This window comes from Chelmon rostratus, chromosome 11 (assembly GCF_017976325.1).
Source record: "Chelmon rostratus isolate fCheRos1 chromosome 11, fCheRos1.pri, whole genome shotgun sequence".
Classification (NCBI taxonomy): Eukaryota; Metazoa; Chordata; class Actinopteri; order Chaetodontiformes; family Chaetodontidae; genus Chelmon; species Chelmon rostratus.
The window spans coordinates 21,843,135-21,987,313 of NC_055668.1; the positions used below are offsets into that span (position 1 = coordinate 21,843,135).

At 41.9% G+C, this 144,179-nt stretch overlaps 6 protein-coding genes across 8 annotated transcripts; 2 read left to right on the forward strand and 4 right to left on the reverse strand.

Moving 5' to 3' along the window:
* Positions 1 to 38,932: 38,932 nt before the first annotated feature.
* Positions 38,933 to 62,544, forward strand: LOC121613777 (sprouty-related, EVH1 domain-containing protein 2-like). Its single transcript, XM_041947402.1, has 6 exons — positions 38,933 to 39,494; positions 52,539 to 52,731; positions 52,811 to 52,979; positions 53,268 to 53,332; positions 58,358 to 58,516; positions 58,670 to 62,544. Exons 1-6 carry the CDS (start codon positions 39,469 to 39,471, stop codon positions 59,456 to 59,458), a joined length of 1,401 nt encoding a protein of 466 aa, XP_041803336.1. The 5' UTR covers positions 38,933 to 39,468; the 3' UTR covers positions 59,459 to 62,544.
* A 4,455-nt stretch (positions 62,545 to 66,999) lies between these two features.
* Positions 67,000 to 80,009, reverse strand: LOC121613613 (actin-related protein 2-B-like). Its single transcript, XM_041947109.1, has 9 exons — positions 79,881 to 80,009; positions 77,279 to 77,389; positions 75,083 to 75,298; positions 74,900 to 74,972; positions 74,063 to 74,199; positions 73,476 to 73,625; positions 71,549 to 71,694; positions 70,902 to 71,034; positions 67,000 to 68,719 (listed from the first exon to the last, which is right to left on the reverse strand). Exons 1-9 carry the CDS (start codon positions 79,926 to 79,928, stop codon positions 68,549 to 68,551), a joined length of 1,185 nt encoding a protein of 394 aa, XP_041803043.1. The 5' UTR covers positions 79,929 to 80,009; the 3' UTR covers positions 67,000 to 68,548.
* A 1,357-nt stretch (positions 80,010 to 81,366) lies between these two features.
* On the reverse strand, positions 81,367 to 90,261 carry aftphb (aftiphilin b). Its single transcript, XM_041948110.1, has 10 exons — positions 90,173 to 90,261; positions 87,196 to 88,742; positions 86,738 to 86,922; positions 86,125 to 86,251; positions 85,815 to 85,871; positions 85,527 to 85,634; positions 85,353 to 85,413; positions 82,053 to 82,145; positions 81,701 to 81,824; positions 81,367 to 81,511 (listed from the first exon to the last, which is right to left on the reverse strand). The coding sequence occupies exons 2-10, from the start codon at positions 88,705 to 88,707 to the stop codon at positions 81,367 to 81,369; spliced, it is 2,412 nt and encodes an 803-aa protein (XP_041804044.1). The 5' UTR covers positions 88,708 to 88,742; positions 90,173 to 90,261.
* A 1,051-nt stretch (positions 90,262 to 91,312) lies between these two features.
* LOC121614298 lies at positions 91,313 to 99,495 on the reverse strand. The gene is made up of 8 exons (XM_041948111.1): positions 99,238 to 99,495; positions 97,893 to 97,992; positions 97,662 to 97,786; positions 96,422 to 97,529; positions 95,907 to 96,004; positions 95,437 to 95,762; positions 94,331 to 94,385; positions 91,313 to 93,721 (listed from the first exon to the last, which is right to left on the reverse strand). The coding sequence occupies exons 1-8, from the start codon at positions 99,428 to 99,430 to the stop codon at positions 92,601 to 92,603; spliced, it is 3,126 nt and encodes a 1,041-aa protein (XP_041804045.1). The 5' UTR covers positions 99,431 to 99,495; the 3' UTR covers positions 91,313 to 92,600.
* A 2,597-nt stretch (positions 99,496 to 102,092) lies between these two features.
* Positions 102,093 to 110,309, reverse strand: LOC121614203 (galectin-related protein-like). Its single transcript, XM_041948014.1, has 5 exons — positions 109,943 to 110,309; positions 109,330 to 109,413; positions 109,159 to 109,247; positions 108,280 to 108,466; positions 102,093 to 105,460 (listed from the first exon to the last, which is right to left on the reverse strand). Exons 1-5 carry the CDS (start codon positions 109,973 to 109,975, stop codon positions 105,317 to 105,319), a joined length of 537 nt encoding a protein of 178 aa, XP_041803948.1. The 5' UTR covers positions 109,976 to 110,309; the 3' UTR covers positions 102,093 to 105,316.
* Positions 110,310 to 112,873: 2,564 nt separating this feature from the next.
* Positions 112,874 to 140,314, forward strand: abch1 (ATP-binding cassette, sub-family H, member 1). Of its 3 annotated transcripts, none has more exons than XM_041947723.1 (20): positions 112,874 to 112,982; positions 115,864 to 116,012; positions 118,284 to 118,443; positions 119,809 to 119,963; positions 121,820 to 121,927; positions 123,156 to 123,249; positions 126,213 to 126,287; positions 126,616 to 126,796; positions 127,216 to 127,312; positions 127,400 to 127,568; positions 128,254 to 128,354; positions 131,985 to 132,055; positions 132,266 to 132,315; positions 132,852 to 132,908; positions 133,072 to 133,142; positions 133,452 to 133,540; positions 134,744 to 134,847; positions 136,881 to 137,040; positions 138,297 to 138,401; positions 139,996 to 140,314. In XM_041947723.1, the coding sequence occupies exons 1-20, from the start codon at positions 112,911 to 112,913 to the stop codon at positions 140,100 to 140,102; spliced, it is 2,175 nt and encodes a 724-aa protein (XP_041803657.1). In that variant the 5' UTR covers positions 112,874 to 112,910; the 3' UTR covers positions 140,103 to 140,314. The 3 variants fall into 3 exon arrangements, with proteins under 3 accessions (XP_041803657.1, XP_041803658.1, XP_041803659.1); XM_041947724.1 differs by lacking the exon at positions 112,874 to 112,982 and adding an exon at positions 113,352 to 113,499; XM_041947725.1 differs by lacking the exon at positions 112,874 to 112,982 and adding an exon at positions 113,998 to 114,115.
* The last annotated feature ends 3,865 nt before the right edge of the window (positions 140,315 to 144,179 follow it).

Consider the following 144,179-nt stretch of genomic DNA (forward strand, 5'->3'; position numbering starts at 1 on the left):
CATTCTACTTAGATGTTATTTTACAAAATGTGAGATGAGTACAGGTCCATGCATTTTTACAGTAGTTTTTTGCACTTTTACATAAATCACAAATTGTTTTCATTTGAAATGTTTAAACTGTCTTTTGAACATGGCCCAGTTCTTCAAATCATACAGATAGACATTATACAGATAATGATTACAGCAGCCGTAACGTACTGCATGTCATCACGTCTTTAGTGAAATTTTAATATAAATGTCGACGTAAGATTGTCATGTCGATATAGATTTTAAGCTAAAGATAGTTTTGACTTGTTACTGATATCAACAAGCATGCTTTTTGTTAATTAAGTCATAAAAATGCAGCAAATACACAAGATCACTCAATAGCTGATACCACCCATTTTCTTAAATAAATGGTCATGTCATGTAAATGTAAGCATGCAGAGGTGCAGTCATCTCCCTGTTACACACAGGCTTTATTGAGATAGCTTGTCATAATTTTCTGAATATGTCATCAGGTAAGATAAAATACAATAGTGAGACCTCTATGTTCCCTTGATAAAACAAACCTTGATCTCACCAGGATTCATCTGACTAAAAGACTGAGGACATTGCATTTTATTTGTAAAACAGCAAAAAAAAAACAAAAAAAAAAAAACGCTTTGCTTTTCTTTCTCCACCATGTCCTCTTTCCTATCATCCACATTCTTAAAATCAAGGTCAAGGTAGATTTTATTGTCCCAAAGGGAAATTACTTCTTCAGAGAGGTTATAGGAAATACTGGCTCCACATTGCAACTAGAAAGATATCTTAAGGGTACAAGCTAAAGTCAATACTGAACAAAGGAAAAAGGAAATACACTGTGCACACCCGATCGTTCCAGACAGAGATGTGCATTTAGTTGAACCCTTGTAGTAAATTTTGCTGGGATGACTGATGCTGTGGGTATTCCTTTACCCTTTGTTGAGATTAAATACAACATGCTTTTTAAAAACACGGTACTCATCATGTCAATACACACGATCACTGTGAATTTAGGGCATACAGACAAAGCATTCAAGAGGAACTGAAAAGTCACATTAGCAGGCTCCAACAACAAACAAATGACATGAAGCCAATGCACATTATATCAACTGATTACTACCCTGCCAGCCTGTTTTTTAAATATTGATTCACACCTGATAAGGTATATGACTTTATACAAAACTTTTTAAAACTGTCAGCAACCAAAGAAAGAAACCAAGACGCCCCACTCCTCACGCCTGAACTCTGATTCCTCACTTCAGCGCTTTGACAGTCAAAGGTACAATAATGTGGCCAAACCTATTAATAGTAAGACAGTTAATTAGATTCAAAGATTAATTAACAGCTTATCTAATCTATCAAAGGGCTAAAGATAACTATCTAATTAACAATATGAGTGAAGAACAGCAACAAAGTTTTTTCAAACAAAGAACTCTGTCGTTAGATATCAGTGTTATCATTCTTTGCCATCTATTGTTCTCTCTCATCCCTCTCTTTCACTCTTTCCCTCGTCGTTCCTCCCTCCTGTTCTCCTTTACTTCCCTCTCTTTCCCTCACACACACTCTGCCTCCCTTCCTTCCCCCTGATGTTTATTGATTGCCAGGGTTCATACAAGAGCATCACTTAATGTGCTTGCTTTCATGTCCTGCCTTTGTTGCCGGGGCCGCAGCCCACGATATTGCAAATTGATCCGTCTCTCCCCGCCACCCTTTGTCAGGGTTTGTGAAGTGAACTACTATTACATTAGCCCCCACTCTCCGATTCGTGCCCCCACCCCTCTCCTTTTCCCCCCTCTGAGTCTTTCTTTGGTTCATTCTGTCTCTTTCTTGTCCTTCTGAGGATGGCATCGGCATGGCTAAACACTGGTGTGAGAGCTGATTAGCAGCACCACACGCCTGACTGGCTGCATTGATGAGCTCCTTGAGGTTTGATGATGTAGCCAATAAACGGACACTTTTGATTATCTGACCTCTGACCTTTTCTGTAAAAACAACCCCCCCCCCCCCCTCCTCCTCATCATCCCCTTCACGCCTCCTTCTCTCCATTGTCCTTCTCAGGTGACGACTTGAAAATGAGGTCATGCTTGTGTGAACACAAACAAGGGCACGCATCCTCAAGGGCAGTCCATCCTTGAAATGATTCGGTGCAGGATTTTACAGCCTCTGGGTAGTGCAAACCGTAGAAGGAATGATTTTATTTTCATGTCACTGATAACATGACAAATTACCTTCCAAATATCAAAATGAGCTTTTGGTAAGGCATGGTAACAATAACTGATGCATCCTCGCTGCACAGACAGGGCATACGCTGTACATCTTCAAAAAGTTTTTCAAGAAGTTACGCAAGTAAAAGCTCTGGGATGGAAAACTTCTATGTAACTTGTGAAAACCTGTCCCTTTAGGCATTGAAAATGAGTGGACTTGCAAGACAGGCATCCAATAATAAGGTTTTCTCTCACTTCGCTCCTGCCCTGGACAACTTGGCAGGAATTTGGAACGAAGACGAAACGTCGGCACTCTTTGACGTGCCTGCGGTCTGACTTCAACATCCTCCTGAGCCGATCAACAGCAATTCCTGAAGTTTGCATCTCTGACAATGTAATTGCCTGGTGGAGTCTTCTCCCCAGCTTAAGGCAGAGTGCCTGTAATTAAGATTGGATGCCCAGGACCACCACCAATACCACCCCTCAACGCACAGATACAGACTCCACAACCTCCCAAAGCTAGCGTTGTCATGGAGAGAAGACAGCAAAGGAAGAGGCTGCAAATGTTTGCAGTGATGGTAGCAAGGGACGGGGGGGGGTTGCCTTGTGAGAGTCGAGGATGTACAGGGGGTTGTTTTCAACTGTGTGTGTGTGTGTGTGGGGGGGGGGGTCTGAGAAGAGAGCGTTAAGGGGATGGGGGACTGCGGCACAATCATCTTGATTTCTTGTGCTGAACGATTACATGCCACGCTAATTGCTAGCAGAGGGATCTTTAATAAATATTTCATTCGGTGCAGCATCATTACTGCCTAATGTCGTTATTAATCTCCGCCGGTAATTTCCACTCGGGAGAAGCATCTTTGTGAGAGGAAAGCAGTGTTTTTCCCCCCACAAGGAGAGAAAGAGAGAAAGAGTCGGAAAGATGGAGAGAGGAGAATTAGGGAGCGATGCTGGAGAAGTGCCATGACATTAAAGTTATGAGAGGAGGTGAAATGAATGAACCATGTATAAGGAGAGAGAAAGAGAGGGGGAAGTGAAGAAAAGAATAAAAAGAAAGTCAGACTGAGAACGGAAAAAAGAGAGAACGGGAAGTCAGCTGAACAGCACCGGATGGATAATGTGGGACATAGCATGGCTGCAAATAATGTTACAGACACATGTCATTTCCTGAGAGGCCTTTACATCAGTGAGATCATAGCGACTAATTTGATTTGTACAGAAGAAGGGGGCTGGTGTAACTGCCTCTGTAGAAAAAGATTTACTTAGGGTAAATGGCTAGAGCTGCCCGTCATGACTTCTGCAGAGTCACACATGTGAAACAATCAACTGCCAAGTGACCTACAAGAATATTTCTTTGTATCTCACTCTCTATTGTTCTGCTATTATTTTTCTTCTTGGCATCAGAAACCCAGCCAAACAGGAAGTGTACGTATATTCCACTAATTACACACCATGAAGTCGAAATAAGCCCTGCTCCTAAAGCGGATGACCCAGATCTGCTCTAATGAAGCTTTACTGGAAAGGGCCAATGACCAATTAACTTTTGTTACTATTTATAAGCATTAGTTAGCATTAGTGCATTAGTAATTGGAAGTAATACAATAACTACAAAACATTTCTAGCATTGTTCACATGTCTGGCAAACTAAAGTATCAACAGGGGAAATGTTTTGCAGTTTTAAGCCGTGTTATGCAGCACATTCCTTGCAAAAATCCTTCAATATATTTTATAGATCCAGCATTACAACCAGTAGTTTGTTTTAAGAATGAAAACAGCTGTGACATTTGCACAAACTGTGATAACTATGATGCTTGAATTTTAAAATACAACAGAACAATTCTAAAACACAGTTGCAGTGAACAGAGGGTAAAATGTACTAAATTTCTTTTGCTAAGAAAACAACAAAACAAATTGCAGCCCTCAAAGGCGACACACTGCTGTCAACAGAGACCTACATTATTTGCAGACCACCAGACAACTGTGCATTGGTTCATACCATGTTGTGCAAGCCATCCTCTTTCTTCACGGAGTTTAAGACATTAAGAAGGCGTGAAAATGGCAGCAAGCTAAGCCTTGGGCGAATAGCAAATAGCATTAGCCACCAAGCACACATTGCATTTTGCTCATTCCAATATCCATCTGTGCCTGCAGCTATGCTAGCTAACTGCTATCAGACTGGCTTATTCACAGACATTTTCCACATCTCTAGTGCTTTTTGGAGCAAAATTCAATCTTTGGTAATAAGTGAATTTGAGATGGAGCATAAGCACAAACTAAAAAGCAAATCCAAATCCATGTTGGTCTTATCAAACAATGTATTTCATGGCTGTATTCCAAATTCTTATGAGAATAGGTTATGAATGATTACCAGAAAAATGATTATATGCTTTGCATGATGTTTCAATAACACATCCATCATATATGGCCATAGATAGTGACAGTAGGGTTGGAATGGGATGGAGGGATGGCTTGAAAGAGGAGGAGAGTTAGTGATTTATTGGCTTATAATAAAAAAGAAAAAAAAGGCTTCAACTGAACCATCCATCCACCCAGTACTTACTCACTCTCTTCTTCACTCTGGTTCCATATTCTCTTCTCTCCCTCGCACACAAACACTCATACTGATACACACACGCACACACAGACTTGAACCACACAAGTGATAGCATTGCCCCTAAAGAAAATAGAGTTGTGTGTACCATCCAATTATCTGTCAGGGGTGAATAATGGCCCCAATAATATATTCACATTGCTGTTGCCGATCAATTTTTAATCAAGCTGAGAAATATGGAGGAATTGAAGCTAAAATGACCCACCAGGAACTCTCCCATAATGCCTCAGCAGAGGAGTCCCTAATTTTGCACCAATCAAATTACCTACTCCCCAGATCCCTCCCCAACCCCACCAGCTCCCCCAACCCACCGTCATGCTAGGAGCGAAAATGGTGCCTCCCAGTGTGGGGCAGACTAATAACTACCACTGGCCTGTTCTTTTATAAGGGCAGAGGTCAGGGGGCGGTGACCTTATTAAAGAAATGTTGACTGATAATAAAGTGATTAGCTGTTACTTGCTGGGCAACATGTATATAGTGGCATAAAATGAGAAAACAAGACCACATACTTGTTTTTTTATTCCTGTCTCATGCCATGAAGTCAGTCTTTTGTCCCTTTACTGTATTTCTTTTTAAAGTGCCCTAAATGGGATGTGGGCACATTCCTCTCTAAATGTAAGAGAAGTGTGCCAACATAAATACTAAATTATGTTACCAATTACATATAATAACATTTTATGTAATTTATTATTCACATTTAAACCTGTTTACAAGTTAACCCTGTTTTTGCCACAAACTGTAAAAACAACACTGACATATTATCTCCTTGTAAAGTTCATACTGCAAACGTGTTAACAGTTATGCATTTACACATCCAGCAGACATGGAACAACGTTAGCTTTCATTTGAAGTCATTTGTCTGGCTATTTGGGGCATGTAAGTCCAATACTCAATGTCTATGAAGTTCTGTTTCAGTGTCCATGATTTTTTATATGCTAAATGCTCCACTGTCTTCATCAGCTACTGGCTAATGTTGTCTGTCTGTTGTTTGGTGCTGGCTAGGTAGTCAGTTTTTAGAGCTTTTTCACTGAAAACTGTTCCCTATTGCAAACTGAACCAAAACAATGAGCTGAAATAAGGTAAAAAAAGATCTGCAGAGCTGAGGAGAACTGGATAGTTGGGTGATAATTATAATTATAAAATAAGTGTAAACATTATACACAGGCACTTCATCTGTTCAATCTAAAAGTATTGACAACAAAAGCATTTTTTGCGCATCATTAAAAATGCATTTACTAAAATAAAATGTTCTCTTTCATTTTCTGTTTTTAATGGATGAATAAATGATTCACTGACTTTTGAGTAATACTCCTCAGCCATCTTACAAACAACAGCATGTTCAAGGTTTTAACTTTAAGCGTTGGACATAAGGTACCATATTTTCCCAGTTGTTTAACATTTCGAAATCAATCGCCTCAGTTCTTCCGGTACCTCACAAATTGCATGCTCCATGCATGTTACTGATGTGCTGCTGTAAAAATCTTGGCTAAAATACCAATATATCAGATGGAAATTCAAGCATGCTAAATGTAAACCAGCCCACTGTAGACCATAGTACACTGTTAAACCATATGGATACATAAACCATACACACATTTCATGGTGAGTTGTACAAACAGACTTTTCTTCCAATAATTTCATGCCATCTATTCCACATTCACTCTGGAGCTCATAGTTATTCATTTCTAAACACAACGCTCATACATATATTTCATATGTGAATGTCCACAAACACACACTCTCAACTTCTTGTCTGTGCACTGTGAGTAAATTCAACCCTATAGAGCCAACCCCAGTGTGCCTGAGATGGGTCACGTACCTCTACACAGCGCTGGGGCAATCTGCAATGAAAGCTTTCCCATTTGTAATAAACTGCAGCCTCTCAGAAGAGCAATCCTAGGGAGAATCCACCGTACTCACTCCTCACTATAACAACAGCGTCTGTAAAACAAATGAGCAGGGAGGTAATTGCAGACAAACAAAAATTACATTTCCAATAAAGGTTCTTGTCTCTTTGGGCTCCCAGAAGCCCCCAGCCCTCCTCAACTGTTTAACAGCCTTAATATACCCGCTCATCAACCTTCCTGTTGAGGAGCCGCCTGAGAGAGGTTATCAGAGCACAAACAGAGCTCATCCAATGTGAACAGGTTGAGGGTTTAGTGGTTGAAGTGTTTTAGGCAATTAAAAGGGGAAAGTAATGGCGGGATAGATGGATGAGAGCATTAGACAAAACACTAAAAGTTTACATGACCCACACTTTACACTTTCATGGCACTGTGGTAAAAGTCTTATAGAAAGAAGCGCTTATGGGAAGACGCTGTAAACAGCATGCTTCACACAGATTTCCATTACACAACCCGAGACACGGTCTTCAGATTACAAAGACATTTGCTAAAAAGAACAATTATTTGGTTGAATCAGAATTCGTGTATGTGTGATGTAAATGTTTAAGCATTTTGGAGGTGTTTGAAACGCTAATACAATGGTTATATAGAACTAATACAACCCAACAGCTCAGCATTTCCCACCATGAATGTTTGAGTGTGAGGTAGGCGTTGAACATTCAACCCTTAATTTGCTGTAGAAGCTGAACGTGCCATCTATAAATAATGACTGCAGCGGGTGCGAAGATGCAAATTTGGCATGTTTCCATCAACCGGTCTGAAGTGAACAAACAAGACCACACAACAGTTTAGTTAGTTTCATCAGAGGTTGGTGGTACAGGCCACATTTTGTATGGCTATAACAAACAGTAAAAGAAGAAGAGGTTGGGAACAATAAACAAAAAGAGTTGTTTGCTAACTACCACTAAACCTCGAAGAATAAAACAAGATGAAGAAGAGGGGAAAGAAGAAGAGGAAGAAGAAAGAAAACCAGTCACTTTGGCCAGCTGGGAGAGAATAATTGGAATGGTCTTCAGGTATTAGTCTTCTGATCAGTCATGTGAGCTGACTGTTGGCTAAATTGGAAAACGTGTTTCCATCTCCCATTAAGTGCATTAACCTTTTCTGAAAAAGATTAAAAAAAAAAAAAAACACCTCAAGCAAGTGTAAAAACATCTTTACTAAACTGAAATTTCTGATGCAAAATGCACATAAAAAAAGTTATTGTGCGCCATCAGGGCAGATTTTACAGTATATCAGAAAACACAATGAGGGAGTTGTTCTTTTAGATTTTCTGGTGACAGCAGATGGTGAAAGGAATAAAAGATGGTGGAAAAATTATTTCAAATACAAAAGGCAGAGAAAAACATTTATTAACTTTGAAGCAACAAAATCAACACAACAACTGTTGAGACATTCTGCATGTTGAATAGTCCTGCTGAATAGTTTCAGCATATTACTCTTCCTCCCTGTGAGACTGCTACCCTTGACATATAAACTAATTTTGCCCTTGTTTCAGCCAATTAAAGTACCGTATTTGGAGCTCCCTAAGTATTCTCATGCTGCTGTGAAACTCACATATCAATTTGCCAACTGGTACATCTCTTTTTGACAACTAGCGTGTGGAATTGTAGTGCAGCTGCTTGTTTGGTCAACCAACAATATAAACCTGAAAGATATTTAAGTTACAATGTTACAAAGCAGCACTTCCTGACATTTTAGAAATTTAAAAATTTCACCTGAGTGATGGATAACGACAAAGAATTATCAAAAACTGCTGATTAATGCTTATGTTGATGGACTAAACAATCAGTCAACTAATCTCTCCTGTGCAAGCTTAACATCCATGCATATTTGCATACATCTACACAATCCAACACATTCACTTTTACACAAATAAGACATATCTGTGCACTGTCACACACCACAGAGCCAAAGCCAACTGTTAGTTCATGACACACACACACAAGCGCACACACTCTTACATGGTAAGAATTCCACTGAGCACGGCAGCAGTCATCTCCTCCTGCAGCAGTGAGATCAAATCAGTCTGTTTATCTGATGGTGAACCTGACATTAGGCCAAACTAAAGGCCCCTGCTCGGCTTCCTCTTATCAAACCCTGCAAACAGTGAACTCTGTGGCCCGGCCCCTCACAAGGGGAAATTGATTACAGCCTCGGGCCAAAACGGCAGTAAGTCCACAGCTCTGTTCATTCCATTATGAGTCCCAGAGCTGAGCGCGCCGAGGTGGCTATTAGCTACAGGTTCTGGATCGGATCCTCAGATATTATTTGATCTTGTAGCAGTGATGGGTTGAACGAGAGGTGCCGTAATCTGATCTTAGATGCAGGGTTAAGGGTTCGTATGACCTCAGTGGTGACTTAACGGCTGTGGTCAGAGCTTTTGACGAGAGGTCTCGGGAGTTCATATTGGTTTGACATATTTTACTTTAAATGGATGTATTGACTGTAGCTAGTGTGGAACAGCCCACTAGTTACTCTTCGGGAAAAGACCACAGCATGCACGCTCTGTGAAATGTTCTTTAACAGCTTGTGTGTCTGTATGTATGTACCAACAGTGTGTGTGTTTGTGTACACATCTGCCTGTGTTCACCACTCATATTATTCTGTTTAGACTTATGTGTGAGAGGAAGATGAGAGGTAGAGGGAAAAAGAGTGTGTGTGTGTTTGTTTGTGTGTGTGTGTGTGTGTGTGCAAGTGGGATGAAGACCTAATAGTTTTAGGGCATTCCTGTCAGTGTTGCTGTATGATTGCTGGTCCTGTGTGGCTTCCTGCGAACTTTAATGCTTAGACAGGTTTGATGTAAACACGCAGAGAGGACAAAGATGGGAAAGTCCCTGAGATATTTAACAGACTAATTCCTCCATCAGTGTTCTTTCTCTTTGCTCATCTCTTTCTTTGCTTTGCCTCAATCATTCCACTGTGGGGGAAGAACCTGGGAATCCGGGATACGCAAAGCAAACATGCCCTTTTTCCGTCATCATCAAAAAAGATAAGAAAAATGTGAGTATGTGTGTGTACTACAGACAGGCACACACAAACCACCACCTTAAAACAAACACACCTTTTCGTTAAAACATTGCTTCAGGCATTTTATTTCTGCAATTAGACCTGTCGAGGGCCTGACAAGTTTCAACTTTGTTCACTCCACCACACAGGAAATTAAAAAATTGTATCTGAAACTGTTGTTTTCCAACTAATTCAAATGGGGGAAAAAAACACCAGCTTAAACTGCTGTTTGGCACAGAAACATACAGTTTTTACCTGAATTCATACTGAAAATGTAATTGCGTATTACTATTGGACTGCTGATGTTTAAAGTCAAACCAACGACCTTCCAAAAATCATCTTATCTAATTTTGTATAGTTTTGCCAAGTTAATGTGCCAATGAGGGAGGTTTGCTACTGTATATTGGACGATATGAGTACCATAACTTCCAGTATTTAAAGTGTTCAAATTCACTTTATATTAAAACTTATAATGTTTGACAGTACAATTTATTTGCACCTACTCCTAAAGCTAGGCCTGATCATGCTTTGAAGAATACCTGAAATAGTAACGCTGATTGGTTAGAAATTTCAGTACTTGTACAGTATTATTCATGCTGATAGAATCCATGTTAGCTTGATTGGTTTTAGTAGCCTGTTCAAATACTTTAACGCAACATTACATAACCATTTAACTTAAAAAACAGCTTCAAAATCATTTTGATGGTACACTGACTTGTAAGAAGGAGAATGTTGCCTCTTTCGTTCCCACTCTGCTCCCCGTACACTTTCCTTGCACTATGTAATTTAGGCTGAGTGAGTACGATCTCCTGTGTAAAGTGTGTAACACTATACGGCACTACGTCACACACCGCCAGCTATGCCACAGACTTTGGTCAAACTGGATCATATTTTGTGGAGAAAATGCTTTCTGGTTTTCCCTCTGATGTCCTCCAGCTGCTCTGACTCAACTTGTGGTATTTTACAGAGTTTCCTGATTGCCAATTAGCTTTACTTGTTGCTGAAGTAACAGCTAACTGCTCCTAACTGTAGCTGCCTTTTGCTACTTAGCTCTGTTAGCCGTTCAGCTAGCTGACTCTGCCTGGACCGGACTGGGAGCGGTGTTTACACCTGTAGCACAGGAGCTTTGGGCTGCTGGGAGGAGGAAGATTTCTGGCCCAAAGTTTAGGTGAAACTCAGCAGCCACTACAGACTTCACGGCAGAGCGAAGAGGACATTGACAGAAGAGACTTAGAAGAGAAAAAGAGAAGGTGACAGAGCAAGAGTAAATTTAAGACAGACGCTAAGCTGGTGTTCTTGCTGTTCCACTAGTAAATAATATCAGCTGGCTTGTTAAGATATGTCTTGTGTTGTACAAAACACTAGCTTGGCGTCTGTCTTGCAGAATTTTATTTTGCACTTGTTTGATGTCTGGCTGTGTCAGCAAACTCCCTTTTTTTATCACAAGTAATGTGTAAATGCATGTGTACAGTTGTCCATATTTACAACAGTGGTGTATAACTGGATTGCACTAAGAAACTGTAAGGGTGCCAATCGCAAAACATACAAATTTTTGCATAATGATGCTTTGAAAATTAGAAAAATGATAGAAGTTCATGTTATTGCATTTATGACGTCAAGCAGCACAGAAAACGTTTTATGTTGGCAGCTCAGTGAAATGTAACTTTGATCATCATCTCCTTTGGGCCAAGAAAGATACCTGATACAAACAAAACAGATCAATCTATTTTGTCTCAATCATCTTATCAACTGCAGCCCTCGTTTGTGATTAAGGCTGACGGGTTTATTTATACGTAACATTTTTTCCAGTTAAACAATGACCCTTCACTTCCCCTCTGCAATCCATCGCCCACAACTGCAACGTGCTGAGGTGAGAAGGACCTTCTGTACTGTACATACAGAATAAACATGTTGAGCAGATGCACATTTTAATCCAATTATGTTTTGTATCCAGATGTGGAATTTATTCTCTGAAGTGCTCTCGCTCCGTCTTGACAACACACCGTACAACGTGAATGAAAAACTGACCCACATCATTTGTACATGCGGTCAAATCATGCACACTAATTGCAAAGTGGGACGTATTGGCCGCATGTCTGCATTTCCATGTGTGCACACCCCCACAGGCCGCCTGCCCCTCCCTCCTTCTTCTCTGATGTGTTTTTCATGTTAACACTTATCAGTGCCTTAGGTACATCGTGCGGCTTCCCGCCATACACAGCCCTACCAAGCCCATTTAGAATGTTTTTATGGGATAACATCGTTTTTATTTTTCAATTAAATTTTTATACTTTTGTGTTTTTCCCTCCTTTCTTCTTTTGGGCGTTGCTATTTTTCCTCATACAGTTTGCTCTTGTGCTGTTTTCTCCTCTCTGTTCTCTTTGTGTTGAAAAAATGCTGGTTGCTAACTAAACCTTGGTGTAACTGCCAAAATAAACCTCTATTTCACAGCAATGAAGCTACTAGAAAATCTAATTTAATCTGTTGACCAGAGTTTGAAGTATTGTTACAACTGTCACTGTCCTTACTATGCCAAATAAATAATTTCCTGTGGTAGTGTGGTAAACCAGTTGTCACAGGAGGATGGTACCTTACATAACTTAGTAAAAAAAGTAGAATGTTGTGTTACTGTTACTTTGCTTGAGTGCCTCTATTGTAATTAACTACATTTGTAAACTACTTTTATCTATGGCTGAAGTATAAGATCACAAAACATGATAAATTGCAGCAGCTTAATCTAGCTAACAGTATATAAATGTAGATGTATGTCGACATGGACACTGAAAACTGCATATAAAGGTTCCATATAAAACCTCCACATCTCTTAATTTCTTGTCAGCTATTTAAAGTTCTAAATCATAAAAGTTCACACTTGAGTTTCAACACATCAGCAGTGACCTGGGAGAAAACAACACAATCATAGTCTATCAATAATTCAACACAAGTTCACAACAAAGAAGGGTCTCTTTGAGTGAATTTAACTTCAGTCAGTTTCTTTTTTATTTTGGTATTGCTACATTTTTTTAGCCAAGTATTTGAATGTTGACTGATTGATCTTTCTTCTTTTGTGTTTCAGTGCCATAAACTGTAGCTGCCCAGCCCAAAACACAGGATACATACATGAATCATGATGTAATTATTCCAACAGAAAAAGTGCATTACTGTTCTCCCCAAAATCTATAGAGTAAAATTTCACTACATGAAGTATATGTAAAGAATTCTGTAGTCATGTCGAGGAAACAAATTAGCAGAAGTAGAAGTTGTTTTCCTATAAACAACACTGTCAGCTCTCATCTGGTCACCAAAATCAAATATCAGTGGAACTAAAATTATTAGTGATTTCTGGACATGATCATGATCTTCTTCTCTGGACTGTGTGTTCAAGAGTGACCCTGTTGCTTTCTCAGGTGTGTGTAATATGTATGTGTGTGCAGCTTCAGGGGAAATTAGAGGAGTGGGTCAGACCATGGTCCTTCTGGGCGAGAGTTATACCCCCCATCCCCCCCATCGCTGCAGATTACGGACCTGGAAAACGGTGTCCCTGTGTGTGTGTGTGTGTGTGTGTGTGTGCGCGCGCAACATCTAAAGATACCACCACACAACCTAATTTTGTCACTACACTTGCAGTTTAAAGCATCATGCCAGAGAAACGGAGAGGCCTTGGTTTCAATCTCTTGCTGTCAAAGAGATTTTTAGCCATGCTAGTGGCGTGACTCTAGGGATGGCAATGTCGGTCCATCCATCCATCACTTTGGTCAGATTGAAAAATCTCAACAACGACAGAAATTTAAGGGATGAAGACTGCTGACTCTGGTGATACTTTGTTTTCTTTTTTATGAAATGTCTCACAAGGTAAGGGATGGGTTGCCATGACATTTGGTGCAGATATCGACAGTGCCCTGATGATGAATTGTGATGACTTTGGTGATCCCTGACTTTTCATCCAGCACCAGCAGAAGCTCAAAGTTCACTTACATCACTTATCCAGGGAAATACCTCAACACCTCCTGGATAGATTGACACAATGATTTGTACAGACATTCATGGTACACAGACAATGAATCCTAATTGACAATCGTCTGACTTTTCCCCTAATGCCACCATTAGGGGATTCTGTGGTTTCAGTGAAATTTCTAGACAACTGATAGATGGAAAGTTATTCATTTTCCCTCGAGAGACTTTGATGATCCTGAAATTCTTGAAACACCTGCAAAACCTAAGAAATTCCTATTAATCATGCAAATGTTAGTACGTTAATATGTTAAATTAATAGGGTGAATGAACATGGTAAACGTTTGACGTGCTAAACAGCTGCATGCTAGCATTGTCATTGTGAGCACATTAGCATGCTAATGCAAGCATTTAGCACAGAGTACTGTGATGCCCAAGTATGGCATCAGGGAGCCGCTAGCATGATTGTAGACTTGTTTCATATTTGATTGACACCAGAGTGTCACAATCATCATAAATGTGTTGGAGATTGGTCTTCCCGAACCACAATCATCAAGACAATGTTTACTGTTTACACACAGGAAGTGTGTTTTATGTTTTCTACTGCAGCAACATCAGTTTTGTTGAAGCAGTTATTACAAACACTGATAGTCAGCATGGCTGAATAGATAATACTGGAGACTAATAGATACTTCTAGAGACTAAACTCTATCAAGAACGTCACACAGCAGTCCACACTGATGGACTGAGAGCTGATTTTTTTAGACAGTTTAGAAACATAACTGCTGACAACAAAGACAGGGACAAAACAAAAAGCACATGAATCACAAGCACACTTCACAAATTATCACCTCGCCAAACAAACTCCAAACGCAAAAACATCAATCAATGAAAGGTGACTGTACCAATCAAACAAGCTTCTGAAAACAAAAGAGGGCAGGCGGGATCAACCCCTCTCATCTCTTTCCCTCTCATCACCTCACAGCACCAATCTGAATCTTGATTTAAATGACTCGACTGATGAGAACCAGAAGCTTTGAACAATCAGTCTGGCTGGGCTCCTTTACGCCACACAGCCAAAGTAATGCCATATCACATTTGACACCCCAAAGCCTGAGAAATTGATCCCCGAGTATGGCCATTGATCGGGTCGGGGTTTGAACATGAGCTCGGGCCGAGCATGGAGCGAAGGGTCAAGAGCGAGATGTGTGCCTGGCTCAGTTCTTTTGTTATGAGAATCGATGATCTCCCACCATGGGGCAGATTAGCCCAGCCAGTTCACGCAGAGCACAGCTTGAGCTTACGTTATGTTACGTGTTTGTGTATCCATAGAGTCCGATCCCATATGTAATTCTTTGTCTTTTATGTTAATTTAACTTATTTGTGTGCGATCTTGCTTTGCAATCCTTGTAAAATGAGATCCTTGTAGGTTCAAGTTATGCTCAAAAACAAATTGTTTGACTTGTTGTACGAGCACGTTGGAAAGCAAAGTGTTTTACCTGTTCTACACAGCCACACTCGAGGGCAGAGTGAACATCTGGCTGTCATAGAGAGGAGGGACATGCAATATTGTTTACATACAGAGTGACAGAAATAGCTGTGTAAACAATGAAGAGAGTTTGAGAGGAAGATCAAATCCTGGCTCCTGTCTCACCTCCACACAGCTGGCCATCCACTGTGTGACGTGGGTGTGAATGTTGGATTGTTGTTTTCAGAAAAGTCGCATAAATTGTCGGACACAGCTCCAAAAATTCCAGCATCGGAACGGTGTGGGAGGAGGGGATTACGAACCTGTTTGCTCATCTGACAAGCAGTTCTGATGGAGAATATAATGGTGCCTTAAGGACTGAAGTGTGCATGCACTTGTTTGTGTGACATTTTCAGGAGGAGGTACGCATCCCTGAGGCAGTTGCTGATTGGTTTTGCTGGAAGGTGAGACTAATAACAGACACACACATGCCCACATTTTCCATGAAATAAAAATCTTTGTGCCATTTATCTCAAGTACAATTTGAGAAACTGACGCTTAACCGTACAGGCACTGTTTACAGGGAAACAAAGTCAAGCAAATGAGCGTGAAAGAACGTGCTGTCTAATAATGCCTCTCTCACATACAGTTAAGTCTCTCCAAATCAAAGCTGAGCAAAACAAACATGCTATATCTCATTTAATCAACAGAAAAACCAGATGTAAAAATGACAAGTTGAGGTTTTATCAAGAATTGTGTGTTACAGAGAAAGTTTTCATACGAGCAGAAAGAAAGTAAGAAAGAACCAAAGAAATGCAACATAGAACACTATAAGAATCAACAGTGAAAGCCTAAGCAGGAAAAGAATAAAAAGCAGAAGGAATAGAGAAGAGCAGAGAGCAGAGGAGGTGAGAGCTGAAGGCTTTGGCAGGGCCAAAGCAGGCCACAAACAGACCAGTGCTAAAGGGCCCAGGACAAGTGTTGCCATGTCCCCCTGAAACCACGGAGGCCGCTGGGTAATGAATAAATAAACACCCCCTCCAACCATCTAGCCTCTTCCTCTTCCTGCTCTCCATGCTTGGCAGCCAACACACACACATGCATATGCATACACATACAGAAACTGGCACACGCACATAAACAATGCACACAAATGCATACATGCATGATTCCCATCGGCCTGACAGCCCAAATACAGACTCGCAGACATGCAGGTTTTGTGCAGCAGGATCTCTGTGATTGTGTGTGTGCATGTGCCAGTGGTGTTCTTTACATCCAGCTGTCCATGTGCCAGAGAATATTCCCTGTTTTGCCTACTTCATACTGTTCATCTGTGTGTGTTTTATTTGCCTATCCATATTTATCCGAGGCTGTGTGAAGACATTTGGCTGGCTAAGGCAAAGCCAGGCAGCCTCAGTACATTCCCTCACTCATGCCATGTATAACCCAACTGAGAAATCACCCACACGCCAACGTAGAGGCATGCGGCAAAGCCATGTCAGAGCTTAAGAAAACAAGAGACAAGACGCTGTGAGACTCACAGAGATGGTGCCACATCTCCTGGCCTGACAGTCAGTGAAAATATTTTCAATTATTCAACTTGGCGGATTGAGAAGCCAAAGACAGAGCAAAGGCCTTTTAACGTGTAACTTGTTGTGACAACGCTAAACGACCCTCACCGCCGCCTGATGAAATATACATATTTTGTTTTGTTTCCAAGAGGATTAATTTGTCATTACCAAGTTGCTGCTTCGGCGAAGGCTGAGATCCGCTCCTGTTAAATGGCACAGTGAGAATGGGGAGGTTGAGGAGAGTTGGTGAGTGAGGGACAGAGGTACCAAACCGGTAGATATGATATGATGAGCCGGAAACATGGAAGAAAGGCAATAAACATGCAAAAAAAAAAAATGTTTTGTTTGTTTTTTAAATTATATAGGTTTTTAAAGGAGATATTCACATTTATTTTAAAAGTTTGCTTTAACACAATAGTCAGGTGCCCAAATTAACATGAAACAGCTTTTGCTGGCTCCAATAATTGCTACTGTTCATTCTGGTCATTGAAAGATCTTTACAACACCTCAACGTTCACACATACATTCATACACTGAGTGCAATGCAAGGTGCCAACTTTGGCCAACACTTCAAAATGAAGACTGCAGGAGCCGGGGATTGACGGCTTCATTACAGGTTTTAAACCTCCAATAGTGAGGCTAATTAGTAAAATCATACAATTTCATCATCATAACAACAGTAACATGTCTTTTTCATTAAAGAGTCAGTCAATGCAACTGTACTGTCATGGCCAGGGTCAGAAATTAAGGACTGCATTTTGATGAAAAAATGTTTTTAACATTGCGCAACCAAAAGTAAAAAGAATATGCAAAATAACTCAAACCGATGAAATAGATATGATATACTAACATTTCACACCAGCGCCCGTATGCCCATACACATATACTACACACACACACACACACACACACACACACACACACACACACACACACACACTTATTGCTTTCCATCAGACAGAAGATTACATGGCAACCTTGACCTGTCCGCCCATCGTAATTTACCACACAGCCTCCGCTGGCACCTCATTCTGGTGTGTCATCAGCTCGCGCCCACAACTGCCATTATGCTACATCAGTGCCTTGGTGAGTCCATTGTATGTATTACACCATGTTTTGCAGTGTAAGTGAGCTCCTGTTTTATTTGCAGTCAGAGTATAATTCTGCACCGAGAGACTTTATGAAATGAGTCACTGGGAGTTTTCTGTAATGCTACAGCTGGATGGGGTTGTTCTGGATACGCACAGGTTGAAATTGCAGCAGGTGATGCATGATTTTATTGAAAATTGTAACTTTACTCAATAGAAATCCTATTACATAATGCAAATTAAATGCAGGCAACAGAACAGAATTAAAAGCCTGTGTTCAGCTTTCTTTAAATCGAGTGTGTGTATGCTGTGTTTTGAGGAACATTTTTTAGCAGAATAGATACTCTCCCAATACAAGAGGAACTTTGAGCAACGTAAGTATACATCGATTGGTCAAACACATGAGCCAATGCACCAAAGGCAACAACCATAAACATGTAAAACATTAACCGTGTAAACCACCATAGTGGTAGCCTTAAAAAAAAGGAACAAAATAAGGACAAATCTCTGTCAAATTGTTGTTGTTGTATGTCGCGTAGTAGTGATATTGCTATAACCGCCAGCCGGCATACACCAAGTTAGCACTTCTATGCGAAGTCCAAAAAAGGTACAGTAAGTAGTTCTCAAGGGAGCTCCCCAGTGGCCAGGTCCTATCAGGGAGTCCCAAGAACTGTTTGGTAATGAGAAAATAAGAGTGTAATGAGAGACCCACTTTATGATTTAGCCTGATAAGACTGGTGCATCTTAACAACAATAAATTGTAACCCCAAGCAGCTTTAATTGAACTCGGCAATTAAAGTGATTCAGATGCTGATCATTAGACCTGAGTACCAGCTACACTCACTCATTCTCACAGAGAAAGGGCTTCCAGGTACAGTAGCAAAGCGTGCAAGCACTCCCATACACAAAACTGAAATGCAGAGCTTGAAAAAAGACGCAATAATTGATGTGAAAAATACACCTCCTTGCTAGGTTTATTCATCAGTGTTTTGACCTTTGCTGGCCTTCATTAGATCTGCAAAAGCATCAACAGATGACATGCAGTGTGCAACGATCAACACCTTAAATTAATTAATGTAAGGACAGCTGTGAATACAAAGTCTGATTCACCTTAACTTCCATTACAGAAGACTAGTGAGTGTGTGCATGTATCTGTCTGTATTCAGTATATGCATGTGTCTCTCTGTGTCCTACACTTTATGTGGATGCAAATGAGTATGTGACTGTTTATATGAATGCATACAGACCTAGAAAAGTGTGTGAGTGTGTGTGTGTGTGTGTGTGTGATATCAACGTGTGTTCTCTCTGCTCTCCATGCTGCTCTGCTCCCACAGTGCCCCTGGGACCCATCTGCCTCCCTGTTATTAATTCATCAGGCTTAACCATGCAGCGCTTTATGACTCTGTTTGGACTGACGAACTATCACACACCCCTATCCCTCTCTCTCTCTGTCTCTATCTATCTCTCCCTCTCTTTCTCTCTCACTCGCTCTCAGGAACAAGGTATTGAAAAACAGTATCTGTCACTGGATGCTGAACCTACACTTGCAGCTTGACATCGCCATTGTATTGTCTGTTATATGTCTTGCCTCTTGCCCTCTATAAGCAGTTGTGTTGTCGCCATATGAATAATCAATATAGTGTGTATAAGTGTAGATTGTGCTCTGTGTGTGCATTGCTGCCACCAGAAGATATTTCTGTACAATTATTGTTCTTGGGTAGTACCTGAACCAATTTTCCATCTTTGTGTCAATTTTCAGCGTCTGTATCTTAAAGCTGCCTGGTAATTCTGCAAGTACTCCCTAAATCACTCAAAAATGATTAAGCTGAATAAAAACCAACAAAATAGTATATCTTATTACACATTCGATGCCCTCTGAGGGCCAAAAATAATTTCTTTGAAGGCCACAAACCTTCTTTGGGCAGCCCTGAACTCCAAGATTGAGTTCACTTTACTAAGACTTTGTGAGTGTAGCTAATTCCCATCATGGAAACTATTTTGGCTGGAAACACAGCTGATTGTGACCGTGTTCAAAATAAACCCTTTTAAAGAAAGAAATCTAAACTTTGCATTGAAAGATAATCTAAGAATCAATCAATGCCCTTCACGTGAATATGTCTTGATTGCCATGTCTAAACCTATTCCCATCAAAGACAGAGGGAGAGATCTGAGATTGCGGTACATCAAAAGAGTTTATCTAGCTAGTATTATGTGGCTGTAAATAGCTGCAGCAAAGATATGAGACACACTGAGAAAGTACAACTGGAGAGGGAGGAAGAAAGGAAATAAAGAAAGAAAATAAAGAAGGAAGGGAAAGTCTTTTAACTGGATACTCCAGGAGCTCAATCCCAGACAACATATTCGCCAAAACATACACAAATCAACAAATGCTGCATCATTTTTTACAGCTAATAGTAAAAATGTTTTTTGTAGTACCAGTGTTTTGCATTTTTGTCACTCCCAAGTCTGATCTTCTAGTCTCTCTTAAGTTAGAAGTTAATATAAGTTATAAGTGACAAGTATCACTATTTATCTGGCTTTCTCATATTTCCTCTACACCTCCACTGTCCATTAACTAACAGCGTCTAAGGACCATGGGAACCATTATCTGAAATATTAAATACTGCAGTGGAGCACACAGACCAGATTGTGTCAAATGCTGTCCATTACACAGAACCATAATTATATGTTTTATTTTGTAGAAATAATGTAACTATGTAAGGTTTGATGTTATGCTCACTTACTACTTATTCTTACTTTCTTCTTACTTACTTACTTATTTAAAAAATACTGCTTTCATTCATAATAGGTGAGGAATATTATTTCACTCAGAAAAAAAGTTGACATACTTGGTCTCAGTGACTTTCCCCTCCACTCTGTCCCTCGGAGGCTAACACTAAACTTGAGGACATCCAGGGGGAGTTCTTGTTGGGCTACCAGCGGCTTACCACTGGGGTTGTACTGCCCCCTAGTGGACACTTTGTGGACAAAATTCTCTGCAATGGAGAGTGAAAAATAATCAGCATCACAGCATCATACATAAGTAACGAGCACGTTCAATCTCATGTTACAAGTCGTGTGATCAGAGAAGTGAAGTGTGCTAACCCTGGCGCAGGTTCAGCATCTTGCTCAAGGACACTTCTGCAGACTAGCCAGCTGGGTGCTGCCAAAGGAAAAGGAGAGGCAGTCTCAGGCCATTTGAACATCATGGAGGAAAAACATAAAGCCCTATGAGCCTATTTGTAAATTTACAAGCACGCAAACACAAATGCATTTTTATGGCAGAAGGAATATGATACTGATGACACTGGGTATCCCATATGCATCAGGAAATTTCAAATACAGCCACAAAAAAAAAAAAAAACACAATTTTTGCAACCCACTTGCACACACCTCAGCAAAAAATGCCCATGATACTGCAAGATATTCTGTTATATACGTGTTGACAATACTGTTGTTTGATTTGTGGACATATTTCCCACCTCAGAGCCCCTACGGAACAAAACGACTGACAATGTTTGAAAATGGCCCAGACAACATGATTGCAGACATGACAGTATGCCAGTTGTCACGTCAAGCAAAAGTCTGGAAAAAGAGGGAGATGGGAATGCAAGAGAGGGACTGAAAGTGTTTGGGGAAAAAAATTGAGAGCGACGCTCTCTATGGAGTAAAGAAGTGAGAATTGTTGACAAGAGATGGAGAACAGTGATATGACATGTTTTAAATGGAAGTGCGGGAGTTGGAAAGGATAAAGAATGAGAAAAGAAACAAGAGAGGTATAAATGGTATAATCAACTGGCTAAAATACAAGTGTACAACAAGGCAAAGACAGATATGGGGATTTTAGTCCCTCTGTGCCACAGTGACGCAGTTGGACAATGAGATGGAGAGGCAGGGAGGAAGAAGACGAATGAGGGTAAGTGCAGGAGAAATCTCATTAGGAAACACCATGACAATAAAGCAGAGCCACTCCCTGATGTGTGAAAGTAAATCTTGAACACAGTGTGATGCTAATTTACGTCTCCATTCAACCTCCACTGTCTACCAGAATACACATTTTTCATTGCAGTTAGCTCTGAGGACGGTGGCGAAAAAGCAGATGTTGGGACAGGAAATGTTAGGCGCATGGCTCCTTTTGGAGACAAAATATTAAGGCCACGGTTTTTGTAATTTCAACCTGAGCGGTTACAGCAGAGCCAGAACATCTGTCTCAAAATACCTGCTTGTGCTGATATTACCTCCAGTTCAGTGCCACATCAACATCATACATTCTGGTAAGCAGAGGTGGTGACAGGGGTGGACAGAGTGCTAGAATATCCTACACAAGCAAAAGACTTTTGTTTGATTTAAATATTACTCAAGTGCATTGAAGATTACATAGGATGAGTACTTCTCAAGTATAAAGGCAGTGATTTTGAAGACACGATAAATAATGTAATGACATATTGTTCAACTTTCACGCAAACTTATCTTCAAAATGACTGATGATAAAGGTTAGGAAACTCAATGACAATAAATAAAGGTCATGATCTACATGAAGAATAGTAGAAATACAGATTTTGTCAAGTACTCAAAAATACAATAGAAGGCTACTCACTTTCAGAAGTGAGTTTATGTAATTAATTTCTCTCTGCACTAAATTTTCAATTGCTGTCTGCTTCTAGCACGCAGACCTTTCTAATTGACTTCAGTGATTTAACCCTGAATCTAACTTCAGTGTAAAGAGGACATCTTAGTAGCTGCCTGCATGTAAACAATCAATATAAACACAGTTGGGACAATACATAGAAAATTAAAAGCAATTATATATATATATGAGAGCCCCCTTCTTTCAGAGCCTTTGTTCAAGTAAATTAAAATTATTATTTCATTACACACAATGCAGCTTTCTTACACATCTGTTGGATATTTTTAGATATTTGTTAACACTGCTTCTTAATTACACTGATAATTATTCCTCTGAACCCTGTAATGTATTGAAACAGATTAACATTATTTGAGATGCAACACTGAGGCAGAATCGTAATGAGGATGCTGACCCATGGTGGTACAAAGATGGAAAAGGCAAACACTGGTTAAAGAAGCGCTTAAACATTTTCTGGTTTTCCGAGAAACAAACATGTTTTAGCTCCTCGGGTAAACTGCTGCTATCTCTCCATTTCCTGCCCCAAGCCACCTCACTTAGTGCCTTTCCCTCCAGGGAGCTTTTTCTTGGCAAACAGGGCTGTTTATTTTACTAAAACAGGCCCTCACTTCAGCTGGTTTGTCTAATTAAAATGCTGCAAAAGCATCGAGGAGTAGGTATTTTATTTAACAGCTAATTGTGCTGACGCCGGGGACTGGGATATTTTATGCATACACTTCCCAGGATCTTGGGGAAAGAACACAATTGTATACACACAGACGCACGGGAGATCCGTTTCTTGCTCATTGGTGGGATGAATTTTAAACAGTCAGGAGTATCGAGTTAATCAGTGAGAAATCTGTGGGGAGATATCATGTTGCCTTTAACAGGGGAGGATGCATGTATGATTAACGCACCGCTCCCCATTGGACTTGAACAGAATAATTGTCTTGTTTACCAACAGGTGTTTTTAATCTAGCTAGATAAATTAACAATCCTTGTTTGTAAGGGCGCTCAGGGGTTGTCATGTTTGAGATGTAATGACTTGCCATTTCTCTTGTCAACAACTCATGTCATCCTAATTGAGTGTTTCAAGTCGATGAGTTTAGAAAGGACATGGTGCGTCTCCAAAAATTGCTCGCATTGTTTCTAGTGGACAGTCCCACCCTTAGTGTTAAGTAGGATGCTAACAATGAAACCAGTAAATTTAAATAAAGCCTGAAAGTTGGTAAACTGTTCACACTCAGCTACACACAGTCACATCTGCAAGAACGACCAGAGACTGACAGGGGCTTAGCCAGAATGCACACTGAAAACATCCCAGTGGAAAACAATGCATGTCAGGGGGCTGAACTGGTGAGGGAGCTTTGTTTAAAGTAGACAGAGACATACGATCCAGGAAGTCCAGTTAAAGTGACAGATTAGTGCATTTAACGACTTATCAAACACCAAAAACACAGTGAGTTAGTGTTACAGTGTAGAGCTGCATCATCACCTTCACACTAACTCACCTTCAAACTAACTGCCACTGGCTGGAAGTGGTTTTGGGTGTGTGTGAGGTAGAGGGACTTCATGTTTGCTGATTGAAGGCAGGTGTGTGTGTGAGTGTGCTTCCACTCAGAAGTGTATTGATGCCACAAGCGGTGACGGCTCTCATTTCTTTAGTGTTTGTCTGTGTGCAGGAGTGCATGCAAGAGTCGAGTGAATATCTGAATATCGAAAGCAATGCTTCCCCTGCTCTGTTGCCAGTGGTACATTAATGTTATCACTTTGTTTCTTGATAACTGAGGAATTAGAGAACCCCCATGAGCCCAAATGTTCTCCATTTGAGTTTAGTACTTACATGAAATAATAAATCAAGCTTTTAAACTTTTCCTGTGCTGTGGTCTTTTGCACCATGCTGAGACTGGGTTGTCAAATCAAGAATTTGTAAGCCCACTGCATTGCAGCAGATGGACTGGCTCCATTGAAATGAATGAGAGGTCTCCATGTTGTCATGCAGGGCTCAATTCAGCCTGAATACAGATTTAAGGGCCTTGCTCAAGGGCTCCTCGATGGTGGTAATGAGAGAGTGACACTTCACTTTCTTCACCTATCTGGGAGTGGAGGTTTTTGGATCAAACTGCTCACTGTTTCTCAAGACAGGTGACTACATCTCTGCTAACCAGTTAAGAGTGAACAAAAGGAGAATGCAGCTGCACCTGGGGATGCTCAGTATCGTGTAGGTCTCATAAGAACCACACAGCAGTGAGCACATCAGTCTGCTCTGTGTCAGGCAGAAGCTTGGCATGGTCAAACCTCGGCAGTAACAGCAGCAGGAAATATAAAAGACTATGTTAGTTCTTAAGAGCTAAAACCATATGTTCCCACCTGTGCAGCTGCCACTTAGGAGAAAAGCCACCGCTTTGCTGTCTAACTTGAATCTTCCACAGTTCAACAGGAGTCTAAAAAAACCTCTAAAAAATCATTGTGAGACAGGCCAAACACAGGAAAGCTGCATTAGCAAAAAGGGTATGTGGTCACAAGTAGGTCCTCACCAACAAAGACAAAGAAAACTAAAAAACTTGACAGGATATTTGCTTCACAATAGATCCTATTAACATATCACAGCTTCCAAAAAATCAATAAAATATTACGGGTTGCAAGTAAAGATTATTTTCATTAATCTGTTGTTGTTGTTTAGTCAATGAAATGTCCTTTATAATATCCCACAGCCAAAGGTGACATCTTCTTCCTTTGTCCAACCAACAGTCGAACATGTACTGCCACATAAAAAGAGAGAAAAGAAGGATATCTGTACACTGGAGAGGGTGGAACAAAAGGATTGATGAAAAATTACTCAAATGGTGAATCCATTATCAAAAGAGCTGCTGATTAATCAATTAGCTGATTGATGGGAAATGAATCAACATTTTTTCAGGTATTAAAACTGTTAAACATTATAAATTGCAGGGTTACTGTACTGAATAACATTGTAAGGTGTTACTGTTCGTGGTCCGTCCCTGTAGGTTACTTTCAGCCAATGTGATGCCAGTGGGTAATAAATTTATCACATTTATTATTTTTTACTCCCTGTTCTCCGGATATTCTGTCATTCTGGCAACCAGACAAATGCAGCAAATCACCTTACTGAAGTGTTACCCATAAAAACTACTCGCAGGATTGTTTTTCTCTAATGAGGTGTTAAAACACTTGGGTTGTGGTCTTCATCAGTTTAGGACGGTTTGGAGAAGGATAGTGTGAATTTGGTGCAGTTATTGAAGCAGTAAGGACGGTGGGGTGGGGGTTGGTGGGTCCTCAGCGAGAGGCCTAGCTTGTATTACCTTTTCACACATCAGCCTGAAGTTGACAGGTTGCTAAAGCAAAGGTATTTTAACATCCAATTTCAACAGTTTTGTGGCACAATTGTGCAAAACTAAGGGTGAAAATGAAAGTGGAGAGGGAAAGAGGGACATAAACTTGGGAATGGAAGGAGGCTTTTTGCTTTTTTCTTAATATCTGACACACACCAATACCTTAAATCGAGTGTGCATCCCCCTGCTTTCATTTCTCACCTACACTGAAAATGAAAAGTGTTGGTTTGTACTGGATGGTATTGGTCAAAAAGATTTGTGCTCCATGACTGCAAGGCACAACACCAGAAAAACTTTTTGGAGTGCCATTTAGCAAACGTACTTTGATGTGAAACTGCCAAGCCTGGTCACAGTATGTCCTTCAGTGTTAATGCAGTCCTGTGGAGGAAAACAACTGCACTGGTTGTTTGTTCAAACACCTTAAATATAGCTACGTTCACATTCAGTGCCAAAAATGAAAACAGTGTGACATTTAGAAAAACAGAGGACATCATAAAACACTGATCATTATAGCCACACAGGCTACATCATCTCAGGATGATGCCAAAATAGAACAAAACTATTGAACAAATGTGTGATATGCTTGTTTATTCTCTATTTAAGTGACAGTGAAAAAGACGACACAGCAGCTACAAGACTTTAAACTTTGATTATCCTTTTTGACCGCTGTTGATCACAAAAAGCTGATTAACCATTAAAGGAATAATTCAACATTCTGGGAAATACACTTATTTGTTTTCTTGCAGAGAGTGAGCAACCACTGTGTGTCTATATGGTAAATATGTAGCTGCCAGCCAGTGAGCTTGCCATAAAAGCAGGAAAAAAGCTGGCATGGCTCTGTCCAAAGATAGAAAAATCCAACACATAATCCATCATAAAACTGAACTGCTGTTTACACATTACAGTTTTTGTACATATTAAACAGAAAAGAGGTAACATGTTAGTTAGTGAGCTTAAGACGTGCTGGTCAGAGGATTTTGCTACCTCCGGACAGAGCTAGATTAGCTGTTTCGATTTTCAAATAAGTGTATTTCCCAAAATGTCTAACTATTCCTTTCATGAAAGCATCAGTTGAGCCTATTAAATATTTTTTCTATTGCCCTTTCCCTTTATATCACTTCTTTATTTATAAGAAACAAAATCGTACTATCCATACCATACTGAAGCTAAACTTTTGGGCTACTCTTTGAAACGCTCCTCCCCTCCAGTGAGCCTGGTAGGATCCCATCCTATTTAGAAAAGGGTTAGCCAGGATTAAAGGGTGTTTCTGTCGCTCTTATCTAGTGTTTGAGCACTTGATCACGGAGGCGTGCCCTAATCCGAACATCGATGCGGTTCCATCAACACGCTCTCCTGGAGCAACTCGCCAACAAAGGGGCTGTTGGGGCTTGTTTAGATGGGGCCACACACACCCCCAGCCTCTCACACACAACATACACAGAAACACACAGATCCCTTTTTAAGGAACACTGTTTCTGCTGTTGCTCGCTTTGATAGTTGATGCCAAACGTCTAATCTCATAAACTTCTGCTTGTTCTCTGCTGACGGACTCAAGACTTAAGATCTGTGAAGCGCGCGCGTGCGTGCGTGCGTGCGTGCGTGCGTGCGTGCGTGCGTGCGTGCGTGTGTGTGTGTGCGCACATGCACGTCAGTGTGGGTTTGTTTGGAAATCTAAGTGGGAGATTAAGTCAGGTTGGTTGATCACCAGTGGATTTGTTTACAGCAGGTTTCAGACAGAGATGATAAGCTGTTTATGTCAGATCTGTCATGAATAATTGCAAATGTTTGGGTCTTCTGATGTGTGTAACGTGATAGCCTACACGTGATGGGGCTTTTCATCAGTATAGATAAGCAATCACCAATTGTTTATCATTTTTGAAAACATTTGGGCTCTGAATATTGACAACATCTGTGACATTTTTTTTTTCCAGTATTAGGCTCTATACCTAGTAGTGGTGTCACAATTTTGGCTCTAAATCAAAAACCGGTCAAAATAAGCTTAAAATTTCAATAATCAGAATCAAAAGCAGGATCTGGGATTCTCCTATTATTTTTTCTCTCTAAGCGTAGCTTACCGGTAGCCTGCAGCTACAACTTGACACCGTGGCCACTGCCAGATTCGCAGATGATGGAGAAACAGAAGGGGGAAATTTCCCTGCTTTTCTGAAGCCACCGGTGTGGCTACATGTTCCCTTCCACGTAAGTTATGTCAACAACAAACTACAGATTGTTGGCTAAGCTACACCTTCAAGCTGCTACACACACGCTGAGGGGAAACTCAAGGTGACTCATCTTTTTGTCAGTTTGCTTGAAATAAGTTATTGTTATTACATTTCTTTTTTTCTAATTCAATTGACCATATGAAAAAAAATATAAAGAGTTTATGTCACACTCAATACCAGAATTTGACATTGTGACAGAAGTCGGCATAAAACCAATGACCTGTTGATTAACAAATTAAGACTCATTGTCTAATAACAGCATAACCGTCACCGCTGAAAAGATGTTTAAATCAAATTGACCCCAAGTCTAGGTATCATGACTATAGACAATATTACAACCCTGTTAAAAATGTTCCATTTTAGCCTATTAACAGATGTGGGAAAGAAAATGAATTAACCTCCCAGACACCAGAAGTGCTTGATTTTGGAACAATGGTTCCCACATTAAGGGTCAGATTCCCCCTAAGGGGTCGCAAGATTAATCTGAGAGTACTATCATGATAGGAAAGTAGAAAAACATTTTGTAACATAGAACATTCAGACTGTCTTCTAATTGTTGAATTATTACCTCTTCATGCCTCTAAAAATTCTTCAAATACAACACTCTGAGAAGGGGATTACATATTGGTTGAACTGGACACAACCCATTTAAACTGCATTTCATTTAGAATCATCTGGAATTGAGCCAAACAACAGCAGATGGGAGTTTAACAACAAAATTTACGTTTCGCTGGAGATCAATTAATTGTGCTCTTGAATTTAATTTAAAAACAAATATTGATGCATTTTTGTGTGTATTTCAGAGAATATATATGTATGTCTACAAACGAGGCAGAGAAAGACAGATTTCGTATGGTAGAAGAGAAAAAATGACCCTCTGCTTCCCTTGTGGGCCTGCTGGCGATCTGACAGGACTGTATATCATACTCTTGGATGAGTTGTAATTGCAAGTGACTGTTCTGTGTTTCTCAGAAGTGGCTGTGTTGTGTGTGTGTGTGTGTGCGTATGGTGGGGGAGGTCAGTGGTGTTTTTGTAAAAATAAAAGGAGAAGTGTTGCGCTTGCTGTGGATTCTTTAGGAAATTGCTGTCGCACACGCAGGGGCTGGAGCCGGGGTCTGGCGACCGAGACAGAGTCTGGCTCCCAGAACCATTACTACGCCTGCTGGAGCCATGGAGGCCAAGCTGTGTGGGAGACTGAGTGTGTATTTTGATAGTAGTGAAAGCTTTTGGGGGCCAAGCTGGACATGAGTTGAGCTGGATATGGAAGTGAGGGTGTAGGTTCTTAGGTCAATATTTGGGCTTAAGAAAATGTATGTTATTAAAGTTGCCTCTTTTGTCAGAACTGTTGTCGCATGATAACGGCATTGCAAGCACAGACTGTTTTGAACCTACCAAATTAAAATCATCATTTTCACAACCTCTGTGTATGCTTGTTCTTTGTATTATGGGTTTACAAGCTCTTTTCCAAATAGTATGTCACCATAATTTTAGTTATTTACAGTTATAAGTACACCAAAGTACCAAAACACAATGATATATTTGTGTTAAAATTGCACACACCGTATCTTTTATTTGATGGCCTGATTGTGTCTATAGTGTGATTTCACAGGAAGGATTAATATTGAACATGCATGTGTATGTAGGCATACCACACCAAGAAGGTCCTTGTTGAGAAGGTATAGCAATAAATCTCTGCAAAGCGAACAAAAAGCTGGAGTCGCCACTCTGGAGAAAAACACAGACTAAACACTGATGACCCCAATGCTGACCTTTCACACAAACACACACACACACACACACACACACACACACACACACACACACGCACACGCACACACACACATACACATACACACACATATACACAATCCAACATGGCGCATATGAGCATTTTCTAAACTGCCGTCCCAATAAAGCAAGAAGAGAAAAACGCTTATTCTCAGTATCGATTAATCATTCGTTCAATAAAGGGTGAGAAAATAGTTTTAAAAAAAGAAAAAAGAAGAATGCCCATGACAATTTCAAATAGCTTGTTTTGTCCAATCAACATTTTAAAACCCAAAAATTACCAATTAACTATCATTTCTGACTAAGACACCAATCCTCACGAATGAGAAGCTGAATGTCTGATATTTTCGCTTGATAAATCTTTATTCATTTATAATTTTCTGCCAATCAACCGACTGACAAATCAACCAGTCCAACCAGACTGGAGCGCACTGATTGATGTGCAGCCTTGAATTGTGCAAACAGACAAAACAAACAAACATTTCCAACTATGTCTTAATCAGAATCAAAAATCGACCTATTCTTTCAGCTCTCATAGAAAGGGGATTATCCAATAACTATCACTACATTATAAAGTAAAGCCTAAACGTATAACCTTCCCCATGATGGTACAAAAAAAGTTGTTAAAAAAAATGTTTTATAAATTAGTTAAATACATATCAAATAAAATATCTTCTCTTTTCTTGAATCAACACAGTTCAAGTAAGGGGGCTTATGAGATGAAATGTATTCTTTGCAAAATCTGCAATTCAACACAATTCTGATACAAAGAACTCCCATCATACTATCTTTCATGCTATCCGTGGGGGGGCACGTTCACCGTTTGGGATGGAATAAGTAGGCATGTGAGTGTCTGTCTCCCTCTGCTGGAGCAAACCGGCAAAGAACTGAGGTAGACACAAGGCTGCAGTTTGACCAGATTGGTAACCAACATCCCAGTGACTTCAATTTGCCCCCAAAACCCCACAAGAACTGTTAGGTCGACCTTTGACCTGATACCACACACTGGGGCAGCCTCATTTATCACCTGGATGTGGAGTGTTGTGATAGGGGGGTGGAGGGAGGAAGAGGGCCTGTGCGGGTGTATGCACTCTTGATGGGAAAGGAGGCTTTTATGTACATGTACAAAAGTTACAGACAGAGAGACGCTGTCTGGTTTGATTGTGATTGGCCGTGGGGTGGGGGGTTGGAGAGGCAGAGAGGCTAGAGAGTCAGGGTTGATGAATGTTTTGTGATACTCTATGAGGGTCTCTACAAGGGGAGGGGACATAGTGTGGTGTGGTTTGAATTAGAGACAAATTGACCCCCTTAAAAACCTCTATATATCTAGATTTGTGACTAGGGCTGCTCCTGACCAGAGCAGAGAAAATGATGCAAAGATGTATGAAGGGTCAAGCTTGAAACCAAAAGGTCTGTTATTTGAATTAAGATGCCTGCCACTTTTATTTTGTTTTTGTTTAATCCTACCCAGTGTTCCCTTTTTTCTTCCAATGTGGAATGCCAATTTCTCTATGCACTGCATCCTTATGACTGCCGACCTTGCATCTCCCATGCAACGAGTTGCAAATGATTTAGGCAAAGACAGATATTTAAGTGAACCCTTCAACAAAAGGGTAGATAGACTTGAACGTTTCAACTCATAGAGGTCAGTGCAGATCCTCATATGGAGTTTTTGAGATACAAGAAAACTACAAAAAAAACTTTGCTTTAACTACCTGAGTGAAAAAGGCTTCATCACAGAGTGAAATAAAGTCAGTCAGCCAGTGCAACAGAAATAAAATAGTGCTATGCTGTCAGTAGCTTCTCTAAGCTACCCCTTTCTTGCCCTGTAATTTGTTTTATAAAATGCATTACAGAGATCAGGAACTTCATCACATGCTGCATGCAGCACACATACACACCCAATCCCCCTCAGTGAAGTTTTCAAGGCTGCACTATCCACAAGGCTGCTAGATGCTATGACAGGTTTTTAGTTATTTAACTGATCTAAATTACCAAGATGATGGTAGGGATGGGTTCACACTCCAGGACAACAAAATTCAAACACAACACATACTGTACTTCAAGGCTACCACAACAATTATACAAAGGAACAAGACTATGCTGAGTGTTTAGAGCTACCATTTCTCTTAGGTTCAACACCAGGGATGTATGTTATAATAAGGACCTAGGACCAAGTCACATCTTAAAGAAATCAATGTATAAACGGCCTTGAAGTGATCACTGCACAGCAGCATTAACAAAATCGGATCAGTCTCATATTATGCAGACTGTAGGCCTCCAACAATAAACATCAACTTCACATTTTTCCCAGAGCCTAAAGTTATGGCTTCTTGGCAGTTTTGTCCAAACCAGACGTCCAAAACTCAATATATATTCAATTTGCAGCGATACAAAACAGACAAGAGCAGCAAATCCTCACGTGTGGGACTTTTCCTTTAGAAGTTAAATTGCTGAAACAATTAATCAGTTATCAAAATAGTTACTGATTCATTTTCTGTTCATCCTGTAATGGATTAGCTAGTTGTTTCAGATATAAAAATGGCGTTGTGGATGAACACTTTACTGTGACTAATTAGAAATACAACCATCTTACCTTATGTTGTTGCGCTCCTTGTGTCGACTTCAGCTGAAGTCAGTCGAGCTTGCTAGTTAGCGTTAGCACACTTAGCTTTCTAACAGCTCACAGCTAACTCAAAGTTAGCTAGCTAACTTTCTAGTTAGCCGGCTCACTACCGGTTAGCTAGCTCACTAAAACATACAACCTTAGCAAGCGCAGCATTAAACTCAGTTATTTGTGTGGGAAATCATCTGGTAGGAAAAAGTCAGCAGAAAACAACTGCTCCTTAATTTCTGTAAATTGGGACACCAGAAAACTTCGTAATATTAAATGAAAGTCGCTCCTGACTGTGAGCGCGTGATACAAAACTCAAAACTTTAATGTCTTTCAAAGCTACAACAAAACGACAGAGTGAGGAGCTAACAGCACACGTTTTGACCGTGAATGCATCAAAACCAAAATATACGCTCCTTCTGACTACAAGTAAAAGGTGGTTAAGGGGAGCAATGTCTAAGTTACTGTCTGGCCTAATATATTATATTTTTGGACTTAATTATAAATAATTGATTTTTATGATGCCTATTCACTTCATACACCATCAACATTCCCTTCCACAAAGATACATTTATAAACTTCTGACTCGCTTATATTCTGTGTCATATCGTTTTGTAAATAGGTTCGTTCGGGATGAACTGCGCCTCACCTGGAAAGTGGACATCAGGTGGCAGCAGCAGGGGGCGGGGGCAAAGAGCTGCAGTCCAGTCTGACAGCAGCCTCAAAATAATATAGAGGAAGTCACAGAGCTATTTGCATCCTGCTGGATCTGTCTGTAGGCCACCTGTGGTTTGCAGACCCTGTTCGAATAACCATGGCTGAAGAAAAATCCTGTGTGCGTTCTTGATAATGAAGTTGAAGCGAAGAGATCCTGGACTTGAATGGAGAACATGATTTGTTTAATGTACACATTTATGTAAACATTTAAGCATATGACCACATTACAGTTCATTCAGTCCAGTGTATTGTGTTTTTTCTGATTTCTGGCCTGTAAAAACCACCTTTCTCCATGTTTAATGATTCTCAATTTATCAGGTATGGGCTTAGACATTCTTGTCACAAAATTTAAACCAAGGCTTTTTTTTTATTTATTAATTCATCCATTGTGGAGATTTTTGGTTTTCTTTGGTCAGCAGTGATATTAATTTAATAACTGCTCCCTACAAGGTCAATGACTTCTCCTAAACTGGTTCCATAAAAGACGATTTTGTTGAGGAGGTTGTCCCTTTGTACAGTGTCACTGACTTCAAAAGTCATGTCAGACTATCAAGAGGACAAGTGGAGGCAGCCTTAATCTAAAGCATTTCCAGGCCACAGTATTATCACTGATATTTGCATGTGAGCTTGATCGTTTTCTCTTCTTTGCTTACTAGGACCATATAACCACATTCAACCACAGTATCTAACAGTGTCCTCACCTGTCTGTGGACTCAAAACATCTCCATCACGTTTGTTCCCTGGTCAGTGCACATCTGTCCCATCACATTTCATGTCCTCCAGGAGAAGCACTTCACACACATTTCAGTTTCGGATTCAAACTGCCAGATATCTGAATGCAGTGTGTGCTGTCAGTGGATGCTACATTCCTGCTGTAAAACCACACTGGAACAATCCCATAGCCTGCTATAACAGAAAACAATTTTATTCCGTCATCCTCACTAGATTCTGTGAAAGTGATCGGCATTTCTGTCGTGTAAATGTGGGTTTACTGATGAGATGAAAAAGACAGACACATAAATATCGTTTTCAACATTTTTATTTTGTGTCCTTTCTTTTAGTAACTCAGTCATTTCTTGTTGCTCCTTCCCAGTCTCTTTTAATTAGGTCAATATTTGACCCATGCATGTGATCGGTGTCTTTTCAAATCCTCTTCTTCTTCTCTCCTTTTGTCTCCTCCAGCTTGCCAATTCCAGCCTCACCAGTGACTCAAAACCATCTGTCCTCCACCGAGCGTGGGACTGGTTAAGTGTCTGTTTTTTTGTCCAGTGTGGTGTAAGTGGCAGTTGAGGGACCAGGCTGCTGATCTTCAGTGTCACATGGTTGTTCCACAGTTGAAGACTGAGTGAGCTCAGTCTATAATGGTGGAGTTTGACTGAGAAAGAGTGGTGTGGAAATAATGGTGCCCAGTGGGGTGGGGAGTCACAGACAGGACGTAATTTGATGGCACCTTTGTCATCTCTCACAATAACTATAGCTGTATTCATTGTTGCTGTCAAAACCAGATTGTGCAGGTGCCTTCTATGCCCAATTGCATAAGGAGATATTCTGTTACATATTTCTTATGTTTTACTGCAACCATCCAATAAATAGCTGATAAATTTATCAGAACTGAACTTTGACTCAGTGTGAATAATTTTTCTTGAGTAATTACTATTATGTGATATGTAGAATAATAGCAACTTTGCACATAACTTCCACTATATTAATCATCTTAATGGGCAGATGAGATGTGGTTTGTGATGTTTAATATTTAATCACACAAATGTAACAAATAGAAATCTTTGCACCACTGAATTGAAGATTCAGATTTTTAGGTTCAAGGTTTTTAGGTAATACAGAGTGGATTTTTATTTGTTTAAAGATGCCACTGTTATAATGGAAGAGCGAATCAGAGAGAGATTGGGCAGATGTAGCTGATATGCAAACCCATAGCCTAGTGCTTCTGCCCGCTTGTTGCATCAGATGTGACAATGTGATCTAAACTTCCCTAGGTGAATATAACCTTTCCTATTTAAGGGATGTGTGTGTGGTTAACTCACCGTCAGGTCACTCAGGCCAGGCGACCTCTCTCGACATCCCTCAGAAGCTGCTTCATTGGTGCAGTCAGCCAGCCCGCTCTTCGATATGTGTGTTCACTTTAAAAGGTGTATATGCATGATTCATGGTCGCATCCCTCTCCCTTTAGGAAAAGAAAAAAGAAAAGCAAAACAGGTGATACCCACCATGCTGGTATGTTTTTTTTTTTCTTTTGTCCTCTATTGTCTCCTTTTTAAATTTCCACACCACCTTTACTTACAAAGACGTTTCTGCACATTTTCTGAACAATCTGCTACAGCAACAGAGCTATCAAAATATTCCATCTAAAACACTATAAGAATGCGCAAGCTGACCCAGAAACTGACAAGATGGACACACAGGTGAGTCAAAACTGTGAGCAAGCAACACAGGATTGCATGCCAGTGTGGACTTTGCAACTCCACATGCATGCTAACAGACTTCTGTCCAAACAAATTTACCATTTTTCTTAAGAGGGTCAGCCAGCGGTTCAGTAACCACACTGCCTTTGGGTACAAATGCATTAAAGAATTCACACACACCCAACACACCTGTAATTGACCCATCAAACTATCCCACCTCCCCGAAATCCAGACTTTTCACATGACATCTAAGTTGCATATGAAAGTCATGGTGTCACAAAATCCTGCACATACATGCATGTGCCAAACTCAGATTTAAGGTAGAGAAAGCACAGACCAACTTTCCTCCTTCAGCAGATGAATGTGAAAACAGCCTTCTCATGTCAAACTGCACATACATCATTTTGCACAGTTGAGGTTAAACATCCAAAAGGGGAATTTGACCAGGTGGCCTTCATTGAAGCCTAAGAGCCTGCAACAATTAGTTGATATTACTGTGAAATTAGGATATTATGAATATCTGTCTCCCAGAGCTGTTAAACAGAAAAATAAGATTGGATTTATAGTGTTTACTCCAATGATGATGAATAGGAGGCTGACTTTGTGTGTGGGGACTCATTAACTGTTTATATACACAAGAGAGCTTTGGATAAATGACCCTTCAATACCCTGAGGGGAAATTTCTGTTGCATGGTGCCAGCTACATACAGAACATAAAGCAAATATTAGGACAGCATAAGGATACAAAAACACACACACACCCACTGACAGAAAGCAGACATAGTAAAAAAAAAAAAACATACCCACTTAGTTGTACTTTTTACAGTAACAAAGACAGCTCTCAAACAGAAAACGCCACTTGAAGAAATGCTCTTTGACAATTTAATCACATTTTCCATGTTTTTTAGTTCATATACTAAATGTCAAAGTCAATTCCATGCCATAAAACAAGTTAAGCTACCCAAAGAGCAATGTCTGGATCCAGTAAACAGAGGTGACGTCTCTTAATACCTTCATATCTTATTCTATAAACTGTCAGAATGATAATATATTGACGGTTTACAGCTGAAGGTACACCTAATATGGGATATGGTGAAACTCGACATTTAATAACAAAAAAGACTTTTTACTATTGGTATGCACTCATACAACTCATGGTGTATGTGTGTGTGAATCTGTCTGTTTCTCTGAATATACGACAAACCAAGTTGGCAGGCTGAGAAAACATCTTCCTTTAAATGGTTCTTTAGATGTCAAGACTAACTACAACTCACATTTCAACCACATGGTGGCAGTCTAGATCCCAAATGTTGAAGGTGATTTCATTTCTCCCAAATACAATAAATGCCCACCTACTAATGTTGACCATGTAAATATCTGACCCCATGAAACTGTTATAGGTCTTGTGAGATTATTACACTTTGGGTTTGTATTAAAAATATAAGTGAACTCCCCATCCCTGATTTCAGTTGCAGTTTTAACACTGATGTTACATTAAAATCTATGACTTGTAAAACAGGTTTGGGAATTATAACCTGCTTCAAAGTTAAATGATAACTCCAATATGCAGATCCTTGTTCTCCAGCATCCAGATCCTCGGACAGGGCCAGGCATTCTCCGAGTGTTTCCGAAAACAAAAATCAAATGGTATAAGCCATTTACTGTAAACTATGAAATTGTACAGGCAAAAACTCACTAAATTATCCTATAAAAAATACATCTGACAGGCAGGTTTATATGTTGGTAGCTCCATTTGAGGGCATTGTTTAAAACAACCTACATACATAAAAGTCCTCATCATGTAACTTCAGTAAAATGCACAGTGCACATACATTATACAAACGCAAGAGTTTTTCCTACCAAACAAAAACAAAAAGTCGGAACAGAGGGGAAAACACATTGGTGGGTCCAGTTTCTGCTGTTAACAATCAATTAATCCCTAGTGGACACTCTGAGATATTAACATTGTACATTCCACTGTAATAAATACAGTGAATCTGCAGCAGTTAGTGGGAATGTCACAGTCCCTTTTGGTTTATGTTAATGAGACTGTTGATAAACTGTTTAATTTATGCAGAGACTATTTCCTAGAACTGCTTTAATGATATACAGTAAATGTCCAATGCAACTAAATGGCCTGGAAGTGAATTTTAAGTATTCTGACAGACTGTGACTCCAGTTGTGAGGAAAGAATTGTTCACTATTGAATTTAGGATCCACTCAGTTGACTTAAGGTGAGAGACTTCACAATCACAGTGTGCTGATCCTCTCCCTGATCCCCCTTATCTTCTTTTAGTTGAATGCCTAATCAACAACGTTGTGGTAACACTGTGTAAACTATAAGATCTGAGAGGTCAAATGTATATAATCATCTCATAACCTTTACTAGACTAATAAAGGATATATATGCTACTTATTATAATGATCATATCATCAAAAAACGCTTAATGACATTCTTTTTTAAAAGCGCAGACAGTAGTATAACGATATTTTTGCAATTGTTGTAATTATTGTTTACTGCAGTCTTTTCTTCAAAACCTTTGCTCCAAGCATGTATGATGTATGAATAACCAGCTGAGGGCGCTACACGACCACAGTTTTACTTTAAGACTTGCTGATTTTTCGCCCAGGCATGAACGTGAAAACAATGCTGGCGAGTGTTAAAGGCAGGAACACAAATCTGGCAGCGCTCAACGAAAACAAAAGTGGCTAATCATCTAACTTCCCCGCACTTCAAGAGATCAATAGGTGTTAAAAAGCTAAATCCGCAGACCAGTTTGCCTCTCAAAGACGATAGGAGACTGCACACAGCTGCTATGGATTACCTGACAGTCTGTCACAGATACGGTGGTAAAAAGTTGACAAGATTAAGCGGAAAATCCCTTTAATCTTTTTTGTTTCATCAGACATGCACCTGGAGTTTAAGACTAAACCTTGTACTTTCTTACGGGTATCCAATACAATGATAATTCAATCTATACTATTTTATGAGCCATATGGTTAGGACAGCCAACTCCAAGCACTGACTCTGGTATTTTCTGTGAAATACAACTACAATCATGTCTAATCTGCCAAACGCACTGCGCACTTTTCAGTGACCACCTCAGTGCGGTATTTTCAATTTCCTACGAAAGATCTGTAATATTCCAACAGGAACTTATTGGATTTTTATTTGAGAACAAAGGTGACATGTCCGGATTTGAAATCATGGATCCGGAGGGGGGTCAGGAGGGAGGGGGGGTCGTTTATCAAAGGCCCCTACGGTTTGCAGCCATCGTGGGCCCTCCACCAAAATGTAGACCGACGTCACCGCTTCCGCCCTGCACCCCCTCCTCCTCCTCCTCCTCCTCCTCCCCGCTCTCCCTCCCCCGGCGTCGTTGGAGCAGCTCGGCTGCCTGCAATCCAACATGGAGTAGAGAGAGATGGGGCTCTAGCGGGGCCACCCCTCAGTAACAACAGCGACGACGCGCTTTTTACGCACAACTGGAACCGGAGTCGTCGGTGAAAACATGCGCCTTAGGACTTAAAAACGGAGTGTGTGCCTTGCGTGTCCGTGTGTGTGCGTGCGTGTGTTTGGGGAGGGGGGGAGAGAAGAGAAGAGCTGGATTCGGCTACTCAACTGTCTCTATAGGCTACGTTACCTACCGAAGGCGATGGTGTATTAAAGTTATAGGAAAGGGGCACTTGCGATCCAGAAGAAACTGGGTAGCTCCGGGAGGGGAGGGAAAGAGGGGAAAAGTGTGGAAAAGAAGACGGAGGCACAGCCAGTCGAGGGCAAGCCAAAGAGCCGACACTCGCACAAAGGCGCAGGGGGGATTTATGCGGAATTGGAGACAGAATCGGAGGAGCCGCGGAGAAAGAATGACGAGCGAAAAGTATGCAACCGCCGTGGTACATTACCTGAGGTGAAGCGAGAAAATGATAGAAGAAACACACCCAAACGAGTAAGTACTGTGGCTCAAAGATTTCTCTGCACGTATGTCTTTTTTCGCTTCTCCCAGTGCCTACAGGTTGGAGATGATCAGGGCAACTTGGTGGAATGTGCAGCCAAAAACTCCTCGTACAAAGCTGGCTTTCATGTATGCTGTGCTTGTCTTTAAAAATGTTATTCACTCGACGGGATTTGGTGCTTGATGCTGCTGTGAAGCAATGCATTGACAGTGCTGTGGAAGAGGGTTTTAGGGCCCCCACCTTGGTGTAGACCAGTCTTGAGAAGGCGAGAGAGAAAGAAGAGGAGTAGGAGGAGGAGGGGAATAAGCGTGGGTGGATCGGAAACATTTTCTGAAAGGATCTGAAGCGAGAGAGCAGGCCCTGTTGCAGCGTAACTTAGAAACTCAAACACGCCCCGAAGTTACACCTTTTCTAAACACACAAACAGCAGCGAGCTCACGCACCTCTTGTTTGTGCGTCGCGCAGTTAAATAAGGAGGAAAAACCCGACGGCGTTTGCAGGGCGAACTCTGCCTCGTTGTTTGGCCACATCTGTATGTTTGCTTCCAACCGAAGGGGGAAGTCTCACAGGATATGAGATATCCGATATGCCTCATCCGCCATCTCTTTCTCAATCGCCCTCATTTGCATAGCCTACCGCGCTCCATTCATAAAAAAATACCGACTGTAAACGACGACTTGCTCTGAAAAAAAACGCGTATGTTTCCCCTCGACTCGAGCCTCGTAAAGTCGTGTCTGTCGGTTTCTGTTGGTCAGACTGACCCGCGGATCCGGCTGTTGCGTCTTACGAAATGTAGCTAATATAGAGCCGTACAATATGTAGGCCCACAGACCTGTTCATACGGCACCCACAGGCCTATATGGAAGCGCTTGAAGCTTAAAATCAGCTTTGCCGAGAAGGAACTGAAGCTTAATGTGAATTACATTTAATACTGGGCAGGTGGCAGAGCGCTTATAGTCCTTATGTGAATGCTATTGTTAAAACCAACGCGAATAGACCACCAGGTTTAACCACAGGGAGATTATAACCTTTAAATGCACGCGAGCCTTTTGCCAAAATCAATCTCTTTAAGGCTTAAATGGAAATGCGCAGACGTATGAACAGGCATGCCGGAATTACATTATTGGCTCTCAGTTTGCCTTTAACTCCATTAGCCTATATCGACAACTTCCCTGTCAGACTACACGGGGCTGTGCTCGGTAGGAATGCCTGCCTTGCAGATCTCTGTCGGCGGGCGGGGGTGGAAGGGCGAAGGGCACCGTAGGGGATGTTTGCGCTGCTGTGGCGTGACGCCGGCTCATTCATAAAAGCCCTCTAACCTTCAGCGCGTCCCCATTCATGCCTGCCGGCCGTACTCGGCTCTGCGAGGCCGGCGTACAGAGACTGTCTGCCCGCGGTCCCACAGACAAGACAGGAGCAGGAGAAAGGCGCTGAAAGCTAGCCCCAGTTTGTGCCTCTCGTGTGTTAGCAGAATGTAATGCTAATACATGAGGAGCGCAAACTGGGGCTAGCTGCAACCATGTAACTCAGGAGAACTGCTGTTAAAACTAACCTGATTTCACTCTTAGGTGTCTTGTGCCTTTTGATACGGTTTAAACGTCCCCAGTGTTCCTCCCTGACAGTAGCTTTATCTTTAGGGCCGTGTTCTGACTCATTTATTTCTAAGTAAACAGATGCGTTAACTCTTCTTAACTGCCTGTCTCTTCCGGTCGGGGAAGCGTTTCTATGGTGATGATGTGTCGTTCTTTTCTCACCGCGTGATGTCCAAATTGGGCCACGCCCACGACGTACTCAAATAATGGCCGTTCAGTGACAATCGCCCACAAAACAAAAGCTTTTTGTCCTCTGATAATATACTTTACAAGAATTCAGTGAAACCCTTTTTCACGTAGATCCGTCAAGCAAGTTTGTGACCATTAAAACTATATAAAAGTCACAGTATGCTAACAGAACGTACACCTGCTATTTGTTAGCAATGCATTTTAGCGGCATGGACTAGAAAAAAGTGGAAGTAAAGATTTATTTTGTGACAATCATTAAAGAAATAAGAAATATAAAATACTTATCACTGAACCCTGTTAGTCTAATCCCCTAAAGTTTTTTTAAGTTCTAATTCAAATATGTACTCTTTTTTTCATTTTTTTAGCCAACTTATTTACTGTTGAATTTAACAGTCACAAACAAACATTTATCAAACCTTTGCTCTCCTGCAGATTGCAGTTCAATAAATGCTATTGCTGTTATCTTCAGTATAAATTTATTTTAATTAGCGTTGATGCTCGCAAAACAACTTTTCACTGACATGTCAATTTACCTCTTGATTCTCATTGGTTAATTAATATCTAGACTGCAATATCCGAAAACTTCCAGCAGCTGCAGGTCTGTAGCCATGTGTAGTGTACTCATATCTAAATATGAATGCATTTAACGTAGTCATCTGCCACTGGCCTGCTTCCCTTCTTTAGCTAGGTGATCTAACAATGAAAAGCCTATGATTGCTAGCAGATGGGTATTTTGAAGGTAAAATTATTGGTATTCATTTTGCATTTTTACAGTTAGTTTCAACTGACGGTCTTTACGATAGTAGCCCTTTGGTACTTCTGTCCTGCTTCATACAAAAGCATTTATTGTCTCATTACTGGGTAGAGTTGAACCGATGTGCAGTTATCTGCTATTTTTTTCTATTGTGGTTTTCTTATCAGAAATAAAAGCATGTTATGGTATTAAAGCTGGGTCAGGAGATATAAGCCACACCTTTATACCCTTTGTGTCGCGTTAAAAAGGTGCAGCAGTATAGCCTTTTTTCTAATTATGTAGCCTGTGTGAAAGATTAGATACTTTGCTTGTTAATTGTATGGCTGTTTAGCAGCGGATCACTTTTTTTCTACTGGTGAATGCTAGGAAGATTGAGTCACATGCACACTTTGAACGCCTCACCTGCTCAATGAAGTAATCAGATTTAATGTGTCAGTTTTGCTACCAGGAGGCAATGTGATTAGAGGCACGCACACATACATTCTGTTTGTGAGGGCCTTTTGTTGACTGCTTGTCCTAAACGATAACCGTAGCCATCATGTCTGCAATTTTGAGGATGTGCCTCTTTACCCCTGTCCTTCAGAGGACATTTATTGCCTTTTTTATAGAAGTACAACATCTCTCTTGCACACACACACACACACACACACACACCCTGTAGAGTCACAACATGAGCAGAGGATGTATTGATCTGGTGTGTGCTGCTGCAGGGTCAGCATGTGCACAGTCAGTATTGGACAGGAGATGCCTGGTGACATTCAGCTAAGGTCAACGTAGCAACGAAATATAATCCATCCCCGAACAGAAAGCACTCATCAACTGGCAAACACAGCAGTGAGGAGTTAGCAGGTCTGCATGTTCCCTCAGCAGGACTGTTCTGTTCCTCACACATATATTTTTCTACGTTAGCAGCATTTGATATTGAGACTATAATAATCTTGACTGGAGTGGAATTTCGGGACAGTGGAAAAGTTCATCACCAATATAATGCATGATTGGCAGAACAACTTGTGCTAAATTATAGATAGAAGCAGTTTCACATTTTGTTAAAGGAGGTTCCTCAGACATATAAAACTAGATGTGTGTTGAAAGTAATTTACTTTTCCTGCTATACAGACTTTCCTTCAACCAGCCTTGTCTCTTCACTTGCTTGAGGAATTTTCAACATTTCCCACAACACAACAACAAGCCAGAGGACCTGGATGTGTTGCATAGTTGTTCATGTATGTGGAAAGATTGATCGCAGTAAGGGAAACAGAAGAGGTTTTTTTGTACTCAAAGTGAGACATCAAATGCAGCATGTGTTGAAGCTGCATTGCATTGCTGGTCTATTGAGGCTGGTCATAGTGTAGAAAATGGTCTTTCTGTCTGTCTGCTCTGTGGCTAGTCAGTTAGGCACTGACCATGAAACCTGATGTTTCCTGTTGATGTTTTAGGCTGCTGAAATAGTTCCTATTGTCAGACTCCATTTGTAGCTAGCTAACATGTGTTTTATGTGTACAGTATTCGCATATACTGTAAAAAGGGTACATAAATGTAACTATTCATAAGACAGTGGAAAGAAACACTGAGAGGGCCTTATTTGGCAGCTCACACACACACTTTTGTACTCAAAAGATCACATCATTTCAAAGATGAAAGGAAAAAGAGGAAACAGCGTGGAGACAGAACAAAAAAACATGACAATCTGCAGGAAAAAAGTCACAAGCAAGCTACAAAATAGGTAAATAAGTATTATCTTAAGCAGCGGTCTGTTAGCTTAGATTGTATGTATGTACTGCACACACACACACAAAGAGAACACTGACACATACTCCATGTCCACAAATGAACTTCCTTTGCAAACCCTTTGCATTTTCTCTCTTTCTCGCTCTCTGTATTCCCCCTCCACACACACACACACACAGACACACATCATGTGGAACAGATCCTTGGTCACAGTATTTCCTGTGTTTTACAGAGCAGCTCATCACTGGTTGCTATCCGGAGCCTTTATATAATGGCCTGAGTTGTTTATATCTGGAGACCAAACAATGAACCCAGATTGTTTGCCTGTTTTTTTTTTTAACTAATCTCTGCTCATCAGCTGACTGGATGACCAAGATTATAATAGCTTGAGTTTTCATTCAGTTCATTCAGGGTGTTTTTCCCTCACTGGTTGAAGACTCAAATTCTTTTCAGCTCTTCAGTGAACGAACTCTGTGAACGTTTACTTTTTCAGTAACCAGGGCGCTCTGGCTGATTATCTTTTCTGATCTGTCCAAAAAGAGATGAGAGGGGCCAGTGGCTTTTATGATTTAGCTCTTCATCTACTTCCACCAATGCCACTTTTTCTCCATACACAACATCTAAAGGAAAGGAGATCAACTTCAGTTTTTGTGTCTGATGATTTGGCTGACATGTGAGACTGTTTTGCTGTGCAGATTTAAGGTTTTAATCGCTCTTATACAACAGATCTTTGGTGATCTCACCTACATGAAAGGGTTTACAGTTGTGAATTAGTTGCCCTACTTCCAAGCAATTCTTGAATTTGAAGCTATTTCAGACGGATGCTTCTTGGAAACTGCATGTTTTCATGCTAACATCTAATTAAAACTATTCCCAACAACTCGTAATGCAGAAAGACTACAGGCTATTTAAAATCAACGACAAATAGCACCAGGAAACATTGTGGCGCATCATGTGTAGTGGTAAATATACGAGAATATTTAGACTAGGGAAGCCCTAAGTGAACAGACTTTCTAGTGTTCATTATGCAAATCATTTTCAGTTGGTTTGGTGCCCTGGCGCTGGAGTACGGGTCGTCCTATTACAAGAAAAACCTTGCATATGACAGTTAAAGTAAACAAGGACTACCTGATCAAACACACCAAAGCTGATATTTTGGCGGGTGTCGATCAAAGATGCAGAGATTAGAAATTAGAAAACCCCTTATCACTTACATTTGACGCCAAGCGGTAAGCCTAACTCAGTATAAGAGGATATGAGTCATTATAGAGGGTCTTGGTTGACTTTTCAGTAGCTTTTAAGAGGTTTAGACCAATCAGCTTATTTTCAGTATGGTTTCCACAGTGATTGAGCTGGAGGGGCTGCAGAATCACCTCAGGGTACAGTTCCAAGTTGCTGGATGACATGTTGGAACTGCAACACAATTGTGTTGAACATCTGCACATTTGTTTTTTGGAGCAAAGATATCACAGTGTCCTGACATTGTCATTTTGAGACTTTGCTTCTCTCCTTTTTTGAAATATTTTTGATTAATGCGCACATTGCAAGTTTTTGTACTGCAGCGCTGACAACAATCTGCCCCAGACAGCATTTTTTTTCATCCGTTTTAAAACGATTAACTGCAGCGATGCTGTTTTGCTCCCACTGAGATAATCATGAATGCATTTGAACTTGCATCGTGATTGGTCAGTTGGGTATGGGATGTTTTCCATTAATATTCTTCTCTGTGTATTATTGACCTCTCTGTCATGTCGACTGACACACTCGACTCACACCGGCAGCATGAGTCTTCTGCTGCCCAGACATGTGCGTGTACCATGTAACTACAGCTGATTGACAGAAAGCCGATCAAACTTCCCCTCAGGAGCCTCCGGTGTCAATAGTTGTGAATGAACTCGCTTCACCCCACCACTCTCTCCTCTCACTCTGAAATGAAAATATGAAAGCTTTCACAATGTTGTTGGCTAAGTCCTCATGTTGTATGTGACTTGACTGGGTCCAGACTTTTGAATCAACTCCACCAAGGTGACTGATTCATCCGGCATCACGATAAAGCATTCGATCCAATCAGCGCTGCGTGCAGAACTAACGCCGTTGTCAGGCGTTGTTGAGCTGTGTGACAGAATCAAGGCGGAGGAGCAATAACAATAGCGTCCCCTATAGTTGAGATAGACTCTGCTGTTGAGCCTGTTCTAAATCAATTAAAAGTACCAATTATGACTATTCTAACTTTGGTACTTTAATGGTACCAGTGCATTTAATGCCTTCTACTTTGAAGGCATTCATTCAAAGTATGTTGGCACGGCTATGCATCAGTGTCGACTTAACATGACGTTCAAGTGGACATGTTGGTCTGTAGTGGGAAATCGAATCCTCCTTTCCTACTTAAATCAATTAGATTGGAGACAATGACTGACTAAAGATGGAAAAGTCTAACAGTTCTAGACAGTTCTGTAAATCAGCAGGCAAATATGTGACTAAAATGTCACGAAAATGTTTTATGTATTACTTATTTCACTTTACTTTGCCAAAATCTGTTTTTTTTATACAATAAAACATCCAATCTATGATCTTGTGTGTGTGTGTGTGTGCGCGTGTGCGCGTGTGCGTGTGTGTGCACGTGCGTGCGCGCGCGCAGCTCCACAGACAGAGGCGGACCCTGTGCGGGGGTGTGTGTGTGTGGTTCTGTTGATCAGGCAGAGGCGCGGCCAGTCATTTCTTATCACAGGAAGTATAGCCGCCCTTATCACACATGGCTGGGCTGCCCTCACTGGCCCTTTTATCTGTCACACATGAGCTGGATTCCAGACCTGATAACCAGACCGCTTCCCAGCCCCCTTTACTGTTTTATTGCAATATTGTTACACACGGATCATGTCAGGTATTTGCAGGGTCCAGCTCACTAAGTAGCTGTAGTAGTAGTTTCTGCTCTAAACGTATGTATTCAAAAAGTTATTCTTTCCAGCAGTAACTTTGTGGTGTTTTGATAGTAAATTCGGACAGAAGGTGGATGCTGACATGGCTTACAGGCAAATAAAATTAACAAGTGGAACTGAAGAGTTCATTGACAGTGTGCTAATGTGGCTTTGCAGGGAACCTACAGATGTGTACTCCACCCACAGCTCATTTCCTCATTATGATACTGACTTGTTTGCAAGGTGCGGACCGTGCATGGAAATAAAGAGTATAGAACCGATGCTGCAAACACAGCAACACTGCAATGAATATGAAAAACATAGAAACCAGGAAGGCCAGTTTGTGTGATATACAATTGTTTGTACTTTCATTCACACACTTTACATTCTGCATAGGGAGTCAATCACTTGGCTAATTTTATAGAGTATTGCAAGTTTTCCATTATACAGTAGATGTTTGCTTATTGTTTTGTGCCAAGATAAAGAAATACCACTGAATAAACACTTGAATGTTTGTTCTCTTAAATGCTGGCTGGGTTTTGTTAAATCATCTTTAATCAAAAGTTTAGATTAACTGTGTGTTTCTGAAAAGGGTCGCTAGTGTTGAACCCATCGTGACTTCTCCTTAGCTTTGCAAAGCTTTATTATGTCTTACAGCTCTTATCAGTGTTGTTTTCAGCCACAGAAGGCAGCTGTTTTCAGTGAACGAGCTCTAGAAGTCCACTGTACACTACCAGCCCAGCAAGAACAGACAGATAAAGTTAATGACAAGCTAGCGAACTTGGTAGTGAGATATCTCCCTCAGGAGTTGGTGGAGACCAAAACAGAGCTAAAAGGAGAGTCAATATTTGACTTGTGTTTGCAAAGTGTCTTTAGACACAACTCCAAATGAATGCTTATGTTGATATGTTCCTGCTGGATGTGTTCAACAGTTTGCATCCAAAGTAAAGAGCATCATTCTTTCCCCCAGAAAAAGCATACAAGTGACTGTGAACATGGAAGTAGGGCACCTCCAGCCTGTCTATGCTATTTTACATCTGTGTGTGAAGAGAAAGTAATGGCTGAAGTGTGCTCAAAGAAGCTGTTTATAATGTTTGTATATCAGGCTGTTGAATTTGATGCTGTGCGTGTTTGCCACGATACTGTAACTCAAACGTTATATTATTATATTGAATGGCGCCTACGCTAGCCGGAGGAGCTTGTGAGTCATAGTGGGAGGATGTCAGCTGGCAGCAATTCAGAAATGTGGCCTGAAGACACATAAAAAACATTCACAAGTCATTGACCACCAACAGGCACCAGAATATTGTGTTATAGTGGAAGAGGTTGTGCAAAAAGTTTGGCTGGCAACTGTCGTTTAGTGCCTGTTGTAAGAAGTAGAAAGACACACCCTGCACCTTTGACCTGATGGTAACAGCTCTGAAACGGATGTGATGCATGAATTACCTGCTCTTTCCTTATCAGCAAGGTGTTGACTTCCACCCTATCTTCCTTTTAAACTGACTCATCGCTCCACTTTTGAACACTTTGCATCCCACCCTAAAAGAGAGTGAAAGTCCGTGCAGCACCTGAACACAGCTTTGTGAGCGTGTGAACATTCTAGATCACCTGGCACTCACTTATTTTTGGTCAAATATTAAGCTACCGTAACATTTGGAAAAAGTCTGTATAAAGTTAACGTTGGTGTGTGTGTGTGAAATCCACACAAATAGGCGATTATAAATAGTGTATTTATAATCTTTTCTTAAAGTGGGCGCCACGCTCCTTTTTCAGCACCGGTACCTCGTGCCACATTCGCGGGGACAGAATTAGATCCACAGTTCCCAAATGTATGTGTGTGTGTGTGTCGGTGTGTATTTGTGCCAGAATGTGTGGTCACTCCCGAGTGTATTAAAGTAGCGCGTTGCTGCTGGTTGTGGCTGTCTGTGTGTTCCAACCACAGATTACAGGGCCCGTCGGCAGACGGGGCTCTGCACATGGGTCACAAGACAGCCCAAACTGTGACAAGTTCATCTCAGAGAGCTGATAGCTGCTATCGTGTGTCTTAAAGCACATGTGCTTATATAGCACAGATTTTGCTGTTATTTTTGTATGTGGGTGGACTGGATGTGTGGTTCCATATGTGAATGTGTCATACATGTGTTTGAGTCATGTTAAACTGCTGCGGTACTTTGATGTAAAACCAGCAGTTTGGATTTTCACGCTTAACATTTCTCGGTGTCAGAGCAGCTCCGGAGGCAGAAATAATGTCACTGGTTTGTCATTTCACTCTGCAGAATACTGCAGGCCTACGTTCACCTGCGCAAAACCGACATACAGCAGGAACTGCGACTTCAAACAGGAATGCCACATCTGTTTAGTGGTCTCTCGTTACAATATTTGTTGTCAGATAAGGCCAAGTGGTTAGCAAACCTTGCTAACACCAACATCATCCAAACACTATACACTATACACACACACAGTGAGTGAGATTAGGACGGTAGTTTATCTGAACAACTATCCTCAATTTTGCACCATTAGTCAGATTTAAATCTACTCTTTGAACCCATTTTTATTTCAATATGGGAGCACAACAGTGGTGCAAATCCAGAAAGGTAGCACGCTGCTACCCAGAACAGCCTTATAACCACAATTTCAACCACAGTAAAAGTTCCAGTCGAACATTGAACAGAAGTCAACTGTGAAGTCGTAAAATAACTTAATTACTATAAAAAGATGGTTACCAAGCCGAGCTGACCTTTCATATTCAAAATAGCTAGCAGCTATAAGGTAAGCTAGTTCGCTAGCCTGACCCTCCAAGATCATGAAATCATAGAGCTATAAATAGATCACTGACATTGCTGTTTTGCATGTCTATTGTCTCGTTTATTGCCATTCAAGTTTCCCTCGTGGTTTAGAAGAACCTGCATGACTATTTGCCTCCGCCTGTTGTGGTTTGACATGACAAATGAAATGACACCAGCCTCCGTACTGTAGGCTATCACTGAAGCTCCACGCTGCAGACAACATCTTCACTCCTGCAGTTATTATCTTAATTTAATGCAACCCGAACACAAGAAGCTGTTAATATCTGAATGGGAAAGTGTAATGTGGTGAGGTGCATTCAGAGGAAGCATTTATTTTAAAAGTGTGTGTGTGTGTGTGTGTGTGTGTGTGTGTGTGTGTGTGTGTGTGTGTGTGTCTGTGTCTGTGTCTGTGTTTGTTTACGTGAAAGTGCAGACCTTGTGGGTGAATATATGGTTGCTGTTCTGTAGGAGCTGGTTGTCTGCTGTCACCCAGTCAGTCTGTCATTCAGTCACTTTTATGAATGTGTGTGGGTGGGAGCTGGTGAACCAGTTTTGCCACCTGTGTGTGTGTGCGTGTGTGAGTGAGAGAGTGTGTGGGTGTGTTTGTGTAAGTGTGTGTGTGTGTGTGTGTGTGTGTGTGTGTGTGTGTGTGTGTGTGTGTGTGTGTGTGTGTGTGTGTGTGTGTGTGTGTGTGTGTGTGAACATCAAATCCCTGGGACTGTCTGTAAGCTAATTATATAACACCCCCTTCTCATTCACTCCCACTCGGCCTCTCTTTCTACCCTCTATGTTTCTCTCCAACACACACACACACACACACACACACACACACACAGGGTGCAGCATCGATGGAGTACACAGAGGTACATCCTGTTATTGTCAGATCATTCATGTGGATTGTGACCGTGTTCATTGTGTCCCTGTGAGGGTGGTGGCTGTCATGCTAATGCTTGAGAATGTCTTGTTTTCTACCATTCAGCCTCCATTGTATTGTCTCATGCTAGCAGCACTGACGACTCTATTGACTGCGGAGGGAGTTTTTGTCATGTATTGTGCTGTGCTGCTATATAGACCAAACTGGAGCTGCGTTATCTGTCAGTTTGCATGACGTGTGTCTGATCCCGGCTGGTTTCTCCTCTGCTGCATGCACTCACACTGACTGGTGTGTAGTTGGAATACGATTTCTCCAGTTGAGGTGATAATTGTTTGAAGTAGGGTTGCTAACGGTGCTGCGACTAATGGTCATTTTTATTATCAATTCATCTGTTGTTTTTTTTTTTTTTATGAAGTGATAATAATTAGTCTATTAAATGACAGAAAATAGTGAAAAATGGCCACCAGAGCCCAAGTAAACAACTTCAAATTGCTTGTTTAGTCGGCAGCCCAAACCCCAAAGATATTTACAGTAATATAAAACAGGGCAAAGAAGCAAATCCTGACTTTTGTGAGGCTGCAACCAAGAAGAACTTAGTATTGCCACAAATGGTGACCCAGATTAATTGTTTTTGAGGATTTGAAGTAGAGAAATTCCACATTTTCCTATTTTTTCTTAATAAGGGACTTTGTTAATGTGTTATTTTAACATTTGTTTCTTTATTTCATTGTGACAGCAAAGGCAGGAATTGAACCCGGACATTACAATTAAAAATTTTAAATATATTATTATATAGTAGGCCACTGGTTGCTTGAATAAGAGATATTTTTACAAATAATTGCAGGGTCAACCCAGGAAAATGTCTAGCTGAGTTGGTACACCATGCAGATCACAACTCATCTTGTCTCATGATCAGTTTGATTAGTAGATAACTGAACAACAGCCACATTTATAAAATAGATGGCGTGCAGTTGTCAGAATTGTCATTGATTCACTTTCTGGTGCTTGAGTACCTCATCCATTGAATTATCATCTCATGTTGAAATTCTCCTCTCAAGGAAGTTTTGATACCACCAAAGAAAATGCAACACAAAGCTACATTTTTATTAAAGCCTGTGTGTGTGTGCGTGTGCGTGCATGCGGACTTCTCCTGGTGCAACACCGCCCACCTCAGCACAGCGAGGACCAGGCAAAGTCGTGACTTGAGACGCCCTCAAACATTCTGCCACAGTGTGAATCCAGCTCTATAATAAACTGCTGTGGCATTAACGCACACTTAGACTCTCGCCAGAAAAATTAAGAGTAGTTTGAGTTTGCGGGATAGTCGGTTTTTTACAAGGTAAGACCAGGATGCCTGAGGAAGAATTTTTGTCGCCTGGAGGGTTTTTGTGATGAATGAAGAATATTTGCTGTGAGGTTTAAATGCACATTTTCACCTGGTAGATTCTTCTCGTGCTGTTTTCAGGGGAGAATTTACATTCTTTGATATTCTGTTTTGCTTGTTTGCTCCTGTGGATTTGACATGTCTGTCCTAAGCGTAGTTGCAAATTCTTTTTGTTAACATGCAGTGTTAATGAACTGAACATGTTTTGCTGCTCCCAAACGTAGATTGAAAGCTCCTGTCCTCTTCTTAATACTTTCATTTTCAGCTGACACGTGTGCTGTCAGTCACAACCCTCTCAAAGTGAAGAATGTAGTCGATCCAAAGTATTTTGAAGCAGAGTTGCACGGAAACGAGATACAGCATCCTGTACATGAAATTCTGCTGGTGGCATTTTAGATTAGGTAACACCTAGATTTTAGTGTGCGTGCTGATGAACATGGCGGAGTGATAACAAACCTTTGAGTGGGGCAGGAAAATGTATCAGGCGAGTATCAAGCTCCTATTTGATAATGGAAGTCAGGGAGCTGGTTGCATTGGTGATGTGGATGATGGTCCTCTGTGAGCACAGACACAGTGAACCTATATTGAACTTTGCTCTTTTTTCCAGTATTCATTTAAAGGCTTGGTTTCACGTTAAAGAGGTATAATGGTTTAATTAGGCTGCATTTCTGTGAAGCTTCAGTTTGTGTGTTTAAATCTTAAGACATTGATGATATCGATCATCTTAAAGTGTATCAGCTCGTTTTGTGCCATGTTCTAATACACATTTCAGTTACGGTTGTAATGATTATTCCTCTCTCTCTTTGTCTGTCCAGTGACAGCTACATCGTGCGTGTAAAAGCGGTGGTGATGACGCGGGACGACTCGAGCGGTGGCTGGCTGGCCCAGGACGGGGGAGCTCTGACCAGGGTCGGGGTGTGCCGTCTTCTGCCACCAGAGCTGGCCCCCGTGCCGGCCTCCAGCTTCTCCCAGTTCCTCATCCGTGGCGAGCGACTGCGAGACAAACAGGTAAAACATCAACAAAAGCACGCCAAAGTTCATTTAAGGATGAGATAGGAAACATGGCTGATATGTGCTGGATGAACAGGTGATCCTGGACTGTCCGCTGAGGAAGGACCTTGTGTACACCATAGCAACGCCCACGTTTCACCATTGGAAGGTGGAGGACAGGAAGTGCGGCCTGTCCTTCCAGAGTCCAGCTGACGCCAGAGCATTCGACAGGGGGGTGCGGAAAGCCATCGAGGACCTGGCTGAAGGTACGCTGTGCTGCAGTGTTGCTGTCCAAGAAATTACAGAGGCGCTGAGACAATGCATCAGCAGAATCAAATACTGCAGCTCTGAGATCTGTTTCACAAAGGTTTCAATCCAGGAAGTTACCAGAACTGTCAAAGGTAGAAAGAGAAGTGAGTGAATTCAACTCAGAGGGTTTATTCGATCTGAGTGACGACACATTGGACACCCAGATGTTCCCGTATCACCATAACATCTGTCAGTGGAGTGTTGGATGCTTGAGTTAAAGGCTGCTCCTGTTTCTTTCTCTGTAGGCTCCACCACCTCCTCTACAGCACTCCAGAACGAGGGCGAACTGGGTGACGACGACGTCTTTACTGTAAGCATGTTTCCCACGTTCATGCACCGTTATAGAGGTTCATCTGTTTTTTTTTAAATTTCAACAACTTGCCCAATGTAACTGCTACAAATCCTCATCTACGTGCTCCATCTGAAGAAACAGGGTAAAATAAAAATAATTATCCTTTCTGTTATTTAGTTTGACGCACTTTTATGCACTTGACTAGAAAACATCTCTGTGCTTCCGTTTCCCAGAGGAAATCAAAACTAGCATGACTGGCTGCCTCCAGGTTGTCGCTGCTGTGCATCAGAGCTGAACTCTCCTCAGTTTTCCCAGACTGGGAATATTTGAGTCTTGAGGCGCAGCCGGCAGCACCGGGATGTTATTCTAAGGTTCAGTTTGCAAGGAATCCTCCAACAGATTTGTGTTACAGACATGCGAGGGGCTGCGTTGGTTGGTTTTTCCTAATACAATGCAGGAAGGCCAGTAAACAGACCCATGAGCGGTAACACAAGCACACGAACTACCTGGGTCAGATTTCATGTCTACCTGGCGCCTTAAACAACACACAGCACTGGTTTGGTCCTGTTTTTGTGGACTGTCTTGATGGTTGCAGTCTTCTGTAGCTCAGTTTCCACCAGTTGCCAATCTGTATCTAAACACCTTTTATGGATTTGTCATTGAAAAGAAGTACTGCTAGTAGGCACTGGAGTAAACTATGGTTCAACTACTCAGCTAAAACCCCAAAGGAGTCTTCTGCATCCAAAATGACTTTGTTTCTTCCATTTAAAAGAAAGTGTTTCAACTCCAGACCCCCTCCCTGTCGCGTCTACCTGCCATGGTACAAGAAGCATGTGTGTGTTTGTGTGTCAGAGCCTCTTTGCCTTAAGTTAGCATGAACGACCCCCTCCCCCCACTCTGTAACCTGACACCAGGAGCAGCAGGCAGGGTCAAAAGGTCACTTCCTGTATCCCACCACCTCGCTCTCTCCTGGTGACCCCCCCTCCCCCGCGGCCCCTCCTTCACCCACCCTCTCCACCCTCCCAGTTGAAAAAGAGAGTCGCCACCAAACTAGCAGCTAGCAGCTGTTTCCCAGCTTAGTGCGGGGCCGGTGATTTACGAGAGGAAGTGCCTCGTGGTTCATCTTTGACTCGAGCTGTCTGTGAGGGCCAAGACTAATAGGTGCTCTGCTGGGAGTGTACAGCCACCACAGAGACACATACAAACACATGAGGAGGGGTGGAGGGAGGCTACAGCGCTGTCAGAGGGTGGAGCAATCGCTGAAATGGAGCATCGGGTTTTCAGGAAAGCTGTCAGTGCTGCGAATCCAAGGCAAGTTCTTGCTTTAAAAGCTGCCAAACTCACTCAAAATAAGACTCAGCTGGTAAGTCCCATTTCAGTTAAAGCTCCGTAGAAGCTCAGCAGTAGATAAAATTTAAATCAACAGCGAACAGCCAGCAGAGGTGCACATGCATTCTTCTCCTGCATGTTGTCTGGATTTGTAATCCAGAAACCACAGAGGAAAGGCCAAACAAACTCGAGCCTGCCACTTTTCAGTCTGTGTTTAAACTGTCTCATTATATGTGTCTGATAAAGCTGCGCCTAGCACGGGTAAGCTTACCTTTGCACAGGTGTAGTCGGCGCAAGGTGTTCTGCTTGTGGAGGGAGGAAAATAAAAACAGACAGACAGCGAGCTCTCCTCACTATAGATCAGGTTCAGGTTTTCAGGTCATTTTCTAATGGAAAGCAGAGTCACAGTTATGGATTAGATGAAGCATAATTGCATGTTTTGGCCTCAGGTTTGATGCAGATACATGTCTGGTCTGTCCGTGCAGGACTCTCGTCTCCACAGCTGTTCTAACAGGTTGTCTTCTTGTATGTCTTCTCATGTCTGCTCCCATCCACCTGACGGTCATGGTCCTCAATCCTCAAAACACGAGACCAAACAATGTGAAAACCATCAGGTTGTCAAATGTAATCTTAACATTGCCTCGACACTCATGCTGATAACGATGGGATGCATTGATGGGTTCAGTACTGATTGCTTCGTCTGTGCTAATGACCTTTCCTAAAGTTAGCGCCGGCGGCAGAGTTTGCGAGGCGAGTCGTCGTGGACAGGGGAAACGCTGCAGCAGATTTACAGCCTTGGGGGGGGCGGGGGGGTGCAGAGCTGGGGAGAGCTGGGATGGACATACTTCCCGAAATTATTCCTCGTTCGCCAAACCTAAACTTAACCCAACCCTTCCTCTGTCCCTCCCTTCGGCACGTCTCCTTTCTCTGTCTCTATTTTGGCTCATTCACAACAGGGGGAGTGAAAGCTATTGAAGCAATTCTGGGCTCATCCCAGGAGAGCGAGACGGGACTGTTGAAGGATGAATCCTCCCGAGCTTTGAGTCAGGACATGTTTTGTGTCAGAAAATAACTTGAAATGCCCTCTGTCCAGCCTTGGGCAGGAATATATAGAGGGAGGATGTCCAGAAATATAAACTCTCCCCCTCAACTCCTCTCCGGCTCTCCGTCCTCTTGTGCAGCTCGCAGCAGAAAGTCTGGTCTGTGTTTTGAATTAGTTGCAGCCGCGGAGGCCAGAGCCGGACTGGTTTTAAACCGTATCGGCTCCTCCCCCCCGGTAATGTCTTCTCCAGGGGGGCGGGGCCCGGAGCGGAGGCAGCATGTTATGTTATTTTTGGCCGGCTGCTCTGAGGGCTTTGTAAGAAAGCTGGGGGAAATTCTCAGCATGGCGGTATCCATGTGGGGAGCAGGATATAATAGGGATAGCTTCAGCAGACAGACAGACAGACAGACACACACACACCAGATCTGGGTCATATAACTCCCACAAATAATTTATAGCGTTGGTTTTAGGCTGGTTTTAGTGCCAGGTTTTGACACATTGGGTTAAAATTTAGTCAGTTTTATTAAGTTTGATTTGATGTGTCACCTGTCGATAACCCTTGTCGGATATACAGTAGTTCTGTTTGGATCGATTGTAGGTCAGACAGCAAGTGACGAACATGTCGATTCATTTGAAACTAGAATTGGAAAATATGAATTTAGAGTTTCCCACTGACCCAATGATGCATGCAGCTATTTTCTGGCATTATTTTGTTTGGTTTGAGGCTTTTTGTCCAAAGTGATGTAGCATTTTTAGGAACGTCGGTCTACGTGTCAGTCAGTCAGTCAGTCAGTCAGGCAGTCCACCACATCGGTTGCAGGCTGTTGGATGGACCTATTGGATGGCATGCCTTGCTGTCTGACTTTGGTGATTCCCTGACTTTTCCTGTTGAACCATCCTAGTCCTAACATTAGGTCAAAATGTGAGTTAGTCCACTACTTTTGTTCATGATCAAACCCCTGCAAAATTAAGGACATTCCCATGAGCCTCAGCTGTACTTTGTGCTATTTAGCAAATATTAGCTTCAAAAAGGTTCTGTTGCCGCTCTAGCATTAGCATCTAAGTCAAAGCAGTGTGTCTAAGTACAGCCTCGCAGAGCTGCTTGCATGGCTGTGGAGTCTTGTTTCATCACAGGCATACTGTACATTGCGAGCAATCTGGGGTTCAGCGTCTTGCTCAAGGACACTTCAACACATGTGGAAGAGGACGGGGGTTCGAGCCACCAACCCGACCATTCATAGCCAGCTGAGCTCCAGCCGCCAGTTTCTGAGGCATTTATTTCAGTTTGTCTTTCCGGCAAATGTTGAAGAGAAGAGGAAACAGATGGAATCAAGCTTCTCATCTTTTCTGTACTTGTCAGGTGGAGTTGTTTTGTTTTTTTTCGTGGAATGAAAATCACATCATGATGGAAAAAAGGAAGCACGGACGTCTCATAGCTGCTGTGAGCTGCTGGCAAAAGACGACCATGTAAAATTCAGCCATGGCCAAACTTTCTTTGGCGGACAAGCTTGTTGACCTTTGATACAAGTTTCTGTGGCTCTGCTGACTTCTGGTGACTAGCCATGTGAAACTCAAAGCAAAATGAAACAAATGCAGAGAGTGATTTGGAAACATAACTTTTCTTTCAGCAGAACAAGCCGTCATTGAGTTACACAGGACCCCCCCCCCCCGTGAGCTGAGCGTATCTCTCGGTTCAGAAAGACAGTCCACTCGTCGCTGTCCTGAAACAGATGCTCACACAGAAACAGTCCAACTCCAAGCCTTCCAGAAGACAAAACCAGTTCTTCTCCTCACACACAAACACCTGCACCCTTTTCATGAATATGTGGAGGTGCACACATGATGGCACAGGAGTCTTCATGACCTGCCTGTCAGCTGATGCGTTGCTCTGCCCCCAGCATGCCCGTCTGAAACCTGTCTGTCTGAGCGCTGCACGGCAGCGGCCCGGCTGTCTAGTGTCTGGCCAAGGTTTGAGTTGGAGTGGAGCCCTGACAGCCTTCAGCGGAAAGGGGACAGGATAGTGTTCACACACACACACAAACAGTTTTTGTGGAAACTCTGTCAGAGAGGTTGTCGTTAGAGGCTGCAGTTTGTTCTGCTCCATCGTGAGCAGTGAGGCGTTTCTAATATTTTGTCCCACCACTGAGGGTAAAGTGTATGCTGTCGCCGGGTCAGATGAAGTCCATCACAGTTCTTCCTGCACATGCAAACTCAGCAAACAATAACAGTTGGACTTATTTGACTACCAGGCCTCTCCAAATGCCAGATGCATTGACATCACTTGACTCCTGCGTCCCCACGGTACCCTTACTAACCAGACGTGTTCTGAACAAATGGGATCACCATAGAAACAGATTTTCTCCATGTGTGTAAATGGTTAATTAAATGTTAAACCTGATTTAACTTAAGGTTTGATGGCTACAGAGATTTTCTTAGTGGCTGCTGTTGACGTTTTATGGTGGATGTCGTTAATAATAGTTGAACTTGCACACACTGATCCACCGCGGCTCAAAAAACAGAGCTCACACTTCCTGTTTTCCAATCAGAGCTGCGCCGAGGCTTCCTGTTTTTGTTTGTCCAATTGTGGAGTCCTCCTGTACTGGCTATTTGTTTGGTGTATCCAATCGGAGCGCAGCTTTCAGCCCGCATCCTGTGTTTGTTTGTCCCCTCAGAACACCACAGACAGCTCATCCAACTCCTCCCAGAAACTGGAGAGCTCTCTGCAGCCGCTCGAGTCCTCGCCCCTTCCGCAGAGACACAAGTGCATGCTGGGACACCGCCACGACCTCCACGACCCCTACCGCCTGTCAGACCACTACTTCTTGGACCAGGTGAGACATGCAGGACCAGGTGCTCTGAAACCATTTTTGCGAAACGTTTGTTGTGATTTTTAAGTAAAATTCATTGTTTACTGCTCAGCTGAGCAGACAGTAGTCGGTTGCAGCCAGCAGGGTTTAAGTTTCGCTCCCTCTCTCTCTCTCCAGCCGTTGCCTCGACTTCCCCGTCACGTCACCTTCCAGGAGGACGAGGAAATCGTCCGGATCAACCCTCGGGAGCGCAGCTGGGAGCGAACCACCGAGCGTCATCATGGACGGCCGTCGGACCGCCCCTGGCTCACGGGCTACGAGGACTACCGCCACGCCACCGTGCGTGACAAATTCATCCAAATGGACGACTCTGAGTCCTACGTCCACTTTGCCAAGACGGAGGCGCAGAAGCACGACTACACCTACCCGCTGGCACCAGCCCTGTCGCCCTCAGACTCTGACCCCGCCCTCGGACCCTTGGTCAGTAAGGGCCACGGCAGCTCATATCGGCAAGGCTTCTCCTCTGTGGTCTCCTCCCAGCCCCGCTCCTTCCTCCCGAGCTCCTCTCCATCCACCAATGGTGGGAAGGGGCGGAAGGAGGACGGGGTGGAGCGCGCTCAGTGCGAGCACTGCGGCGAGGCCTTTTACGTCTCCGACAACCGGAGAGGCCGGTGCCAGGATGCGCCGGACCCTGTGCGGGCGTGCATTCGGCGGGTCAGCTGCATGTGGCTGGCAGACACGATGCTCTACCACTGCATGTCAGACCCAGAGGGGGACTACTCAGACCCCTGCTCCTGTGACGGGGGCGAGGGCGGCGGGGGAGGCCGGCTCGGCTCGCGCTGGCTAGCCCTGCTCGGCTTGTCTCTGGTGGCGCCCTGCCTCTGCCTCTACCCGCCTCTCCACGCTTGCCACCGGGCGGGGCTCAGGTGCGGCTGCTGCGGGGGCCGACACAAGGCCCTGAGCTGAGCGGCCTCTCGGAGGAAGCAACAAAAAAACCTAAACCCAACGCAAGCACAGGGAAAGGGAAGGATGGGGAAATACGCAGAGGGGACAAGCGGTCACGGCTGCTCGCTCTCTTGCCTTGGTTTCTCTGGGTTTCTCGACAAATTCCAGACACTGAAATAAGCCAAAAAAAAAACAAAAAACAGTTGGTGCATTTTCTGAACGGCCTGGGAAGATAAGCTCCCCCTTACGGCAGACAGTTCTCTCAGCTCTCCACGTGGCCATTTCATGCTCTGTTTCTAGTGAGAGAGCACTCTTTTTCAGGGGGCCTTTTTTTTTTTTTTTTTTTTATAGCTGACCTATATGTCATGTATCACATATGCAGGTACTTTATACTTTGTACACTGACTCGGCGTCAAAGAACTTGAATTGTTTCTTTGTTCTGTTTTTTTTCTCTCCTTTGATGTACGCGTGGCCATTTTGTTTATATTCTATTCCAATATCAGGCCCGCTCAACTCCAGCTACAAGAGAAATCAGACACTACACCTCTTTGCGTGTGTGTGCGAGTGTGTGTATGTATGTGCGTGTGTGTGTGGATAGTATATGTGCATGCTTACAGTGTGCGCCGAGGCCTTTTGTTGTCTGTACTGCAGCTTATAGTAAAGCTCATGTATATAGTCTACATAGCTCTCCACCTTCGACATCTTTGTTCACTGAAACAAACGTGGTACTCATCTTAATCTTCTAATAGCCCAAAGATTTGTGTTTTTATCCTATTTATTTTCTCACTGAATTGATCCGCCAGCAAAAGGACGCTGGGTTGTGATTTGCTCACACGATGAGATGGTGCTTCACGTCACGTTACGATGCTCGAGCATCCGTCTCCCCGCTCCTTTCCCGTTATTTCAAACAGTGCCTCAACTATCGCCTGAACCAGGAATCCATCCAGTCTGAGAAGTCCAGTCACTTTTCTTGGCTCGAAGCGGCGTGAGATTTTAAGGCCTCGTTTTCTGCAGAACCTCACTCAGCAGTCCGTGTCACGTGAAGACCTGAGAAGTCGATCAGAGACGCCGTTGAAGTCGGCGCCCGTTATGCCTTAAAATGTGGAGCGTCGTGCCGAGCGTCACCCCCCCGTCCCCTCCGAAGATGTCTGCTAGGATGACGCGCGAGAGCGTGCTCACAGCGCCAAGCAATCAGCCTCACCGTCACCCTTTTAAACGCAGTGTAAACTATTTTTGTAATGAAAAGTAATTCTTAAAAAAGGCTCTCATCAAGTGTGCTTGCGATGTACAATCAGCTCCCGTCTTTAAGCCGCCCCCCTTGCCAGCGGAGCCCACCAGTCATGATGTGGAACAGCAAATTCATAACTGGTGATATGATTGGTTCAGTGAATGAACTTAGTATGAATATAGGTATTAAAATCTCCTTACTAGTGAAAATTAGTATAAAACCTTTTGACATGTGCAGCCTCATGTCACGTTAATGAAACACAAGTCATTATTGAGTTGAAAAGGAAATAATCAGACATTTTGGGAAATATTTCGCTGTCTTGCTAAGAACTATGAGGGAATTGATACCACTCTCATTTCTGTTTAGCTAACCTGGAGCCTGGGGAAAGTTAGCTTAGCTTAGCGTAAACACTGGAAGCAGGGAAATCTTGCCAGTCTCCGTCTAAAGGTAACATCCACCTGCCAGCACCTCGAAAGCTCGCTCACTGAAACAGTCATTTGTTTAATCCGTTCAAAAAACGAAGTGTAGAAACAAGTTGTGGTTTCATGCAGGTGACAGGATGAACTCATTCTTGGCCTCCCAGCGACTTCCTGGAATCTCCGCTTGTGTCTTTACCTTCTTTTATTTTACCTTTGAGTATTTCCCAAAGTGTCAAACTATTCCTTTAAAGCCAGATTACTTTTGTGTAAATGGGAGATTAAGAGATCTCTTGCTGAAACCAGTTACATCGACTGGCGTGCGCTGTTCCTCCGTCCTACAACGTTTTTGTTCCCTTCAAGCCAGTTTTGGTTCACGCCACCCCCACGAAGAGTCGGATGATGGACTCGACTGAATTGAGGTAGAAACAGTTGAAGCCTGCTCATTCAGGGTTATGGCGGGTGTGTGTACAGACTCAGGTGGTGGGAAAAAACAAAAATTGCGCACTCACTCGCCGGTGTCCCCTTCTGTTTGAGTGACACTTCAGCCAGCCAGTCACGCCCTCGCACCGGCAGCGCGACACTAAACCTGCAACCGCCTGGGTGCTTTACGCTTCGTCTCGGCCCGGTCGATGGCAGCATCGGGGATGTGACTGGGAACACAATAAGCTTTTAAAAACACAAAAGAGAAGCAGGACATCTGTTGGGTCCCATTGGTAAAGAACGGGAGTCCGAAAAACAGCTGAAATCCTGGAAACAAACATCCATCCCTGATTGTTTTGCCAAGGAAATGTCACTTACTGTAGTTGAAATGCAGAATGCCTGAGGATGTCCTTCTTCCTTCCCTGGTTGTGTCTGTTTCATGCATCCTGTCCTGTACCAGTGTGTCCTTGGTGTGTGTGTGTGTGTTTTTAACCCACATCCCTTTCCCCTCTCCTGCTCCTTGATCCGAAGCTGCTGGGATCAGCTGAGCATGCTGTCACCCAGTAACACCTATCCAGTGGAATCAGATCCTCAGATGATGGGATGCATCGGGGACAGGGCCAATCAGATTGGAAAGTGTGTGTGTGCGTGTGTGTGTCAGCGTTAAATCGTTTTTTTTCTCCGTCTCGTCTGGTGTCCGAGTGTGTTCTCACATGTCAGAGCCATTTACAAGTGCCTGAACGCATCCTCTTTATCTCCTTGTGTATTTAAATTGAAAAATTAAAGAAACGACTCCCTGTAATGAATTAGACCCATTTTTTACGCTTAGTATTTTTACCTCTGTAAAAAAAAGAGCAAAAATTATATTATATATATCAAGTGTATGTTGTACATTTTTATTTCTATTTTGTTTTTTTTTTTAAATAACTGTTTCTAACATGTACGATGGATGTAGCTCTTGCTTTCGAGAAGGAACAGGAAGTACTTTGTAGATACTGAAGGGTGGCCAGGTCTGTGAGAAGTGAAATGTGTGTCTTACCTTCCGCCTCCAATAAAATGAGAGAAAACAGTGAAACCACATGTGAGTATGCTGCTTAATTTTACTCTCGGAGTGACGGTACTTCCCCATAAATACCTACTGTAAAACAAATAGGGCCCATGCATTTCCTATCTGTAACTTTTCTGCAGCATGCGTCATCGTTTACCTCCACGTTCCTACCAGTTTAGTCATGTTTTCTATCAGTGCATTAAAACAAGTTTCAGCTCATTAAAGGAACACATTCATCAAAGGATTTCTGTAAGCAGATGATGATATAGGCGATTATAAAATGTAAGGAATCAGGAAAAAAAAAAGGAATTTACACTCGTGCCAGCTCCTCTGTGAGGCTGTGCTTAGACACCCTGGTGCTAAATGCTAAATGCTACTGTCTGCACGCTAACATGGAGATGTTCAGCAGGTTTAATGTTTACCATGTGCAACATCTTAGTTCAGTGCCTTAGTATGCGCTAGTTTTGTGCATGCTAAGTGTTATTAGTTTTGCAGGTTTTTGGTCATAAACCCGAGTACTGGTGAAAGTCAGATGTTGCCGGAGGAGAAGAAGTCATGGGGGGGTCACCAAGTCTGCAGGATTAATCCTCAGGAGAACATGAATGCAACATGAATCCAAATTTAGCATTTTCACATCTAAAAAGCTAGTTGTTTTGGGGGGATTATTCTGTGTCTGGTTTATTGAATGTATGTTTGAACAAGGACAGACTCAAACATTCAACAAATCCTTTGAGGCCATATATGAAGTCCCTAAACAGGTTTCTTAGAACAAACACAGAATCTGTAGGGGGAGATAGGATGTCACCAAAGACTTCACGAGGAGGCCTGAAGTTTCTTATGTTTTAAAATGTCTAGAGAGTGATGCACAAAACTCTTTGTGGAGTATTTAACGGGAAGAAGCACAAAGAAAATAAGCTCAGCTTAGTACACCCTGCTTCACTCTCTTCAAGATGTCTTTCCCCTGCTGCCTCCCTCCTCAGCAGGAACATGTGATAGCCATCGAGGACGTCGAGCTGTTTCACTCAGGATGTCTCTGGAAAAGCATGTGGGCGATAATGATGGAGCGCGAGAGAGGGGAGGAGGAGGAGGAGGGAGAAAAGAGAAGAAAAAGAAGGTCCCCGAGGGCTTTTGGGGGCCTGCTAAGCAGCTCAACGGCTGCAAACAGCATCACAGTCCACATGTGCAAACATTTAAGATATCTGCTCGTGTAATGGGGTCAGCATGGCCCCTCTCTGGGTGCACAAAGCACCGGCGCTCACTTCCCAGTGAAGTTTACAGGAATGGGTGGCTTGTCCTGCACCAGTGCTGCGGTCTCATGTCCGAACATAGGCAGAATTTTGATGTTTTCCTCCGGACGACTGAGATTTTGTTGTCCGTTTGCACTGCTTCAGCCTGTTGTGTTTGGTTGTCAGGTCTAAATGGTCTGATAAACCCACACTGAGCTGAGAGGTCGCAGAAGTAAAGATTACAAGGAGCCAGATAATTGTTTAAGCATTGCCTGACTGAGTTCAAACCCTGCACCTGAGGTGGAGTGTGAGACTGCTGAGGAAAACATCCCTCTACTCCCACCCTGTGGAAAATGTTTTAGCTGATAAGAGTTTGTGCAACTAGTGAACCAGTAGAGAAAAATACTACAAATTCAGTCATTTTTGTCATAAAAGTCCTCCAGAAAGTTAATTGCAAGTAAATGTTTTAGCAGCTGAAAATACTCAAGCACCAAAAGTAGAAAAAGTGCTGACAGTGAAGAATGGTTTCTGTGTATTACCACGTGTTAACATGGTAATAAAACGCCCCCAAAAATAGACATTAAAATGAAATAAAACAAAAAAATAGAGCGATGGAGAGGTTGTTTTTTTTTTTTTTTTTTTTAACATTTTATCCAAAACAAGGCTTTCATTGAGACAACGCCACACCACAAGGTCCATTTAGTAGCTGTTCTGGAGCTCGTGGTCGTATCACACAATCAGTCCAGTTGTCATAAAATCCAAATTTTTTGGAGTATTTTGGCTGAAAAGCTGAGGTTCAAAGCTTGGTCATGACTAATTCTCTGTCTAGTTTGTCTAAAATTCACTGTGGAAATAACGCTTTTAGTCTAAGTACATGAAAAGAAGAAAAGTTAAGATTTTTTTTAACTACTAAATTAAACATAAAGGAGTGAAAAGTACAATATGTGCTTCTTAGTGGTAGTAAAGTCCCTGCAAACTGCACCAAAATATTTCAGTATTCCCACCTCTGCTGGAACCCGGCGATGCGCCTATTTGTGCTCTGATGGGGAGGAAACTTCAAACGGCGCTTCAGAGGTAACAGTTCAGGGTTAAGAGGGAAGTGGCAAGAGTCGAGGGATTAAAATGGAACCAGGCCGGAAGAGTCTGGGTGAGATCTTTATTTCAGGCACGGAAAGAGAGCCTCTTCCTCTGGTGGCGCCAGTCCTCTGCCACTGTTCCATTTCCTCTTCCTCCTCCTGGTCTGTGTGCTAAGGCTCAGCCACCTTCAAGCCTCCATCCTCTTCTCGGGTATCATCTATCAGCCCCTCTAACCTCCCTCCAGCTCTCTGCAAAAGAACTAGAGTTGCAAAGGTTAGTCCAATAATCGACTCATCAAGTCTCTCATTTTACAAGCAAAAATGTCAAATATTTTATGTTGCTGCATGTTACCAGGTTCTCAAATATAAGTTTTCGGCTTTTCCTTGTCTTACATTATGATAAACTGAGTACATTTGGGTTTGAGACTGTTAGCCAGACAAAAAAAAGACATCTGATGACGCCACATTGAGCTCAAGGAAATTGTGATTTTTCGCTGCTTTCAGATTTTTCTTCAAAAATAACTTCAACTTTTAAGTCACTTTATTCCAAACTTAAATAAAAAGCCATAAACAAGCAGTGCCCGGCTGCTCCAGTGCGATATCTAGATTTCCAGAGTAAAAACCTATGCTGATAACAAACCTCTGCTTCATTAAATACTATTTTCTTGTTGCAGAAATGAATGCTGCTGCACACATGTTAGTGTTACACAGTAGTGCAGTGTAAAGGAGGCAGAAGATAGATGATAGTCAAAGCTGAAACATAATCTAACATTAGCACAGTTATCCAAGGGTCATAAAGTCATCAACCTAACTCTGTAATATTGGTTAAATAGCAGGTCTTTCTTAAGTTTGCCAACATTGGCTAGCATTAGTTACCTGCTGGTCATACAGACCAGGTACGGCTGTAGCAGCAAAACACCTGAGTGTTTATTATTTTATGATTTCAACTATTTGTACTAAGAGAAGAAATTTGTTATTTCTTCTTTAAAAAGGGTTTTAAACAGTCTCGCTTTAATGCTGAGAGATGAGCACGAAATGTTTGGACAGGATGGCAGAGTTGGCTTCTTTGCTGATGTCGATTTGACAACTGACAAAACAATCCCAACTCACTGACGTCCACTAACTAGCTTCTTCTAGAGCTTTCAGCTGTATCACATGGTCTTCACCGGAGGAAGGGGCTCAGTTGTCATGGAGACAGATGTGTTGACATGTGAGCTCAGTATGTGTCTCAGCTGGGTTTGTTTTGTTCAAGTATTTTAATCTCAAACGTGCTAAAAATAAAACCATAATTAACAAGTGGTACAGTTGAAAGCTGAGGAAAAGGCTTGTAAGAGGGCCTTGAGTTTTGGTGAAACTGTTTCCGAGGTCAAGAGTGAGGAGCTTTCGCACATAATTTCTGTTTGGTGTCAGGTAATCAGATGATGGTGATGGCTGATGGAGGCTGGACAACAAGCCTCATCTGTGTACACTGAATGAAAGAACTGAATTAACTGTAGCAAGTAACAGCAGGTACACAGGATGCCTTCCAATCTTACTGCAAATGGTAAATTTTGCATTTAATTTTCACTGTAAATACATGAAAAGGATGGCCTGTACCCAACAAGCATGTTCATTACGTCTGGAGAACATGACTTGCAGGCCAGAGCGTCTCTGCAGCAACGCTTCATTTGTAATATTATGTTGTGACACATGTGATCCAGTTTGGATATTGCACTTGATCATATTGCAATTTTGATTAATAATTTTGTTTATCGTTCAGCCTTTCTTAAAACAACTTAAACTGCGAACAAGAGATGTGATTTTGAGAAATGAAATGATTACTTGGGCACAACTATGATTAAGAGTCGATAGTTTCAGACATTTTTTCATATTCACTGCTTCCTTTCTCAAATGTGAGACTTTATTGCTGACTGTTCACTGAGCATCTCTGGAGTTTGGACTGCTGGTCACTTAAAGTTTTTATTTGAGAACATCACTTTGTGCTCTGAGGGTTTTTTATGGACATTTTTACACTTTTTGGACAAAACAATAACAAAACTAGTCGAGGAATGAATCGATTATGAAATAATTGTCAGGTGCAGCAGTTTCATTAACTGATCTAATCAGCCTTAAATACTAGTTTGTAAAACAGGTCCGACACAAACGTCCTTATAAATCACTTTTCTTTATTTAAATCAGCGTTAGGCAGTTATGCTATGAACAACACAGGAAAATAAAAACAAAAACAGTGACAAAAAGAAAGACATTAAAACATGAGAGATCCAGTTAACATTAACTGCACTTGGCACTGGATAGACGTTCATGGAAAGAGGAAAAAAAAAACACATTTATCATACTCAAAATAGAAGTGCCTCCAGTAATCATTAAGTCGACCGTTGGGAGCGAAAGGCTGGAGAACGTAAAGATGGTCTCAACAGCATTTCAGCATCCACAAAATACCGTTTTATTTTCCCAGTTTTGAGTTGCTCTGCGCCCTGATTCAAATCCGTCTCATCGCTGACCTGCGACTGCCCCCCTGCTTTGGTGGACCTGAAGGAATACGACAGGTGAGGCGCTGTGGCGTCGTTAATATTGCTACAACTGATCACAGCCATTCATTCAGCTTGAGATTTACACCGAGAGAGGAGGCAGAGGCGAGGCTGACTGATGAGGAACAAATAGTATCACCCCCCCCCCATACACACACACACTCTCACACACACACACTCCATCATCATCATTGTTGTCGTCTCACCACCCACAAACCCCAAAGTACCGTCATACACCCGATGTCGAGCTCAGGGGCTGTCCTTTGTGTATTTGTCCCTTTTATAAATCAACCATCAATTCTTCATAAAAACATGGAGGAACTTCTGTTACCACAATACACTCCATTTACAATGGTAGTAGTGCACAGCAACGAAAGAAAAAGTCAATGGAAAAACAAAAATTAAAAGATACAAATTGAACTCATACATCCCACAAAAAAAGGAAAAGCAAAACAAAAAGTAATCCCTCTCCCACAAAAGAAAAGTCATGATATCGTTTATAAAAACCGACATAAAAATGTGATCAGTCCTCGCTCACCTGGAACAGATGCTGAAAGCGGCCCGTGGCTGTTTGAGGTGGACCCTGATTGTGATATAACAGACGCTTACGAGCTGCTGAGAAACTTTGCATCGATGTATCCTCTCTGGAGGAAACCGTCTGAAACGCTCGCTGCAGCGTTCACCTGCCGAATTTAATTCACAACAAACCTATTTGCAGGTAACCGTGCAGAGTTAACATTCACCGCTCTGGTTTTAACCTTCTCCAGCAGAAAATCAGACTCCAAAATACACCAGCAAGGCAATATTAACCCTTTAAATTTGTTGTTTAGGTAAAGGAGAGGTTTCAGTGTAAATCTGCAAAAGATGGAATTGGTGCTCGGGGCTTGCAAGGAGAAGAGTGAGCCAATCCCAAACCAGGAGAGGAGAGAGGAGAGAGGAGACAGAGGAGGAGACAGAGGAGGAGACAGAGGAGGAGAGCAGGGAGGTGACGGCTCGATTTCCTCTGATGTTTGAGGAGTGTCAAGAACCGAAAGAGAGAGGAGGAGGGATAAATAGATATATACTCTGCAATGTGGGCGAGGGGGAAATGTGTGTATGCTGTGTGAGTGTGTGTGTGTGTGTGTGTGTGTGTGTGTACGTGTGTACGTGTCTGTCCGTCCAGTGCTTTATCTGACGGTGACTCCGAGTTTTTCCAGCACGCGGACTCCTTTCTCCTGATACTCCTCCCGGGTCAGCCAGAAGTTGTCCTTGTCCTTCATGATGTCGGCCAGCACGGCTCCGCCCAGGAACACCATGTGCTTTCGCCTGGGAGGATCCTCGATCCGGATCTTAAATTTCTACAAGACGCGGGGACACAGAGACACATAAGAGGGTCCCATGTGACAAAGACAGGTCCTGTAGTCTACGAGCCTCAGTGTTTTGTTTTTCCTCGGCTTGGTATAATTAAGATCAGAATGTTTGTCTGATCACTAGGAACTTAACTTTGCACAGTTTCTGTCTGGAGATTTGCATCAAAGTTGGTTCTGGGGGCCTAAACCTTTTTTGGATGAAACTGAATGAAACGCTTCTTAAGGCTTTTCCAACACCAGCAGATACCTTGCTGGTGTTTGTACATTCAAATCAAAATTTGGAACTGCTCCCAGGGCAAACGCAAGAACAACTGTCATTACTTCAGTGCCCAGGGCAGCTTGGCTCAACCAGCATTAGCAACAAGATATAGCATTAAACAGCTGGAGGCTAACGCCAAAAACTCCAAACTTCAAATATTGCATCATAACTGAAATGTGACAACAGAAAAGCCAATTGGCGGGACAAAACTATATCTCTTTTTATTGTCATTTGCATTAACGCAAGTCCAACATTCACTCTCTTTTAGCTCTGTTTTGGTCTCCACCAGCTCCTGAGGAAAATTTATGAAGACAGCTGCCTGCTACGTGTACAATCAACACAAATGAAACAAAACAGCATCATTTTAGATCGCTATGCTAAAAGAGGAACAGCAGAGTAAAACCTCTCTGATAATTATATGAGGGTTTGCTACTATGAGTGACACATGTCACATTACAGAGACATAAGATCTTTAGTTAATCTAAATATATTGATCAGCAGCTTTAATGTGATACTCCACTCAAAATCAGCTTGGAAGGTGGCTTCAGTTCGTCAGATACAACTGACCAGACTTACAAGAAGCATCAAAACATTAATGCAAACTTCTCAGACCACTCCTGCCACACAACCCACCTCTCTGCTCCGTCCGTCTGCTCACTATGCTCCAAACACTCATATTTTCACCAAATAGGGCTAAAGACACAGCTTCTGTTTGTTGCTCACGTGGCTAGCTGTCTAAACGTAGTTGCATGCAACAAACAAACGGCTAATGGTGCAAAGCCACAAATGAAGCTGGTGTATTTAGCCATATTTTAAGAGTTAGGGAAATTAAATCGAGCATCTGGAATAGCAGAGAACAGGAATAACCAGCAGGCATAGTTTAGAAAGTTTGTCTTGATAGCTCTGTTCCCCATTTGTTAACAGTGGAATCTACTGTAACCAACATGAATTACAGCCTCTGCTCTCCATGAAAGAGTAAACTACGTTTTTAACAGTCATCAAGCCGAGTCTGTCTTGTTACAGACTGCACACATTTGATTATCGTTTCATGAAAGATATGTGTGAAAAACAGGACGGCTACATATAAAGACTCCCATTCCAAAAAGATGAACAGTCTCAGAAACAGGCTGCAGTTGTGGACAGAAAAGTAAAGCACATAATGACTCGCTTTTAACCCTCATGAGTCATCTGCAGACCTTTGTTTACAAAATAGTTCTGTGTAAGATCATCTGTCTCTCTGAGATACTCACGTGGAAATATCATGTAGTGATATTTTTCCAAAACAAATATTTATCATTGGGAAGTGAAGCTCACATTTGTTGTTATTAAAGTGCTCTGTTTAAGTTAAGTGACTGTCTGTTAACCTCTGGCACCGCCTGGTGGTGGTCTGCATACACTGCACCAAGTTAAGACTAAAGATTTAATGATCAACATTGCTCCTTGCACGTGTGTTCGAGACAGACACGGCTCAAGTAGTAGCAGCACATAATACAAGGCTTTTAATTTTTGCAAATGTGAACTCCCAGTGTGTGGGATTTAACGTCATCGGGACAAAGGAGATACTGTCAAGTGTCAGTCACCGTTCACACACTGAACTCACTCAAATACATTCCCTTTCTGGCACTTTACTGCTCTCTCACATGTGGAAGACCTCGCCCAGGCCAACTTAAACAAACCCAGAGAATCAGCTGGAAATAGTAATTCACACCAAGTGAAAGGCCTGGTGCAATAAAGTCAGACTTTGGCTCATCTGTGTGTTGAACTTGACCTCCTTTAAGACGACATTGATCACAGTGCAACCAATACTAACCGAGCTCTATTCTGAGCTGAAATTAATGTTGTATGACCTGTGAGCGCACATCTGAACAGTTTCAGCTCAGTGTAATTATAAATGAGGTGTTGATATCTTACCGAAAGCTTGTCCACGTCTCCCTTGAGCACACGCTCCAGGTACAGCTGCTTGAGTTCCCTCTCCAGGCGAGAAGGCAGGCCCGGGTACATGGTGGATCCTCCTGATAACACGATGTGTTTGTAGAACTCAGGCCTGACGACAGGAGGACACAGAGAAGGTTGAGAACAGGGAGAGACCAAACAATGTGCAGACAGGAAGAGAAGAAGAAGCATCTTAAAATAATACAATAATTCTAGTTGCTTTCCCAGCCGCCATATTTCACCGAGTTTGCACAGACCCCAGGTAAACTAGGGACTCCTTTGTGGAAGCTTATGGGGATGCGAATAAAGAATGAAGATAAAAATACTGACTACAAGCATTTTTTTATATTTCTACTCTTTTACATGCCCAAATATAAATTTTCATACTTTCCATACAGAGTTCTGGTGTGCAAGAAATATTTAGTTTGATGTCCAAAACCCTCTATTGCATCAGTGGGAGCTCTGCTGGGTCGACACCACCGTTTTGCATATTTCCATCTGTGTGTGTGCTGTGACTTAATGTTGTGTATTATTTGTGCAAGAGCGCTCTCAGTTAAGTATACATCAATGCATCAGCCCATCTTTATTGACAGCACAGAGTGCCTGTGCACTTTCGTTAGCCTCACCTGGTGTCTATATCGGCTGCCTGGATGGTGTTGAAGAGGAGCTCGGCCACTCCGACGCCCTCCACGTTGATGAGGTGGGGCTGGAACAGAGCCTCCGGGGCCTCAAACCGCTCTCCTCCCACCTTGATCACACGACCATCTGGCAGCTGGAGATGTGTAGGAGGGATGAGATGAAAAGAGAAGGAAAAAAGAAAATATGACACCACTGAAGAGCTAAGATCTAATGTATGACTCAACAGAGAGTCATAAATCTTCAATGTAAGAATCAAGAATGATACTGCTCAATGGATGCTTGTGATGTATGAAAGGAAGTCATAACTTCTCAATAAGCCTTTTAAAACAAAGATTTATGTGTGTTTACTGCAGTTTGAAAATAAAGTCCTACAACACTCTGGTAGTACTGCACAGCAAGTTGAAGCACAAAGAGTGTAGGCTCCGAACTGAGCAGAGTGAATGTGTGCGACTATAAAAAGGCTTCATTCAGACGAGGGCAGTGGGAGGAAGTGGAGCCCAGCCACCGCCGCAAAGTGGCTGCACAGGAAATGATGTAACACACAGTTCAGGCCCCTTCGGCCACAGTTACATTGCCCTCCTTGTTTCGGCACACTCGTGCACACAAAACCGTACTTACACATACATGTTCACACACCTACACACACACGGTCGCCTACACTAACCCAAACACTCATGGTCAGTGAGCTCTGAGACACAACATGTGCTCGGTAAGGCGTGCAGCAACACAGACTTCAGGAGCTGCGTTTAGATTCTGTGGTTCCCAGTGCAGGGAAAAGGGCCTTGGAAAGAAAAGCAAGGCTGGTGGAGGAGCGCTGCACCCCCATATGTTTGAGTCCCAGAGAAAACAGTTAGTCAGCAGCACTGCCCTGTCCTGAAGCGGCCAACAGAGCCGACAACGGGCATGTGGTAGTCTACTTAGCTCAGTGCTGAAGCAGATTTAGTTACCCCATTAGTTCTGATTACTTCAAAATACTGCCACTTTTGAATAACAAGCCTTTGAGAGGGAATTCTTTCTACTATTATTAGCAGAAACTTGTGTGCATGTGGTGTGCATAAAAATAACTCATTTTACATTTAAAAAAAAACAAAACACAACAAAAATGAGAATCCCCTGAGGCCGGGAAATACGTTATGTATTTTTAATGGCTAAGCTAAAAAAAGCTACTGCTTAATGTGTTTAAGAAAATTTAGATGAGTAAATTTAATGTTTTTTAGCAGCTATTGCGCATTTGTTTTCTAAAAATGAATACATGCTTTGTCCTCTTTACCCTTACACGCAGTCTCACTGTGTCCTGACTGGTTTTCTTGAGCGCAGGTATCTGATTTAGTTCATTCCTCTATTTCTTTCATAAGAGATGTTCTTTTTTTAATTATTGTATTTATTAGACAGGAGACAGCAGTGAGTGGGATGACATGGCATGTGTCTAGGAATGTTGGGCCACCGCAATCATCCAAAGGGAGACATGTTGGAGTTTAATAAAACTGCAGAAATGATCTATTATATGTTCTCCCTTTGGGTCTTCATTTAAATATTTGCATTATCCATTATGGCGTGTCTCTTCTTTATCCAGTTCATTTTCCCCTATACATTGCATAAAATGTCCATGTGGGGGCAGCAAGCTGTTTTAAGCCTGGCCACACACTGGCTACTGTGTCTGCACACCTAATGAAGGTTACATAGTGAGCTCAGCAGCAGTTCAACAACTATGTGAATCAACTCTCACAAACAGGTACAAGAAGCGATATCCTAAACTTTGTCTTCAAGGATTAATATAGGGACTGTACCAACAACCTGTGTACTGATGCCCTCTGTGGTCCAATACGTTTTTATTAAAATAACGTCCAATTAAATCTACATGAATTGAAGCAGATTTGTGTTTAATCTTGAAAATATACACATGTGAGTACCCACCGTGTATGATTCCACCAGCACGGTGGTCTCCAGCGCCAGCTTCTGCTCCTGCTCGATGTTGTAGCCCACATAGCACAACTTCTCCTTCATCATGCGCACCGTCTCGAAGTCTGCAGAGTGGTTGAAGGCATAGCCCCTCAACAACAACAACTGCATCCAGAGAGGGAGGGAGGGAGGGAGAGGACAGTGGAATCAGAACAAGGATCAGGAGGGTCAAACAGCAACATTCTTTATAGTGACTGCTGAGACTTCTCAATCTGTTCATTTAAACAGGAGCTAGTGGTAGTGCTACAAGCCTTCTAAAATGAAGACCACTGCTTTATTTTACAAAGAAGATGATGTCTGTTTCCCCTTCTTAAAACAGTCTACCAAACAGACTGATATGATTACAACCCATTTAAAGATACTGAACTCCAACATATTTGTTACATTAAACATTGAATGAATTTGATACCTTGATTTGCAAGTGGAATGATGGTGCTGCAGTGCATTATGATGGAGTCTCATTATCTAGAATCTAGCATCTTTTTCTTGTGTTCTTTGTAAGTCTGTATCACACCGAGAGACTGTCATGTCTGACTGAATACCTTGATGAGGTAGCGGGTGATGTCCCTGCCTGCAATGTCCAGGCGTCTTGTCAGGTGGGGCAGGCTGAAGCCCTCATAAACTGGGCAGATGTGTGTCACACCGTCGCCCGAGTCCACCACCACACCGGTCAGAAGGCCTAAAACGCACACAATATACAGTTAATAATCTACGATTCTATCAATATGGGTGTGTTTGTTTCTGAAATTTATCCATTGTGTGCTTTTTGGGCTACTGATTGTTAGCCTTGTTGGCTGGGTAAACACGCAAAAACTGGAACGATAACACATGTAATTAACTGCTAATAATTGTTCACAAGTTGGTTAGAAACTCAGAGACAGAATGGTGGAGCAGCAAACGACCTCATGCAGGGCTGTGAGTAGAAACAGACTGACTGTACGTGCAAACAGCTTCAGAGTTCACCTGACCCTGCTTGAAACAGCACACAGGTGGTTGTATTAACACACCGCAGCACTTCAGATCATGTCAGGATATCGTGTCACTGCAGTAATGTTCATGTGACTGTCTAGACTCTCTGGCACAAAGAATATCACATCTGGTATCTAAGTAGTCTCATAAAACAAATCTTTGCACAAACCGTTTGACAAAGGTGTGGTAGTTAAAAGCTGCCAGAGAAGAATATTCTACAATTTAAATAAAAAGCCTTCTGTCTCTGACCTGGTACACGGTTACAACACAGACATAATTCTGGTATCAGGGCAATCTAATTAGTGGGTGAGTGGTTTGGAAGAGGTTTGATATGGAAGCTGGAAGTCAATAGCAAAATGTTAATGTGTCTCTTGATTCAATTTGCAATACAAACATATGTGTCTTCTTACCTTGGGCGTACAGTGTCAGCACAGCCTGAATAGCAATGTAGACTCCTGCGAACTGGTAGGTCTCAAACATCACCTGCAAGAGACGCCAGAAAACATCAGACAGACTGTTCAAACAAACTCATTTCTCCTTTACCGCAAAAATACCTTTAAGCTGAACACACACAGAAATCAACGTAAACATGCCTCAATGATTTTTTCGCGGTTCTTGGTGGGGTTCATGGGCGGCTCGGTCAGCAGAATCTTGCAGTTGCGGGAGTCAATGTTGAGCTTCTCTGGGCCGAAGGTGTAGTCCCACAGGTGCTTCATGTCATCCCAGTTCCTGACGATGCCGTTCTCCATGGGGTAGTTGACTTCCAGCATGGAGCGCAGCTCGCTGGCCTCGTCACCCACCATCAGGTCCTGGTAGGGTGAGGTCAAAGTTCAACACAGATAAATATTTAGATGCAGTGTGGTCCCCCATGTCTGAAACCCAGTTTGGATCATTTAGGGTCACTGGGAGTAGGGATGAGCACTGAGTATTGGTTTAGGGCAATAAAATCAGCACTTTCAACTTGCCCTTTGGTCTGCTGGTCTCATAAAATCAGATTAACTGGATCATCAAGCTTTCACTCGCCCTGAGACGAGTCATCTGTTAGATGAGGACAGATGCATTCATGGCTTCGCCCTAAATAGCGTTTCACTTTAAAACTCAGTTACCCAGCATGCACAACAAGCCATTATTTTCCATGCAGCTACACCTGGAAACACTTGTGTTTCCCTCTAGCTACAGTAAACCACTTGTTTTAGTACCATTCAACTAGCTGCATGCAAGGCAGCCTGGCAATGTAAACAACCGCTGGGTTAGAGCTCAGTGTTAGCCACACAGTCAAGCATCTCACGTTCCATTTGGAGACATCAAAAGCCTACTGAAGGCAGCCATTTTATGGGTTCATCCTGTGTGCTTTGGCATTAACAAAGTACCAGTCACAGGCATCGTCTCCATGTGGTCTCAATAAAAAAAAAAGAAGTAAAAAGCAAAACAGAATAACAGATGTGCTTCCGTCTCCAACTTCCAGCTGTCTGCCATGCTTCTTTGAGTTTGGGCACTTCCTCTGCACTTGTAAAGGTGAGCCGCTCGCAGATACTGAAGCAAATGCTCTGAATTGGACATTCTTGAATAAAATATATTTGTGGCGTCACAAAAGTAAAGTAAATAGATCTGTGATGCATATAGATACACAACATTTATCATTGGCACTAAAACGTTCTAGCAACAGCTGACATTTTAAGCTCTTTTTAGCTGAAAATTGCTGTGATTATTCCAGGCCTTATATAGCAGCAGGATTGGGGGGGGGGTGTAGCTGTCAGGATGCAGCAGCAGATCAGAGACTCTTAAAATGGAATCAGTCCAAAATCTCTTTTAGCACTCCATCGATAACAGCTGGCCAATGATTCATCACAGCCTTTTCTGTTCACTATCAGCCTGGAGAGAGGAGTGCATTAACATAGGGGCTGTACATCTGACTCTCCGCCACTCATTTCACCAACAACACCCAAAATCAACGTCAAAAACCAGCAAACAATTTTGGATGTAGAAAAATTTAATTAACGTGTATGTAAAAAAAATGATAGAAAACAAAGAAAAAACACACACACAAAAAAAAAAAACTAAGAAAGAGAGCTTAACTTTCAGTTTAGATCGAAACATGACACAACTCTCCGGAGCAGGCAAGAACAGGAGGCACACACCAACCTGAACTTACCATCTTCTGGGCATTCTACTTCACCGTGGGGGAACAAAACATAGAGGAAGAGGAGGGTAGATATTAAAAAAAAAAAAGGTGAATAAACAAAAGAACGGGAGAAAGACAAAGATAGGCTTCATGCTAAAATAATGGGAAACTGTCATTTACTGACGCTTAGACTTCTGTTGCCGAATCAACTGATCTAAATGGGCTCAGGAACACTTTGTAACACCGCTGTCAGTAAACACAGTTTGTCTGCAAATGACTGGATTCTGATTTTTCTTCTGTTTTACACAGTTTTCAATTTTTCTGGAATCAGAGTTGTAAATTACTGTATCTACTCAAATATTTCATATATCCAGGAACACACTTGAGATTCTCTTGTTTGTACTAGAACGATGTCTAAAAGGTAGGGCTTGTGAAAAGAGGACTGATTCAGAGCTCGACTGCAAACTCTTCTTGGGGCTCACTACAAAATTGCAACAGATCTTTACCAGTGAAACGAGACTGTGGCATTGATGTGCTTATATTAAAAACTGATTTTTCTCTGTTTCCAGATCAGATTTCTGTCTCATCACGGAGACAGACTTGAAATCAAAACTTCACAGTGAGACAAAACAATAATTCAAGGAACGTCAGGTGGACCAGTTCTTACCTTGATCTCAATGTTTCCGACTTTGGCAGTCGAGCGAATGATGGGCCTCCCAACAAGCGCAGGGAAGATGTGCTCTGGGAAGTTGGAGCCTGCATAGCCGCACTTGACAAACTAAAGGAGGCAAGAAAACCAGAGCACAGAGGAAGTGATGAGGAAATACATTTAACTACTGATGAGATAAACTGTGCAGCAAGACGACTTCACCGCCATCCTGCTGATAACTTATCTGTCTAAAGGCTTATTTAGCATTTAGACAGATAAAAATGTAACCGCAAACGCAACAATCACAGAACCTCCATGTATGTACTGTATGTGAAGGAATATGAACATCTGTGGAAACCACAATAGTACCTTAAAATCGTTTAAGGTTGATCTACAGCTTTTAACTGTTTCATCTTACTAAAGTCATTAAGCATATTTTTGGTGAATGTATCAATTCCTCAAATCTTCAAATTCAAATGTTCAAAATGTCTAATAAGATGTTAATATGACGGGGCTGACACTAACAAAAATCATGATAATGTGTCTGATAGCTGTGTACCATGATACACCTGTATAAATCAATAATCTGAGAGCATTTTACAGAAAATGTTCAACCACAGAGACAATCATTAATACTGAGTGGACATAAAGACCAAGCAGGTCGAGCTATTTACTGTTCACTGCACAGAGCAACAAAAGGTACATGAGCTCAGAGAATCACTGAAATGTAAGACAGTCTGTAAAACCAGGACGAGATCGCATCTAAATTGTATCGTGGTACTTTGACAAGTGAAATCCCAGACAAGATTTCGGATTAGAATACTGATATCATGTCAACATTTTGTTCAGTTCTAATCAACACATTTTCCCTTGCGTACTGCAACACACACGGTCCTCTGCAATGCTTTAATAATAGTTTTAACACTGCTGTTAAGTGTGTGCCTGTTATCACAACATTACATATATATAGCATATACACTCAGTGGTACACATGTGCACACACGGACACACATTTTTGTACTATTACAACCTCAAACAACATAAAAATGAAAGAATGTGAGTTAGTGATTATGCCAGTGTCACTGGTTGATAGAACTAATTAAACCTTAAGAATCAGCGCACACAGCTCTCTCCATTATAAGAACAACAGGTGAAACAAACCGATTCTGTCTGTAGAAATGTAAATTCAAATCAGCGGCTGCATAATTAATCATCTTACAGAGAGCCAGTTCAACTTCTACAGTGCCATATATATTAGTTAACCAAACAATTCAAAGATGTATTTCATCTTGTTTTGCAGCTGCATGTTCAATTATGTGAATTAACAGTGGCCTCAGATGCAAAAAAAAAAAAAAAAAAAAAACAGCATGCATGAGGGCTCTGAAAATAAGTTGGTGACATATGAGGCTGCGGTTCAGACTCTTCTCACTTCCTCTTGACTTCTCAGTTCAAACCTGATGCATGGCCCTCTTTTTAAGCTCTTGAAAAAGTCACATCTCAAAAAAACTTATTAGTCACCGCCATGCTGAGCCAGCATCCTCTTTGACTGCTGACACTGTTCAGAAAGGATGTACCTACTATCCAACAGTGGCAGTGTGTGAACTGACTGACTCCTTAACATAAACACAGATCAGCAAAGTGTGTGTTATCTGCTGGATGAGGTAGAAACTGCTCGTATTGTCCACCCACCACAGCAGCTTAAAAAACCACCCAAATCCACCATCCTTGTGGACCACTGAACCCCCCAGCTGGGTTGTGACCAACGTTTTTCCTCAGTGGTGCAGATATGACCGGTCGTTATTTCCCCACTTTATTTAGGACTATTTCGAGTTACCTCTTATTCGACACTCACAATTTCCCGAGGTTTTTGTCAACCCGACAAAAGCCCTGATCTATCCAGTGAAATCATGCAAAACCAGAACTGAGAGGGGACGAATACATAAGTGGACAAAGTAAGCGGTGTGGTATTTTCAAGGCTCAAAGACCTTGCTAACCGCAAGTTATGTGCCATTTGTATCCGGGAAGTTGACGCTAGCTGCTGTACAGGAAAACATTAAGGTGTTTCCTCAATTAACCTGACACGGCCTAGCTAACACCTAGCCGCCGTTGGGTATCAGTACAAAAATTTAGCCACTTTAATTAAATCAAAATTACACCGTCAATAGCTCTGCAAAGTCGGCACCGTTTGCAAAACACATCGCTGAAATGACCGACGCAGCTGCCAGACTGGAACGTATATAGCAGACAGCCAGCTGTTAAATGCTAGCAGTAAACTAGCAGGTTAGCTAGCTGCCTTAGCGTAGTAACGGTTGGTAGCAAATGAACAGTTACTCGTCTGCCTTAATTTTGGGGGTAGTGTCGATGTGAGACCTGTTGTCAGAGCGGTCTACTCAGCTTTTATCCTGACATTTACGCTCACTCTGCGTGCTATTTCCGTGCCTGGTCTGGATGAATGAAAATTCGCTTGCTAACTGGCTAGCTAGCTACCCACCCAGTTCAACGATAGCTAGCTTGGACGCTGACAGCCCCACTTCCTGTTTCAGCAAATCGTTCGACATAATGGCGCCGTTTAAAGCAAGCCGTGAACCGATAGCGTGTCAAACCAGAACGGCAAACTTACCCCGGTTCCATTGTCACAGACCACCACTTTCCTTCCCTGGCTGTCCATTGTGTAAAAGCCCAGTTGCCGCTGAACCTCCCTCAACTTTCTTCGGCAAGCCGGAAGGAAGACACACCAACCCGGCCGAGAGGAGGAAGGGAAGGGTGCTCATCCGGTGTGAGACAGAGCCGCTCAAATGTCAGTCACTCCCCTCGAGATACAAGTTCAACTCCTGACCTTAAAATCTCATATTTTACAATCACAACAAATGAATTGACTTAGTGATATAACCAACGTTATCTAAAATCCTGATCTGTCTACGTTTGCAATATCGTCTCATTTAATTTCATGCAACACGTAAAAACAATCAGGTGAGACAAGCTTCTCATCTGGCTGAAATTCTTATTTCCTAGAACAGTCTGGATCTTCAAAATCTTAAAACAAATTGGACTATTGTTAATAGTTAAATAACTTAATAAAGCTGGAAGGAAAAAAAAACAATTATTGACAGCATTATTAAGAAAGTGATCATCATATAAAGCATTTCTATGTTAATTTGGAAGTAAGAGATGCAGGATGAGAAAGATTTGTAACATAGTAAAGATACAACATAAGGTAACATTTTTAACAGATGGAAAATGCAGATTTTAAACAGGACAGTTGAAGTGTGTTGTTAGTGGAATAATAGAGTTGCAGTAATGAAAGATCATGACTGACCTAAATAACAATAAATCTAATAGACATCCTGAAATAGTTTTAGTTGCTTTATTTTCCACTGTCTTTTTCAGAGCATCAAATCAGCCAACTGACAGGTTAAAACTGGAACCAGAAGCTAAATAACTAGCTTTACTAGCTGATGGTCAACAACCGCAGCATAAAAAGGAATTTCACCAGAAAGTTTTAAAAAATAAATAAAATATACTGTCATATTTCATGCATCTTCATGCTTTTTTTCTCACGACTTATCAAACCATCCATTCTTTCACCTCTCATATCACTTTAGTGTAACATTTGTCTGCAACATTTTTACAATTAAAATAAGATGACATATTTTATAATAAAAAAATAGACAGTACAGCATAATTAAAGTTATTGAGTTTGTGAATTAATGTGCGTGTATGGGTACGTTTAAACCAAAATAAACCAGAACACTTGACTTTAAGAATAACAGGAACAGGAATAATACATGGAAATAAACAAAATAAAAACTGCAGACCTGCTCCTTTACACTTTGCAGATTATTATACAGTAAAATTAATGCATTAGTTGAAATATATGAGACTATTCTGCTTCATTGTGACAGAGATTTATTTTTTAGGCCCAAGTCTTGGAAAATAGCCAGCAGGTGGCGTATTTTGACCAAAGCAGGACAATAAACTCACAGGTTCAGAGTCCCACATGTCTCGTTTCCTTACAGCCCCTCACACCTATGGAGTATTGAATCCTGTGTTGACTGCAGTTGATGGTAGATTAAGTATTTAGTGTAAAAGTGTTCAGAGATCAAACTTCACTGCAGTTGTGGGGAACAGCACTCTTTTGGTACGAGGATGCTTGGGAACATTAGGACCTTGGCCTGCATGAAGGACAGATTGGGCAGTCCAGAGATCACCCTGCCAGCCTCTGCACTCAGCTCTTCATCCTGCTGGGGTTTCCTGATGAACACACACACACAAACACACACAGAGTGCATTTTTAAAGATTAAAAACACAGAACACAAGGAGATGTTACATTATTAATGCAGTCAGAGAAGCATGTGTGTGCCTCAGGTTTTTGTCCCACCGTATGAATGATAATAACAATAATAATATTCTAAGCACATGGATGTAACACCTGAGCTGACCTGACTGAAGTGCTGGTTTTCTCTGCAGTGGACATGAGGCGATCCAGAGTGTCCTCCATGTTGCTGGTGTTAGCGCTGGTTTCCACTTTGCCGATGGCCAACTCATACAGCTCGCGATCAACTCCTTCACATGCGAGTGTGTGCAACAAACACACATCAGACATGTCACAAAGGGGGACAAAGTGTGTCAAGAGGACCTCCACACCCACTGCAGCAGATACATTTAGCAGCAGTGCACTGAACTGCTTGATATTGCTCTAACAGTGGTATCATGGTGGAGAGCTTTGTCTGATATAACATAAACCTCATGAATGACAGTAAAAATTTACATTTCTGCAGTTTGCATGCTGACCTGGAGGTGGACTGTTGCTACGGCTGCTGCTGCTGCTGAAGGATCTGCTCTCCTCTTCAGGACCAAAATAATCCAGGTTGAGAGCAGAGCAGCCTGCGGGCGCTAACGAGGGGAGACAGTGGCTGAGGATTGTTGTGGGTTGAGGAGGGACGAGGGAGCTCGATTTCTTATTCATAAAAGGAGAGCGAGCATCAACTTCTGATTGATGTTTTCTCCTTTTACCGAGGCAGCAGGAAGACTGAGAGTGACAGACACAGCAAACAAAGCTCAGCAAGGCAATGCAAAGGTGTTGTTATCCAACTTCTTTTTTCATTCAGAGGTCCATTCACCATGACATATCCAAGCTAGCACCTAGCTTGTGGTCACAGAGACAAGGTTGAAGTTAAGTGAAAATCCTTGGAATATTTTAGATGCTATCGCTCACCACTTATTATCCAGCTGTTACCTTTCATAACAAATGTTTGCTGTTGCAAGCAGGGCTCCCTGTTGAAAATTAGGAAATCTAAATAGTTCTGTATCCTTTGTCACAACAAAAACAAACTGACACCAAATCCCAGCAAGCTGTGTAGCAGCTCAGATGCTCCAACTTTGCATTCAACCGGAGAGAAGAGTGATACAGCTTCCAAGACGAGAGGCACAACCGAGCAGAAAGGATCAACTGGTTTATTTCAGTATTTACAAGGATTTCCTACAAGTCCTTATTGCAGTGCATTAAATCTGGATTTGAGCAGTAAATCTGAAGGAAAAAAACATTTTTTGTTGACAAACTATAGGTCCAAAGAGAATTTCAAAATCTGAAAAAATTACTTTTAAAAAAGAATTGCTGGCATAAAGGCACAACTCATGAAATACTGTAACTGTAGTTACAGAAAGTTGTTGTAGAAACACATTTGACTGGTAATGAAATACTGACAAGTGGATTTCAGGTATATATAGATTTTTTCCAAACTGAAGTGCTTGAGAATAAACGCTCCTCTATCCCATTCAGCATGTTCATACAGTAGATGCGTCAGTGCAGAGGGAGCAACAGAAGAAACACAATAAAAGCAGCTCTGACACCTTTTTTCTCCTGTTTTAACTGTGAAATCATGTCTCAATTCTTTCTGTTATGTCAATAAATCCCCCAAGCATGATAACCTCATCACAGGATAAATCAAAGCCCATAAGACAGACTTCATATAACCGACCATATGAAACACAATTAAACATTGAAGTATTTTAAAATACATGAAGCGCATATTGTTTGATATCAGTGGCTGACTGCATGGTGCGACTTGCATTACATGTGATTTGACCTTTTTGGCTCCATCACCTACAGAGAGTACACTGCCCTCTGCTGTACATACTGTACTATTACAACACAGGTGTGTCACCATATGTCACCTCATTACTGAACATTGGGGTTTTTTTTGGGTTGTTGTTGATCAAAAGACTAAACTTCAAAACTGAACATAAACAAACTTACAAAGCGAAATAAGTTTTGAATCTGTTGATTCATGTTGTTTTCACCTGTGGGCTCAACTCATCAAGGTGTCTTCTAGGAAATTACAGGTAAACTTACTGAACTTATTTATCAGCTGCTCATCTCCATCCAGTGTATGTGTATCAAACCAGCACGCTGACAAATCAACAGTGCAACACCAAATATGACTGACAGGCATAGTTTCTACAGCCTGTTGTGAGAAAGGTACGTTTACCAACTGTTTTTACTCATACAGTTAGTCAGTAATCTTTATGAGCAGAATTCATGCTACAAAGTTTTGCTTCATTGAAAGAAATTCTTCAATAACATACAGCAGCAACATGTGCTGTGCTGTAGTTTGTTGTCTAATGAAAAGCCAGATGGACAATTTCTATTTGGATTTAACTTTGATATCATGATATTTGCAGCTAGTTTTTAAAGATTTTCTATAAAAATCCATAAGGACACCAAACAAAAGCTAATTTGTGGACTTAACATTTACGCTCCACGCTTTTTTCTGGTCTTTCTTTTGTTTGTGATGTTATTTGATCTTTCCAATCATATTTTGAGATCTGGTTAGTGATTAACTGAGAAATCCAATTATTTAAAGCTTCATTATCTCCATGAATTATACTTAATTTACCACAGAGCAAACTCAACATATACAGTAATTTCACGTAGAACTGTAATTTGGAATAAAGTTTTATGATGAAAAAGAAATAAATCCCTTGTGAGCAGATACTGATCTAAACACCACTGAACTAAATCTGACTCTTACTCGATCAATAGTTTTTCCTGAGCAAACAATGAATCTGTGTTGTTTCCTCTTTTAATTTCTCTTTACCAAACGGTGTCTAACACAACTGAGGGGACCATGAAACCCTTAACAAGCAAATATGAACAAATAAATAGCTTCCATCAAAAAGTAAAGACACTTCACTGTCAAATAAAGCCAAAACTTGGATGATGTTGTCAGATTTATAGGCTAAGGGTAAGTGCGTAAGATAGTCATGCACATCAGTGGGCAGTAACACTGGAGAGTTAGGAGTTCAGCCTCCACAAGGGACAGCAATAAATGAAATTAAAACGGTTCTTTGGATAAAGAGATTCATTAAGTCAACATGGCAGCTTCCACTCCATGAGTTGACTGATATTCAGTTCAGTGTTTCGGGCTTTGCAAATGTGACATTAATTTAGCATTAAACTCCAGTTCATACAAAATCATTAAGTAGCACAAAAACAGTATGCACATCTTCTTTCCGGTAGCTTTCACAATAGCTTTGAGTATCCTTTACCCATAGAAGGTGTTACCACTTCAAGATGGACACCACAATGTTTCCCCATGACAGCTGGGACTGATAAATACTGAGATAAACTCTCTGTAAAAGGTAGCAGCAGGTGAAGATGAGACACTAGAGTAGCTGAAGGAGGGAGAAAAGGGAAGCCAGTACAGTGTTTCCCCTTTTATTGTTCTGTGACTGATGGCTAATGTTTGTCATGAGTCCCAGCTTTAGGTCTGTCAGATGTTTAATCTCTGAAAGGTTTCCTGTTTGGACAAATCATAATGAGAATAATGTGATTTCTGGATGCTGGGTCTATTCTGTGTTATTGATTGAAGGAAATTCATCAAAATCACAAAATATTGCTGACTGAATAGAGGGGAAACACATAAATTAAAAGAAGCAGGACAAGGCCTGGAGGAAGTGAGGAGGAGTCCAGAGAAGCCCAGAGTAAACGCTCAAAAGCTTTGGCTTATTAGAAGAAGCCAGGCAGGGGGATGGTTGATTCTGTAGTCTACTTCCGGCCCCAGAAGTGAGGGGCTCGGCGAGGGGACGTACCGTCCTGAGAGCTGCTAAGGCCACGGCTGCTCCAGTCCAGCTGGCTGGAGGGGAGCGCCTCCTACACAGAGAGGAGTAAACAGCATTAAAGACATAAAACACATGTCTTTAATAAAATCTAGTGGTGGCTGTCCTTTCATCTAATACAGCTGGAATGAGTCAAATCAAATTTACCTGCACTGAGTCTGCTGAGGGGTCCAGTGTGTCCCGGGGTGCTGTGACCGCTGTGTGTGCTGGAGAACCGACAGCGGCCGCACAGTCTTTGGTGGGCTCTAGCATTCCCTGGTGAGTGAAGCAGAAAAACTGGATGGTCATTCAAAAAAACAAGGTTTGGAACATGGACTGTCAACATTAGCGGGAACAATAATACTAATAAAATGTACGACCGCTGAATCAGCTCATCTGACGCCAGTGCATTAAAAGCCAAACTAATTTAGGTCACATTTCCTCCAGGTGACTCACCAGGCTGGATGCAAAAGCAGGTACAGCCAGCGGCTGCTTCTTCATGCCAACGAACACCTTTCAAAAGGCAAAGACACAAAATGAAAAAAGCCTGAAAATAAAACTTCTGTCTGAAGCCATTCACCATTCATGCAGCAGTGTCATGAGCTCAGCGACATGGCAACAACAGGAGACAGTTTGTCCTATTTTAATTCAGAATATACTTCAAGTCAAGTACTCTGATCTGGCCTGAGACCCTTTAAGACTTAACGTTGCAGATGCAGTTTGGATCACTGATAAAAAGTAGTTTTTTTGTTTTTACCAAACTCACAATGTTCTTTGTGTCCACACTGAGGCACCTGAGCAGAGTCCTGTTTGTATGGGAACCTCCCCACTGAAACTGGAGGCCAACTGCACTGTGGAGGTCCTGGTGTGGCCACCACAACCCTCCCCGACTCCTGAGAAATGGCGAGGAGACAACAAACAACATTTTAATGCATTCAGGGAAAATATTAATAAAACAGAGAAAAGTCCACTTTCCACTACAAGAGGCAAATCAAAACCTCTGTAGGTCAGAGGTCAGGACCGGTTTTTCATGACACTCAAGGGGTCGTAGAGATCATCAGTGCTGTCAGACCATTCACTTGAATTTTCTGTTGATGAATTTTAAATATTAGTAGATTTTACATTTCCAGTTCTCCTTCTGTTTATTCAAATCCTTCCTCTGCTGCTTCCTCGTGGAAGTGCATCACTTCTATATTGTTTTGCTGATTGTATTTTCTAGGAAACACCCTTCCAGATATCAGAAATTTACCAACACAAAATGTAAATATTTGATGAGCTGCATATAGAAGTTGTGTTGAACTTATTGGAAACATAATACAACAGATTTTGTTTGTTAACATATCCACCATCACCATCGTCACCACCGATGCCATCCTCACCACTGAGATCTGGGACAGAGTCCTGGTACCTCCTCCTCCTCTCTCTCAGGGACGTGTTGGGCATGAAGCAAAGCACCAAGGCTGAGCACCTCCTCCTCCTCCTCCTCCTCACCCCCCGCAGCTGGGACCTCCACCTCCGGAAAACTGGCCACGAGAAGCTGCAGGACACGGCAGGAAAGCGACGCCTGGCCAGAAAGAAAGGAAGAGGGTTCATTTTTTAATGTTAAATGTTCAAAATATGCAAAGAACTTTTGATTAAATTTAAGCTTTCACTTAGCAAACAACATAATGAGAGGAAAAGGACGCATTAAGGGTGATTCATGACAAGCCCTGAAATTTTCTTTTTCTGAAAACAACTGAAACTGTTTGGCAATTAAAGAAGTAAGTATTCTCCATGGCTGCTAATTATCATAAAGAGCAACCACAATAAAAGCACTCTTTAGCTAAATGTCTCCCACCTGACAGCTGTTCCTCCTGGAACCCCCATACTGTCCTGCCCTGTCCTCGTCCTCCACCTCCTCAGTGCCCCCATCAGTCTGCTGGCTGCTGACTTGCTCTCTGAACTGTGTCCAAGTCCTTCCCTCTTCCTGAGCCCTCTGGTCCTTGAATTCCGCCCACGACCGCTCTCCATCCTCCTGCGTGGGCGCCGAGCAGAAATCCGCAAAGCTATCACTCGGCGGGAGGTTTCCCAGACTCTGCACCCCTGCATCAGCTGTTCGGACATGTTCTTGGTCCCTGTGGTGCTCAAAACTGCAGTCTTTGAAGTCTGCAAAACCGTCTTCTGTGTATGTTCCAGATTGTGACTGGTTGGAGGTAGTCGAAGTTTCCTGAGTCGCAGATTGGTCGCAATTCTGAAAACCCTTCTCTGCCTTTGACTGTCTGAGATCTGCCATGCTGTTGTTGGCAAAAGAGTCAGAATTAGTGGAGTTTGCCAGCTCTTGTTCCTCATCATCGGTCTCGTCCCAGTCAGTCTGATCCCCTGAAGCAAGAGATGAAACATTTGGTTCCAAGTCTGCAGAAGGACACTCAAATGACCAGTCGTCACAGAAGGATGCCTCTGAAGCAGACTCACACACACTGAATGTTTGGAGGGCAGCGCCTTTACTCTTTTCTTGATCTTCTCTGTCTTCTCCTGACTCTCCATCCTCCTGTACCTCTGTAGTTTCTATAGAATTAAAACTATGCCTCCTTTCCCTCTGACTGTCCCCGGGCTTCCTGGACTCTTTCTTCCCAGAATGAGGCTCTTCAGACGGAAAGTCCAAAGCTGCTGCAGCTTCCTGAGGCTGATGCTGGTCCTGAAATGGTAGCTCGCGTGCTGCATCTCTTTTCTCACAGTGTTTGACCGTAATGCAAACTTTATCTTTTGCCTCATGTGCACAATGAGGTCTGGGCTCCATAATAACCTCCTGTCCTGGATCACAGATTTGTTCACCCAGTGTGTTGGAAGAGTTTGTTCCGACTGCTCTGCCATCCCATCGCTCTGTGCTGCCCAAGGGAGTGAAGCCACAGCACCAGGGATGTGTTGGCTGCTCTGTAAACACAGTGAAATCAGCAAACCCTGTTTCTTCCCTGGGAGAGTATACGCCCACTGCAGAGGCTATGTGGGCCCCAGAGTTGTGGTCTCTTTCAGAAAAGCCATTTGAAAGGTGCACACATAATTCAGCATTATAATCCTGCCCTTCTATGTCTATTTGGCCCCTGTCGCCCCCCGAGTTCACAGCAGATGTGGGTTGGGATTGTTTGACTGGGAGATTAAAGCTGCAGTTTGGTTGGCGGGTGGCTGGCTGAGGCTGTCTGAGGCTGGATGGTGAATCAGTCGAATCGGCAAACCCAGAGGGCGAGCAGGACCCCCCGAGAGAGAATCCCCCAAAGTCCCCAAACTCATCTTCCTCTGATCCCGCCTCCCCATCACCATTGTCATCCAGTGGAGGAGGGGAGGAGGAGTGCAAGGGCATGATGTCTGGCTCCATGGGTTTTCCTAGCAGGACCTGAAGGCCTCATGCACCTGGGAGAGGAAAGTGAAAAGAACAGGGAGAAGCAGAGAAAATGTTTCAGTGTGTTGAAGATTGCTCAGCACAAGATATCCTGTCTTTTCTGTGGTGAAATGCCACTGTCAGAAGGAATTTTGCTTTTGTCAGTCTGGATTGAGCCGACTCCGAAAGTTGGGGTAGGTGGTGTTATCCGTGGCGCAGCCACGTATTTTGGCCAAAAGCTGTGCTACAATGAGACTGACATCCCATTAACATGCAGCAGAATGAGTCAGCAGCTCATCACCCTGCTATCTTACACCTGCAAACAACTTCAAGACCACCTCAACTGACATATGGCATACTGACAGCATATCAAACCCCTCCATGGACAGACACTGAGAATGACAAAGGAAGTGTTGCTACTTGCACATTGATCATGAAGGTGACACCACTCTATAGAGTAAATAGGCTATAATATCAAACTGAGTATTTATAGTAACTAGTTTAGAGAATATTACAGATTCAAGATAAAACTGATGTAAGGACGGGATTGAGAGGAAAAGGCAAAATTAAGAATCCATCTGCTACTTCAACAACACATAGCACAGTTAGGCCACTGATATTTCACAGCCATGGCCAGGGCCATAGAGTCTTACTTGCACAAACCTAAGTCAGATAAATGATCAGTGATTCAGATAGACTAGACTAACATATTCAACTAAATTCAACTATTATTTTTAACTGCTTGTTTCTTTATTGTTTTACATACTCTGCATTGTTAATGTCATGATTTGTCTTAAGATAAGATATAACTTTATTGATGCCACACCAGGAAAATTAAGGTTACAGACAGCAATAGTAGTAAGAGTAAAAAAAAAATTAATTATTGTCATAGATCAAAGTGTGAAACCCCACACATCAGAGACAATACTACATTATGCAGGCATCAGTTTAATGTCTCCTGCAAACCCCTGCAAAAAGCAGGCATGGAAGTATAACTTGGTTGAACTGATGATTTCCTGGGTTATGAATGAGGCACCACAGGATTTGGTTCAGTTCAGACAGTCTGCTGAGTGCGCTACAAATAGAGGAACCTGCACACATGATGTTCCACATAGCAGAATCTTAAAAAAAATCTCAATTTAATGAATCTTTTGCCTAATCTGCTCCATTCACAAGTCCTCTTTTTGCATCTCCTAAAAATCATTTGTCAGGCGTTAACATGTGAGTGGCAGATTACCACCTCTGTGGCTCCCTGTGTGCTGCTGGTCCTGGAGTGGAAAAAGTGGCTGCAGCCAGTTACCTGATACAGGAAACACTATCCGCAGCTTTGTGCTACTTTAGATGAGCAGTTCAGACCAAGTCCAAAACCTACTACAGGATCATGGATTAGTGCCTGTATTAAACCTTCAGCATAAACACAAGAACTGCTCCCTTGTGTGAAAAGGAAAATGAACACACTCACTGAATTCAGCATCCCGAGTAATAATTTATACGTTAGAGATGAACGTTTTTGGCTCTGTGATTAGTCGGCCACGTCCTGCCATTTTCTCCGCTCTCCTGTTCATGGACAGACAGGTGTCATGCCATGACATGGACATTAAATGTGAAGCCATGTAAACAAAAGGTGTTAATAAATTGGAAACAACAGCAAATTAGGCGACGGTTTATTTCAAGCTAGCTACTTATGGGTAATTAATTGTACGTTAGGTTTAAATCGTATTCCGCTATCTTGTTACAACACAACTGATTAGCTTACATTCCCTGCAGCTAGCTGGAGCAGCCAATAGTTAGCTTAACGCTAGCGATCCGTCAAAAGCACCCAAACGGTGACATACTATTTAAATGGGGCTAACAGCTAGCTAGGGATACAAAGTACCATCTTTTTATTTACCAACACCCATTCACTTTGCCTTCTCGTCACGTCTTGTCTGTAAGTGCCGCAGCCTTGCTCTCCATCCTCTGTCATCATTCTGCCCAAGTATTAAATGGGACGTGTAAAAAGTGAAGACCTCTCACTATGACCCGTCCACAGGCACTGGAATTACTCATGGCGAAGGGCAGTTGGGGAAATGCCCAGGTCCATTTTGTAGACGGAAAGTGACTCCTCTTCAGAATAGACGATCTTCGGTGATGTGTACAGTGGAGACAATAGCACCTCCTGTTGGGGAGACTGGATCCCACACCAGTTTTCTTCGCCTGAAACAGTTCTGCTGTTTTTTCCATAGTTTTAAGTAGTAGTAGTAGCAATAATATTTAGTCAAATAAGGAATAATGTGACATTGGTAATCTAGGCTATTAATCCCAGTGATAAACAGCTCTATGTTCATTTTAGGGTAACACAGAGTAGATCAATGTGGCTGCTTTTCTCTATTCTATTTGGGGTACAAGGGCAAACATTGTTCCAAAATTAATTCAATTAAAGACTTTGTGCTATAAGATGGTTGTTCTGTAATTATATTTTAACATTGATTTTTTTGGCTTCCAATGCTGGATCCATGCTTTTTGTTGTTATATACAACTAAAAATGTACCCGCATCACAAAAAGCTCTTCATAATTACAAAATAGAAAAACTGTTTTATTTCATTAACAAACACATGTGAGACCGCCATGAGCAGTAACAGGAATACTGGACACAGCAAAGACACAACACAAAAAAATTGTTGCACCCAAGATCCTGTACTCAGAACATTGTGGTCTTCTCAACTGTGTGAGAAGATGTTTTCTCAGACAGTTGTAATTGTTTTTTCTTTTTCCTCTGAAGTTTCCACACTGGTTTTCAGACAGTGTGAGCTGGCCACACCTCTGAATCAACTAACCAACATTTTTAATTTGCTCATAAATGAAAACGAATGAGGTGAAAGAAATGTCCATTCAGTCTGACCATCAAGCAAAAGGCTACATCTCAGTGTAGGGTTTTCTTGCTTCATGGATCTTCTTATGGTCCCACAGATTTGAAGCTGTGTGAAATTTTCTACCACAAACCAAACAGCGAAATGACTTCTCCCCTTTGCCTTCCAACAAACCACAAGTTTTGATACGATAGCTATGGGCAATCATCTTGCCACATGATTTGTAAAAACAAGGGCTTTCCCCCTGTGTGTATCCTCAAGTAAATGACTGAAGAAGGAAATGGTCTGGGGAGAAGACCCCCTTTCTTGTTTGTCATTATTAAGTGCTGTACAACAAGTAAAACCTCAAGGCTTGCTTCCCTGACCACACCAATGGACTGCCTCCTTAGCATTTTTGTGTGCCTATGGCCAAACAAACCTGTCAGACATCTATTTTTCCTGTGGTGAACAACTCGCTGCAACTTGCTGAAATGACAGTAACATTACAGCCAATCTGTATACCATCCAAGTACAAGTTACATGTAACCGGTCATTCCCTCATACCTCTCTTTACCCTTAAGGAAATAATTCTATAACTCAAGTATAGAGTGGAGCAGAGGATGAAGTGAGGGTGGGGATGTAGGTCATTTGGAACAGTACCTTCAATTCTCCACCATCCATGAAAAAAAACCCCACAACATTTCCTAGATCAGGCATGTCAAACTGATTCCATAAAGGGCCGTGTGGCTGCAGGTTTTTGTTCCAACCAAGGAGGAGCACACCAGGCCAACCAATCAACATCAAGGGATCACATAGTAATCAGCTGAAGACTGAGATCAGCTGATTAATTGATTCCAGCCAGGTGTGCTCTTCCTTGGTTGGAACAAACTGCATCCACATAAACTGGTTAATAGAGTCTTATGTCTGAATTTGAGCTGAATTTAAACAAAATACATTGCTTTTCTGAGCAACTACAGCTGAAGCAGGTCATTCCTAAAAACTGGATGTAGATTTATTTATTGTTAAAAAAAAATTTATCTCGCATACACTCTAATGTTCTCTCACACAGCTTCAAGTTGTTCCTCTTCTAAGGTCTGTTCTTCCAGCTTCTTGCTGATGTGTCGTTTCCATGACTCGTGAACCTCCGTGTGCACCTTCAGGTCTGACTCTGTGTGAAAGGTTCTGCCACATGTTGTGCAGCGAAAGGACTTCTTTGTGCTTTTGTTTTTTGTCCCTGTACACAATTTAAGATGATGGCTACTGGCAAACCTCTTGTGACATTTCTTACAGAAATATGGTTTCTCTCCAGTATGCTGTCTCAAGTGAACAATACGATTGGAGTTCTGAGTGAATGTTCTGCCGCAGAAATCACAGCTGAAGGGTTTCTCACCAGTGTGAACTCTCGCATGCAAAACAAGCTGGTGCCTTTGATTAAACTCCTTGTTGCATTCAAAGCATTTAAAGGCTTTCTCCTCTTTGTGATTCTCATCTGGTGTAATTCTGCACTCATTCTGCACTTTGCAAAATTTGAAATGATTGCTTGTGGCAAAACTTTTCCCACATTTAGCACAAAAATATGGTTTTTCCCCAGTATGCACCCTCATGTGAGCAAGCCGACTTGAGTTCTGAACAAATGTTTTGCCACAGAAATCACAGCTGAAGGGCTTTTCACCTGTGTGAATTCTTATGTGCAGAACTAGCTGGTACCTTTGTTCAAACTCCTTGTTGCACTCCAGGCATTTAAAGGCTTTCTGCCCTTTGTGACTCTTGTCTACATGCCTTATCAGATGAGAGTCCCTCTTAAATCTTTTATCACAAAAGCGACACAACTTTTCTTCCCTCGGAGGCTGTTCTAGTTCCACAAAGACATCAACGCCATCACTCTGAAGAGGCGACGACGAGGCATCATCTTCATTCCATTCCTCCTTTATGTTTTCATTCACGCTCACAGTTACAGCTGCAGAAGTTGAGACCGGCTCATAGTTTGTGGTTGGTTCTGATTTGACTTCAGCATCATAGGAAGTATCAGCCTCCATGTCTGGACTGATACTCTGATCCACCTGCTCCTCTTTGGTCTGTGGGTACTCTTGGATCTTCTCTTCCACCAGAAGGGGAATCTGCTCCACCTTAATGTCACATTGCTGCAATGAAGGGTGCACTTCTTCATGGACCGTCTGGGTGTCTAAAGGACAGAGAGGACATCTGCTGTCAACTTGAGGAAACATTAAAACCCAGACATACTGTATCCGGCAGTTAAACTTCTGAAACGGAAGATTATAGCCTGACCAATACAGGTGGAGATACTGATATTTGACAATTTAAAAACATCTGTTAATGACAAATCAGCTGACATTAATGTTTTTTACACAACCCAGCTCAGTCTGTGTAACCTTTGTTTTGTCATGTGTCCAGCATTTACCTAACAACACACAAAATATCACCAGATGACACTGTATTGACCTCGGTTTGATTTATTAACAGTGTTTCTCATTCACAGACTCTAAACTAGGACAACAGACAAAGTCACTCATTTCAAAATAACTGCATGGGGTAATCTGGTGGCCCAGTGGTTAAGATGCAGACATTTAACTGCAACGCCCTGGTTTGATATTTGTTGCATGTCCTAACCCCCTCCTCTCTCGACCCATGTTTCCTGTCTGCCTCTATGGTTTTAACTGTCTAATTAAAGGCTAAAATGTCAAAGAACTATCTTTTAAAAATATGCACTGAAACTGTCTGAACTGAAAAAAAAGAGATGTGAAAAAAGCTGTCCATACTCCCCAGGTCTTACCTTCAGAGGAAGAAGAATCCAATGAAACATCCTTGATCCTGTCATTTTCTGAATCCTGCAAGGCCAAACAAGCATATCATTAAAATGTGCTTTCATGTGTGATTTAACTAAAGTATAACTACAAACAGTGATATAAAAATGACATATAAAATGATGAAAATTGCTCTTTACATGTCTTGTTTTTCCTGACCAACAATGCAAAGATACTTAGTTTACTATCACATAAGACAAAAGAAAGCAGCAAATCTTCACAATTAAGAAGCTGGAACCAAATAGCATTCAGTGTTCTGACTTTTAAAACTATTTATTGCTTCTTAATAAGTTGCAGATTCATTTTATGTCGATTGACTTTCTGATCATGGGGGCTTAAGGGCTGAAACTAAATATATAAATACATACAGGTAAATAACTGTATAACTAAATGCTTAAATGAATGAATAAGTAACTATGAAATGCAATGCTTAATTGCAACCTTACATAAATGAATCACAAATTAAATAAGCCATTAAATATATGACTGTTAAATTTGTGTATTTATTTATTCGTGTAGATAGAGATATTTACACATTTCTATATTTATGTATTCAACTTCATTCATTTATTTATCTAAACTTTGATCCATAGGGGTGATTTTTCCTTTCAGATCGAATGAAATTTGAATGCTAATTGAGCTAGCATTATCTAAACAAGCAACACTGCGTTACTCTGTCAGAAGTTTGACGCTCTTTTCTAGATTTAAAAATTAATGTTGATGCACCTGGAACTTGGCAGCAGATAATTTGACCTCTTTGGAGCCATGGTACCTGTTTCAAGATGTTAGGAATATAATTCATAGCTGACAATACAGCTAAGTGGCAAAATGTTATCTTCATTATAAACGCCTTTTTTCCGAAAATAACCCTTCAACAGTGTTTGTCATCCAGATCCACGAAACAAACATCCCTCTCATCCAACAGTTGTTTTGGATGCAACGAGACAATACAATAAATATATATATATAACCGATATCTTCAGATGATAAGTCAAAAGGTTATTTACTACATAAACGGAAGTCACCATTTATATCTTTTAATGTGGTCAAAATGACGATCCACATGCACACTCACCTCCGTTACACCTGGGAGTAACGTGCACGAGGTCAGGCCAACGGTCGGGACAGCCGTTGGCGTCAGAAAACGGTGCATCGTGTCGGTCTTCCGTTGTCCGCTAACTGTGTAGTCACCCGGGACAAAATGCTCTGAGCAGACAATATATTTCTTCAGCTCGTCCACGGGCGTGTTTACATCGATGTCCAATGCGCGGAGCCATATTTTGAGCCGCTCCGGTTCCTTTACTGGAATGCGGTGAAACGACAAAGCAGCGCCAGGCTTCGTTTTGCTTCTGCATGTCTTGACAGCGCAAGAGTGAGGCATAGTACAGCCAACGGCCTCATCTTAGTATCGAGTGCATGCTAACGTTAGCCTTCTAGCTTGCTACCTGATTTGTAGTCCTTCTCGTGAATGAAGTTTGTCAAACCAACAGTGCCAATGAGTCTTACTTCCGGGTAACGTAAGCTACGTTCAACGTCAGCGTCTACATGCGCCCACAGAGAAAGTAGTCCCAAACATCAGGCGCAATATTCCTGAGAGAACCGGTGCCCCTGCTGCCATAGATGACTCTCTCCCCCCTGCTGCACTAAACAAAAACGACTGGGTCCACTTACCATAACGTCATAACGACTAGATACGAAAAAACAAGTTGAATATTACCCTTTTCTTCTTTACATTTCATTGTGTTTTATTTTTGTTTCAGTTACAAGTAACTGCTGTGAGGTCATTTTGGGACATTTTGTTTGATGCTCCACAATAAATGTGGAAAAAACCAAACAAAATTTGCTCCAGTTGAAACTGTCACTCACTCACTCACACAGCCCAATATCTGAATCCGATCCACATAAACTGGTGAATACACTTTCTTATTCAGCTGGATTTTAACAAATTTACAAATGCATTGTTTTTATGAGATTGTAGCTAAAACCTCTGAAATACTGGATGTACATTTATTCGTTGTTGAAAAAATATTTATCTTGCATACACTCTAATGTTCTCTCACACAGCTTCAAGTTGTTCCTCTTCTAAGGTCTGTTCTTCCAGCTTCTTGCTGATGTGTCGTTTCCATGACTCGTGAACCTCCGTGTGCACCTTCAGGTCTGACTCTGTGTGAAAGGTTTTGCCGCATGTTGTGCAGCGAAAGGACTTCTTTGTGCTTTTGTTTTGTTTCCCTCTGCAGTGTTTAAGATGATGGCTACTGGCAAACCTCTTGCGACATTTCTTACAAAAATATGGTTTCTCTCCAGTATGCTGTCTCATGTGAACAATACGACTGGAGTTCTGAGTGAATGTTTTGCCACAGAAATCACAGCTGAAGGGTTTCTCACCAGTGTGAACTCTTGAATGCAGAACAAGCTGCTGCTTCTGATTAAACTCCTTGTTGCATTCAAAGCATTTAAAGGCTTTCTTCGCTTTGTGATTCTCATCTACGTTCCCCTTTACTTTGCACTCATTCTGCACTTTGCAAAACTTGAAATGTTTGCCTGTGGCAAAACTTTTCCCACATTTAGCACAAAAATATGGCTTTTCCCCAGTATGCACCCTCATGTGAACAATACGACTTGAGTTCTGACTGAATGTTTTGCCACAGAAATCACAGCTGAAGGGCTTTTCACCTGTGTGAATTCTTATGTGCAGAACTAGCTGGTACCTTTGTTCAAACTCCTTGTTGCACTCCAGGCATTTAAAGGCTTTCTGCCCTTTGTGACTCTTGTCTACATGCCTTATCAGATGAGAGTCCCTCTTAAATCTTTTATCACAAAAGCGACACAACTTTTCTTCCCTCGGAGGCTGTTCTAGTTCCACAAAGACATCAACGCCATCACTCTGAAGAGGCGACGACGAGGCATCATCTTCATTCCATTCCTCCTTTATGTTTTCATTCACGCTCACAGTTACAGCTGCAGAAGTTGAGACCGGCTCATAGTTTGTGGTTGGTTCTGATTTGACTTCAGCATCGTAGAAGGTATTAGCCTCCATGTCTGGACTGATACTCTGATCCACCTGCTCCTCTTTGATCTGTGGGTGCGCTACCAGAACGGGAATCTCCTCCACCTTAATTTCACATTGCTGCAGTGAAGGGAGCACTTCCTCACAGACCGGCTGGGTGTCTAAAGGACAGAGAGGACATATGCTGTCAACTTGTGGAAACTTTAAAAAAGCAAGCAACATATTTCTTGCATACGCTGTTATGCATTGTCAGAAGGATCCTGTAGGGTAACAAGCATGTGTGAAACTCTTACTCAGACAAAGCCCCTCTGGACAGTTTGTTGCTGGCTCCACAGTGGAAGACCTCTGAGCTTCAGTGACAGGGCTTGATGCGTGAGCTAGAGAGGACCTGCTGTTAGCGTCAGCGCCCATTCTCTTCCTATTGAACCAATAACCAAAACAAATAACGACCAAGAAACAATAGTTAAGATAAAATACCATCATTTGGTGAGGTAAAACGATAGCAAATCAAGGGAGAAGGTCACCTGTCCACTCTTCTTTCAATTCGCATATACCGACTCTGCTTTGAACAAGTGAACAATGAGGGAACGAAGTCTGGACTTTCTGGATCCATGGATGCCTCCCCTGTAAAACATCACAATTCATTATTTTGCCACACCAATGATATTGTAGCCTTAGCTTACACATTACATTTTTGAATTATTTGAATTATTTATGTTTAGAGCTGCAACAATTAATCAAATAGTTGCCCGCTATTCAATTAATCGCCAACAATTATGATAATAAAGTAATTGCTTTGAGTAATTTTTTAATTTAAAAACAGTCTCTATGAGACAATTCTCTGATTTCAGCTCCTCACACGTATGTGAAAAGTTTCTGGTTTTATTCACTCCTCTATGCCATTGAGTTGAATATCTTTGAGTTATGGACACAACAAGACATCTGAGGATGTCATCTTGGGCTCTGGAAAACCTTTTCCCACCATTTTCTGACATTTCAGGCTAAACAACTTTTCTAGAAAATAACGGACGGATTAATCACAAATGAAAATAATCATTAATTGCAGCCCTAGTTAAGCTTACTACCCTAATTTATATTGTTGATTAAGCCGTACAGTACACTGTGGTCAACTATTTATATTTTAGTAGGAATAAATCCACAGTATTATTTTGGACTTGCAGAATTAAGTTTACAATTAAATACAACACATTTATGGCACTTTAACAATCATTTTATTGTTTATTTACATGTACATCATTTGAATTCTACTTAAAGTCGCCTGGGCTAAGAGTTAATGTTAGTTCCTACCCGCCATTGTTTAGGAGGGACAGTTATGAGTGTAACAGACAGTGCCTATTGCAGCGGTACAGGGAAGAAGCCTGTTGTGAACCCCAAAGGAATGAGATTGGGTGTACGCTGTCTTGCCGTGTTGATGTCGATTAAACGGACTTTACAGCGGACTGTTCAGAGACAAACTGTGGCCCGCTTGTCACCCAGAGACCAGAAGGACCGGAGAACGCTAACGGCTAAGTGGGTTACAATAATATGTGGTCCCAAGGCTTAGCTAAGTGTGTGCTCAGTCATAGAGTGAGCTAGATGTCATATCACAGATACATTACCGTGTGTTTCATTCATTCATCAATGTGTAGACAAATACTGAATGATGTTTAAGCTAAAGTGTGTGAGCAGTTTGGTTTGTTTACATGCTAACTTCTGCTAACACGCTAATGATGCTAACGTCGTTCAACGGTGGTAAACACTACTATAAAATAGCCAAGTGAGGAAGCCAGCTGCTGTTACTGATTGATCGTTATTAACTGCATCGTTGATTTAACCGTTGAGTGTGATAAACAGCGGAGGAGACCTTACCTGATATGAAATGAGCACTGCAGAGACGAGAATTCCGGATGATTTCTTCGGTCCAGTCGGTCCGTTTGATGGCTTGCAGCCATAATCGCCTGCGTTCAGCGGCGAATGGCGTCTTCGTCGACGGTATTCTGTAAAAATGAAGGTCGGCATTTTTTGTGAACCTGTTCTGACATCCAACGACACAACAAGACATGTTTATTCCGTAATCCAGGGATCTCTCCCGTTTCTCTCCACTTGTTTCCGCTGGTTGTCTGCCACCACAATGCGCGCGCAGCTGCGGTGACGTGCCCATAGCGTCACCGTGACTTCTCCCTAAATTTTCCACCTTTTCTCTAAAACTGAGGTGACTGCTTTTATCAGCCTGTTGAGTAACTAAAAATACAATTAACTTTTGATTAATTATGACATTTTCCCTTGAAACTTGTGTTTGATTAGGTATTTATGTATATTTGTCTGTTTTTAGCTTTTAATACATTTTTAAATATATTCTATATATTTGTTTCGTTTCAGAGTGCTGATATTTTTTATTTCTTGTATATTTATCTCAATAAATAAAACTTCATATGTGTATAAATATAGCTGTAGAGTCGCCTTTGTTAGGTTTGCACTTTTTCTTACAAGTGAAGTAATGTATCTGAAATATTCAGAATTCAGTATTCAGAACATACACCTGAATAAATATCTCACTCATTATAATTTTAATTAAAAATAAAATACTTAAAGTTCCAGACCCACCTCTGGTTACAAACACATTGCAGGCTGTGGACAAAATTGTGTGAAATCACCCTGAATACATAACATCTCATTGTGTAACTTATGGCTTGAATTATTCATCCATACAATTGCTAAATATATAAATAAATAAAATATGGGACTAGCCAGCCACTGTTTTCTGAACGATTCTCAGAGTAATTCCCCTGGTAAATACTAACACACGCCTTAGTTTAGCAAGGGTGTAGCCACCTGTTTTATTTGTTGTCTGGGTGAATATTCGGTGCTGAACATCTGAGCACAAGAACTTTTCCAAGATGAGAAGTTTATTGGTTTGCAAAGTAGCTGTTTTTACAAAAGCATAAGGAGAGAAGAAAAACCATTTGAGGAGGTGTAACACAATGGTGGAATGTACTGTCTTCATCTAAACACTGGTCCGGTGCACATTCTCAATGAGACACAAAATCAGGGTCATCTCAGGATATTTTGGGAATTTGCAACATGTGGTAAAATGCAGGTGCTCCCGTTTCTGTTTGCCACAAAAAGTTGCTCAGCTGAAAAACAGCGGATCAAACGGCCAACATGATGCCTGGTAACATGAAAGACTTTCAGAAGCTCAAAGTCACAACAGCCAACACCCTGATCCTCAGACATGGTACATCCCAAAAAACACTCAAATCAAAATGATGGTTAACCTTGTTTTAAAAGAAAGGAACCTTTGATCCAGTACTCGTTTCACATATTTCCTCGTGTCATACAGGAAAGTACAATATGTAATATCTGTACAGAGCCCAGAACAAAAAAACACTTTAATCATTATAAAAAAAACTCAGCTTTTCAAGATGCCTTCATATAAACAGCATAAAATAGTACGTTACCAATACATTAGGTAGGACGTTACCACACACAACCCTGCTGGTTACACTGTAATAAATAGAAATGATGATTGTACAAACACACAATACATTAGCAACAAATCAGCTTACTTCTATTCATTTTCATAATGTAAATGGTCATCATGATGTAGGTTTTAGCACTTTTTAGAAAATCATTGAGTTGTTCTACCTGTTAAAAGTCCTGGGAAAAAAAACTTTAAATATATTAGTCCATATTCTTGATTTGTGCATCCTAATGTTCAAAAGTTGTAGTTTGGTCAGAACTAAACTGGAATCCTAGATTATAAAGGGTCAATAGGTCAAAGGGAAATAAAATGCAACCACAAGGGCAGATCTGCCCCTGAAACACGCCTGGTACAGTAGATGGAAAAGAAGAAAAAGCATGCTTGACTGGAGCAAAAAAAAAAAAAACTGGCAATATAATACCTCAATCTTTCATGTTTGCAAAATGCCAGGTACTAGCTTACATGCACAACAAAATGCTTTTTGCTTGTAACTCAGCTTGAATTCTTCACGTAAAAACGGCGGCTGTGAGGCCATGTTCATAAATATGTACATCCAAAGTCCAAAAGCAGGGTAACACACAGACTTGGGTCACATGAACTTCCTTACTTTCTCTGTACCCTCGATTTTTAACTGAGGTCAGGAAGGTGGTCTATCTTTATGAAGCGTGGATCCAGGTGAATGATTCCACCTGGGTATTTATCGTCAGATTACAATCAGGAATAGAGTAACATTCAGTTTTCAGTTGCATTTTTAAAGGGCTGAAGAACAGATAAAATAATAGAAAAGAGCGAGAATTATTATTTCCCAGGATTGTTCTTCAAAAAAATGTGGGATCATTAGGAGATCAGGAAGTGGGACCTGTTGTATTTAACACTATATTTCAGGAAGAAACACAATATATGTTGAGGTTTTCTGAGCACTTGCACCAAAACTGTTGTTTTTTTTGTTTTTTTTTTAATGCAATACCGTGCAGTTGTAAGTCCCTTAAGTGGACACCAACACCTTTTTAAAGTGCACCAGTACCAAATAAGTAAGCTCAAGTACCATCAGCTCATCATGTACCTGCACCACATCCAACTGTGCAGAAAACCTAAAACACACTGTGCTCGTACGCAGCTTGAAACGCCACAACAGTCCCAAAAACAATCTGCAGATGCAGAGTTAGACTGTGTATGTTGAGAAAAACATACACAGCTCTCTGCGCACACACACTCACACACACACACACACACAAAACGCTCCCTGGTTCGAGCCCTTTAATTCAGGAAGTCTTAAATTGTTCATCTCCCTCCCCCAGAATTCCTAGCAGCAGCACTACCGCTGTCGATGCAGCTAACTGCTGCCAGCTCAGCTCCACATGTGACAGCTGAGGAGCCAAAAACATGAACTTGTATTACACTTTAACACACATCTAGTTTCCACGTCCATGAAAACACTGCTGACTTATGGTCATATTCTTTACATGATGTATATTCACACGTTATTACAGGAAACTGTAGTGTTACAAATGGATGGTCACCAGTTAATAGAAAGAACACAAAAACAGTATCCAAAAAAAAACACACCCTGTCAACACAATTACACATTATTGTACACATTTGTTCTGATGTAACACTCGAATAATGATGCATCTCACTGGCTCACTTCCGTTCAAACGACACTGCCCGCTCATACCAAACTGTACTCATTTCCTGTTTGTGTCCAAAATAAACCAGCGCTCGCCAAGCGAAAACGAGGAACTGAGGAGGACCCCGTCTGACCAACCAGGAGAAAACAAGTTCTGCTCCGGAGCAGTCAGTCTCAGAGCAGCGACGTTATTGCTACGTGAAAGGCGCTAATAAATACTCAGTGCATGCATGTGTGGAAGGCGACCTCCCTGTATTTCGATGAAAGCTGCACACAGCTGCAGCCCACCGTGCACAAACAGTAATGAGATGTCAAACAGGGAGGCTTGCCCAGAAATCTAAAGGAAGCTTCATTAGTGTGAGCATCAATTACCCAGTGCCCTGCAGTGAAGTCAGTGCAACTGCTCTGCACAGATGTCATGGCTTACTCCAAAAATCACAGCAGCAAAAGGTGATGGGAAACCTTCATTAGCTTGTTTAGATCCAAGTGTAAAAATCTCCAAATCTTAATGGTACTTCTGTGCAGCCTTATGAGATGATGCACCAACAACGACTCTTTGCTTCTTCACTGTGTCGAGCTGCTCAGGAAGTAGATACGAGCCAGGACGCAGCATGAATTATCTGTTTGATCTGAACTAGAACATCTGTCTCCAAAGACGATCAAAGCTTCTCCAACCTGGTTCAAGTTTATAAGTCATCTCATAACTTTCTAATAACTCACTGTTTAGGGTCTTATAAAGGGGTTATAAGTTGTAAATGACTTTATCCATGTTAATAAATATTTTACTAATGTTTTTATAGATCATATAATCACAGGCCATTAAGAGGAAAAACTTCTGGGTTGAAAGATTTTTTCATTCTGTCTGTCATTCTTACTTTATCTTTTTGTTCTTCATGCAGATTTCTGCTTTATGATGAAGTGAGAAAGTCAGTAAACTTTCTGATTTATTAACATTGATAACTGCAGAGCTGATGGCTTTTTAGATGGTTTACTGAATACAAAAGATACACAATAGCCATTTTTCACAACCTAACAAACCCAAAAGTTGCTCTTATTAATGGCTGATAACTGATCTATAATGTAAATTTATTACAGAAGCCATAAGTTACATGTTATAAACCCTTTATTACAGTGGAAAGTGGAAATCTATGGAGTGAAATTCTACTGTAAATGTGTTCAACCAATACTGTAGGAGGCGTAAACAGAGCAACTTAAGACATAATACTCTTAATACTGTGATTTTCACTTCGTAGGTAACCTCTAATGTTACTGTGCATTTATTATAACGTCTTTTCTGCGTCAGTGAAGGAAAAGACATCCCATGTAGAGTGAAATATATAGAGACAAAACCATGTGATGCATTAAGACACAGCTGCATTTGCTAGAACCTGCTGGCTGCATTAAACAGGGATGTGACCGCTTTGCAACGTCTATCTGCTTTAGTGTGGAGACGCTGGTGGTGTGGAATGATTCAGGAAACGCTAACGCCATAAAACACATGAGGACAGAAAATGGACTATAACAGCACCAGCCATACCACCAAAAACTGTGACATTAAGTAATAACTTTGTGCATCACTATATCTTCTATGCTACTATAGAAACATGAATACTATACATTCAAAATACCGTCAGGATCTTATTCTGCTTCCAACTGACTGTTGAATGCGACCGAAGGTTTGGGGATTTTAGTTTGAGTTTAGCTCAGCCACACTCTGACAGCACAGTTTTCTTCTAAATGTGTACTGAAGCAAGTACTTTTTTTTATTATTATTATTATTTTTTTTAGAATAAGTTGCATATTGGTTCAGATTACAATGCAGATGAGGTTTGCATGAAAAAAGTGTGTTATGTGAGCGTGGAGCAGAGAGCAGAGTCCAATTTTCAAACTCATTTAAAAGCCATTTCTGCAGTCTGCGGCAGAGTAAACAGTCGTAATTGTACTTCCTGTTCACCACACAGGGCTGTCATCGCTAAAACTACCAGCACACGCAGTGTGCGCTACGGGACGCTTTCTGATACATCTTGTCATGATATAATCCTCATTTTGGGGTATTTAGGTCGGTGAGACTGCAGCTTGTTACCATGACAACTGGGATAAACCCAAGGGAGGGCAGGGGAGTGCCTTATGGAGTTGCACAGAGAAAACAGGCCATAACACTGAGCTCTACTGTGGTCCGAAGGTTGAGTTTTTGACAATAAACACATGCAGCTGGGTTGACTGAAAGCGCTATACAACCTGCAACATTTTGCTCTGAAACAGTTTCATCTGATATGAAAAATTTGTTCCGGCCCCCGTGGGAAGTAGCCAAGCACAGATTGAACATCTTAACACTGCTCAGGTCCAATATACACAATTTTACAGCAAATTTGGAGCAACAGTTTGCTGTCGCATCAGCTGTGTGCCAGATAGTTGTTTTCCTGAGAAACTGGTTTCTAAAAACACCCGACTTGTTTTTCCATCCTTGAAGGTACCTCACACCTGCCTCCACCTCGACATCCCTAAAGGATTCAACATAAAAAATGAATGTGCTATTAATAAGCCGCGAGATCCCTGATCTGACAAAACTGGGGCTACAAAGAGAAAAACCTGAAAATGGAGCAAACACATTCACGCTCAAAGCATCATCAGATCCTGGTTAAATAGAAGGAATGGAGAGAAGTGAATGAATGTGGCAGAAGAACTCTAACTTGTCACCACCGGAGCCTTTTTCCAGTTGCTAGGCTGCTGCAGTGTTGCATGATGGGGTATGGATGATGGCGTAACAGGCTCCTATGTGTGGTCATCTGTGATCAAGTCCTTGCTTCGCACACGACTTGCAGAGCAGGAGGGGTGGGAAGTTAACCGAGCTTGGTGATCTGTAGATCTCCTTGTATCCGTACTGTGTCGATAGAGGGCAAAGATTTCACTTTGTGATAAAAGTCAAAGAGCTGGTGTCCATCCACGAATATCCGGAACCTCTGGTGCTCGCAGTGGATCTCAATCTGCAGGCAGGGAAGAGAGGAAAGGATGGAAAGACAGGAAAACAGAAAGAGGAGGAAGAAGAGAAGATCCGATGACAGAAATGATCAATAATGCAATAATGAGATTAAACAAAGTACTTTTCTAATTTATAATCACTCCAGAGAAGCTGTGACATTACTGTAAAGTACTTAAAACAATAGATCAGCATTTTAGGAAATATGCTTATTTGGTCTCTCTCTGAGAGAAGAGAAATCTGTATGATAAACATGAAGCCAGGATACAGTTAGCTTAGCTTAGCACAAAGACTGGAAACGGGTGGAAACAGCTAGCCTGGCTCTGTCAAACTATAACAAAATCCACCTAACAGCAACTTCTAAGCTCACTAATTACTAAAAGTTATCATGTTTGTTTTTTCTGTGCAGAAACCAAAGTGTAAAAGCTGTTTCCCCCTGATTTCCATTCTTTGTGCTAAGCTAATAAGGCTACTGGCTGTAGCATCAGACATGAGCTTGAAATCGATCTTCTCTTCCAACATATTTGTCCAAATCACTGAAATATTCTTTTAACAATCAGGAGAATACACAGGCAGTCTCAGTCAGAGGATTTTTAGAGGTTTTTCACTGAAACCAGCTGCCTGCTGCAGAGTCAACACATCTTTTTTTTTAAATTGTCATTAAGAAAATATTGATGAGTGAAGCTTTAATTAAATACAGGAAATAATCACTAAACAAAGTCTTATGGGTGTTCACATTTGATCTGCTAATCCTGCTTGTGGAGTCTGTTATATAACAAGTGCAAACCACAACCTGGACTAATGCTCAATATCTGCTGCTTTTCGCGTGTTTTAACGTGTACCCAAACGCCGCCTGATAACTAAGCTAAAAGTGAGTCAATGACACTTTAGCTAACAAGCCTTGGCTCGCTTGTAGCTGCACACCGAGCCCCGACAAACCAAATGGAAAAGTGCAACAGTGTAAAGGTCTCTGCGTATGGTTTGGACCACAGGAAACAAACTGGCAGGTGTGATCCCACCTGAGGCGGACGGTTCCCGTGAACTCAGGCACAGAAAGCAGCTCTGAAGATAGATAAGACTTTACTGATCTCACAATGGAGAAATTCACTACATGCCTCCGAATTCATGAGGCAGTTTGGTGGAGGCGATCTGCGCGACAGCTCTAATCTCCAGCCCCGAGCTTTTGACAGAGTGACCTGCTTGGTCACGCTCCGACCACAAACAATGACACTTTATCAGGGAGCTGATGTTACATAACCGGACGCGGGGATCGCCTCTTAAAAAAGGCCAAACGCGCTGGTTGTTGTGTCGTCAGTAGCTTCTCAAAAGACATTTAAGCTTCTTTCTTTTAGCAGAAGCTAGGATACGTTTAAGATGATCTGAGGCTGATTTGTTCACTTTTGGACTGAAACACGTCATCGTATATTTTTAGTCGAACACCATATGTGGTGTGTGCGCATATTCAGAATTATTAGAGCGGAAAAGATTACAAAGCTAACAAGCCCTCAGGTCTCATGAGAATTACTCATCATGCATATGTGCTGCCGCTCAACCCCCGCCCCCCCACCTCATCCAGCACATAAACAGCTGATGCTGCCCCCCATGCAGCTTACAGACCACCACACACAATACAGCCTGTATTTACAGTAGATGGATATGATGTAGCGTGGAAAGCATTTCCTGTTTGTCTTTTATTTCCATGCTGAAAAGAACATTAACACATCTGCTGCTGACATGTGATTCTTTCTCTCCCAGATGACTGCTCGTCATGCTGAAACAAGTCCACCTAAACACACCTGCCAACTTGTAAAAAAAAGTACTGGGGTTGAAACTCACAATTATTTTTATTATCAATTAATCCGCCCAATTTTTTCCAGGACTAATCAATTATTTGTTTCATCTACAAGGTTTCAGAAAATGGTAAAACAGAAATGCTTGTCTGAGGTCTTCAAGTTGTTTAACTGAAAGATAATCAAGCTGCAGTTCTAAAAGCAGAGAAAAGTGCGTGGGAGGCTTCTGGGACATGTTTTCACATTTTCTCTCTGCTTTGATGAGAGAATATTTAACTATATCATGCACATTATCAGCGCTTTAACATCTTAAAGTCATGTCACTTGCACTTACTGCTACTCATCTTCAGCACATCTTCAGTGGTTGTTGGTCGAAAACACTCTGACAATCACGTCTGCTTCATACACAGCCTGAGCAGTTGTCTGAAGGTGTGAGAGTGAGCCGGGTTTGCACACGAGTGCAACACTATGAACTGCTTGGAGGACAGACCGTGCACACCGTGCATCCTATCCCAGTCTGAGAGGATGAACATTACACTTAGCATGGTAATTCTATAGATATGGAGATGTGATGACTCCATGTGGCACAGCTTTACAACACGTGCCTTTTCAGCCGTACTGTCTATCCCACTGAAGTGACTCATAAAAGTTAATTTCTGTTATAAACATCCATTTGATGTTGTAGTGCTCTCTCCAGGTTCAACACTGACTTTCTATTCAAACAGAAGCTGCACATGCAAGCACTTCCACAACGAAACGAACAAATATAAACACATCTGCCGAGTAGATTCACCTTTGTTTTTCGGTTTTGAAATGAGCTGGTTTATCTGATATAGTTTCATTGGGGATTCATGTTGGAAGGCTTTGTCTGCAGAGCCAATCACATCAATTAAATTACGGAAACAAGCATAGTAATGAACAGGTCTGAAGGAGAAGGTTGACCAACAGAGTCTCTCAACCTAAACCTTGCCAACATGTAGCACCAGAGTCCTCCGCCATGTGAGTCTCTCATGAATACAAGAAAAAGGTTCTTTACCCTAAAAGGCTGATCAGGGATGAAGGGAAAGTAGGCGGTGGACGCCTCCTCCCCGATCCATTTCCCGGAGATGCGGGCGCTGCGCAGGAACTGGCGGTCGGTGAAGCGGGCGGTCAGTTTCAGGGCCACGTCATACGGTGGCTCCTCCTTCTCGGAGTCACGGCCGCAGGTCAGACTCACGTCAAAGCTGCGGGGGGGTGGGGGAAACAGAGGATTGAGGAGTCAGACCAGCAACATATGAGTCCAACAACTAATCAGGGATAAGTGATAATTCTGCTGCTGCTGTGTCAGAACAAACCAATCGTGTGTTAATTATTCATAATCCCTGCTGCTAGTTTTGGTGCGCCCCTCCTCGCCTCCCGTGCAGCTGTGCCGACAACCATCTTTGTGTGGGAGTTTAGACATGGTCACAGTAACAGACAGCTGGATATTTCAGGGCCTGGAGCAGCTCTGCGAGCCAGGACATTCACATGAACTCTGGCATGAGGACCGTGCCAGCAGCAGCCACTGAACACGATGAGGTCATGGAGAGGTTTTCTTCCAAGTTTGACACAGTGTCCATGTAGGGGAAGGACACACCCAAACAAGTCTACTTCACTGGGGCTTCTTTTTTCCCTTTACCCCCCCCCCCCCCCCCCCCTTTTTTTCCCCTCCCTGCTGGTTAGGGAACGCCCTGTCTCTGCATACTTAAGAAGCCACCATCCTCTCTGGCTGCCCAGCTCAGTGCCTCCTGGAGTGGTTGTGCAAGTCTGACTGGCCCAAAACAATCTCTAAAATCACCCAGCATGCATATGGATGACATTAAATAGGTTTAACTGTGGTGAGATAAAACCAGGCTGCAGATAAGGTGTGCGCATGCATTGCTGAATGTTATCTTACCTGTCTGGCTCCAGGTCGACAATGCCCATCACTATGATCTTCTTCCCCGGCCGCATGCCGCCCCGGATGCGCCCGCTGAACGGCACCGTCTATGCAAAGTACAATGAATTGATTAAGCACAGCCCCGAGCGAGAATCAAACAAGGGTAAGACGTTCAGACATCTTTCATACCAGGAGACGAGATAAATCCTCCTTGTCAGGTGAGATGAGGCCGGGGTTCCCCAGCGAGTCGTTCAGGTGGTCATCCTCCACATTCTTCAAAAGACACAGGACGCAAACATGTTAGTTCTGGCTCTGTCAGGTAGGACGCACCGGCCTGGCTGAGGTGACCCCCCCCCCCAGCAGGAGGCTGCAGGCCCGTTTATCAATAAATATACACAGTGCACAGTGTGGCCTCGCATGCGGCTGTTCCCAACAATGACCCGTCATGCTGCTAAAGGGGATCCTGTCGTGAAGCCGCTTCCGATTAGAAATTAACCTCCTGAACTTGCACCTGCGATGTAAATGCGCACATTCAGAGCACCGGCGGAGCGGCCTGCGCGAGCACACACGCCGCCGATCCGTTTCATCGCGGACAGATAGGATTTCCTTCCCGGCCACGCATGAAAGAGGAGTCGCCTTGCGCTCTGAATGCGCCGCGCACGGCGCTCCGCATTTACTATTAGCGCCGGATAATCGACATATGAGTGCGCTTACATCAAATCCACAGGCCGCCATGCGCAGAAAATAAACAGCGACGCATCTAACCCCCGCCCGGGTCCCCTGGAAGCTCCACAATACTCACTATTCCGTCCTTTTCCGCTGCCTGCACCGCCATCTTGAGCTGAATAGCATAGGATGCGTATTATCGGAGCAGAGGCAGCCCTGCCGGGGAGCGCGCTGTGTCAGCGTCGTGGCACTGACTCAGGAGGATATTCCTGCTCCTGCTCCTATTCCTGGGTCTCCACGTCTGTGAGCGGGCCTGGCGCAGAGCACAGCCACCTAGCAGGACATCCCTCCGCTCCGCCGTCTGCCTGAAATGGGTGGATATCTGCTGACGTATGCTTTATAATAATTACAGACTAAAAGCTTAATCCCCGTCTGTTGGAGAAGGCTAATCAGACAGATTTTCCTCAGCCCTTCGCCCAGTTAGGCAACGCGCTCTTTGGGCTTTTTATTTCTGGACTGGAGCAACCATCCAGCGCATAACTTCGACTCAATAGCTGCATGTGACACGGCGGGACTCTGGACTAATTGGCCAAAGTGCGCGCGCTCAATATTTCTGAATGATTAACAGCAGTGTGGAGCTGTGAGGCTAGCGCGAGCCCGGAGCACGAGCTGCTCTGCAGCGGATGAAGTGATTCACGTTGCCTCCCTTTCATTAACTTTTATAAAAACACGTCCTTTCTTCTTCTGTCTTCCTGCCTCCATCTGTCCTCTCCTGTGCGCGCGGACGTCCCCTCCCGCCATCCGTCTCTTCGTGCACGAGCCTGTCTCTCTCAGCTGGTTTAATGTAACTGATCCTTTCTGTCCTTCTGTTAAAGACATTACAAGCTGAACGAACGAATGTCCACAGCTGCAACGATTAACTCACCGGTTGACGACTATTTGATTAAGCGGCAACTATTTTGATAATTAGTTTGAAGACAAAATTCAATGATAGCAGCTTCTTAAATGTGAATATTTTGTATAGTTGTGGATAAAACAAGACATTTGAGGATGTCATCTTGGGCTTTGGGAAACGCAGATGAACATTTTTCAGCATTTTCTGACATTTTATGGACCGAACAACTAACCGATTAATCGAGAAACTAACCAACAATGAAAATAATCATTAGTTGCAGCCTTAAACATGTCAAATGCTTCTCCACATAGATGATTGGTGCATGAGCCCATTAAAAGCTCTTAAAGCCATTATGTCAGGGATGTTAATACACTTAGTTGCATTACACAGACTCATTATTTGACATCAGTATTTGAAGCAAGAAAACTTTTTAACATGTGTGGACATGAAGTGCACATCATGGCAGGTGGCACCCGCAGACTTTACATAAAGAAAACAGGTAAAAATCTAAATGAATAAAAAGCACATTGTTTTACAGCAAGACACGAGGAGAACACGAAACATTAAAAAATAAAATTAGCCCCCTAAATGTGCAGTTTAGCACACAATGACTCAATAAAACCACTTAAGAGACGTTAACAGTTCTATCAATTACACCAGTGTTTCCCTTCATGGGTGCAGCGGTCTATTTATAAGCTGTGCAGCTCCACCCTGCCAATCTGTAATTTAATTACAACAATATCACTGATGCCTGTTTGTCGTGATCATTTCCAAGCAGACAAAAACATTTTACAGCAGCGTTCTCTAAACTTTACTATAAAAAACAAAATAACATGCTTCATGGTTTGTGAGCCTTTTGTTAGTCTACCAGCTTTCTGTTGCCGTTTTGTCTCCTGTCACATCCCAGTCATCTGAGGGGGGGGGGGGGCACTGCTCTGGAGTTCCTCTCTTAAGGCTTCTTGCGTCTTTCTTGTCTTCTTAGAGCCTTTGTGTTGGCTGCATCAGGAGCAATTCGCTTTTTTAGTCCTGTAAAGCCTATTTAAACAAATTGTGATATTGTTGAATTAATGGATCCAGGTCTGTCAGGACCTTGCTGGGGCTACCTGTGGTGTTTACCTGTGTCTCGTGTTTCTCTGGAGCAGAAGGAAGAGGCTGACAGCTGATTGTCTGAGCTGTATATAATGAATCCATGCTGAATGTTTACTGCTACAGCAGCACTCACAGGGATATAATGGGCCACCATAAAGGTACAAAGTTGTTTCTGCTAGTTTAAGGTACATTTTTGTTGGCACACAGGTGAACTAAAGAACTTGACTGCTAACATCAGATATTTAGCTGTATGCTGAGTTCAGTGCTTCAGTAAATTAGTTGCCTTCCTCCTTTAAACGCCAGTGGTTCAGCCTGGCCTGCTATGCAGTGATGAGTCTCTTGTTTTGTGCTTCCATCTTGTGGCATCTCTGGGAACTACAACATAATCTCAGACCATAATTTGAAGATAATTCCTACGTCATTTGTTCATAAATCTCCTCTGCAGAGTTTTCTCCAGAGAAGAAATGTCGAACATGTCTGGGATGGAAGAGTAGGAACATTTTTACCGCTCTGCAGATGAACCAGCCTGTGAAGGAGAAATGCAACCAAACCAGACCCCTTTAAACAGGTACATAATACTGAAAGTGAAGGACCTTTGCAAAGTGTGATGACTGCAGACAACCAGACACTCCTCTAGGTGGGCTGATTGCACTGCACAAATGTTAGTGTTGTTTTGATTTTATAAAGCATGTGCATCATAGTGAAATAAGATAGTTCCCATTGTTTCGAGATCAGTTTCTCTTCCTCGACGTGTAATCCAAAAAAGTCCAAAGGCACAAAACATGAAAAATTGACACAAACTGAACTGCTGTCACCAATTAGGAATATTAGTTATTTTAATTACAGAAAATTAAGCTGCTTAAACTCGTCAGTTCACGTCAAATTGAATCTCATTTTTTGCAGTGGATCCATCAGGTGAACAGAGCAGAAAATCCTTCAAAAGCAGTGTTTTCTAAGTCAGTCGTTGTCCTTGGCTGTCAGTATTTAACACAGAGCGAACACTCGGTCCGAGTCCAGTGTAAAATGTGCCACAGCGCATCCATCCCTCTCTCCCCCCTCCCCGCTGCCTCTCCCTGCAGAGACCCAGCCGGCTGTCCGGTCCGCCCCTCTCTCTGCTGCCATGGCCGCGGAGGCTGCCGGTCGGGATGATGCGACGGCCGGTCCTGCAGACTGCACCGAGATGGAGGAGTGGGTAAGATGTTCTTGGCTCATTTAGGATGCTCTCTTTGCGGAAGCGTTCGGAATTTAGACCGTCCATTGACGGTGGGCCTTTCCGGTCGCTGACACGCCGCTGCAGTAGGATGAAGAAGACTTCTGCAGGGCGCAGCAACCGCAACTATATCTGTGTAATGGTTTCGGCGCAAAATGCAGCTTGACAGTTAGGTTTAGAGGGAGGATGACCTTCATCGTTTTAAGCAGCCGAGAGAGAAGGAGGGGAGAGAGGGAGCGCCGCGCCGCGCGCCGCGCCACCGCTGCTGCAGCGCTCACATCCTGTGTCACAGGGAGAAGTGAAAGTGCAGCAGCTGGTCGCTTGGTGGATGTAGGCTACCGAGGCACCGCTTATAAATAGACCGACAGTGGCCATTCTTTAACAGTTTGCGTCTCGCTCGCCTCGTTTGTGCTGAATCCGGAGAGATTTGAGCGCGCCTGTCAAGCCCGTTTTCTTCCACTTGGCGGTGACGCAAGTTGGCAACAACTTGGCAGGCAAGGTAGGAATTTTTCCTGAACAACGGAACAGAGCCGAGTATGAATGAAAAGAGAGGCTTTGTCGGGCTGATTGAGGTCTTTATCGGAGCAGATTGTCCACCAGAAGAGGCTGCAGAAGCCCAGTGCGCTGTTCTCTCTAATTCTAGGCCTGTCTCTGTGTGTTACTGCTTTTCTAAGTCTGTGTTTGGGTGAAATAATCAAGCATATAAAATGTAAAATCATAAGTTACCAGAGTCTAAAGTGATGTCTTCAGATGGCTTTGTTTAAATTATAGAAATAAAGCTCAACTTGTGAAGATGCAACCATCAAATATGTTCAAAATACCCACCTACAGATAGAAATAAGATAGAGATTTTCTACAGAGTGAAGCCACCTGTTCCATGCTGTGGAGAAGGGTGTGTGTGTGTGTGCATGTGTGTGTGTATTAGGTGGGTATTCGTAAGAGGAAGGCATCCGTCCTCCACCTGCCGGCGGGTGAACTGAGCCTGTTCTTCCACTTCGCATGTAGTCAGCTGAGATGTGTCAGGCTCTTTAGCTGTTGTCCTCAGCCTGTGGACTCACTCATGAGCTGCGCTTCATCCTTTCCACTTCTCCCGTTTGTCTCCGTCTTCTCTCGGGGTGAGTGTTTGCTGAGATTGTAGCTTTATCCCCCATCAAGTTGACATTCGCTGTCGGCGTGTTTTTCCTGGAGGTGAGTTTATCTTGTCGCAGGCGTTATCTCAAGAGGCCAGTGATGGATGTGGTTTAAAATCAGCTAAAATGATCACAGCCTTTATTAACCGCAAGCTAATTCAGATAGAGAGAGGGTGAGATCTGTCTTTGTGTGCGTTTTGCAGATGTAGGCTACAATGCCAAAGGTGAGGCCAACCAAATGCGTCAGATTACGCAATGCAATCTCCCTAATCGCCTCACTGGAAAATGAGAGATGCTGGATTAAAGGAGGGAGTTAGTTGGAGACCGGGGGAAACCCGTGAAAGAAGGCCGTTATTAGAGATTACCGAGCAAAGGATTGTTTTACGACCCAAATACTTTGCCTGCTGAAGCTTGATGAGACTCAAAGAAACCACCAGGAATATCAGAGTAGGAGAGAGTCGTTTTCTCTATGTTGTTGTGCCAGAAGTGAGGTTCATCTCAAACTTATGAGTTGAAGAGCAAACTAGTTTTCACGTTGCACCACTCTTTAATGTCTCAGCAGTGTCAGCATGCTTTCCATTTTCATTTTCAACATTCAAATTTGAGGATTTTAGATTTCGGATTTAAGATTTTGTATTGAAAAAAGTGCATTTCACAATCAGCCGGATGTGGTGACCAAACAGGAGGAACCATCTGAGCTGAGATCTAGACATCATTTGTCTGGTGGTTTGGGGATGATAAAAAATGTGCATTCTTGTCCGACAGGTTTTTTTTAAGTGAGGATTTGTTTGCATTTTAACGGTTAATTTAGTATGTATGGTGGGTTGTTCCTGTGTGGGATTACACCCAGGATGCGGGGGTGGAAATTCCCTCCAGATTCCTTGTATGTGTAAAAATGCTCAGCCAGTAAAGCTGATTCTGCCTCTGGCAGAGATAAATGTGACTGTGATATAAGCAGGTGTAGAACGTGTCGCAGGCAAGAAAACTTTGGCCCCTCTTACTGCTGATATTTCACCCATGACGGTATTACAATGAAACCAGACGAAAACAAACATGCAGCAAAGTGAATTTTAGGTGGAGCTTTCTGTTTGGCACCACAGAACCACAGTTTTATCTCACTGCTGTCCCTCAGTTGCCTTTGCTTTAAACATGCACATTTAATAGATCACATTGGGTCAGGTGGATATTTAGTATATCATGATTGCAAAGGACAGATGTGTTTTTTTAGCCACTTTACGCCACATCTTAAAAAGTGATCCCTCAGATTTATCTTTCACTCTTCAGGAAGCCTTTTTAATGAAATCTGTGCCATGTTCGGATCAAGCTGACATTACTCAGCTTCAGCTTCCTCATATATGACCTTGCCTCTTGGAATAAGAGTGTATGATTAAAACACTCATTCGTTCAAACAGTATTTCTTGTTCAGTAGCAGAAAACGTTCTTTTCGTCCTTAATGCAGCTCACTGACAAGAGCACCGACTGTTGTATAAAGTGTTATCACAGGCCTTCGTCATGCATGTGCATATGTGATTATGATGTACAGATAATGGAGGACACGTGCGTCATCTCATGAGTTATTATTGTATTAATGGGCTGTGATATGATAAAGAGGGATTTCTCTCATCAGCCTCATGAGGTCTTCTTGTCCTTGTGTCGCAGTCACTCAGTTTATCTGGTGAAATCTCGATAATAATCATTATGTATGTGTGTATCGTGTGTCTTCTCTCTTCCAGCTGAAGGAGGGGAATATGAAGGCTGACTTGGAGGCTTCTCTGCCTGCAGGACAGGAGGATGTTGCAATCCGCTGCCGAGACGTGTCGCGGTCTTACGGCAAACTGAAGGTCCTCAGCAACCTCAACCTGACTGTTCCACAGGGACAAATGTGAGCGGACGCAAATCTGTCATCGTGGCTGTGATTTCAGACATTTATCTGTTTAACTCAACCCAGCTTCAAAGGAGAGTTTCTCTTGATCTGTTCCTGTGCTTGGTCTGTTTTTTCCTGGTATTTAACACACCGAGCTGGTCAATTAAAACAATATTTATCATGACAGGCTTTTCTAAAAAGCAGTGACAGAGAACGAAGGGAGAGGGAGACAAGAAAAACGAACCATGAAAAGAGAAGTATTGAAAAGGCTAAAAAGCTAACTACACCCACCTTTTAACAAAATATAGTTGTATTTTAAAGCCTCACACCGCCACTTCTCCCCTCGCAGCACTAAACAGGCACAATGAGTGGACTTGTCTTTCTCTTCCCAGTTGTCTCAACATGCAAATGATGAGATACAAAGAAACACCTGATTACACCTGATGGGCTGTCAGTAAATGTACTTCATTCGTCTCCTTAAAGCAGGAAACCTCGACCACTTCTTTTTTACTTTCTAGTCCAGCTCTGATTTCGTAGAAGAACTGAAATCCATGATCAACGCCATTTGTTTGTCACGCGGTTGTCGTCCGTCTCTGTTGCTTCATAAGGTTGACATGTCACAGGATCATTTGTCTAAACATACCTGCGTTCCTGAAGTGAGAAACAACACGAGGAAGAACAAAAACTGCGTCATGAAATAATTTTGGCTCTTTAATAGTTTGTTTTTCCTGAACTGTGTGCATGTGCGCAGAAACTAGGCAAAGACAAAAGGCTTTCTCACCTCTCTAACAGGTCGGAAATGTGCTGAATGACTGAGCTGATATAGAGTTACACCTGGAATGCATACAGACATATTGACTGTGTTACTCAGAGGCATCATGCATGTGATCTGTTTTTGCTTAATACAAACTCAACGCAAATGTATTGTGGTCCTTTAACTGAAGAAGAATGAGGTTTACAGAATAAGAAAAATGTCATTATAGTTACACACAAATAATTGTGTGCAACTGTAGTGACAGTGTGTTTGAGTATTTTTCTTGTACATAAGTGGAGAAATTTCAACAAAAGAGAAATTACAGAAATTCAAAAATTCCAGTAGCTCTGCAGACTGATGGAAAGCTTTGCTTGTTGTCAAGGGTTAGCTTAGCTTAGCATAGTATAGACACACTATGGCCTGGCCAACGGTGAAAAAATCAATCCACCACTCTAAAGTTCACTAATTAACACTGTCAGGCATCTGTTTGTGAAAGCATGCAGATTCAACTAACATGATATGATGTGTTAATAATTGAGCTTTAGAGGTTCTTATTAGAGGTCAATTTTTAAACTTTGGACAGAGACAGGCTAGCTCTTTGAAGGTCTTTATGCTAAGCTAAGATCGTCGCCTCACTGCTCCATCGTGAAACCTATAAGAGAAAATTTTTCGGTCACTTAAAATCAGCAGAAACAGAAACTTTTTTTTGCCTTTATTTGGTGGGACAGCCGAAGAGAGACAAGAAATAATGGAGAGAATGAGAGAGAAAGACAAGCTACCAGGCAAGCTAACAGGGTGCCTCTAACACTGACATGTTATCGCTTTGTGAAGTTGTTTGTTGTTTGTTTACACGTCCGGTAAGATTAGCATCCACTTAGAATTTTGTTTCAGGCCATCTGACGAATGCATATCAAACAGTCAGTCTGTTTTAGCTCTGTTTTTGGTCTCCACCAACTCTGGAGGGAAATATCTGCCATTTTAGCTGTTAAATGCTGAGCAGGTAGCATAGAGCATGTTTAAGTATCGTGACCTATTAAATATATATAAATATATTGATAATCATCATAAAATAACTCCTGTGATGCTTTTAAACGCTGAACATCAGACTGATGATGGATGACGAGTTTGTTTTCTTTCTGCCTCCAGTGAAACATGTATGCAGTGAAGCAGTGGTAACTTGCCTTATAACAGATTTTAAAATCATTTTTAGTTTGCAGTGAGACGAATGTAGAGCCTGATGGTATCTTGCAAACATCTGCTGTTTTGTGTTGTTTGACAGTAGCTTACACAATCTAACGATCACTCTGAAAAGCGTGGTATGTAAAGTCGCTGTTAGGCTGCCGTCAGTCATCGCTGGGTTTGATGTATGAGCGCCTGGTTATCTTTCAGTTCTTATATAAACAGCATCTGTTTATTTTCTAAGCTCCTTCCATACCTGACTGTCTGTGTACAGGAGTTTCTCAAACACGCGAGTCACAGCTGTGTGTGTTTGTGTGGGTAGCTTCATCTAAAGTGGTCACGGTTCTGTGTTGCAGTTATGGCCTTTTGGGGCCCAGTGGATGTGGGAAGACCACGCTTCTGAAGTGCATTGTGGGAACTCTGAAAATCTCGCGGGGTCACATCACTGTGTTGGGGAAGCCGCCTGCGTTCCCTGGCCATGGCGTGCCGGGGAAGATGGTCGGATACATGCCACAGGTAAGCATCCTAACATCAGTGTTTCACACAATAAAAGGTAAATCTGTGTGTGTTACATGTATGAAGCTGCTTGTATAAAGGAGCACATTGCTTTGTACTGTACTCATGTGTACAGAGGTCCTCAAAATATTTTGAAATGACAGACATTCAGACATAAATGCAGACATGTTCCTGGTTTCTTAAATTTAAGTCAGGTTTAATTAGAGTTTTATAAATAGTCTTAAATTTAGTCTTTTTAAACCAGATTTAACCTGAAAAACAGATTCCCAGTCAAATTCTTTGCAGCTCTCTTTTACTTTTGAGTCCAATTAGCCTCCTCTGACACTTCGCTCCACATGTTGACTTTAATTTGCAGAGTGAAGGTTTTTAAGCACTTGTTTTTTCTAAAGAAGACTCCTACCCTGCATTCACATCAAAGAGCTGCTCATTACAGCTGGAAACAGAGAGCTCAGTGCCGCGCTCCAGCGCTTATTCATTTAGCCCCTGTTGTAGTCAGTGACCTGTACCTGAGTGTGTCTCATTACTGTCAGCCTGGATACCTGATGAGGCCGATAACACACACGTGTCCTCCTGTGTGTAACCCTCAGCCTCACATTGGTCCCTGTCGGAAATGATCTGCGACCCAGACAGGAGGAAATGTGAGGCTTCATCTGATGTAGCGCTGTGGTGAACTTCAGTGTGTCGTCTGATGCCACAATGCAGAGAAACTCTTAACTTTTGCCTCAAACGGAGAGGATAGCTATACATAATAATATAGCGTTTGTTGTCCCAGAGAAGTGTCTTCATTGATCGTCATTTAAGACCTTAATGAAAAGAAATGTGGGCAGTAATCCGCTCAGTGATGGAAGCTCTCTAAGAAAATGCAAAGTCAAGTCAAGAAGGCTGCAGAAGTGCTCAGAGGGCAGCAGAGCAGATCCAGACCTGCAGGATGAACAGCAAAGTAAAACAGACAGTGATACACCATTAGACATCTACTATTGCAGTTAATACATTTATCAAAAAAGGAACAATGGGAGAGATGTTGTAAGACTAGGGCTGGGTATCGATTCACATACTTTTGTACCGAATGAAATGGTATTTTATTTTAGTAAAGTTCCTGTGCAGCCACTTGCGTGTAGAAAACATTAAAGTTTGGCTTCTTTTCTAAGGTGAAAAAGAAACACATGCTGAATTTCGTAGGGTATTCTAATAAGTCTTTTGTACTGAGACTCCGGTGTGTTGTCGACTCAGTTATATGACATTTTCAAACTACACCCAACCGTTCACAAGACGTGTCTGGTGTTTCTCGAGGTGTGGTCCATGTGGAAAATGTCGGAAGCTGCAGTCTGTGATTAAACATCCACACCCAACCTTTGTGTCTCGCAGGACCTGGCTTTGTACAACGAATTCACTATCAGTAACACCCTGACCTTCTTCGGCCGAATCCACGGCCTGACGTCGAAGCAAACCCAGGCGCGCATGGACTTCCTCATCGACTTCCTGGATCTACCTCAGAAGCACAGTCTGGTCCGAAATCTCAGGTACAACCGCAGGCAGTCGGTGACAGAATGAGTTTGATACGCAGTGATTTGGAACAGGACTTCTCCAGAGGGGTTCATGTTTTTTTGGAACATAATACTGTGTGGAGGACTGACTGTAGCTGTCAACAATACAAGATACAGCCAGTTTATGAAGTAAATGGGTTTTTATAGCTGTTTACAGATGCCTGTGGACTTTGACACCCGAATTACCTGCAATAATGTGGACACACAGACAAACATAATCCCTCTTTCCTCCACAGGTTGTAAAAAACAGTATGAGTTTGATAAGGAGACAAGCAAAGGTCGAATAAAGAGAGAAAATCCCATTTGTTGTTACATTAGCTTTGCTAAATATTCTCACCATACACTCGCTCTTATGTTTGTGTCAGTGCGATCAGAGTTTCAAACCCACCACTCGTTATAGAAATTGGACAATTTTTTAAATTTTACATTTTGTCTGTCTGGCATTAATATACGTATGCAGCAATACTATGATGCTTGTTTTCACTACAAGTCTGTTGTGAGGTATGTGCAGCAGGATTTTCTTAAAATAACACACCCAGTGACTGTTTCACCTCAGTAACATTGCTGGAGTCGCTACCTTGTAATGATTAATAATTTGAGAAGGCAAGAAGATTCCCAGGCTATTAAACTAATCAACATTTGGTTTTGTTGCTCACCAGTCATAAATTTACTGAGCGTACTGAGCTCAGTGCCATGCTGGTCTCAATCCGACCAATCTGGCAACACAAGTTTGCAAGCTTTAGGTCCACTGAGTCCTTCAGTTTCATCTGAAGTAACATCATGACCTGTAGTGCTGAAAAGAAGTTCCTCTTTTTTTTATCTTAAGCACACAAGATCTTAGCGTGTGCATCGAAGACTTTCTACTCTACTAGCTACTCACATTTTCCTTTACACAGAGGACAATGCTGTCAGACCGAAAAGCCTGGTTCCCAAGCCATAAAAGGCAGCAATACAAATTCAAAATAGAGCATTTGGCATTTCATCAAACATTTCTGCTAATCGTATCATTATTATATTTTTGAAAATGTGACTTCATTCATTGAGTCCAGGCTGCAAGATGTGAGAGAAAACTGAGTCGTTGCAATCTCTCAGGCACCGATAGAGATCAATAAAAGTAGTTTATGCCCCTTTTATGTTCTCCAGTTATTGCAGGAAGTATAATAAGCATCTCTTGTTTCAGATGATTCACGTCCCTGATTCGCTACAAAGACCCTTCTGTTCCCAAAGAGGCCCCTCGAACCAGCTTTCATTAGCACTTCATGTAATATTTATGTCATCTGTGGTGTAACAGCCTGTCATGTTACTGAGCTGCAACTAAAACTCCTGCTGGCAATTTTTTAAAGAGGATTCACGATAAAAATGGCTGGTGTTTTATTTCAGACTTTGCATGGTGTGTGCTGTGTTAATGGCTTCTCTTCACTCGCTCTGCTGCAGTTTTACGTGTCACACAGCTTGTTGAAACTGATCACAATACATAATATGAAAGCTATTCCAGGTATGAATAAAAACACCTTGTGGCATGCATGCTCATCGTCCATTCCTGCTTTATAGTGTGCTTTCTTTTGTCTTTAGTACGTCAAAGCTAATCAGCTAATCAAACCAGATCAGCAAAATAAGGTCAACTTTTTACCCCAACTCCCCTCAGTAATGTCTTGGTGTTTTGCTTGTATTGTCAGGCACATTTCCTCTCCACCTCCCTCAGGACTGAGCGGCATGCACCAATGCGAGGTGGATTATCAGTTGCGAAACAGTTAGGAATGTGGGAGAAGATTCACCTTTGTTGGTCCTTTGGCTCTTTTTGTTTCCTCACCTGTTTCCTGTGTGTGTTACAGCGGCGGCCAGAGGCGCAGGGTGTCTCTGGGAGCTGCTCTGCTGCAGAACCCAGAGCTGCTCATCCTGGATGAACCGACAGTCGGCGTGGACCCTGTGCTCAGGGCCAAGTATGTAACACACACGCACACACACATGCACACACAGCTGGTCTTCCCACGGTGGCTGTTTACATTTACAGGATAAAACCAGCCAGCAGTTAACTCACCAGAAGACCTTCACAATCCTGGCAAAACAAAACGCCAAAATCTCAATATCCCGAGTGATTACTGTAACAACGTGACTAACATTTTGACTCACAGCCTAAAGGTTCACAGTAGAAAGTGACAGAAAACTTTTGGGCAGACGAGGATGACACGCGACGAAGGATCCAGCAGGATTTGAAGCAGTGTCATCTCAGTTATTTGACATTTATTCTAAAGTAGTAGTGAGTGATACAGAGTCTGGTAAAAACTCATGAGTAGAGAAATGAGAAACTGTTGAACTGTAATTCATCCTTAAACACCAGAGAAAGACAACATTTAAACTGTAACGTGATTGATCAGTAACCATAGAATAACTCTTTTATATCACAGTATTATGTTAATTTATTGCCTGGCTGTACTGTCTATGGGAATCGAGATTACATTACTGGTAACTCAGCTGCTCTGAAAAGGTTGTTATCTTGTTTGGTGAGTCTTGCAGCTGTTTTTAGTGAAAGCCCTGAAGATAATTCATACTGCTCCGTTTGGAATAGCAGATACTCACCTGTCAGCCTTAGCGCTGTTTGTCAGTACTGAAAATACTGGAGCCAAACGTTTTCGTATCAGAGTTGCACATAACCCTCAGTGTCCAGTGACCTTTGAACCCTTCGTCATGGCAGCATGACCATCCGCATACATGTAATAAAAGTTTTTCAATCAATAAAGGCCCTGTTTATATTCACTACTCATTTCTTTTAAACTGTATTTGTTGCAAAAGATTAATAACGATACCAAAGTACATTTTCACATGAGCTAACAGCTTCTGTATCCACCTAACAATGTTTCCAACTTGGAGACACAGCGGCTTCAATATAACAACTTGACAGCTGGGAAAGAATTTGGATGAACAGACCGTGCATATGTTCTAGAAAAGCAAGTCTAGAGACCTTTCTGAAAGCATGCTGCCCTCTCTCACTGTGTTGTTCCAGCCTCATTGTGTAATAGCACCACAAAGCCTCATCAGATCAGACGGTTGGCAGTCAAACTGCTGCTGGCGAAGCTGTGAGCTTTTACAGACTAAGATTTCAGGAAAGATCTACTAACAAGCGGGTCAAGTGTTATGTAATTTGTTCGGTTTCTCTGGCCTCCTTTACAGGATCTGGCAACATCTGGTGGAGATTGTGAAGACGGGGAAAGTCTCTGTGATTATCACCACACACTACATAGAGGAGGCCAGGCAAGCCAATGTGGTGAGATAATTCATACGTGCATGTGCATAAACACACAAGGACAAATTAAGCATAAATGCATGCTTGCAAATGAGATTCAGGAATACTGCTGCAGAATCAATAGAACAAAGTGTCCACACTGGTCCTCATGTTTGGCCCCCTCACAGAAAAACAGTGAGTCCATTGATATGTGCTCTGAGTCAACATGTTAGATGAAGTTTATCCTTCATTAGCTTTGACAGGAGGGACAAAAGCTTCCATTGAATTGGTGTAAATGGAAAGAAAATCTTCCTATTGAGTTTGTACAGAAGCTCCCATTCTGATGAACGTGGACACTGCTGTTTAATCCCACATGCAGGACAGTGTATGCTGCTGCAAACACTAGATCACGAAATGTGTATTAATCCTCCGGTGAAAATAGTCCCCAACAAATGCAAAATGTACTCCTGTTTGAGAGAGATGACCAGCTGTTTTAGGAAATAAATTAGCCCTTTTTGAAAATGTCAAAATATACCTGTGACCCATATTGTACACATAAAAGCACAAAACTGAATTGCTAGAAAAGCAGTTGCCTGATAGAAGCTTATTGGCTATGACTCCATGGTTTTTATCATCCGATCATGGTGCGATAGATTAAATGACTGATCTGGACATTGGACTTGGTTGGAATCACAGGGGAGCTGTTATAGATATTTCTGGTTTCACTTGTGCACATGCAGTCACAGAGTTCAGTCATGTCAAAATGCCACTGACTGTATTTTTATGGCAAACGATCACACACAAGACCAGCAGGGCCTCACACGTTACAAAGCACACAGACTCTATACATGCAGTAAGCCCGCAGCACTACATTTTCACACTCATGTCACCTCCGCTGCTGTTCAAGCTAATGCTCGCCTCAGCAAAAATCCAGTCATTCCATGAGTTCGGCCATTGTTTCGCTGGTAATCTTCTTTGCATGTAAAATCCATAAAAATGAGTGCTTTGCTGGTGTAAGTTTGCTCTGTAGATTAGGCTACCACGAGCCACATCATGCTAGCTTTCTCCCCCGAGTTACACAGAATGATACCGCTCTCAGAGAAATGTGTCTCCAAAGTTGTTTACGTGTTAGCTAGCTGTTAAGGGTCTGTAACACCCCCAAATCCTCCTTTGCTGCTTGTTAAACCATGTAAACATGTTTAAGTTCAGAATATGTGGCATGTCAGTGTGGAGGCTTGACAAAAGTTAGGTTGCGTAGGTTAACAAGAGTCACGTAATTACTTAATCTATTAGTAAAATAGAAGAAGTAATTATATTGCACTTTGAAGCCAACTGATCTCATCAACTTCTCATTTTGGAAAGAAAACAAATTTTCCCAAAAGTCAAACTTTTCCTTTATGATTGTATGACCTTTTATGTTCTTTGCCTATAAAAATGAACGCAAACATGCAAAGGCTGAAAGCTAAAAGCTAAAATTTCACTTCTCTTTTGTTGCACAATAATCCTCCACCACATGCCGCTCAGTGGAAGACAGCATGTCTGCTTGTTCCAGTCAGAAAAGCTGAAATATTTGTTGTTGTGGAGATGAACGAACAAGTATCTCTGACTTCCTTACTGCAGCTTCTTTGTGTGCATGTGCATCCACGTGTGGTTTAACTATGAATGGTTATGAATGGTTATGTAAAAGAATACGGCTCATGAATTTAATTCTGGCCTTGTAATAATTTGAGAATTTCAGTGCGTCCACACCTAATGAGAACATTAAAAAACGCCAGTCTTCTAAATTAACCCTTTTAACTTTACACATTTATGCACCATTTACCAGATGAGATGTGTCACTCTGCTTTTCAGAGCTGCTAGCTGAAAGAAATTCATCAGTCCGGGTCCGTCTGAGAATTTATCGTCCCATGATGGTTTAAATGCGGTTTAAGGAGATTTTCTAGCCTACCACGAGTCCAGAAAAAGGACTAAACACTTTCTTTTCAGGGTCTGGTGAAAAAGAAATCAGCATCTGTATCTCTCTCTAAACACCCCCACGCTGCTCGAACTCCAGTGTGAACACGTTGAGCTGTCTCAAGCTTTAAAGCTGCACAAAAATGAGGTCCAAGGTCATTTTTTGCCTCTGACTGATGCAGCTACATGTGAACACAGAGCAGCTGAAACCAGCCTGACCACTCAGCCAGCTCAGTGGTGTCTCCATTCAGGGGTCAACTGCAGTGGGTGGCAGAAGGTCACAATGAGGTGTTTTTGCTTTATTCACTGTCTGTGTGGCTTTTAAACCTTGACAGAAGTATGTCAGGTTAAGTCGCACACGGCGCAACAATGCATCACTCTGCTGCCAAAGAACAAGTTTTTCAAGGTCACGTCAACATGCTCTCTTGTTGTTGTTTCATCAGTCCCTCTCAGCGTGGTTCAATAGGTTGGCTTTGCTCGCATTTGTAGCAGATAAGAATAGTACAAATAAGATGAGCAGCAAAGGTGAATACAGACAACAACAGCAACAGAAAATTAAAGATGTCAGAGAGATGTATTTTGTTATCTTGTAAGGAAAACACTCCTCCAGTATAATTTCAGTTATTAATTTATGACAGTTTTCACTATTAGAGAAATTAACCTGAGAGAAGCTAAACTTTGGGTGTGATTTCTACAAAGGTTTGAGTCCCTTTTTTCATGTTTTTATCCGAATGAATGTGTCTTTTAATGTTCGTACTCTTCATGTAGCAATCGAACATGTCATTTCTGTGTTTTTGTTGTATTTTTTTGGTTGTTTTGGATGTTTATATCTTTCTCTTATGGGAGTATTCCAAACTCTGAAGTGTTCTGAGGTTGTAGGTATGGATTGGAATTGAAGTTTTGACTTATATGTCCTATTCATAAAAGATGGTGACAGTCAAAAAAAGGAACAAAAGTTTCAACGTTCTGCCCACATTGGTGTTTCAAAAAGACAAGATATCACCCATAAATAAGACTTTTCTCTAACAAATATTCTCCTGTCGTCTCTGCAGGTCGGCCTCATGAGGAACGGCTGTTTGCTGGCTGAAGGTCCTCCAGACGCTGTCATGAAGCAGCACAATGCAGCAGTGAGTACTTAAAAACACTGATGAGATGTGTGCACACCCAGAGGTGCTGGTAGTCCAGGAAGGCAGCTTTGTACATGTAGCACACTCCATGATAAACAATGGCAATTCAAGGTGCTTTACATTCAGTATTATATGAAAGATACTTAACAGATAAAGATACATGAATGAAAGACTAACAACAAGACACTCATATATTATATTATAAAATACAACAACAAAAACAAAACGAAGCCTTGTGGCTAAAATCTTGAGCACGCTTGCTTGCTGCGTACACATACTGATTATTGGTAGTCGGGTCCCGGTTCACCCACGTTATCCTCTGCTGCAGACCCTGGAGCACGCCTTCCTGCAGCTGTGTGAGACCTCGGACCACATCACCTCCAATCAGGGGTCCAGTCCCCAGGGTGGGCCTTTGGAGAACAGCCAATCGTTCGAGAGCGGGCGGGAGGAGAGTCGGCCAATCCTCGGGGTCCGACCAGGAGCTGCAGAGGAAGTTCCCAAATATTCAGGTACTGACTGAAAAAATATTACTTCAGTAAAAATATGTGAGTATAATCAGAAAAAAGTTTAAAAAAAAGTTAAAATTAAGGTAAAGTAAAAGTACTCCAAGCAGAGCATTGTCCCCTGTGAATGTTAATATACTGTAATTTATGATATCAATAGATTAATATTACTGATTCATTCATATAAAGCAGGATTTTACTGTTATGGTTGATTTAGGTGGAGCTTAGTTTGAACTATTCTGTATAGAACTGGAACTAATAATTATTTCCATCAAGAATGAATTTGACGATTATTTTATTTTAGTCAATTAATTGTTTGATTTGTAAAAAATTTAAATCACCTTTGCACTCGAGCGTGCTACTTGAGTAAATATACTTAATTACTTTCCACCGCTGAAGTTACTGTTTGTTTGCTGTGCGTTCAGCGGACTGGAAGGTGCGAGCCCGCCATATGCTGCCGAAGTGGAGAAACATCGCCGCCCTCATGATCAAAACAATGGTGCGGATGAAGAGGATGCCGGGGTACGTTGTCGTTAATATTCAGTATCAGAATCTGTTAATTAGCAGCAGAAGTTATGATGAGCCTTTCTGACTCCTCTGTGTTCGCAGCTCGTTGTGTTTCCAGTTCTTGCTGCCCGTCATCCAGGTCTCTCTGATCTGTTTGTGTATTGGAGGAGACCCGAAGGGGATCCAAGTAGCTGTGGTGAACAACGAGACCTCCCCCTCTGCTTACAGCCAATCGCTGCTCTCCTTCCTGGACAACTCCAGCGTGCAACAGGTATTTATTTGGCCTTGGGAGACTTTGATATTTATACACATCAGACATGATCACACTCTGTTCTCATGTTTATGTCCAAAAGAGGAACCAGATGGTTTCTGTCTTTGTTTTCTAGCAGTGACATTTTACTGGAAAACTCTCACTAGATTCTGTTTTGTTCTCTGTGTTTGATCAACTCTGACAATTCTTTCATTCTTTCATGGCAGGTTGTGACTTTATATATCGATCAGGGTGTTTGTTATGTGGCTCACTGAATTCTATAAGGTTGTCACAGAGCTCAGAGTGATGTATGTAGACTGGTTCAGTCTAGAAAGGAAGTAACCGTCTTCACTTTGACTTTAAGCAAATAAGTTTCAGTTCTGCTCACAGCAGAACAAACGTCACAACTTCTGTTTTCTAGGAAATCAGTGAAATGTTGTTTCTCTGTGTGACCCCGAACAGCAACCTTTAATATACTGTACAGCAAAGATACTGTAAAGTGGAGTTCAGATGTCTGAGAAAATGATAAATATTATAAATGAAAATGTTCTTTTTGTTGCCAACAGTTCAGATGAAGCTGCTCATTAACATTAAAAGCTTCGAACGAGTTTCACTGGATACAAATGTCACTGGAGTAAAGTAAGGTCAACAAATTGAATTATAGAGTATAATATCAAAGTTGTATCTGTTCTTTGCGTATCCATAGGTGCCCTTGTCCCATAAGGATGCTTTCGATGGGATCTATAATGCAGAGTACTGGGGCGTTATAGGCTTTGGCAAGAACTTCAGCAGCTACCTGACAAAGAGGTGAGAGAAACAGCCGTCATTTTCTGTGCCCACAGAAGATGAAGAAAAGAAGAGACATCATGGTGTTGCTGCCTGCTGTAGCACCTGTCTGCTGTAATTCTTGAGACTTACCACAGACAGACAGCTGGCTTCGATAACTTCATCAGTCACAAACCGTGGCAACAACAAGTGTTTCCCAGCCGTGTCCCATCACTTTTCAGCATCCCTGGAAACAGTTTCCTGTGCTGCCTGAGCTTGTTTGAGGATATTTCAAAAATTAAGTGCTTAACCTTTAGTCTGACCTGTGACTTGACATGTCTCAACATGTCTGAGATAATTTGCAGTCCCTGTTTCCTCCCCTCTGTTGTCTCCCCTTCCTCTTCCTCCTTTTCCGTTCTCATTTGATTTACTTTTGATCGCATCTTTTTATATGTCACAGCACAGATAGATGCTTATGATTTATGCACCTGCAATGCCTATGCTGATTACAGAGGGCTGCATTTGTGTGCATCAACGGGACTTTTAGTAGTCACTCACAACCCTCAGAAAAGCAGACGGACTCCATCAAAATCTCAGTGTGACACACACACAACATTCCAGCTGCAGAGCAAAGGCAAACCCATCACTCAGAGAAACATGATGAGCACACACAGACACTCACCTGTAACCTCACTGCACACATATCTTAACTATTTCACATGTCACAGGTGTAAAAAATTTTAGCGTTTGTAAAAACAACTGATATGAACTTACACAACAGTTCTCAAAATGTGTGGAAGCATTATTATGAAAAAGCATTACACAGTAGCATTGCAGCTCTGCAGAGGGCAACGTTGGGTTTGTCCGTCCACCAATTTGGTCCAAACTGAAATATCTCAACGACTATTGGATTGTCATGAAATTTGACTTTCTTGTTACTGTAAGGAAGACTTACAATAATTTTGGTGAGCTTGACTTAGCGCCATCATCAGACCAAGCTTTTAATTTATCCAATACCTTCATTTTTTACCAAATATCTGCAAAACTAGCAACATTTCCTTTAGCCTCAGCTGTGCTTTCTACGTAGGGCTAATTGTTAGCATGCCTAAAGGCTAAACTAAGATGCACAACTACTAAATAGCACCTAGTTCAGGAATCAGGAATCAGGAATCATTTATTGTCATTACACAAGTTTCCAAGTGCAATGAAATTCTGTTCTTTTCAATAACGTAGTCATTGAGAGTATGGCATTTTGTTTATAACCCCATTGTGCCAAGTGTCGACAGCCTCACAGAGCATGTTTCTAGGCTCTTTTTCCCTCATACACTGAACACTGAAATGAACCCAATGCTGGGAAATAAATTACAATCATATTTAGAATAATGTTACTATCTATAATGTGGCTCTATGATATCAACTAGCTTGCTGTTTACAAATTACTTAACCAGCTAGCAACACCATATCCTTTCTGCGTAGCTAAGCTACAGCTAGCTGGCTAATCTTAGCTTGGTTTACAGTTAGCTAGTCAGTCGCTCCTGCCTTGCCTTGCTCTTGGCAAATCATTAGTATTCCCTTGCTTTACACCGTTACATCTTTAATTGTTGTCTAAAATCAACATTTATCATAACATAATTGGCCAACTAACATATCCACGCAGATAGCATTTTACGAGCAATGACAGCTAGCTATTCCATAGCCGCGCTGCATGAATGCGGCTGCTTCATAACATCATAACACATTTTTAAGTGTTAACTGGTGTATAAACAGATCAAGAATGTTCTCTATATAATCTTCACTGGGTTTTGATCTGTCTGTAAATGATTTATCTGTTCATATGAACAGTTGAGATATGCTTCATAACACTCGTAAGGATTTGTTTGTGTGTTATCATATATCATAAAGTATGACTTGGTTCTCTAACTGTTGACAAAAGCATAAACACTTAAAAAGTCCCTTATACCTGCTCCCAACTATATTATATCATGAAAAAAGCCATTAATTAAGTGTTTTGCTGTTTGTAAATGCTAAATAGAAGTATTACCCTTATTTTTCCTACAGGAATGAAACAGTTTTTTATCATGGGACAAGCTGACTGAGGCTGAGAGTAAAAAATGAGGAACTTGAGTCTACTTTGAGGTTCCTGAAATGCAGATTTAGAACTTATTTTTGTCCCAGACGTCTTTGTTACTGCAGTATCAGTTGCTTTAACAGTATTTCTCTCTCTGTGTCTTTGACATTCACACACACACGCACACACACACACACACACACACACACACACACACACACACACACACACACACACACACACCTCTGAAGTGCCATCATGTGAGGATGAGTCAGCCCTGGAGGGCAGAGGGCTTGTGCTGTTGCTTTGGGTGTGAATCACAGTTCTGTGTACTTGTGTGTGTATTTCATTGTTTGCGTGTGTGTGTGTGGGTGATGACTGGGTAGACAGTCTGGTCCTTCCTGTCCCAAACACACCTGGCAGGTCACAGCATAAGATCGACCAATCAAACGCTCATTCTGACTGAATCATGTGCTGATCATGTGAAAGAGCTGTCTGAGAAGAAGGTGTCTTCACCTGCTTCTTCTGGTCATGTGAAAATAATTTTAACTGTTTGTTCAGTCGTATTCAGGCTGATTCTCTCTCAATGCATGCTGGGTAAAGCGTTTATGCAAAGAGCATGTAAAGAAATAATGATTATGAAGGGAAAAATCGTATCTTTAGAAAAAGTTTGAAGCATATAATACATCTCCATAAACAAGTGCCTCTCAGATGTGAGGATTTTCAAGTTATCTTTGTCTTTCTTTAACAAAACAAGCAGTTTGAAGACTTGTTACAGGGACTTTTTTGTAAAATTTTATAAACGAAATGATGAATTGATTCATAGAGAAAATGATCAGCAGATGAACTGACAATGATATCATTAGCTGCAGCCCTGCAGAGCTTACATTTTCTTGTTGGATAAACATAAATTAGTCAATTAAAAACCTTTCCTGGCTAAATATTTGCCTTCAGTTACGTCTGTCTGCTTGTCATAGAAACACAAACTGGAACAGGGTGTGATGGCTGCTGCACAGATGGCTCAGTGTTTGTTGCGAGGGTCAGGGTAGCAAAACAAGAAACAATTAAAATCCACATCAGTGGAGCAGGAAGAAACTCGAGACCTGTCTTCACCTCGTAAACAAAATCGAAATGCTAAATTGGTATAAATTACAATAACCACAGTGTGTCAACAAGGCCACAGGCTTTATTTGTTTTCAGAGACATAATGAGCCCAGCTAACCTTCCAAGTTTTATTTTTTTATTAGTGATAGCAGCCTGTAGTCACATAGCTTTGTAAGATTATTAGCCTGGCTGCTGATTAGCTTAGAGGTCACGCTGTCATGGATGAATCTGAAATAAAAAAGAGTTTGTGGGTGACCCTACGTGCTTTCAAATAAACTGTTATTTCTTATTTAGTGTAAAACACAACTTTTCGTTGTTTTGCCTACATAAAGATTTAGATTTTCAGTCAAGAATAATCACATTCTTAGAGTAAAACTCCACATAGGACCATTGGTGAAGGCCAAAATAGAGCCCGTTAGCAACATTAGCTTTCCAGCTGTATTGATCGTTGCTGACTGTTATTTGTTATTCATATTCTGACCATGTCCATTATCTTACAGGATGATCCAGCGGCAGGTTTCTAAAGAGGTGGTTGACGGAGGATCAGTCCACGTCTGGCTGGACCTTACAAGTAAGATGCAAATCCTTCTCATAGCTGTGCTGAAATGGGTCAGATTTATTACACTTGAACTGAATAACTGTCAGTACAATGCATGGCAGTGAACAATTTAAAGACATTTACAGCTGAAGTAATAGTCTACGCTGGGTTTTGTGAGGTTTCTTTTCAGATATCTCTATCTGTCTTATATTTCATAAACTTGTGACTTTATCTCTTGTCTAGATCGACAAATTGGTCTCATGCTGCAGAAGAAACTACACGAGGCCTTTCAGGTATAAATTCTGTTTGTGTGGTTGAAGTGCAAATATTTCGACGTGGCCATTTTTCAAGGAGATGCAATCAGAAATCATTGACTACAACCAGAAAACACAAAGACGTCCGACAACATGCAGGATGCTGCTGTATAAACTGACACTCGTGCAGCACAAGTTCGACTGTCTGCAGGAAACTAAAGCATGCAGACAAACACGCTTGGCTGAGCGCCCTTGCTTTAGGCCACTGCAGCAGCATTATCTTTCCAGTATCAACACTGATATCATATACTGATGCTCAATGCACTGAACTGGTTTCTGCTATTATACATCACACAAGATTAAAATCTTCATACGTGTGAAACAAAAACCTCAGTAGCTGATTTGTTGGTTTGTGATTACAGCTTCACATCACATCAGTTCTGCACATTTTCTTGTACTTGTTTAATATATTTTCTTTTCTCTTACAATATTTGTTGTTGTGCATTAAATATGATGAATATTATACTATTATAGTACTATACTCTATTAAACTGAAAGCTGATCTCTGTCTGCAGGCTTTTGTAGATAATAAGTTGGGCAGTATGTCATACCTGGTCGCCCTGCCAATAAAGGTAAGAAAACTGAATAAATGAGTGTAATAACAACGTAGAAATTCATAAAACTTGTGTGTAATCTCACAAGTTTACAAACAAGTTGAATCAATGCACACCTTTAGTTGTGAGTGTGTTCCTGCTGAAAGTTTAATTTTAACCCTCTGTTGCTGTCGTCTTGCAGTTCGAAGAGCCGATCTATGGCAGCCAAAACACGGACTTCACCACGTTTGTGACACCGGGAGCTGTGCTCAGGTCAGTATGATGTGAGCTGTTTGAGGTTGGACAGCTGTTATCAGCCTATACAGCAGGAACTGGAATTAAGAAGTTGAAGCAAACTTGTTGTTTAAAGAGGGAATGTGTGAGGTTGTATCAACGCCGTGTTGCTTATCATAAATAGTGTTATACAGCAGAAAAATGTGATAATCAGATGTCTCAGCTCAGTAACTCTGGTGGATTCAATCAGCAACCTTTCCTAAGAAGCTAGTCTTGTTTATCTACATTTAACAACTCCTTTTTTTCTCTTCCTCCTCCTCCTCCCTCTCTTCCTCTCTGGCCCTCCAGTATCACCTTCTACCTGGCCGTGGGTCTGACAGCTCTCTCCTTTGTCCTGGAGAGGAAGGAGGGACTTTTGGACAGATGCTGGGTCGCAGGTGAGAGGTCACACTGCTCCACTGAACTGCTGTACTTACTATTTGTAAGCAGGTTGTGAGGGTGTAGTGCATGCACACTGCAAAGAGTGAGAAAATTAAATATATTCGAGAAATGCATATTGAAAATACTTGATTGATACTAGTTTGCAACGCTGCAGTGTAAACAGAATGGAAGAGATACTCAGCTGCAAAACAGCTAGATCTTAAAAACAAAAAAGTATTAAATCTTTGAAAAAACGCATAGTTTTCTCTGTGTATGACTGTCAGCAGCGCTTCAAAGTTGCAGTTTGATTAACGTGTGTCAGTGCATGTGTTGCATCACTTCCTGTTAATACAAAACAATAAAACCCTTAGATTTTACTTTGTATTCCAACTACAAAAACAGCTTCTATGAGAATTAGTATAGTACATACTGAGTGCAGTTAGCATTTAGTATGGAAGCAATATATGATGTATATACGAAACATGTGATACAGAAGGGAATATTCGATCTTTTTAGCCTTAAACTGATCCAAAATTAGATTATTTTAGTTGTCACTGTTGTCTGTCTTGCTGTTTGTCTACTCAAGCCATAAATAAATACTTATGTCCCTAATTCCTGTTCAAATGCACATTATAGCTTATCGAAAGGAAATGTTTCCTCTAGGAAACATGCTGTGCATCTTTTCGATTCTGACATCTTTACAGAATAAATGGCAGACATCCTCTCAAAATGCATATTTTCTAACACTATTCTGTTTGGATGTTTTTTGTGAGATAATGTCTAAGATGTTTGCTCTGAATCTGTTCATTTATTTAAATAATTTCACTGAGGGAAATAAAGTGTTTGTGATAAGACAGTTAATATAATAACGCCAATCAATGCATCCTTTAGGTGTAATTTGAGATGAAACCAGCAGGGGGAGGAATATGATCAGAGACGGACGTGAAGATGATGTTTAGCAGAAAGCAGCAAGGAAGCAGACACTGAGGGAATTGTTTTGTTTTTTACTTAGTGTGAATTCTAAATTTTAGAACTTCTTTAATTATTGAACATTTAATTAAATTCTTTGTTACATCCATTTAGATTCAGAGAGATTAAATGAACCTGCGTTAGTGATGATTTAATTTCTTTAAAGATTTTGGACAGACTTTCATGAATTGTTTCTGTGTGTGTGTGTGTGTGTGTGTGTGTGTCTGTGTGTGTCTCTGTGTCTCCACCAGGTGTGAGCTCTCTGGAGACGATGCTGGCTCACCTCTTCTCTCAGCTCTTCGTCATCAGCGTTCAGATCATCCTGCTGCTCCTCTTCATACTGCTCGTCTTCAAGGTTTGACAAACACAAACTCTCGTCAGATGACATGAAACTTTATTGTCAATGGGTCTTTTTTAGCAGCAAAAATAAGACCTGCAAGGAAGAAAATAGTCGTAAAACAACCGATAGAAAAAAGGCCTAAAGAGCTGTTTCATTACATAAACAAGGTGACCGTCTCAATGATTTTTAAGCGCTTGTTCTCACACGTTCACCTCGCTGTTTGTTTCTCCAATCGTTTGCTACTAACTGTTATGCCAATACCTGCCTGCAAAAACAGACCACAGGATCAATCCTGTTGTGCCCTTACAGAGACCACAACACTGTCAATTAATATTAAAGCGAGGCTGAAGTCTCAACGTAGGCACACATGGTCATATTTTCTGTTCTGTATAACCACCAAAGTTGCCGTTTCAGCCATTTTTTCTGAGACTGGAAGGCTCATTAAAAGAGCCCTAAAAGGTCACCGCATTCCTAATATGATTTGGTTTGTGGAGAGTTTGACATGTTGAAGGTTGATGCGTCGCGAACCAAGCAGGTCTATTACCCTGCTCATTTACATTTTTACTACATCGTCAAAAATCTGGCTTTAGCTACAGTACATTGGAGCCATAATTACGTGGCTAATAATTCATTCTAACCATTAAACACGACTCGATTTTTCATGATCACGTGTGATTGGATTATTTTCCGTAAAATGTGTGTGTGACAGTGCGCAGAGAGGAAGTACATGTTGCTGTGTGAGTCCTGCAGGCTCTGAAGGTCAGCGGGGTCAGATTTACTGTAAGAGCAACAAACCAGAGGCAACACAGAGATTCTGTTATTCATTGATTTTCAATAGACACGTGTATGGAATCAATACAGGGAGGAGGCACTCGGACGAGAGAGGATACATACCATTTGTGTGTGCGTGTGTGTGTGTGTGTCAGTGCGTTGGGTCCATGCAGGCTTTTATGGCTGTGTGCTCTTGTCTCTGTCAATCTGTATATGTGTGTGTGTGTGAGCATTCGTGTGTGTTAATTAAGGTGCTGAAGTCCAAAGAGACCACCGCTGCATAAATCACTTCCTGCGTTGGCCGTATCCAGGGATCACTGTGGGATCGCCACGACAACAGCCCTTGATTGCTGTGGCAACCGAGCAGTCATGTGGCCTCTTGGTGCAGGTCTATTTTTGCATGTTGTCAGGGGAGACGGCTAGTGTCTTAACACACCGAGGACAAGTGCACCAACACACACACATCAGTGTTACAAATGCCTGCAGATTCGGCTCACGTTAAGAGAGTTATCACCTTGAATCCTCTGAGCTCAGACTCTGAGTAGTTTCAGTTCTGCTCTGCTCTGCTGACCCTCTGTCTGCGTGATTCACAATCGAACTTGATCAGCAGTAACATTTCATTTCTTGTAGTATTTGTGGCTGAAGATGTCTCCATTTCTTTTGATCTTATCGTGTCATCTGTTCCCGCCGATTCCTGTGACATTGTTGGACTCACGACAGAACGTTTTTAGGAAAGCGGAAATCAGATATGCTGTCTTTTGTATTGCATCCATTTTTCTTCCTTGTTTAAACCTACATTACCCACAATGCAACTCAACCACCAACAGTTTGGCTGGACACTTGGGTGCTATGCTAGTAGCTGCTAATGTAGCTTTAAGCCTCTAACCTCAAGCACAGATGAGGAGCAGCCCCGTAAGCTCACTTCTTTCTATTTCTGCACCCCCCAGATTCTCATTTTCACACCTGTAGTCTTCAGCACCACCTAACGCTGACCCAAGTGACATCACTTGAGGCAATCTACCAGTTTTAACACAGCTCGCCGTAAAACAACATCAGGCTTTGCAAAACTTCTTTCACACATGCGGTCGCATATGTTTTTATACTCATTTATCTTGTGGGCTTGTAAAATGAATGGAAATGCCTTTCGCGCTCCTTATTTCACTCACTTGTTTAACGTTTTCCTCCACTTTTAGGTCCGCTGCAGCTCTGTGGGTGATGATAGCCTAAACTTGACTAACTTGCCTCAGCCTGATTTCCACCTCTCTCTCTGTCTGCAGATGCCTAATGAGGGCTCCTTGGTGCTGGTCATAATGCTGATCGTGCTGCAGGGCATCACCGGCATCTCGTTTGGCCTCGTCATCTCAGCCGCCATCGACGACGAGCAGAGCGCCAACCAGGCCGCCCTGGGCATCTTCTACCCCAACCTCATCATCAGTGGTAGGCCTCGCTGCGCCAGTCAGAAAATAAGTGAAACAGAGTAACGTCTTTTTGAGATTCATTGTGAGGAAATTAAACTTTTCTTTCGTCTTGAGTTGGTGGAAGCTCTATAGAGAAACTCTTTTCACCATGCAGTTTTCTTTATGGACACATCCAGACAACATGTTCTTACTTGACATATATGACACATACAGCTACGATAATCACGATTGCTCAAGAAGCAGACAAAAAGAGTTGTTTATGCTTCTGTTTTAGTCTTTTGAAGGTATTTGTCTGATGATTTAATGGATTATAGCAGAAGTTCATGGCATTGAAGATCACTTTAACTATTTTGTGTATATATATATTTATATATACAGTATATTTATTAGGAAAATATTCTTATAAATCTCCTCACTTGCAGTCGTGGCTCTTTGCTCCCAGAGTGGATACTGATTTTTGCTGCAGTACTGTATGTAAGTCATGATGCATTTCTGGTGAAACAGCTCCAAACCCCCCTCTAGCATGTAGGGCGGCCTCTATGGCACCGCATCACATTTCCTCCACTGGAAGGGCACCCTCGAGGGCACTTTATAATGTTTTATCTACTAAAAGGCCAGCCAAGAGGGAGCTTTTGCTGCATTTTTTTTCCAAACAGGGGTATGCCAGGCAGGGGAAGTCCCCCCATCGATCATATCAAATTATTTTCATCAGCAGATGGATTTTGCACAGTTATCATGGGATCAAATTTGTGTTTTTTTGGGACACTTAAAAGACTTTGTCCAGGTTTAAAGTTTAACCTTTCCCTAAAATCTTACCACAATGTCCATTTAGTAGCTGTTCTGGGACTTTTATTCATGTTGCATGATCTTTTAAGTCAGAAGTCCCTAAAATGCTCTGAACAGAAAGGAAATGTTAACATCTGCGAGTCCACGGCAAAAGGGCAAAATCCATCTGCTGATGAAGATCACATGATATGATTCAAATCTCGAGAGGAGCTGCTAAACTGGACTTGTGGTGAGATTGTTTTCTCATCTGCTGTTTCCAGGCAGTTGTTTTCAAGTTTCAAGACTGATCTTTTGAACCTCATATGGTGTCATATTTTTTGCTGCACGTATTTCACATCCTTCCTGCTTTGGACCATCACAACAGCATAAAAACAAGAGAAACCAGAGATTGTTTAAATGCTTTATGGAGTTCATTGTCAGGATCGAGTGTCCATACACAGCAGGTGTAAATGATGTCTTACACAGTATCCTCTCTGTCCTGTACTTCAGGTATCATCTGGCCTGTGGAGTGTATCCCGTATCCTCTCCGCTACCTCAGCCTGGCTCTTCCTCAGACTTACGCCTCAGAAGCCCTTCGCTGTATCATGTACAGAGGTAATGTCCTCGCACACGTTACACAACACTCATCGGTTTCATAAAGTTTCAGTTTCTGGTGTGTAGTTAAGGCCAGATGCATGCACATGGCTCAGATTGTGACACACAGCATAGCCGGTGTATCAGCCAGTCGTCTAAATCTTTAATCAGCTCTGGATCCTGTGTAACTCAGCTTCCTGGAATTTGAGGTATAGCGGTTTCGCTCTGTCTCCCAATCTTTCTCCTGCTCTCGACCTCACCGTCTCTGAACAATGAGACCTGACGACAGCCCCGAGCTCCCTCCGTGTTACGCGATACACGCCAAGCACAGGAAGTCAGGGGAGCCATTTCCTGTTTGAAAACCTTATCGTGGAGGTGCAGTGGAAGACGAGACGCACAAGTCGACAGTGTCAGAATTCAATTTAGGGGATGAACTTTTTTTTCTCTCTCGTCACTTAAATAACAAGCATGCAGCCGCTGCAGCTTTAATAAGCTTGGTTTGTTGGTTTTTGCAGATATGATTCAGTTTTAATATGCACAAGAATCTGATCATTCACATATTACACACACGCTGTACGCATTAAAACAGTCTCACCACAAAGTCCATTTAGTGGCTGTTGTTTGTTTTCTCATCTGCTTTGAAAATCAGTATATGAATTATTGTTTTTAATGCTTATGAATTTACACTTGTTAATGAAATGTTAAAATGCTTAAATGGGGTTTGCACTAAGTTAAAATTAAAAAGTAGAGGCATTTAAAACACGTGAATTCAAAAAATCAGGTATTATTTTGTTCCAAGCTCCTGTATATAATACAAACTGTATACCAAATACCAATTACAGCCTTCAATAATGTGATCTAGTATGCAAAAAAAACGTCACTAATGATGTTTCTCTTGTGCTGCTATTACCTGACAGCAGGTTTTCATGCTTAAGATCATCACAGTGGCAGATGCAGAGAGAGACGAGAACATTTCATTCACTTAAACCTGCAAAACTAGTTTGTGAAACGGCCCAGCTGCTCATCACTGCTTTGCGATGTGACTTTGACTGTTAGACACCCAATTTTCATCTATTTTGCATGTTGTACGTTATATGTATGATAAGCTTTGGAAACCATAGATGTAGCTGTACTGAGAGCTGGCACTGAATGTCTCATCACATTCGTTATCTTGTTGACGCGTTCTTCGATCAGATGGTTCCAGATTTTTAAATTTTGCCAATTGCTGACTTGCTGAGAGTTTGGAAGAGAAGACAGACGCCACTGTCACATCTGTCATTCTACTGCCAGCAGCAGGTTAGCTTAGCTTAGCATAAAAAATGTGGGAACAGGAGGAAAGAGCCTGGCTCAGTCCAAATTAATTTAGTTTTTGTCTGGATTAAACAAGCAAGATATAACGTGTTGGTTAATGATGCTGGTAGGAGGCTGTTTTTACCTTTGGACACAGCCAGGCTAGCTGTTCCCCCTGTTTCCAGTCTTTATGCTAAGCTAATATATGTTGAAAAATGTCAAACTGTTACTTAAAGACTGAATTTTATTTTGCCAAAGCTCTTGTGTGGCTGCTTGTGTTTCCACATGTCTAAATATTGAATATAAACATAAATCTCGCCAACAGGTTGGGGTCTGTCTCGGATGATGGTGTGGCGAGGCTTCGCGGTCACCCTGGGCTGGAACACCTTCTTCCTCATCCTGGCCACGGTCATCTTAAAGCTGAGGACGTGACAGCCTCGTCCAAGAGGAGCTTCTTCAGTGCTGGGACAGAGCCGCCGGGTGAAGCCCAGGAGCCAGTGACTCACCTGGGCCTCCTGTCTGTGGATGGACCTGAGCAGAGAGCAGGAGGGAGTGTGACAGACTGACGGGGATGATGCGTCGGTCTCCCTCTTCCAAATTATCTGCCTCACATGCTCACACACACACAACAACAACAACAATTTCACTCATGCTTGAACAGGCCAAAGCAACAGTTGCTTTGGCCTGTTCAAGCATGAGTGAAATTTCCAAATTCTGCACTGAGAAGAACAAGACAGAAGGAGCACATGTACAATATGAGAGTATTTGTTAGGGGAGTGTAGTCTAATAGCTGAAACTTTTCACCCTCAGAGCGGGCCATGTACCAACTCAGGGTCATTTTTTTCATTTTTATTTTTTCTTCTTGCCCTTGGTCTTAATGCTAACAGAGAGATTTGGTGGTGAATTTACCGGCTGTAACTGTAGGACGATGGTTTTGTCCCTACAGTGCTTGTGGTCCACCTTAAATTTGCATTATTAAGACATTTTATGTAAACGTCAACTTTAAAATTGTAAAGTTGTCAGATCAGGAGTCAGCACAACAAGTTCCGGTTGCTTTAACGAGCAGACAAATTGAGGAGGGGATTGTGCTATGTGTTATTTTGTGGAAAGCACTGAATGCTTCATGTTTTCCAGGAAATTCGCACCCATTCATGCTTCCCACAGCAGCACTATCTTCTCTAGCTGCTTGCTTGTTGTGTCTTTGTTCAGATTCACGTCCTGTCTGACAGGAAGTGTCACCAGGTGCTCACCGTCGTCGGCGTTCTCACTTCAGGTTAACGGTGTCCTCCATGACTTGTGTTTTGTGCCTGCGTGTGGGGTTTGATGTTGCTGATGGGAAAGTATTGGTACTGTACCTTTTTTTTTTTTTTTTTTGATTACTCTCCACTTTGCTGGACGGAGTGGAGGCTGGTGGATAGATTGATCCCACAGGTCAGGCGTGTCATGCTCTTCATGCAAAAGTTTCAGTCGGCTCATACTTTAAACTTCGCTGGTGAATCTTCCAGCAACGATTACGCAGAATTAAAGCACACAGGAGTAATGCTGTTTTGGATTCAACATGTCATGCAGATGTGCCTTTGGGATGTTGTGGTGTCAGAAAAGGGAAGAAAAATTCAGAAATGAGAAATAATGAAATATAGACCACCATGTAGTTGGACAGTAGAAGAGGATCGGAGTCTCTGTAGAAGAGAGTTTGAGCCAGAAAGCTTTGATTTTCCTCATCCGCAGTGAAAAAGGCAGCATTTTAAAATAACTCTTTAGGCCATTTTGACTTTTTTTTAGTGGATATTTTTTAAAGATACAACACAAGAACATTATTTTGTTTTTTAGGCCAGTATTTAGATAGTGAGGTATTTTTCCATTAATAACTGAAATTTTCTTGTCCTTTTTTTTACTTTGGATCAACAAGTATGAAATGACATCAAAATAATGTGTGAAAATACCAGAAAAAATAACCAGTCTCTGCAGACAGACAACGTATTGATCACTAAATCATTGAGCGTTCTGCCTTTAAAGGAATAGTTCCACATTTTGGGAAATGTTATTCGCTTTCTTGCCAAGAGTTAAATGAGAAGATCAATACGACTCTCATGTCTGCACGCTAAATACGAAGCCACAGCCAGCAGCCAGTTATGTTAGCTTAGCATAGAGGCTGGAAACAGCTCACCTGGCTCTGTCCAAAGGTAACAGAGTCTGCGTAGCAGCACCTCTGAAGTTTACTGTTTCTTGTCCAGGTGCAGGAAGGAAACCAGCAAAGAAATAATCCAGCACATAACCTCCCAAAACACCCCAACGTTTGCACAGATTAAAGTAAGATATGATGAATCAGTTAGTGAACTTTACAGTTGATGGTAGGCTAGCTGTTTCCCCCTGTTCCAGTCTTGATGCTAAGCTAAGATAATTGGCTGCTGGTTGCTTCATATTTACCGTACACTACAAATTAGCACATTTCCCAAAATGTCAAACTTTTCTTTGAAATTGAGAACCTCGGACTCAGTCCAGCGTCGCATGTTGTGCCAATCTCATAAAGATTTAGAAATGTTTACACTCAAGTGTCTGCATGCCTGATAAACCATAATATGTTTTTAACTGCAGATGTTTTATCCAGGTCATCTGTAGGACTAAGCCCATATACCAGCATGCGTTGTGCTTAGACGTGTTGTGAATGTTCCCTCAATCACAAAGCCACGATGCTACGTGTTGCAGTGCTGGTAATGCCAGTCATATTTCTGTAATGAAGAATTTATGTGTCCATTAACAGGATAAATAATTAATCTAAATGACTGTAAATCCCTGTGACTGGTTTGCGTTGGGCTACGTCATGGCCTAATGGTACAGCTGTATGTACAGAGTGCTGTGTGTGATGTTAGATGTTGAATCTTTAGGAGAGACTCCCTGCACTGTAAATCTGCTGTTGCTCTGCTGTACATTGATTGATGTTCCTGTCGCACATTTTAAGGGACGTCGTGCTCTCGTTTGCTACCAGTCGGCGAGCGGTAGCCTCTTAACAATAAGGATAATCTGAACGTGAGCTGTGTTTTGCCAAACTGTGAGGATATACTGTAGCTGTGTTTATGTTCTTACCTTGACAGAAAGCCCACATCCTGGTGGGATTACCTCTGTGCCTCACTGGACTCCCATCACACAAAAATGTACCTTTTATAAAAGACGTCTGAAACGGAGGACAGTCTCTGGTGAAACTGGTATTGCCTACATTACAGCATGGACATTACTTGCTAATATTGTCAGTACAATCTTTTGGACAATTTCTGGACAGCTGGGATAGTACTGCAAAAAATCTGTGTAAGATTGTCATGTGGTGATATTTGTTTTAAAGTGCTCTACATCCATATTTAAGGAATAACCTCATGTTCACTCTCCACGTTCAAATACTCGCTCTCCAGTCAGAAATCTACCTACCATTGTGTAAAATCAAGAATCTCAGAGCGTAAAACATTTCGTAAAATTTACATGAACTGCAATTATACAACTGAAGACACTATTTCCAATAAGCCGATCACGAGTGTTCTTATTAAACTCCACTAAGTTTAGTGGTTTGGGACTTTACAGTGAATGCAAGTCTAAAATGATGCTTAATGCTTAATATGTCCTTAAATATTTTCTTCATCTATGATCTTATTCAAATTAAGGTGATTAGAACTAGATGTAGCCACTCCTTCTTCATTAACTTTATCTGGTTAATATTGGAACGTTGCAGTTCACGTTAACATGGGATGTTAAAGTTCGTATTGCCCGGATTTCCACTCTGCTCCAAACTCCAGTCGACTACCTCCGCTGTCTCTCCCCAAAGGGCATGTAAAGCATTTACACTCCTGTGTTGTGACATGTATGCACTGTGATAGCAGACATGCTTCAATGAGGTTCTGTTCGTGTACTTTGAAACAATAAACCTTGTTGAGAAATCGTCCCTTTGTCTCCTTCTGCGTTTCAGGTCGGTGCCAGATTTTACTCAATACCAAAAGTACAAAAAATCCCTGTGGTTACAAAAACACCCGGCGGCCATGGACGACAGATTTATTCAATGACATCATGCTCGCTTGCATCACTGTGTTGCCTGTTACCGTGGTGATAATGATGACCCAGCTGCCTCCAGTAGAATCTTGATCTTGACCTGACTGGTTTAACTGTGTGTGTGTGTGTGTGTGTGTGTGTGTGTGTGTGTGTGTGTTCGTACATACTATCCGTGTGTCTTGTTTTCTTGGGGTAATAAGTCTGTGCATGCTCCTGTTTTCTGTGCTGCATGTTCACAAACTGAGCACATACCACAGTATGTGTGTGTGTGTGTGAGTGTGACTGAGCGAAATGTAGTTTTGTGGGTGAATTTGTTCGTGTGCATGTTTGTGTTTGTGTGTATGCTCTTTGCTCATTTGTATGGTGGTAAAATTGTGCATTAAATTAGAATCAAATAAACCTTTCAAGAATTATGTAATCAAAACCCCCAAAAATGTTTTGAGATCAAACAATATTTAACTGGGGCAACACTTCATG

What these genes read in the sequence shown, in the direction of transcription:
- LOC121613777 (XM_041947402.1), top strand. Translation starts at nt 39,469, where the DNA reads ATGATAGAAGAAACACACCCAAACGA. An exon ending in GAAGAAACACACCCAAACGA is followed by an intron (nt 39,495 to 52,538) that starts GTAAGTACTGTG and finishes TTGTCTGTCCAG; the next exon opens with TGACAGCTACATCGTGCGTG. An exon ending in ACCACTACTTCTTGGACCAG is followed by an intron (nt 58,517 to 58,669) that starts GTGAGACATGCA and finishes CTCTCTCTCCAG; the next exon opens with CCGTTGCCTCGACTTCCCCG.
- LOC121613613 (XM_041947109.1), bottom strand. Translation starts at nt 79,928, where the DNA reads ATGGACAGCCAGGGAAGGAAAGTGGTGGTCTGTGACAATGGAACCGGG. An exon ending in TCTGTGACAATGGAACCGGG is followed by an intron (nt 77,390 to 79,880) that starts GTAAGTTTGCCG and finishes TGCCTCCTTTAG; the next exon opens with TTTGTCAAGTGCGGCTATGC. An exon ending in TCACCCGCTACCTCATCAAG is followed by an intron (nt 73,626 to 74,062) that starts GTATTCAGTCAG and finishes CTCTGGATGCAG; the next exon opens with TTGTTGTTGTTGAGGGGCTA.
- aftphb (XM_041948110.1), bottom strand. Translation starts at nt 88,707, where the DNA reads ATGGAGCCAGACATCATGCCCTTGCACTCCTCCTCCCCTCCTCCACTG. An exon ending in GTGTGGACACAAAGAACATT is followed by an intron (nt 85,872 to 86,124) that starts GTGAGTTTGGTA and finishes GCCTTTTGAAAG; the next exon opens with GTGTTCGTTGGCATGAAGAA. An exon ending in CTGCTTTTGCATCCAGCCTG is followed by an intron (nt 85,635 to 85,814) that starts GTGAGTCACCTG and finishes TTCACTCACCAG; the next exon opens with GGAATGCTAGAGCCCACCAA.
- LOC121614298 (XM_041948111.1), bottom strand. Translation starts at nt 99,430, where the DNA reads ATGTCTTGTTGTGTCGTTGGATGTCAGAACAGGTTCACAAAAAATGCC. An exon ending in CAGTGCTCATTTCATATCAG is followed by an intron (nt 97,993 to 99,237) that starts GTAAGGTCTCCT and finishes GATGTTTTACAG; the next exon opens with GGGAGGCATCCATGGATCCA. An exon ending in TACTCCCAGGTGTAACGGAG is followed by an intron (nt 94,386 to 95,436) that starts GTGAGTGTGCAT and finishes TTGGCCTTGCAG; the next exon opens with GATTCAGAAAATGACAGGAT.
- LOC121614203 (XM_041948014.1), bottom strand. Translation starts at nt 109,975, where the DNA reads ATGGCGGTGCAGGCAGCGGAAAAGGACGGAATA. An exon ending in AGGATTTATCTCGTCTCCTG is followed by an intron (nt 109,248 to 109,329) that starts GTATGAAAGATG and finishes TACTTTGCATAG; the next exon opens with ACGGTGCCGTTCAGCGGGCG. An exon ending in GTCGACCTGGAGCCAGACAG is followed by an intron (nt 108,467 to 109,158) that starts GTAAGATAACAT and finishes ACCCCCCCGCAG; the next exon opens with CTTTGACGTGAGTCTGACCT.
- abch1 (XM_041947723.1), top strand. Translation starts at nt 112,911, where the DNA reads ATGGCCGCGGAGGCTGCCGGTCGGGATGATGCGACGGCCGGTCCTGCA. An exon ending in AGTCTGGTCCGAAATCTCAG is followed by an intron (nt 119,964 to 121,819) that starts GTACAACCGCAG and finishes TGTGTGTTACAG; the next exon opens with CGGCGGCCAGAGGCGCAGGG. An exon ending in GACCCTGTGCTCAGGGCCAA is followed by an intron (nt 121,928 to 123,155) that starts GTATGTAACACA and finishes CCTCCTTTACAG; the next exon opens with GATCTGGCAACATCTGGTGG.